A 128,855-nucleotide genomic window follows, 5' to 3' on the forward strand; every position below is an offset into this window, starting at 1 on the left:
TCAACCACAATTTCTGGCAACTCATTCCAGATACCTACCACCCTTTGTGTGGAGAAGCTGCCCCCCGATGTCCCTTTGACCTCATATTTATGCCTTCTTGTTTTTAATCATCCCATCTCTGGGGACAAAAAGACTGCTTTTACCTGAAGAAGGGTCTCAGCCCGAAACGTCGACTGTTATTCATCTCCATAGATGTTGCCTGGCCTGCTGAGTTCCTCCAGCATTTTGTGTGTGTTGCGTGGATTTCCAGCGTCTGCAGATTTTCTCTTGTTTGTGCATTTAGATAGATAGATAGATATACTTTATTAATCCCGAGGGAAATTTGGTTTTGTTACAGCCGCACCAACTAAGAATAGAGCGTAAATATAGCAATACAAAAACCCCCAACAATCAAACAACAAAATGCAAACTATGCCAGATGGAAAATAAGTCCAGGACCAGTTTATTGGCTCTATTTACCCTGTCTATAGCCCTCTTGATCTCGTATACTTCTGTCGGGTTACTCATCAATTGCCCATATTCCAGGAAATAAAAGTGCAAGTCTATGTAACCTCTCCTTGTAACTCGGGCCCCCAAGTGCAGGCAAAATCCTGGTACTCTTTCTAGTTTAATAACATCTCATAACAACATGAACAAAACTGTGCACAATACTCAAAGCACAGCCTCTCCAATGTCTTATGTAACTGCAATACAAGTTCTCAACTTCTATAATCAATATCCTGCGCCAAATGCCTTCTTCGCCATCTTATCAACCTGTGATGCCACTTTCAGCAAACTATTCACTTACACTCCTTGCTCCCTCTTTTCCCTAACACTCCTCACAGCTCTGTCTTTCTCTGTCTAAGTCGTACCTTGAATTGATCTCCAAAATGCACATATATCTTGACTGAAAGCCATTTGTCAATCCTCAGTCCAGTTACCTAGCTGATCAACATCCCCTGGTAACTTTTTGTGATGTTCTACAACACCACGTATTTTAGTATCGTCTGCTGACTTGCTACATCTGCTTTGTATGTTCACATCCAAATTGTTTATATAAGCTGCAAACAAAGGTCCCAGCACTGACCCCTGTGGCACACCACTAAACACAGGCCTCCAGTACAAGAAACAACCCTCGACTATCACACACAAAATTCTGGAGGAACTCAGCAGGCCAGACAGCATCTATGGAAATAGTAAACAGTTAATGCTTTGGGCCGAAACCCTTTGGCAGGATCACCTTCTGCTTCCTACCACTGAGTCGATCATGAATTTAATCCGCCTTCTACCTCACCTTCTAGACCAGCCTATCATGTCAAAGCCACATTTACTATCCTTTCTATTATAACATCCTCCTCACATTTTGTAATCATATCTTGGACCAATATTATCACACTTCCTCCTATCTCACAGCTTGCCTCAAATGCACACAAAGTGCTGGAGAAATTCAACTGGCCAGGCAGCATTTGTGGTGGGAAATAAACAGTCGACGTTTCAGGACGAGACCCTTTATCTGGGGTGAGGAAGTTGACATACAGCCTCTCATGCCTGCTGTGCAATAGTATTTCAGAAATATCTGAGTAATATTGTAAATATATTGTTTGATGAAGCATTTATTACAGGTTATATGTAAAAGTATGTGAATGGCATACGTCATCACGTCACCATGTCATATGTGTGCGCCTCAGTAAAGTGAAACAAAGTAGACATGCATCATCCGGTATATTTTTCTTTCGATTAGTTTCTGGAGTTACAGCACATAACACTGCCCACCTCTAACCCATGTTTCAACAATGGACCCTGTGTCACACTGTGCCCTCAATTCACTCAATTTATTACTAAGATTCCTTGCATTAAATTAAACCAGTTAACCACTGCCAAAAGAACATTTCCTTTTCCTCCTCCTATTTTTTTTCTCTCTGTCTTCCAAACTCATTCTGCAGTTTCCTAGACTCCTTTACTAAACTCCCAATCTTCTATGTCTAGCTTTGGTCTTCCTTCTTCTGAAACTGCCCTGAGGTTCCCTGTCCCCTATCAAACAAGTCAATACCCTCCCCAATAGTACTAGCAAAACTCCCTCCAAGGTTCTCCATTGAACCTTCTAAAGCCAAAAATTATCCCAAGGAGCTTAAACAAATAAAAGGTGGCTCAGAACCTGGTAATACTAGGACCGGTGTTCAAAAGCTTGATCAAAGGTGAGAAGGAGACAGAGAGATTTAAGGAGTGATTATAGTTTAGGAAGTCAAGTAATGGTAAGACATATACACTGAATGGTTGTGCATGAGGGAGTATTGAGCAACAGAGGAACATTAGTGTCCCAGTCCATAGAACTTCGAAGGTGGTAGCATGGGAAGGTATGGTAGTGAAGAAGACGCCAGAATACTAGACTTCATTGGCTGAGGAGTAGCACATCAGAGCGAAGAAGTAATGGTACAACTTTACAACGCATTGCTGATATCACAGCTTGAATGCTGTAAGCTACTCCTGGTCTCCTTGCTATGGAAAGTACACGATCGTACTGGAGAGGACACACAAGAGGTTCATCTGGACGTTTCCTATGTTGGAGCATTTTCAGTTCCGAAGGGAAGCTGGATGGGCTGAGCTTGGAGCGGAGGAGACTGAGAAACCTTGTAAAGGTGTATAAAATTATGAGGGGCTGAGAGTGGACATAAGCATGAAACCTTTCCCCACAGCCGTGCGTCTTTCAGCAGGCAGCGATAGGTTTGTTTAAGGTGAGGAGTCAGAGGCGTACGGGAGAGCTGAGGAAGAAATTTTCCACCCAGAAGGTGATTGGAACCGGGACCACGTGGCCTGAGAAGCTGATGTAGGCAGAGACCCTCGCAGCATTGAAGGAGTCTACAGTCCAGCAGTTGAATAGCTGAGGCGCTGAAGACGGTGAACCAGGTTCCACAACCCAAGAACCTCACTTTCAAGTACTCCACAACTTATGTTCTCAGTATTATTTTTTATTTATTCTGTTGTATTTCTTTCTTGAAAGAAACACCAGAAAATGAATCTCAGGGTTGTAGATGGTGACACAGACATACTTCGATAATAAATAAACTTAGAACTTTGAAGTTCCGGTAAATGGAATCAGTGTGGATAAATGCTCGCTGGTCAGCATGGATTTGATGGGCTGAAGGGCCTGTTTTGTCTTGCATGCGTCTATGAGTTCTGCAGCTCAAAGCCAACAGGCAGGTGGCTCAGCCCTCTGTGGCGGTGTGAAGCAAAGGGGAGGAGACGGGAGAGGCCAGATCCAGAGGAGGGCGGCTGTTCTCCCAGGGCCCTTGGACTGACTGAGATTACCCTAGGAAGCCAGGGAAACACCATCAAGGGCTGCCTGTTCCACTTGCACAATAGAGGGAGGAATGTAAGGCACACCATCAGACACAAGGCCTTGCCACTGGCTCAAAGTGTGCATGACATATTAGTCTCACACAGGAAGGGAATTAAAGATGCACAAGATGGAAAAGGGGGATAATTGAGAAACTAATCTCACTGATGTCACAGTGGCATATGGAAGCTGTCAGATGTGAGAACCTTCATTACTGTTCAAAGCATTTTGCCGTGCTGTTACAATTGTGACTGTATCAGCCCAAGACTTAATGACGTGTAATCATGACCTTACAAAGCCCAGCAGCGAGGAATAGAGTCCCAGCAATGGCATTGATTCTATCCCACAGCTAAATACAGAGGCAGAAGTTAAAAATAACCTTTTACTGAAATGGAAACTTCTCTCTAAACTGGTCCTTTACACTTCTCTCACACATGCAAAGGGTGCCCGTCTCTGTCTGTATGTGTACTGCCCGTCTGTATGTCTGAGTACATATTGCACTGTGCCCATGAATGTGTGCATGACAGCAAAAACGTCCGTGTCTGAAAGATCGTAATCAAGAGAAGATCTGCAGATGCTGGAATTCCGAGCAACGCACACAAAATGCTGGAGGAACTCGGCAGGCCAGGCAGCATCTTCGGGCCGAAACTCCGACTGTACTTTTTCCCATAGGTGCTGCCTGGCCTGCTGAGATCCTCCAGCATTTTGTGTGTGTTGCTTGAATGAAGGGTTATGTGTGTATGTGTGTATATATTAGGTACCTAATAAACTGGCCAATAAGTGTATGTTCATTGTCTTCTGCTGCTGCAACACATCCACTTCAAGGTTTGGGATGTGTTGCATTCAGAGATGCTCTTCTGCACACCACTGATGTAACCTGTGGTTATTTGAGTTACTGTCGCCTTCCCGTCAGCTTGAACCAGTCTGGCTATTCTGCTCCGACCTCTCTCATTAACAAGGTGTTTGCGCCCTCAGAAATGCTGCCCACTGCATGTGTTTTTTTTTTGTTTTTCGCACCATTCACTGTAAACTCCAGATACTGTTGTGCATGAAAAACCCAGGAGATCAGCAGTTTCTGAGACACTCAAACTACCCCATCTGGCACCAGCAATCATTCCACAGTCAAAGTCACTTCAATCACATTTCTGATGTTTGAAGTGACAACAGCTGAACCTCTTGACCATGTCTGCGTGCTTTTTTTTATGCATTGAGTTGCTGCCAAGTGATTGGCTGATTAGATATTTGCACTGACGAGCAGGGGTACATATAGGCATCTGTTAGTCTCATGAGACCATGGATTTGCACCTTGGAAGGTTTCCAGGGTGCAGGCCTGGGCAAGGTTGTATGGAAGACCAGTAGTTGCCCATGCTACAAGTCTCCGCTCTCCACGCCACCGATGTTGTCCAAGGGAAGGGCATTAGGACCCACACAGCTTGGCACCGGTGTTGTCGCAGAGCAATGTGTAGTTAAGTGCCTTGCTCAAGGACACAACACACTGCCTCAGCCAAGGCTCGAACTAGCGACCTTCAGATCACTAGACGAACGCCTTAATCATTTGGCCAGGCACCAGCACAACGAGCAGGGGTACAAATGTACCTAAAAAAGAGGCCACTGAGTACATGTGTCTATGTGTGTGACTGTGTGTGCGCATGTGCATTTATACATTTGTGTGTCTGTGTGATGGTGGAACACAACTAAAATCTTCCAGTTATGGGATGAACAGAGTCACAGAGTACAGCACAGAAACAGGCCCTTCAGCCCATCTCATTCATGCTGAACAATGGTTGTATTAGTTGTGGAGCAGCTAAGTTACTGGACTAACAATTTAAGGACCTAGGTTCAAATCCCTCCACGACAGTGTGGAATTTAAATTCTGTGAAGAGTTGACCATATTTATCCGACCACAGAAACCACAGGATTGTTGTCAACTCCTTTGCTTTAGTAAGACAGACCCAGGAGACCACCGGAGGCTGAAATCTGGAGCAACAGGCAATCTACTGGAGGAAATCAGTGGGCCGTGGAGTCAAAGAGCAATACAGCATGGATATAGGCCTTTCTGCCCATCAAGTCCATGCTGACCATGGTACCCACCCAGCTAGTCCCAATTTCCTGTATTATCTCTCTAAGCCCCACATATCCATGTGCGTTTTAAATGATAGAGCGGTAGCTCTAAATGTTACCCCCTCAGGTAGCTTTTAAATCCTTCCCTCTCACCCTAAACCTGTGCCCTCCAGTCTTGGACACCCCTACCCTAGGGAATAGCCCGTACACATGTGCGTCTTATGTGTGTCTCTCATCAATTTAAATGTTTCTCTGAGGTCGTCCCTCATGTTCCTCTATTCCAAGGAACAAAAACCACGCCTGGCCAACCTTTTCCTGTAAGTCAAGCCCTTTATTGCGGCAACATCCTGATGAATCTTTGCAGTTTAACCTCGGGAAGCATCTGTGGGGGGAAAGGATTTAAAGGACCTGAACCAGGGCTTTAACCTGAAATGTCGCCCATTCCTTTCCTGCCCCACCCCCACAGATGAGGCTTGACCCACTGATTTCCTCCAGCAGATTGTTTGTTGGTTCAGTAACAATCTATGGTCCTTATCCTGTCTGGGCCCACAGACCCTTAGGCACCCTACGAAAAGGCCAGGCAAGCCACTTCCACTCACTTCAGACATTTCCTCTCTCCCCTCTTCCATATTTTCATATGACATCATCATTATGTGCTGTTTCATATGACATCATCATTATGTGCTGTGTTGTATAACCTGGGCGATCATAGTCTTATCCATGACCATGATTGTTCTTGCCAAATTTTTCCACAGAAGTGGTTTGCCACTGCCTCCTTCTGGGCAGAGTCTTCACAAGATGGGTGACCCCAGCCATTACCAATACTCTTCAGAGATTGTCTGCCTGGCGTCCGTGGTTGCATTACCAGGACTTGTGATGTGCACCGTCTGCTCATATGACCATCCACCGCCTGCTCCCATGGCTTCACGTGACCATGATGGCGGGGGTGGGGGGATCAGGAGGGGGGCAAACTGCAGGCTAGCGGAGGGAAGGAGGGCCTTACACCTCCTCAGGTGGAGACGTATCTCCACACCACCACCCTTTCCATCAGGCAGAAGACACAAACTCCTGAGAACAACGACCACCAGGCTCATGGACAGTCTGTACCCTGCGGCCATAAGATTATTCTATAGCTCCCTAGTGTGATAAATTGGACTCTTTACTTCACAATCTACCTCGTCGTGATCTTGCACCCTATTGCCTTCCTGTGCTGCGCTTTCTCTGCAGTTGCTACACTTTGTTCTGCATCTGTTATTACAACGCACTGTGTAACTTCACGAGGAATCCCACCCACCCTGCTCATGGACTGTTTGTCCCACTCCCATCAGGGAGGAGGCTATGTAGCATCCACACCAGGACTACCAGACTCAAAAACATTTACTGTCTACAAACAGTAAGGAAACATCCCCCACCATCGCTGCTTTATCATTTCACGTCGGTCACCTTTCGTACAGACACTCCTGTGCCTAGCATCACTTTATGGACAGACAATCAATTTGTGTATATAAGCTAACATATATCTTTATGATAATTGTGTTTTTGTTATTGTGTTCTGTATCCTATAGTGTTCTTTTTGCTGCATTGGATCTGGAGTATAATTATTTCAATCTCCTTTACACTTGTGTAGTGGAACTGACATTAAACACTCTTGAAGCTCGAATCTTGATTGCTTTGATCTGTATGAACAGTGTGTAAGACAAGCTTTTCACTGTACCTTGGTACATGAGACAAATATAAACCAGTTCCAAATCCCATCCAGTTGTAGGTGACTCATCAGACGTTTCTGAAGGGCAGTTAGGGGTGGTTAATGCCATTGACACAGAGATTCCCGAATTATAGACTTAAAAGGTCATTGGAGGGAATTTACTTAAAGTGATAATAATCCCAAAAGAGGAAAAAAGACCAAGCAAAGTCCAATCCCAGAATTTTAACAGAAATGGCTGCAGTAGTAGTGGATGATCAATGTTATCAATTTACACAACACAAGGACAGGCCACTCGGCCCTTTGAGGCCATGCTGACCATCAAGTGCCCCCTTCCGCTAATATTACCACACTTGGAGTATCGTACTCAGCTCTGGTCGCCTCGTTATAGGAAGGATGCGGAAGCTTTAGAGAGGCTGCAGAGGAGATTGACCGGGTTGCTGCCTGGATTGGAGAGCATGTCTTATACGAAACGGTTGAGCAAGCTAGGGCTTTTCTCTTCGGAGTGAAGGAGGATGAGACATGACTTGATAGACATGGATAAGGTGATAAGAGGCATAGATAGACTGGAGATTTTCTCCAGAGTGACAATAGATAGTACAGGAGGGAATACTTTTTTTTAGATTATGAGGACACACAGTCCTCTTATTGTCATTTAGTAATGCATGCATTAAGAAATGATAGGATTTGTTCCTCCAAAATGATATCACAGAAACACAAGACAAACTAAGACTAAAAATAACTGACAAAAACCACATAATTATAACATATAGTTACAACAGTGCAAGCAATACCGTAATTTGATAGAAGAACAGACCATGGGCACAGTAAAAAAAGTCTCAATGTCTCTCGGAAGTCCCATCATCTCATGCAGACGGTAGAAGGAAGAAAACTCTTCCTGCCATGAGCTTCCAGCGCCGCAGGCTTGCCAATGCAGCATCCTGGAAGCACCCGGCCCAAGCACCAAGCACCATCTCTGCCGAGCACTTCGACCCCGGCCCCAGCAACAGGCAATAGGCAAAGCCGAGGATTTGGGGCCTTCCCCTCCGGAGATTCTCGATCTCACAGTAGCAGCAGCAGTGAAGCGGGCATTTCAGAAGTTTCTCCAGATGTTCCTCCGTGCTTCTCATGGCTGTCTCCATGAAATCAGAATTGTGCACGGCATCCTACTTCACAAGTATGATATCAAATCGGAGCGGCCGCACCATGCGCGCTGCATCGCGTCGCGCCACCATCTTCTCCTCCCCCCTCCAACTTTAAGCTGATTGGAGGAAAGTATAGGGGTAGTTTATTACTTAGAGCGGGGTAATACATGGAAAGTCTGCACACTGCCAGAAGTGAAGGTGGAGGCAGATGCATTGAGGACATTTAGGAGACTCTCAGACGGGTGTGTGGATGAAGGAACAATGGAGGGGTATGAGGGAGGGAAGAGTTAGACTGATTTTGGAGTAGGTTAAAGGGTCAGCAGAACATTGTGGGCCCAAGGGCCTGTACTGTGCTGTTCTACATGTTCTATAACCTTATTCTCATCAACGCCCCCCGATTCTAACACTCACCTACATGGTGGGGGCCTCTTATAGCAGCTAATTAATCAACCAAATCCACACGTCTTTGAGATGTGGGAGAAAACTGGAGGGCCCAGGAGAAAGTCACGTGATGACAGGGAGAACGTGCAAACTCCGCACGGTCAGCGCCGGAGGTCAGGGTTGAACCTGGGTGTCTGGAGCTGCTCTACCAACCGCAGCTTCTTCGTCCCAGTGCATCGCACCACCTTGTGTCTGATCTTCCGAAGATCCCTCGGTCCGTGAAAGGAACCAGCAGAGTGCAAAGAGATGAAAAGCTTGTGTCTGGAGAGGAGGATGACTGAAAACAGGAACTCTAGCCTTAGCCCAATGTCATTCCCGTCAAAAATGCTGGAATCCGTCTATTTATTTAGTTATTTAGTTAGTTAGTTAGTTAGTTAGAGATACAGTGCAGAGTAGGCCACTCCGGGCCTTTGAACCACGTCGCTCAGCAATCCCCCAAATTTCTTTTAATGCTAACCTATTCACGGTACAACTTATAATGACCAACTAACCTACCAACTGGTAGGTCTTTGGACTGTGGGAGGAAACCGGAGCACCCGGAGCACCCGGAGCACCCGGAGGAAACCCACGTGGCCAGGGGGAGAACGTACAAACTCCTCATATGGATGTAATAGTTGGACATTTAAATCATTATCACACGATTCCATAGCACCAACACAGGAGAAAGGGGAGGAGGCGAGGCACCCGAGGGAGGTGATGAATGGGGCGAGGAGAAGAGAAGGGGTGAGGGGGAATGGAAAAAGAGGGAAGGGGGAGGGCCGAGAAATGACCTGAAATCAAGGTGATGCGTCTACAGTCAAAGTCAAGTTTATTGTCATAGGCACAAGTGCATTGGAACACTTGGTTGTAGTAGCCCAGGCACATGGCATCATTCGCAAAGAAAAAATGTAAACTAAACAGAAATTATGCAAACGTAAACAATAAAGAACATACTTACAGCACTGTTCCAAAGTCTCTAAGCACATATACTGTATAGAGCCAAGGTGCCTAAGACTTTTGCACAGTACTGCCGCCTAAAACACAAAACAAATTTTCTGACATATGTGAGTGATGATAAACCTGATCCTGATATGGGTCTCTGTTGTGCACTGAGAGTGGGAAGGGACCAGGGAGAGGGGAATCATGGATGGGGAGAGGGGAGGGAGAGGGAAAGACCAGAGAGACATTCTGTAATGATCAATAAACCAATTGTTTGGAATCAAATGACCTTGCCTGGTGTCTCAGGACTGGGTGTGTCTGCACCCACACCACCCCCACCCCTGGCACTCCCTCTCTGCCACCTGACCTGCACCCCTCCCACGGCGCTCTCCCTCGCCATTCCCAACATCCTTTGCTCCCGCCAGATTTACAAAATTGGCTTCCACTCCATATTGATAAATATAGTATTGTACTGTGCAACGTTCTTAGGCACCCTATATATATATATGTGCTGAAGACTTTTGCACAGTACTGTAGATTTAAAAAAAACAAAGTGCAGATTGGTTGAAGTGGCCATCCTGAGGTAGTGATTAGGATGGCACAAATAACTGAGGAATTGGGATTGTCATCCCTTCCTACAAAGGATCCAGGGAAATCTTGCTGCGTTTGTACCGGGCATGGTGAGACCACACCAGGAGCAGTGTAGTGGGTCTTTTGTCTAAGGGGGGATAGGGCAGCATTGGGGTGTGGGTGGAGAGTGATCAATAAGCTGATTCCTGCCTTATAAGAAAAGGGAGAGTAAACTGGGACTTCTCTCTCTGGGGATTCGAAGAATCAGTGGCGGTCTTGTTGAAGGATATGTGACTCTGGGGCTGGGGGCGGGGGCGTTGGGTAATTGATGGTGAGGGAGTGGATCCTGAGAGAATGTCCTCCTAGTGAGGGTTTGTAGAACAAGGGTATGGATTCAGAATGAAGTCACCCATTTGTACTGTAATCGGTCTATTATCGTCACATGTACCAAGATACGATGAAAAGCATGTCCTGCAGGCTGTTCACACAGATCAGATCGCTACACAGTGCATCGAATTAGATTAGATGATGAGGACACGCAGTCCTCGTTTATTGTCATTTAGTAATGCATGCATTAAAAAATGATACAATGTTCCTCCAGAGAGATATCACAAGAGACACAAGACAAACCAAGACTAAAACTGACAAAACCACATAGTTATAACATATAATTACAACAGTGCAAATCAATACCATAATTTGATAAAGAGCAGACCATAGCACAGTACCAATAGCCCCATCATCTCACACAGACAGTAGAAGGGAGAAACTCCCCCTGCCATGAACTTCCAAGCGCCGCAAACTTGCCGATGCATTGGAAGCACCCGACCGCAGCCGACTCTGAGTCCGTCCGAAAACTTCGAGCCTCCGACCAGCCCCTCCGACACTGAGCACCATCCTCTGCTGAGCGCTTCGACCTGCCCCGGCCGCCGAGCAACAGGCAAAGCCAAGGATTCGGGGCCTTCCCCTCCGGAGATTCTGGATCACACAGTAGCAGCGTCAGCGAAGCAGGCATTTCAGAAGTTTCACCAGATGTTCCTCCGTGCTCTCACATCCGTCTCCATCAAATTGGGATTGTGCACGGCACCCTACTTGACAGATTACAGATGTCATTCACCGGAGTGGCCGCTGCGCGCTGCGTCGCGTCGCCATCTTCTCCTCTATTAGAATAATAGAAACGGTAACAACGCAGAATAAAGTGTGACAGCTACAGAGAAAGTGCAGTGCTGGTAAATGATAAAGTGTGAGAGCGTAATGGGGTAGATCATGAGGTCAGGAGTCCAACCTTTCATACAAGTGGTCCATTCAGGAGGCTGGTAACCAGGGGGATAGAAGCAGTCCTGGAACCTGGTGGAAGGAGAACTTTCTCTCAGTGCGTGAAAGTTTGGAATTCTCCGCCCCAGAGAGTCATCAGATATATTTGAGGCTGGAAGAGATGTTTAGGGTGATGGGGAGTTGGTGGGATCAGAGACCACAGTTGTATTGTAATGAGATGGTGACTGCCCTCCTGCTCACAAGGCTCTCGGTCTTCCCTGGACCACAGTCAAAGATGATGGACTGGGTCTGGACAAGTTGCGTTGGAGAGTAGTGCCAGCTGACTGGGGCACTGGCCCACTCCCGTGGAGTAGTGGGAGCTGCCAATGTCCTCTCTTCTGCAGCAAAGGCAGAGGGAAAGCTTGGCGGAGGTGCTGGGAATGGCGAGGGGGAGTTTGGTAGGGTTAATAGGTGGCAGTTTGAGCACAGAGGTTGAAGAGCGAGAAACAGAGAAGCAAGCCGATCCCCTTCTCTCAGAAGGCCGGTGTGGTTTGGGGATAAAGGCTGATTTATACTTGTCTGTACTAGCTTACGCCACAGCCTACACAAGTGGGCTACGCCATTGTGAGCATTTATACTTGTGCGTTGGTGTGTCTGCGTCGCTCTGCAATTCACCGCCAAAACGCTAGTTGGTGGTGGGGTTTCTATGCCACTGAGTTGAGTTTCTTCGTGTTAAAACTCAACACGAAGAAACTCAAACTTCAAACAATATCGACTGTAACTGAAGGAGGGTGAATTTTCTGTGCTTGTCCGGCCTCTGAGAGACATGAACGAGGAAATGCATTGCAAATATTTTCGGATGTCGGCAGGTAGATTTGACGATTTGGTTCATCGTCTCCAACCATTTATTTTGCATCAGTGTACGCACAGTATACTCAGAGACCGGCAATCACCATTCGAGTTTTAGCTTCAGGTGGAAGTCAACAGGCTGTAGCAGCTAGCTACAAACTGGCGTCAAGCACAGGGTCCGCCATAATTTCGGAGGTCTGTAAAGCTTTATGGAAAGCATTGCAGCCAGAGTTCCTTCCCTGCCCTTCAGTCGCCCAATGGGAAGCTATTGCAGCGTAGGAGGAAATGCGATGCTACCAAGCAGACCAATCACAATTGTTGCGGTCTGCGACACCGCGACGTGTAGTTACATTATGGGAGAGGTGCGCGTTCACCTATGGCGTAGGGTTGGCGTAGAATACAGCGTAGGGTACACTGCTATGCCATACCTACGGCGTACATTTGACGCACAAGTATAAATCAGACTTAAGCTGTTCACTCCTCATCCCAGGTTCCTGGGTGGTGAGGAGGGGGTCCATGTGCATGTCAGTCTTTTTACCTTCTCTGACCCCTCCTGGAAAGACCACACTGAAGGCCACAGGAAGCCCTCACCTGGGACAGCCCCTGCAGCCTAGAGCAGCTTTCTGAAACAGAAGGCAGTCTCTCCGATCCAGTTGTGTGCCAGACCGTCAGCTGGGCTGGGAGGAAGGGAGAATGCACAATACAATACGTTTATTGAGCCGGCTGCAAGCAGTGTATAAATAGCTGGGAGCATAAAAAGCGTGGTTCAGAGATAGACACGGCCCAGATTTGCGTCCCCATGGAACTGGACTAGATCAGCACAGCAATTATTCACTGTTACGTGCTCCAGTTCAAGGCAAAACAAAGAGACAGGGCATCGGGGGGGGGGGGGGAGAACAGGCTGCGGAGCCAATTGGCTGGATTCCGTGATACATCCCAGAGATACGTAGAGACAGACCGATCTGCACCAGTCCTGTACCCATGAATTCTAAACCCCAGACCCATCCCCACCAGTCCTGTACCCATGAATTCTAAACCCCAGACCCATCCCCACCAGTCCTGTACCCATGAATTCTAAACCCCAGACCCATCCCCACCAGTACTGTACCCATGAATTCTAAACCCCAGACCCATCCCCACCAGTCCTGTACCCATGAATTCTAAACCCCAGACCCATCCCCACCAGTACTGTACCCATGAACTCTAAACCCCAGGCCCATCCCCACCAGTACTGTACCCATGAACTCTAAACCCCAGGCCCATCCCCACCAGTACTGTACCCATGAATTCTAAACCCCAGACCCATCCACACCAGTACTGTACCCATGAATTCTAAACCCCAGACCCATCCACACCAGTACTGTACCCATGGATTCTAAACCCCAGACCCATCCCCACCAGTACTGTACCCATGGATTCTAAACCCCAGACCCATCCACACCAGTACTGTACCCATGGATTCTAAACCCCAGACCCATCCCCACCAGTACTGTACCCATGAATTCTAAACCCCAGACCCATCCCCACCAGTACTGTACCCATGAATTCTAAACCCCAGACCCATCCACACCAGTACTGTACCCATGGATTCTAAACCCCAGACCCATCCCCACCAGTACTGTACCCATGAATTCTAAACCCCAGACCCATCCACACCAGTACTGTACCCATGGATTCTAAACCCCAGACCCATCCACACCAGTAATGTACCCATGGATTCTGAATCCTAGACCCATCCCCACCAGTAATGTACCCATGGATTCTGAATCCTAGACCAAACCCCACCAGTAATGTACCCCAGTGTTATACAGTGACAGACACATCCATACCAGTACTGTACCCCAGTGTTGTACAGTGACAGATCCATACATGCTAGTACTGTACCCATTGTTCGACAGTTAGGGGTCCTCCTGCACTGATACAGTTCCCTGTCTTTATGCAGAGAGCACCTCCCAAACCCATGACCTTGATCTCTAGAAACCTCAGGCACACAGGAACACCATCACCTAGTGCAGCGGTCCCAACCTGGGGTCTGCAGACCCCTCACCTCATGGTTGGTGTCCATGGCATAAAAAAAGGTTGGGAACCCCTGCTTTAAAGGTTCCCGTCCACGGGGCCCACCATCGTGACTGCGGAACAACTGTGCGGAACTCGCCAATTTCAGCAGCTTCGCTACCTACTTCCACCTCATCACCAAACTGACCTGGTCACTGCTCTTCCCTTTCCTGATCTCTCTGTCTCCATCTAAGGAGATGGAGTACCCAGTGTCATTTCCTACAAACACACTGACTCCAACCACTCCCTGGACTGCTCCTCCTCCCACCCTGGCTCTTGTAAGGTTGCCATTCTCGTAAAGCAGTCCAGACGAAGGGTCTCAACTGAAACGTGGGCTGTCCATTTCCCCCCACAGCTGCTCCCGACCCGCTGGGTTCCTCCAGCAGTTTGCTTTCTAGTTTTGTTTGGATCTGTGGAATTCTCTGCCCAATGAAGCAGTGGGAGCTACCTCAGTAAGTATATTTAAGACAAGGTTGGATAGATTTTTGCATAGTAGGGGAATTAGGGTTATGGGGAAAAGGCAGGTAGATGGAGATGAGTCCATGGCCAGATCAGTCATGATCTTATTGAATGGTGGAGCAGGCTTGACAGGGCAGATGGCCGACTCCTGCTCCTATTTCTTATCTTCTCATGTTACATATATAACCTGTCCTCATGGTCGATGGGTTAAGTTCCAGGAAGCCTCTCCCCAGCAGGGCTGTGGGAGCACCTTCCCTGGAAGAACCACAAAGGTTTCCGAAGGTAGCTCACCATCACCTTCTGATTGTAAAGGATGGACAATAAACACTGGCCATCCCAGTGATACCAGGTTCCAAAAAAATAGACAACCAAAGTAAGAAAAAGTCCTACAGAGTTGTATATGTCCCAGCAAGTCAATATGAGTTTATTGTCATGTGCATATGTACAGGTACAATGGAAGATTTCCTTGCATCAGCATCACAGGCGAATGGGTATAGACACCACACAGACTTTAATCATACAAGATAGTGAGGAAAAAGACTGCATGGCAAGACAGTCGTGCAAAATTACAACTAGAGACACGTCTGTAATAGTGCCAGAGGTGGTCCGTAGTTTTCTGCTGCTGAGGTAAGTTTTGGGCGGTTCAAGATCCTGGTGGCTTTGTAAATAGCCGTCCCTGAACCTGGAGGACACACACAAAATGCTGGAGGAACTCAACAGGCCAGGCAGCATCTATGGAAAAGAGTAAACAGTCAACGGTTTGGGCCAAGACCCTTCATTAGGACCGGGGGGAGAAAAGATGAGGAGTAACGTTAAAAGGTAGGGGGAGGGGAGGGAGAAACACAAGTTGGGAGGTGAAACCGGGAGGGGGAGGGGTGAAGTAAAGAGCGGGGAAGTTGATTGGTGAAAGAGATAAGGGGCTGGAGAAGGGGGACATCTGATAAGGAGAGGACAGAAGGCCATGGAAGAAGGAAAAGGGGAGGAGGAGCACCAGAGGGAGGCAATGGACAGGTAAGGAGATAAGGTGAGAGAGGGAAAGGGGAATGGGAATGGTGAAGTGGGGAGGGGGGATTTACCGGAAATTTGAGAAATCGATGTCCATGCTATCGGGTTGGAGGCTACCCAGACCTGAGTGTGGCCTCATCGTGATAGTAGTGGAGGCCATGGATTGACATATCGAATGGGAAGTGGAATTATAATGAGTGGCCACTGGGAGATCCTGCTTCTTCTGGTGGACAGAACTTCTGTACCTCCTGCCTGATGGTACCAGCGACCCGGATGGCGGGAATTCTTCAGCGAGAAGAGTCCATGGCCCGGATAGAGGGAATTCTTCAGCAAGAACAGTCCATGACCCAGATGGTGGGAATTCTTCAGCGAGAAGAGTCCATGGCCCGGATACAGGGAACTCTTGATGATAGTTGTCACTTCTAGAGTCAGTGTCCTCTGTAAGTTCTATTATCGAGGCGTGGGGAAGGGTTGCGTCCATGATGGATCAGGCTGTGTCCACCACTCTTTGTGTTCTTGTGTATTCGAATTGCCACACCAGGCCATGATTCCAGCAGTTAGGACACTTACTCCAGTAGATCTGGAGAAATTTGTTAGCATATTTGGTGATATGCCAAATCCCTTTCAGCTTCTAAGAAAGTACCTAGAGGCACTGACCCACCTTCTCTGTGAGGGTAAGGAAATTGAATTGAAGGTAGCAGTAATCCACCGGGAAACATAAAACTGGACTGCAAAACTTTCCACAGACATTTACAAAGTAAAGCATTGGTTAGCACAACGCTTTACATTACAGGCGACTGTGGTTCAATTCCTGCCGCTGTCTGTAAGGAGTTTGTACGTTCTCCCCGTGACCGTGTGGGTTTCCTCCAGGTGCTCTGGTTTCCTCCCACAGTCCAAAGACGTACCGGTTGGTAAGTTAATTGGTCATATTAGGCTAGGATTTAATAGGGGGTTGCTGGGTGACCAGAGACCTAGTCCACACTGGATTTCAATCTATCAATCAATCAATCAATCAATAGATAGACAGAGATATAGATAGGTAATTAATAAGTAAATAGATAGAAAGATAGATACAGTGTGTGTATATATATATATATATATCAATAACTAAATGGATAACTAGATAGATAAATAAACACAGAAAGATAGATAGATAAATAAGCAGATAGATAGATAGAAAGACAGGCAGATAGATAGATGGAAAGACAGATAGACAGATAAATAAACAGTTAGATAGCTAAACAGATAGATAGAAAGACAGACAGATAGATGGATAGACAGGTAGACAGATAGATAGATAAATAAATGGATGAATGAATGAATGGAAAAAATTAACACAGGTTCCTTACTGGCAGAAGTAGGAATTATTTTGGGACACAAGGAACTGGCAGAAACATTAAACATACTGTATATCCAATGCAACACACTAACGTGCTGGAGGAACTCAGAGGGTCAGGCAGCATCTGTGGAGGGAAATGGACAGTTAATGTCCATTTGCCTCTTTGTTGCTCCAGATTTCCAGCATCTGCCATCTCTGTGTCAGTCGACATGGAAAAGGCAGGGCAAACTCCAGGGAAATAGTGGGGAATAAAGGGAATGACGGAAGTGAATAAATCAAAGATATCAATATTGGTGAGAAAAGGTGCACAGGAAAGTAATGGTACAAAAAACCAGTAACCCCCCAGGATGTGATAGCCTACACTTAATAATAATGATAATAATTATTATAATAAGTGGTTACAGTAATTTAGAAAATTATATGTTAAAATATAGAAGATACAATTATTTGCAGAGTTGTGGATAGTGAGGAAGGTTGCCAAAGGATCTGGTAGGATATATATTAACTGGAAACTTGGGCAGAAGTTAATCTGGTCAAATGACAGGTCAAATGCAAGAGGAAAATATGCCATAAATGGCAGTACTCTTTGAAGAATTGATGTACAGAGGGATCTTGGGGTGTCGGTCTATAGTCCCTGAAAGGGGCAAGTCAAAATAGATAGGGTGGTAAAGAAGGCCTACAGTATGCTTGCCTTCGATGGTCGGGGCACTGAGTATAAAATTTGGTAAGTTATGTGGAAACTGTATAAAAGTTTAGTTAGGCCACGTTTGGAATTTTGTGTGGACTCCCAGCTGACACACTATAGGAAGGATGTGGTAGCTTTGGATGGGGTGCAGAAGAGGCTGACCAGGACGGTTTCTGGAATGGAGTGTAGAGAGGTTAGACAAGCCCAAGTTGTTTTCTTGGGAGCATTAGAGACTGAGGAGTGAACTGATAGATGTATATAAAATTATGAGACTCCTAGATAGTGTTGATGCCCAGCCTTTTCTTCATAGGATGAGAATGTCAAATACTAAAGATAGATTTAAGGTTAACAAGGGGAGTTTAAAGGAGATATGAGGAGTAAGTTTTTTTCACACAGATTTGTAGATTCCAGGAATGTGCTGCCAGGGGAATCGTTAATGAGGGTAACCTTACTCTACTTGGACCGACTCCCTTTCGTGGGCTTCTGTTCTGAATGCTATTTGCTTGTTTGTATTATTTGCTCGATTTGTTTTTTTTTCTCTCTGTACATGTAGTGTTTGATAGTCTTTTTTTATGAGTTATTTTGGGTTTCTTTGTTTTGTGGCTGGCTGTAAGGAGATGAAACTCAAGGTTGTATAATGAATGCATTCTCAGATAATTAATGTACTTTGAAATTTGAACATTGTCTGGTCTAGACTTCTCCAGGAGAGGGAATACTTCTCTGTACCTGAATCAGAATCAGGTGTATTATCACAGTCTTAGATTATGTGAAATTTGTTGTTTTCTAGCTGCAGTCCAGAGCAAAGACATAAAACTTCCAAAAGTTACAAAATAAATAAATAGCATCTCAATAATCCCCTCGAATGCATCAACGTTTATATTTTTTTGTCCTGGAAGGAGTAAGTGGGATGTAGCTGGGTGTGTATGCATGTGCATGCGTGTGTGCGTGCGTGCGTGTGTGTGAGTGTGCGTGTGTGCACGCGTGTGTGTGTGTGCGTGCGTGCGTGTGTGTGTGCGTGTGTGTGTGCGTGTGTGCGTGTGTGTGTGTGTGTGTGCGTGCGTGCGTGTGTGTGTGCGTGTGTGTGTGCGTGTGTGCGTGTGTGTGTGTGTGCGTGCGTGCGTGTGTGTGTGCGTGTGTGTGTGCGTGTGTGCGTGTGTGTGTGTGTGTGCGTGCGTGCGTGTGTGCACGCGTGTGTGTGTGTGCGTGCGTGCGTGTGTGTGAGTGTGCGTGTGTGTGTGTGCGTGCGTGCGTGTGTGTGTGCGTGTGTGTGTGCGTGTGTGCGTGTGTGTGTGTGTGTGCGTGCGTGCGTGTGTGTGTGCGTGTGTGTGTGTGCGTGTGCGTGCGTGCGTGTGTGTGTGCGTGTGTGTGTGTGTGTGTGTGTGCGTGTGTGTGCGTGCGTGCGTGTGTGCGTGTGTGTGTGCGTGCGTGCGTGTGAGTGTGCGTGTGTGTGTGTGCGTGTGCGTGCGTGCGTGTGTGTGTGTGTGTGTGTGTGTGTGTGTGTGTGTGCGTGCGTGGGCGTGTGTGTGTGTGTGTGTGTGCGTGCGTGGGCGTGTGTGGAGTTACACTTCCCATTCCCACACAGATACATCTGTCCACGATCTCCTTCCCTGCCACATTGAGACCAGGTGCAAATTAGAGCAACAGCACCTCATATTCTGTCTTAGTGGCCTCCAACCTGACTGCATCGACATCGATTTCTCTGACCTCCGGTAACCATTCAACCATTCTCCCCTGATCAACCTTGCCCTCCCTCACCTACTTCTTTTCCTTTATACCTACTGGCCTTATTACCCCTTCTCTTTCCCCTCCTGCACCCTCCCCACCTGCCTATCACTCACACCTTCCTTCTCCTGGACCCCCATCCCCTTCCTTTGCCTATTGTCCTCTTCCATCAGACTCCCTCATCTGCAGCCCTTTGCCCCATCCTCCCATAACCTCCCAGCTTCTCACATTCCTCCAGCTCCCTACCTTCCCCTCACCTGGCCTCACCTATCACCTGTCTCCTCACTCTTTCTTTCCGGCTTCTGATGAAGGGTCTCAGCCTGAAACGTCAACGGTCCATTTCTCCACCCGAGTTCCTCCAGCATTTTGTGAGGTGAATTTGAGTACAGAGAAAATTCAGCATTTATGGAAAGAATGAGACTGGTTGGTAGCAGGCAACCAACGTTTCAAGAACAGCTTCTTCCCCTCTACTGTCAGATTTCTGAACATTTCCTCAAACCGTGAACACAACTTGACTATTCCTCCTTAGAACAACTGTTTTTGTAATATATGGTCATTTGTATGTCTTACACTGTAATTTTTTCCACGGATGCTGCCTGGCCTGCTGAGCTCCTCCAGCACTTGCGTGTGTGTTGCTCTGGATTTCCAGCGTCTGCAGATTTTCTCTTGTTTGTAATCGCCGAGGTTGAGTGAGGCTAGAACTGGAGGTCATAGGCTAAGGGTGAAAGATGAAATGTTTAAGGGGAACTTCTTCACTCAGAGTGTGGTGAGAGTGTGGAAAGGCAGAGGTGGTGGATGTGGGTTCGATTTCAACAGCTGAGAGAAATTCGTTAAGCACATGGATGGAAGGGGTACGAAGGGCTATGGTCAAGACGCAGGTCAATGTAATGGGGTAGAATGGACTAGATGGGCCAAAGTGCCTGTTTCTGGGCTGTAGTGTCTATGACTTCATGTTTGCAATAATTCCTTTAACATTCTCAATCACTCAGCCGCCAGAAGCTTGAGACCTTCCAATTCTCTCAATATTTATCTGCGTCATCTTTATTTAAATTGCAGTAACCTTTTATCTTGAACTACTAATAGATTTTTAATTGAACAAGGGAGATAGGTGGAAGCAAGTGCAGACTGTATTGTCACACCTGCCCTTGGACTTCGCGGTGAGCTTCACACGAGGGCTTGAAGACCCTGCCACTGAGCTCCCCCTACAGGCCCCTCGGCCCATTACACCACGGCCCAGGAGCTGCAGGAGACAGGCAGATGTATTCAGAATCTCAATCAGCTTTATTGTCACCGACACAAGTTGTGAAATGTGTTCTTTCATGGCAGCAGTACAGTGTAAGACATAAAAATGACCATACGTTACAAAAACAATTGTTCGAAAGAGGAATAGTCAAGTTGCGTTCTTGGTTTGAGGAACCGTTCAGAGGTCTGACAGTGGAGGGGGAGAAGCTGTTCTTAAAACACGCTGGAGGAACTCAGCAGGTCGGGCAGCATCCGTGGAAACGATCAGTCGACGTTTCGGGCCGGAACCCTTCGTCAGGACTGAAGAGGGAAGGGGCAGAGGCCCTATAAAGAAGGTGGGGGGAGGGTGGGAAGGAGAAGGCTGGAAGGTTCCAGATGGAAAACCAGTAAGGGGAAAGATCAAGGGGTGGGGGAGGGGAAGCAGGGAGGGGATAGGCAGGAAAGGCGAAACGTTGACTGATCGTTTCCACGGATGCTGCCCGACCTGCTGAGTTCCTCCAGCGTGTTGTGAGTGTTGCTTTGACCCCAGCATCTGCAGAGTATTTTGTGTTAGCTGTTCTTAAAACATTGGCCGTGGGTCTTCAGGCTCCCGTACCTCATCCCTGATAGTGATAGTGAGAAGTGGGTATGTCCTGGATGGTGAGGGGCCTTAATGATGGATGCTGCCCTCTTGAGGCATTGCCTTTTGAAGATGTCCTCGATGGTGGGGAGACTTGCGCCTGGGATGGCAATGGCTAAGTTTACAATCCTCTGCAGCTTCTTATGATCCTGGGCATTAGTGATGCAAACTGTCAGAATCCGCACCCCCCCCCCCCCGTACATCGGTAGAAAATTGCTCGTCTTTGTTGACGTACCAGACCTCCTCAGACTCCTCGTGCCTCGCAGCCAATGGCGTGCCTGCACCATGATTGCATCATTGCCACTGGGCCCGCCCAATACGCTGATGCAACACCCAAGCTGATGGAGGAAGGCAGCATCTGTACATCTGGTCAAAGGGAAGGTGGAGGGAAGGGATTGGAGGATCTGTCCTGGTCCACGTGAGAAAGCTCTACAAAGGGTAGTCAAAATTGCCCATCACTTCATTGGAACCAGGGCACCAGGTTACCCTCCATCAAAGACCTATATCCATAAAGGTGCTGGGAAAAGGCCAGCAATATCACAAAGGATCTTGCCCGCTGCTAATGGACTCTTTCTTCCACTCCCATCAGGGAGGAGGCTACCCAGCATCCACACCAGGATCGCCAGACTCAAAAACAGTTACTTTCCCCAAGCAGTAAAGCTGATCAACACCTCCACCCACTAACCCACCCCAACAGACCCCAAATCACCACTACTTTATCATTTCCTGTCAGAATCACCTCGTGCACAGACACTCCTGTAATCGGTAATGGTTGGGGTCACCCGTCTTGTGAAGACCCTGCCCAGGGGAAGGCAATGGCAAACCATTTCCGTAGAAATATTTGCCAAGAACGTCATGCTCATGGAAAGACCATGATCGCCTATGTCATGGTCACGGATCGAGGAAAGAGGAAGAGAATGAGCAAGGTGGGTCTTTCCCACAGGCAGATTAAAGACAGATGGAAAACCATGATCACCCATGTCATACAACATGACACATAAATGAACAAACATATGCGGTACATCACCATAGACACGTCATACAATATGACACATAACACATGAACGAACATACACGGTACGTCACCATACACACGTCATGCAACATGACACATAACAAATGAACAAAGATATACGGTACGTCACCATATACTTCCTTGGGATTCATTTTCCTTGCAGGCATTCACAGGAAAATAGTATGTATGAAAATCTAAACATAGGCAAGACTGTAAACAAACAATGTGCAAAGGACAACAAATGGTGTAAATAAAAAATATGAAACTGAGGAACTGAGTTGTAGAGTCGTTGGAAGAGAGCCTGTAGGTGGTAGGATCTGTTCAGATTTGAGGTGAGTGAAGCTATTAACACTGGTTCAAAAGCCTGATGGTTGAAGGGTGATAACTCTTCCTGAACCTGGTGATGAAGGACCTAGGGTTCTTGAACCCTGGATGCTGGAACATTAGCATCCAGTCCACGGCCCCACTACCTGTCCTATCTCACTGGCTGCAGATCAAATGCTCTGATCCACCTGTCATGACCTAATTGGCCCATAAATGTACCATAAAACTGCCCTACCAAGTGCATTGGCCCACACAATTATGAAATAACTACAGGAGATGCTCCTCCAAGAGGACCACAGCCTTGCCATAGGGTTTGGAGGCTTGCGTGCCTCGATGATCTGGAGAGTATGTTGGCTGGAGTCAGGGCTTTGTGCTTTGGCTCTTGGTAGGGTCACCCATGCCAAACAGGTCAAAGGGTAGAGGCCAGACTAAGAGTGGTCCACCGGTCCTCCAGGTTCAGGGGTTCAGCTCAGGGCTAACAACCCTGACTGGTCAAAAAAAAACTATTACAGAAACAACAATGAAAATTCCTTCTACATCTGAGTGCGACGGTATTCCTGAGACTCGACCTGGGACTTGCATGACTGACAGGAGTGAAAAGCAAGAGGAAGCTACTGACACGATGAAAGAAGCCCTGAACACTGGTAGAGATGGAGGACCTTTGTCACTGCCCTAAATGCCAGCGAAAGCACAGGAGATGTTGGGAACACCTGGGGTAAGGTGTTTTTGGTTAACGTTTCAGGTCTCAGGCACTTCGTCATAACACATCAGAAAAGGCCACACCAGTTGGGCTCCTCCAGTTAGCGGTCCCCGATCACCAGCCCAGTAACCCCCTCCCCATAGCTGCGCACCAGGAGCAGCAGAGGGGGTCACAGATAGAGCCGCCTCCTCACAACTCCAGTGGCCCCGAGGGTCACTTCACTTCCTTCCTTTCCCACCTTGATTTAAGACCATAAGACACAGGAGCAGAATCAGGCCTCTTGGCACAGTGAGCCAGGCCCAGAGCCATCAAAAACTCTTTCAACCCCAGAATCATTCTCGTAAAAAACATCCTGTCTGGACCCTCTCCAATTCCAGCACATCCTTTCTCAGATACGGGACCGAAAACTACTCACAATACTCTGAATGCGGTCTGATTAATGCCTTATAAATCCTTGCTTTTATATGCTAGTCCTCTTGAATTGAATGCTAACATTGTGTTTGCCTTCCTTGCTTCCAGCCCAACCTGCAAGTTAACCTTTCGAGAATCCTTGCATAAGGACTCCCAAGTCCCTTTGCACTTCCAGATTCTGAATTTGCTCCCCAGTTAGGAACTAGCCTGCACCTTGACTCCTTCTTCCAAAGTGTATGACCGTACACTTCCCTACACTATATTCCATCTGCCACTTCCGTTTTCCCATTCTCCAAATCTGTCCAAGTCCTTTTGCAGGCTCCCTGCACCCTCAACACTGCCTGCCCCTCCACCTATCTTTGTATCATCTGATCTACCCTACTAAACCTTCAATTCCCCCCGCCCCCGCCCCAGCTATGGACCACTCTGACTCACTGTCTGCATTCCTTCACTTTCCCTCCAAGCAGAGAGTGGTCAGGACAATGGAAAGGGAAGGGGGCAGTCAATGGCCTTTATCTTTATCCTCTAGGATTGAGTCTCACTCATTTCCCTCCCCTCTCCATTCCCCTCAACGATCGCCCAGCCCAACCTGATCTGACTTCCCACCCCCACCCACCGCCCACCAGCCTCAGCAGCATTCCACAGCAAGATCAGTCACGGAGGTGAGTCACTGAGCGACAGTCCTGTTGCAGCATGTGGCTGCCACAGGGAACGTGCCACCGGGCCTGTGAATCACACCAACCAGGCAGTACAAATGACTTCACTCACCGCAACACAGAACTGATCCCACAAACTATGAGCTCACTTTCAAGGTCTCTGCAATTCGTGTCCTCGATATTTATTGTTTATATATTCATCATTATGTTTTATTCCACTTTTTTGTGCTTGTAATCACTTGCACATTCAATGATTGTCCACCTTGTTGTGTGAGATTTTTCATTTCTATTGTGATTCTTTGTATTTAATGTGACTGGCTGCATGGAAATGAATCTCAGGGTTGTGTGCAGTGACACAGACAGTGCTGTGCAAAAGCATTACAATATGTTGCCTAAAACTTTTGAACAGCACTGTACTTGTCAACATGGGGCAGGGAGCGAGCTTGTAAATCTGGCGGGAGAAGAGGATGTTGGGAATGGGGAGGGTGGAGCGCTGCAGAAGGGGTGCGGGACGTGTGGCAGAGGAGTGCCCTGGGCCCTGAGAAGCCAGGCAAGGTCATTTGATTACAGACAATTGGTTTGTTGATCTTCATAGAATGTCTCTCTAGTGCTTCCCGCTCCCACCCCTCTCCCTTCCCCTCTCCCTGCCCCCTTCCAAGTCCAGAATAGAGAACCAAATCAGAATCAGGTTTATCATCACTCACGTATGTCTTGAATTTTTTTTTAAAATGGCAGCAGTACAGTGCAACATATAAAATTACTACAGTACTGTGCAAAACTCTTAGGCACCCTAGCCATATATATGTGTCTTGTAAAAGCCATGAAAAAGACATCATCACGGACGCACGCACGGACATGCCGATGCACACACAGACTCACACGCACGCGGGCACACGCCAAAAAAACAATGCGGAATAAAGTGTAAAAACTATGGTGCAGGTAAATGACAAAGTGCAAGATTATAATGAGGTAGATTGTGAGGTCAAGAGTCCATCTTATTGTACAAGAAGTCCATTCGAGAATGTGACAAAAGTGGGGTAGAAACTGTTCTTGCACCTGAAGGACTGGAGGCCCGGTATGGGAACACCAACGCCTTTGAGCAGAAAATCCCACAAAACATAGTGGATTCACTACATGACGGGTAAAACCCTCCCAACCATTGAGCACATCTGCATGAAACATTGCCGGTGAAAAGCAGCATCCATCATCAAAGATCCTCGCCACCCAGGCCATGCTCTTTTCTCACTACTGCCAAGAGGTAGAAGGTACAGGAGCCTCAGATCTTGCACCACCAGGTTCAAAATCAGTTATTGCCCCTCAACCATCAGGCTCTTTAACAAAAGGGGATAACTACACTCTTTTGAGGACTGTTTTATCTTGTTAATTCACACTCGTTATTTGTAACCCTCAGGCTCGGCCAGCACGAGTTTGTCTAGGGGAAGACAGCCTCTGGCCCCACCAAACTGAGAAATCTCTTTTGTGTGGATGCTGTGTGATGTGTTGCCCTGTTACAAATCCGAACCGCAAAATATCAGACGGTACACCGTATGCAATTAAATGATTGAACTTTATAAATTTTAATCTGAGTATAGGGTTAGTAAAGAAAAAGGGCCCAGTTGAAGGAAAAAGTCAAATGTACACGTTGGAGCTCACTGATAAGGCCGCTCGTCCACCATCGACCTCCTTCGAGCGTTGCTGACCTTCAGACCCTCGCTCCCCGTCCACTCTCATCCAGCGGCATACCGACTCTCTCCACACGCGTCTTCCCTCGCCAACAAAAGACTGCAAAATCCCTGCTCCCAGACTCACAAAAAAGAACAACATGCCTCTCATTGGCTCACATACATTCCAAAGGCCCCGTTATCTCGAGTCATAACCCAAACATTGCTGCGACAGAGAAACCATTACCTCAGCAGTGGAACATTATAGAGCGGCCATTACGTTAGCCGTGAAGCCTTACAGCGCGTTACATATTTATATTTGTACTTGCACAGTTTGTTCTCCATCGTTTACAGTTAGTCCTCTATAGATTTGCTATGGACGCCTGCAGAAAAAGAATCTCAGGGTCGTACGTGGTGACATGTATGCACTCTGATACTAAATTTTATCTTCAACTTTGACTGTGTGTGTATGTGTGTGATGGACAGATGGAGAGGGTGGGAGAGAGGACAACGGGATCGGGAGGAGGGAAATGACAGAAGGAGAACAATTACTAGAAGCTAGATAACTTGATGCTCATGCCGACAGGTTGGAGACTGCCCTGACGGACTATGAGCTGTTTTTATTTCTCTTTTTAACGAGATACCTTTCCAGCCCTTTGAGCTGCGCCCCCCGGCAATTCCTGATCTAATCACAGGACAATATACAATGACCAACTAGCCTACCAACCAGTACGCCTTTGGGCGTTGGGAGGAAACCAGGGCACCCGGAGGAAATCCGTGTGGTCACGGGGAGAACGTACAAACTGCTCGCAGGCAGTGACGGGAATTGAACCTGGGCCGCCCATACTGTAAACCGTTGTGCTAACCACTACGCTGCCGTGCCGCCTCTGTCGGGTTGTTCCGATAATTAATGTTTAGCCCCGACCTGCAAGTGGAGGAGGCCGTGGACAGACACGTTAGTGCGGGAATGGGAAGTGGAATTAAAATGGTTGCCCACCGGGAAGATCCAGATTACGGTGTCCGCGTCCCTTAGGTGCAGGTGTTGCGGAAAAGGCTGACTTGTCTGCACCTGCCCTCTGTGTAGTGACAGGAAAGGGAGGTGACTTCTTTGAAACATGTCACAATTCAAATGACCTTGCAAGGGTCTGGGCTGTAAAGGTGTTTCCCTCTAAACCTCAAGGCAGTGAGTCAGAATTGGGAGTCACCCAGGAGAAACTGAGATGAGTTCCTTCTCTCAGAACGTTGTGGGTCTGAGAGAGTGGAGTTATTTACAGGAAATTTTATTTTAGGTGGATTAAAAGGATGTAAAATTGGCATAAAAGATCAACAGTGATGAGAAGGGAGTTGACCCGAAACATTAACGGTTTATTCACCCTTCATAGGTGCTGCCTGACTTGCTGAGTTCCTGCAGCATTTTGCACGTGTCACTCAAGATTCACAGCATCTGCAGATTCTCTTGTCTTTCAGTTTTCTCTCTTTTTGTCTACATCCACCTGCTTGGCTCTGCCTTCCAACAGCCCCTCTGTTGCACACTCCTATCCGCCACGTTGAAATCCTGTCTTATATTCCCACCTTCCTCTCTGTACTGACCATCTCCCCTCTCTGTACTGACCGTCTCCCCTCTCTGTACTGACCGCCTCCCCTCTCCCTTCTCTGTTCTGACCGTCTCCCCTCTCCCCTCCGTACTGACCGTCTCCCCTCTCCTCTCTCTGTACTGACCGTCTCCCCTCCTCTCTCTGAACTGACTGTCTCCCCTCTCTGTACTGACCGTCTCCCCCTCCTCTCTGTACTGACCGTCTCTCCTCTCCCTTCTCTGTACTGACCGTCTTCCCTCTCCCCTCCGTATTGACCGTCTCCCCCTCCTCTCTCTGTACTGACCATCTCCCCTCCTCTCTCTGTACTGACCGTCTCCCCTCTTCTCTCTGTACTGACCGTCTCCCCTCTCCCCTCCGTACTGACCGTCTCCCCTCTCCTCTCTCTGTACTGACCGTCTCCCCTCTTCTCTCTGTACTGACCATCTCCCCTCTCTGTACTGACCATCTCCCCTCTCCTCTCTCTGTACTGACCGTCTCCCCTCTCCTCTCTCTGTACTGACCGTCTCGCCTCCTCTCTCTGTACTGACCATCTCCCCTCTCTGTACTGACCATCTCCCCTCTCCCTTCTCTGTACTGACCGTCTCACCTCTCCTCTCTCCGTACTGACCGTCTCCCCTCTCCTCTCTCTGTACTGACCGTCTTCCCTCTCCCCTCCGTACTGACCGTCTCCTCTCTCCTCTCTCTGTACTGACCGTCTCCCCTCCTCTCTCTGTACTGACCATCTCCCCTCTCTGTACTGACCGTCTCCCCTTCCTCTCTGTACTGACCGTCTCCCCTCTTCCTTCTCTGTACTGACCGTCTCCCCTCTTCCTTCTCTGTACTGATCATCTCCCCTCTCCTCTCTCTGTACTGACCGCCTCCCCTCTCCCCTCCGTACTGACCGTCTCCCCTCTCCTCTCTCTGTACTGACCATCCCCCCTCTCTGTACTGACCGTCTCCCCTCTCCTCTCTGTACTGACCATCTCCCCTCTCTGTACTGACTGTCTTCCCTCTCCTCTCTGTACTGACCATCTCCTCTCCTCTCTCCGTACTGACCATCTCCCCTCTCCTCTCTGTACTGACCATCTCCCCTCTCTGTACTGACTGTCTTCCCTCTCCTCTCTGTACTGACCATCTCCCCTCTCCTCTCTGTACTGACCGTCTCCCTTCTCCTCTCTGTACTGACTGTCTCCCCTCTCTTGTCTGTACTGACCGTCTCCCCTCTCCCCTCCGTACTGACCGTCTCCCCTCTCCTCTCTGTACTGACCATCTCCCCTCTCTGTACTGACTGTCTTCCCTCTCCTCTCTGTACTGACCATCTCCTCTCCTCTCTCCGTACTGACCATCTCCCCTCTCCTCTCTGTACTGACCATCTCCCCTCTCTGTACTGACTGTCTTCCCTCTCCTCTCTGTACTGACCATCTCCCCTCTCCTCTCTGTACTGACCGTCTCCCTTCTCCTCTCTGTACTGACTGTCTCCCCTCTCTTGTCTGTACTGACCGTCTCCCCTCTCCCCTCCGTACTGACCATCTCCCCTTTCCTCTCTGTACTGACCGTCTCCCCCTCCTCTCTGTATTGACCCCTCCCCTCTCCTCTCTGTACTGACCATCTCCCCTCTCCTCTCTGTACTGACCATCTCCCCTCTCCTCTCTCTGTACTGACCGTCTCCCCTCTCCCGTCCGTACTGACCATCTCCCCTCTCCTCTCTCTGTACTGACCGTCTCCCCTCCTCTCTCTGTACTGACCATCTCCCTTCTCCTCTCTGTACTGACCATTCGTCTCTCTGTACTGACCGTCTCCCCTCTCCTCTCTCTGTACTGACCATCTCCTCCTCTCTCTGTACTGACCATCTCCCCTCTCTGTACTGACTGTCTCCTCTCTCGGCACTGACCATCTTGTCCCTCCACCCTCAGTCCTGAAATGTCAACAATCCCTTTCGTCCTACAGATGCTGCTCAACCCATTGAGTCCCAGCAGCAGATTTCTCCATGGCAGATTGTCTCAGCAGCAGATTTCTCCATGGCAGATTGTTCCAGCAGCAGATTTCTCCGTGGCAGATTGTCCCAGCAGCAGATTTCTCCATGGCAGATTGTCCCAGCAGCAGATTTCTCCGTGGCAGATTGTCCCAGCAGCAGATTTCTCCATGGCAGATTGTCCCAGCAGCAGATTGCTCTGTGGCAGATTGTCCCAGCAGCAGATTTCTCAGTGGCAGATTGTCCCAGCAGCAGATTGCTCTGTGCCTCCAGATTCCAGCATCCCCGGTCTCTTGTGCATCCATTGATCTGTAAGTGCTGAGGTGCTTCAGACAGAAACACCAGGGTGGGACATCCCAGTATCGCGTATCTCCTGCCATTTCACTGAGCAGTGCTCAGGTGAGATGCCTATGCCCTTGAAGGTTGCTCCCCTGACAGGCACAGAGGAGAGGGACATTTAATGGAATGGGAAGACCTGGACAATTGGATGCACGCCAGGAGCGAGTCTCCATGCACTGGAGGACAGTTGGGCAAATAAGAGAATGGCAAGGTTCAGCACACAGCGGTGAAGCCCCCACGAGGGATGGGTGAGCTCTGCACCCAGCGGGATGCTCGAATGGTTTCTACTTCTCTCCTTGTGTCTGGGCATCTCTGTATCTGTGAATGGAGGGCCCACTGGTGCGAGGGTTCAGGGAAGCAGAGTGCAGTGCTTCCTCCCTAGGATCCACCCCTCAGAGTTCAGCCACCGGCAGTGCTGACTCCCTCGGCAAAAAAACGATGGAACTCTGAAATAAAGGTGAAAGTGCTGGAAACACTCGGTAGGTCAGGCAGCGTCCGTGCAGATAGAAACTGTATCAATGTTTCAAGTCGAAGACCCTTCGTCAGATGACCTAGCTCTGTTTCCCCCTCTGGAGAGACATGGATGCCTTCCCCAGTGGGAAAATCCTTCTGGTGATCATGTGCTGGGGGATTCAGTACAGGGGCCGTCGGCTGCCGGTACTGGTGGGAAGCAATCACTGGTGCTGGTTACACCACACGCATCAGACCAAGTGAGATTATTCCTCTGTATGGAGCTGGCAACCTCTCATGAGTGGCAAATTGGAGTCAAGTCAGAGGTGTGTGGGAAAGAGCCCGTGGTGAGGAGGCTGAGAGTCACTATGACCTTGATCTCCATAGAGAGACCAATCCAGACACAAGTGTACAACTGCTCTTTATTCTGTATTGTTGTTGTTCCGCCTTTGAACGTCAAAATCTATGAAACATTACTGGCCCTTCGGCCCACAATGTTGTGCTGACCATGTAACCTTCTCTAGAAGCTGCCTAGAATTTCCCTACTGCATAGCCTTCTATTATTCTAAGCTCCATGTACCTAAGAGTCTCTTAAAGACCCTATTGTATCCGCCTCCATCACCATCGCTGGCAGTGCATTCCACACACCCACTACTCTCAGTGTGAAAAACTTACCTCTGACATCCCCCTTGTACCTACTTCCAAGCACCTGACCTCGAGACCTGCCCCCTCGTGTTAGCCATTTCAACCCTGGGAAAAAGCCTCTGGCTATCCACACGATCAATGACTATCATCATCTCATACACCTCGTTCTACTTCAGTGCACTGTGAATGATACAGTCTGTGTGAACAGTAAGACAAACTTTTCACTGCATCTTGGTTCATGTGATACTAATAGTGCAATTTGATAAACTAATCGATCCCCACGGAAACACCACCTTGTGTATCCGATCCTGCGAACACTTTGTTCATTGAAGAGGGTGAGAAGAGCTGTCTTATTGCTGAGGACTGTCTCGGTGCGAGTCCCTCTTCCTCCCTGAATGGCCAGCCATGTCCTGAAGTGGGGCACTGGCTCTACATACACATAGGATCAGCTGACTCCTCCTGGTTGTCCCTGGAAGGAATAGCAGTGTGGGGGAACAGAGGGATCTTGGGGTCCAAGTCCACAGATCCTTCAAAGTTGCCGTGCAAGTTGACAGGGTGGTTAAAAAGGCGTGTGGTGTGGTTACCTCCATTAGTCAGTGGATTGAGTCCAAGAGTTACGAGGTAATGCTTCACGTCTGGTTAGACTACACTTAGCCGGTTGCTGGCATAGTGGCATCCACACCAGACTTCGAGGCGAGTGGTCCTGGGTTCGAATCCGGCCGGCCCCTTGCACGCTTTCCACCTGTACTGGGTTGAGCGTCGAGCTGGCAACTCGGCCTGGTAAAATAACAGACAGAAAATGCTGAAGAAAAGCGTGGATGCTGCCTACTGTGCCACATTTAGAACTTTGCATTCCATTCTGGTCGCCTCATTACAGGAAGGATGTGGAAGCTTTATAGAGGGTGCATAGAGATTCATCAGGATGCTGCCCAGATTAGACAGTGTATTTTGAGAAAAGTTTGAGCGGATTTTGGAGAGAAGGAAGGTGAGAGGCAACTTGATGGAGTTGTATAAGGTTGCAAGAGGAATAGGTAGACAGGGCAGCAATGGCCAATATCAAAGGGCTTCCATTTAGAGTGAGTGGAGAAAAGATTCGGGTAGGTGTTTTTTGACACAGAGTGGTGGGTGCATGGAGCTCACTGCTGGGGTTGTGGTAGAGACAGATACATTAGGGGCGTTTAAGAGACTCTAGGTTAGACACATGGGTGTAAGAAAAATGAAGAGGTGAAGGCTGTGTAGGAGGGAAAGGTTAGATTGATTGCGGACTAGGTTTATATCGGATAGCACAACATTGTGGGCCGAAGGGCCAGCACTGTGCTCTACCATTCTGTGTTCTCTGTTCTCTGTCCTGCTGAGGCAGCTCAAGGACAGTCACAGCACGGAGCCACCGCTCCGGATGAGGTCAGTAGGTGCAGAAATGTGCGTAGCGTGACATTAGCTGGCGGGAAGAGGTCAGGCACACGGTCCGAGATCCAATTCCACTTGGAACTAATCATCAGTGTCCTCCTTCCTGGCAAAAAAACAGAACTTGTGTTGTGTAGAAGCTGAACAGAATCAGAATCAGGTTTATTATCAGGGACATATGTCGGGAAATGTGTTTTGTTCTGTGAGAGCAGTACAGTGCCATACATTAAAAAATGAACTAGATTCAAGTTGCGAGAATGTTTAATGTCATTTCCAGTATGCAAGTGTAAAGGAGAACAAAATAATTGTTACTCTGGATTCGATGCAGCACAAAAAAACATAATAAGACAAAGAACAATAATAAAAAACACAATAAATATAGAGAAGGTAGTTTATATACATAGATTGATAGTATGTACATGAGGTGACACTAGGCACGGGAGTGTCTGTACCTAAAGTGATTCTGACAGGAAATGATAAAGTTGTGGTGGAATGGATTAGTGACTGGAGGTGTTGATCAGCTTTACTGCTTGGGGAAAGTAACTGTTTTTTGAGTCTGGTGGTCCTGCAGTGGATGCTAAGTGGCCTTCTCCCTGATGGACGTGGGACAAACAATCTTTGAGCAGGGTGGGTGCGATCGTTCATGGTATTACCGGCCTTTTTCTGTATGTATGTCTTTGTTACAGTAAGAAATAGATTTTTTTAGATAAATAAGTAGTGTACAAAAATAGCAGAATAGTAAGGTGGAATTCAGCCTGATTACAGAGGGGGAAGAAGCTCTTCTTAAAACATAAGCAACACACATCAAAGTTGCTGGTGAACGCAATAGGCCAGGCAGCATCTCTAGGAAGAGGTACAGTCGACGTTTCGGGCTGAGACCCTTCGTCAAAACATAAAGTGTGTGCCTTTGGGTTCCTGTACCACCCCCTTGATGGTAGCAATGGGGAGAGGGCATGTCGCGGATGGACACTGCCTCCTTGGGCCGTACTTCTTGACGAAGTGTGGCCAGTGCCCATGATGGAGTCGACTGATCTCTGCAGCTTTTTTTTTCGATGCTGTGCATCGGAGCCTCCACACCAAGCAGTGCTGTAAACCAGCCGGAATGCTCTCCACGGGGCATCTGTAGACATTTGCTAGTCTTCGGTGGCGGCATACCAGATCTCCTCAGTGGGCGCTGTGTGGATCAGTGATCTAGTTTCTATTCCAGACTGAGAGAAGGGAAGACTTTTGGACCGTTGGGGGGTGGGGGGGAGGAAGGGCTACTGGACCAGGAGATGAGGTCAAAGGGCAGTCACAGCATAACAGACCAGTAGGGACAAATGTCATTCTCCTGCTTCTATTTCCTGCATTCCAACGTCGGGGTCTTTCTGGAGTGAACCCTCAGATTCTTGGACTGAACCCCATGACCGACTTGGTGCCCAATATTAGATTCCAAGTGAATTTCCCAACACTGCTGTGACAAAGAGGGTGGTCCTAACTTTCTGAAGAGGATCAATGCAGCCCCTCAAGCCTCATAACAACGTAACAGATCAAGAGCAGGACTAGGCCATGGGGCCCTTCAGACCTACCCAACCTTCAATATGATCAGGCCTGATCTACCGCAGGCCTCACTCAGTTCCTGCTCCATGCCAGCTCCCCATCACCCTCGATCCCCCTACCTTACAAAAACTGATCACTTTAAACACTGAACAAGCTAACCTCCACACACCTCTGGCAGAGAATTCAAGAGAGTCATCACCCTCTGCAAGAAAAAATTCATATCCACCTCAGTTGTAAATAATATTCCTCTTATCTTGAAACTATGTCCCCATATTTGAGGCTCTCCCACTAACGAATACATCTCAATGCCCTCTGATGATCTTACATGTTTCACTAAGATCTATCTTTGTTCTTTTAAACTCTCTTGGTAGGACAACCCTTTCATCCCAGGAATTAGCCTGGTGCATCTCCTCTGGATTGTCTCCAGTACGATTATATCCCCTCTTGGGTAATGGGACTAAACCTGTGCATACCACTCCAGATGTTGCCTCACCAACATCCTCTTTTGCCTTTCATTCAGGTCAGGCCTCATCTTGCTCTTTGACACCATTTAAAAATGCTCACTGGGTTAAAAAACCACCTGCTTGTTGGAAAGCTGTTGATTCCAATTTTCAGAGCTCTTTGGGAGGGAGTTAGGGATTCTCACTGGGGCATTTCTCATGATGGGCACTCTGAGCTCCCTGTGGTACAGGATCCAAAATGGTCTTGGCCCTCCAGATGTGGCCTAACCAGATGTCATCATGGTATAGATTCAGATTCAGATTTACCACATACAGTGAAACATGCAGTGAAACGCATCATTTGGGTTAACAACCAACACAGCCAAGGGTGTGCTGGGGGCAGCCCGCAAGTGGCACCTCGCGTTCCGGCACCAACTTGTCATGCCCACAATGTTCAGCAGCACAATACAGGCAGCAACAACAGCAAAACAAACCAAGACAACAGCAGCAAAGCAGGCTCCTTTCCCACCCCCATCTCCTCAGACACATACCCAGACCTCCAACCCCAGGGCAGGCTGCCTCTGGGCCTCTAGGCCTTGGCCCCAAACCTTCAAATTCACATGCATTGGGCCTTGAACCTTCAGTTCCGGCCCGACCTCGCAGACTCACCCCTCAGGCCTTTACCTCCAGACTCACTGACTTTGGTCCTGGACCTTCAGACCTCTGCATCGGACCTGCTGGGCTCGGTCAGGAATTCTCCCAGTGCAGCTGGTACTCACCCTCTGCATCGGCGGAGACTGCGAATGGTTCTGAGAGTTTCCAAACGCATACTTCTCCGGTTTGACCCTCGGTCACCCATCTCTCACTCTCTGCCTCAGCATCCAGAGCATCGTTATCTCCAGACCTGACTATTCCCACACAGCCTGGATGGCCTCCCTGTTTCATAACGAGTGTCCCTTTCACCCAGGCCTGCTCTTCCCATAGACCCATCGCTGATTTTAGGGCACAATGTGCGCAGCACAGTAGGGTAAGGCTACCACAGTGCCAGCGACCCAGGTTCAATTCCTGCCATGGTCTGTAAGGAGTTTGTACATTCTCCCCATGACCGTGTGGGTTTCCTACAAATGCTCCAACGTCGTAAAGGTTAATTGGTGTAATTGGGTATTGCAGGCTCATTGAGCCAGAAGGCCTTGTTATAATGCTGCATCTCGAAATAAATCAAAAGGATTCAACTTTATATTCCGACTTCTCCATTGCTTCACCTTCCTGCTCTTTGCCACCTCTTCCAAAGTAAATTTTACTATCACATACGCAATCCTGAGATTGATTTTCCTGAGGGCCTACTCAGCAAATCTATAGGATAGTAGCTATAACAAGATCGATGAAAGGTCAACCGGAGGGCAGAAGATAACAAACTGTGCAAATGCAAATATAAATAAGTAGCAATAAATAATGAGGACATGAGATAACGAGTCCTTAAAGGGAGATCATTGGATGTGGGAAAATCTCAATGGATGGTCAAATTGAGTGTAGTTATCCCCTTTTGTCCAAGGGTCTGATGGTTGAGGGGTAGTAACTGCTCCTCAAGCCTGGTCGTGCGAGTCCTGAGGCTCTTGTACCTTCTACCTGACGGCAGCAGCGAGAAAAAAGCCTGTCCTGGGTGGTAGGATCTCTGATGATGGATGTTGCTTTCCTACGACAGTGCTTCATGTAGCTGTGCTCAGTAGTTGGGAAGGCTTCATCCCCATGATGTGTAGCACCTCAACCTCAGATTTTTCTTCATTCCCTCAAGGCTGGCCTCTTTCTCCTCCCAGTTTTACTCAACTCATCATTGACAGCTGGGGAAACATCCCATCCCTTCCACCAGTTACATCACCAAACACCCCCATTTCTCTAACTCTGGGCCCAACAAATCTATTAGAAGTGGGTGCAGGCCATTTGGCCCTTTGAACCTGCTGCAGTGTACATTCAAGATCATTCAAAGTAAATTTATTATCGAAGTCCATATATGCCGGCACATTCGACATTGAGACTCATTTTCTCGCAGGCATTCACAGTAAAAATAAAGAAAAACAAAATAGGATTAATGAAAAACCGACAAAGGAAGAAAGACTGACAAACAACCAATGCACAAAAGGAGACTGACTACAAATAAAAAGATAAATAATACTGAGAGCGTGAGTTTTGGAGTCCTCGAAAATGAATCCATAAGTTGTGGATTGGAGCTGAGGTGAGTGAAATGATCAACGCTGGTTTAGGAACCTGAGGTTGAAGGTAGTTTTGAAACTAGTGGTGTGGGACTGAAGGCTCCTGTATCTCCTGCCCAATGGTAGTAATCAGAAGTGGACATGGCCTGGAGGTGGGGGACCTTGAGCATGGCTATTCTTCCAACTTTGGCATTGATTTCCTGCCTTTATCCTCAAATCCATCGATCCTCTTAACATCCAGAAGCCTGTTTACCAAGGTTTGCCAGATCTCTGGATTAGAGGGCATTTGCTGTAAGGAGAAGTTGGACCAACTTGGGTTGTTTTCTCTGGAGCTGCAGAGGCGAAGGACATGACCTGATAGAGGGAACAGATAGAATAGAGAGACTGTAGATAGATAGATCTATAGATAGACTGTCATATGTTGAAAGATTGGAGTGACTGGGGTTGTATACACTGGAATTTAGAAGGATGAGAGGGGATCTGACTGAAACATATAAGATTATTAAGGGATTGGACATGATAGAGGCAGGAAACATGTTCCTGATGTTGGGGGAATCTGGAACCAGAGGCCACAGTTTAAGAATAAGGGGTAGACAATTTAGAAAGGAGTTGAGGAAAAACTTTTTCACGCAGAGGGTTGTGGTTCTGTGGAATGCTCTGCCTCAGAAGGCAGTGGAGGCCAATTCTTTGGATTCTTTCAAAAAAGAGTTAGATAGAGCTCTTAAAGATAGTGGAGTGAAGGGATAAGGGGAGAAGGCAGGAAAAGGGTACTGATTGTGAATGATCAGCCATGATCACAGTGAATGGTGGTGCTGGCTCGAAGGGCTGAATGGCCTACTCCTGCACCTATTGTCTATTGTCTGGAGAGCCAACGTCTTTTCCTCTGGGTTGAAATGTCTATTACTAGGGGGCATGCATCTGAGGTGGGGTGGGGGGAGGAATAATTCAAAGGAGCTGTGTGGGGCAAGTTTTTTTTACACAGATAGTGGTGGTAGTCAGGAAAGTGCTGCCGGGGAGGCAAAGATAACAGAGCCATTTAAGATTAGGCACATAATTACACAACGAATGGAGAGATTTGGACATTTAGTTAGGATTTTAATTACTAGTTTAATTAGCTTGGCACAACCGTGGGGGCAGAAAGGCCTGTTTCTGTGCTGTACTGTCCAATGTTCACTGATCTCCCTTCTGTGTGAACAGTGTCTGAGCATCCAATGCCCTTGGGGGAGAAATTTCAAAGGTTAATCACTCTCTGAGTGAAAAACCTCTTGACATCTCAGCCCTGAATAGTCTACCCCTTATTCTGAGACCCTCCCTCATTAACACACTCCACCATACCTGTGGCACCTTTCCAAAAGCAAATTGCTGCCGGAGTTGAAATATCTGATATTGGGGATGCTCAGCAGGTCAGCAGCATCTGTGGAGAGAAATGTTTCAAGTTGGTGGCTGCTTGTTAAAATCTGAAGATCTCGTTAAGATCTGACACCGATGGTTGGCCTCATCAATGACGATGATGAGATGGCGTACAAAGAGGAGGTAGAACGGTGTGAGCTCAACAACTTGAGTCTCAATGTGGACAAGACCAGAAAGATGATTGTGGGCTTTAGGAAGGCTTGGGCTGACCATTCCTCACCACACGTAAACGGCTCCTCCGTGGAGAGCGTTAGGAGCACCAAGTTTCCGGGAGTGCACGTAATGGACAACCTCAGCTGGTCCATCAACACCATCTCTTTGGTCAAGAAAGCACAGCAGCATCTCCACTGCCTGAGGAGATGAGGTGAGTGAGGTTTCCCCTCTATTTCCCCCCCAGCTCCTCCATTTAACGGAGCACCATTGAGCGTGGCCTGACCATCCCATCATTGTCTGGTACAGGAGTTGCAGGGCGTTTGACCACAAGCCCCCACAAAGGACTGCAAGGGCTGCTGAGGGGATCATGGGGGTCCCTCTTCCACCCATCAGAGATATTGACCTAGAGAGCTGCATATGCAGCACCTTTAGCATTATCAGAGATCTCTCCCATCTTTCCAATAATCTCTTCGACCACCTACCATCAGTCAGGAGGTACTGTAGCATTCAGTCAAGAACTGTTAGGAGGGGAAACAGCTTCTTCCTCCAGGCCTTAAGACTACTGTACATCCTGCCACCACCCAGGTCTCATCACCCATGAAGCGCTAGTAGCATTTTAATGTTTACTTTTTAAGTTGAGTCATAAATGCAACCTATTATTTGTTAATTTATTTGTGGATTCCAATTAATTGGGACCAGTGCGCTTTAGCACAATCAAGCCGCAGTCCATCTAGCTGATGTTTCATGGAAATAGTTTAAAGAAGACTAACAAGTTGCATATTTGAATGAGATTCAGAACAAATTGGAATACTACCAATGTTAATACAGTAGCGGAGAGCGAGTTTGTAAATCTGGCAGGAGCAAAAGATGTTGGGAATGGCGAGGGTGGAGTGCTGCAGGAGGGATGTGGGGCAGATGGCAGAGAAGGAGTGCTGGGGTTGGTGGGGGGGGGGAGTTGGTGCGGGTGCAGACGTACCCACCTGATACACCAGACAAGGTAATTTGATTCCAAACTATTGGTTTATAGATCATTACAGAACGTCTCTCTGGTGCTTCCTGCTCCCTTCCCCTTTTTTCAACCATGATTTTCCTCTCCCTGTCCCCTTCCCACTCTCAGTCCACAATAGACACCCAAATCAAAATCAGGTTCATCATCACTCACATACGTCCTGAAAGTTGTTTGTTTTTGCAGCAGCAGTACAATGCAATACATAAAATTACTACAGTACTGTGAAAAAGTCTTGGGCACCCTAGCTGTATATATGTGCCCAAGGCTTTTACACAGCGCTATGAATTTCAATGTGGCATAGATAGGATAAATTGGCTTATTATTGTCAGTCATACAGTAAAAAAATTGTTCTGCATTCAGATCATTTCATCTCATCAGTGCTTTGAGGTAGCAAGACTGCGACAGTTACTGAGAAAGTGCAGTGCAGGCAGAGAATAAGGTGCAAGGCCAGGACAAGGTAGATTTTGAGGTCGAGAGTCCACCATATGGTGTGGTATAAAGTGGTGTTCAATCATATTATAACTGCAGGACAGAACCTGCTCCTGAGCCCGGCGGTTTGTGATTTCAGGGTCAAGTTCAATGGGAGGAGAGAGAAGAGAGAACGTCTGGGGGTGGTGTAGGGTTTTTGATCACACTGGCTGCTTTATCCTGGCAGCTTAAAGAGCAGGCAGAGTGAATGGAAGGTAAAGCCACTGCTTGTGAATGAAATGGATTCACACACGACAGACAAAATTTAATCCAGACAGGTGTTCAGTAACATATTTCAGTAGGAAGAATAATGAGAGTTGATATAAATGGTACTGCTCTGAAGAGACTGTGCAGGAAGAAGAAATCTAAAGTGTTTATGTATAGAAACCTTTGATGTTAATGATTCATGTTTATAGAAAGTGTGGTTTTTTTCTGCAGAAAAAGCATACAGACCCTTAGCCCTTCTAGAGATGCATAATACAAAAGCAAGTAGATAGTTCTAAACCTCTAAATAGGAATCTGCTTATTATTTACACCAGTTGTAGACATTTAATTCTGCTTCCTATTTCTTGCCAGGGACAATGGGTTGAATCGTCTCCTGAGTCATAACCTTTCTGTGATTGTTCACCTCTTTCCCCTTTTTGCACTCCTCCCCCCCCCCGCTGTAAATATAACAGCACTGTCTCCTGCAGTTGTCGTCCCCTGGAATTCTCTTCCCCTCTGTTAAAATTGAGGTGAAGAGCCCATTTTAAAAAGGATTGTTGCTGACAGTTCTCACACCAGGACGGATGGGTGCTGTTCAGTCCACCCTGGAGCAATTAACCAGTGGAATCCTTCCACAGTGACACACACACACACACACACACAAACAAAGCTGGTGGGACTCAAGTGAGTCAGGCAGCGTCTATGGAGAGAATTGAATAGTCAAAGTTTTGGGCTGAGACCCTTCGTCAGGACTGGTGAGGAAGGCGGCAAAAGCCAGAATAAGAAGGGGGTAGGGTAGGGGAAGGTGTGCAAGCTGGGAGGGGTTAGGCGAGAACAAGCGAGAGAGAAGTGGGTGGGTGGGGAAAGGGGGATGAAGTGAGAAGCTGGGAGGGGATAGGTGGAGCAGGTAAAGGGCTGAAGAAGAGGGAATCTAATAGGAGAGGGCAGTGGACGATGGAAGAAAGGGAAGGAGGAGGGGAGTGATTCAGAGGCCAGAAGAGGAGCGAGAGGGTAACCAGAATAGGAGGCATCTGTTAGTCTTGCGAGACCATGGATCTGCGCCCGGAAAGTCTTCACTCTCCAGGGCGCAGGCCTGGGCAAGGTTGTATGGAAGACCGGCAGTTGCCCATGCTGCAAGTCTCCCCTCTCTACGACACCAATGTTGTCCAAGGGAAGGGCATTAGGACCCATACAGCTTGGCACCGGTGTCGTCGCAGGGCAATGTGTGGTTAAGTGCCTTGCTCAGGGACAGAACACGCTGCCTCGGCTGGGGCTCGAACTAGTGACCTTCAGGCTGGTCGAACGCCTTAACCACTTGGCCACGCGCTAGAAAAAGAGCGCAGGGAGGAAGGACAAATTAGCAGAAGTTGGAAAAATCCACGCTCACGCCATCAGGTTGGAGGCTATCCAGACGCTGTATGTAGTGATTCTCGTTCAGCCTGAGTTCGGCTTCATCCTGGCGGTAGAGGAGGCCATGGACCGACATGTCGGAATGGGAACGGGAAGTCGAATTGGAATAGGTGATCCTGTCTTTTGCGGTGGACGGACCGAAGGTGCTCGACAGATCTGCGTCCGGTCTCACCGATGTAGAGGAGGCCGCCATAGGGGCACCGGACCCCCGCAGGTGAAATGTCGCCTCACCTGGAAGGGCTGCTATGGGCCCTGAGTTGGTGGCGAGGGAGGGAGGTGTATGGGCAGATGTGGCGCTTGCCCCGCTTGCAAAGGGTAGATTCGTGGGGAGGGACGAGTGGACAAGGGAGTCACGGAGAGCGCCGTCTTTATGGAAAGTGGAGAGGCGGGGGAGATGTTGGATCCCTCTCGGGGTGACAGAAGTTACAGAGAACAATGCGCTGATTGCGGACGCCCGTGGGGTGGAACTTGAGGGCAAGGAGAACCTTATTGCTGTCTTTACAGCTGCCGAAAGTAGTGAAGGCAGCTGGACGGGAAATGGAGGAGATACGGGCGAGAGCAGCTGGTGGTTTCAATATTCTCTTCGGGCCCCAAGCTGATGTACTTTTGTTCTGATTCTGGACCCTGGTCGGGCAGCAGCCGAACGGGAAATGGTCTCTTCATTCGGACTCGAGACGCCGACTGTCCACAGATGCTGACTCCATCGCCTTGTTTGTCACTCCAGAATAAATAAATAAACAGAATAAATAGCTGTGGTAAATAAATGAATCCGAGGCAGATACCGGCACTTGCTGTGTCCTTATCTCAGTCTTCTAGGCGGGCCTCCCCATCGGACCCCATCCAAATGCACTGGGAGATACACAATCATCAGAATCGGAATTCAAATCAGAACCAGGTTTATTGGCACTAAAATAAGGCGGGAAATATGTTGTTTTACGACCAAGTGTGCAAGTACAACAAATTACTCTCAGTGACAAATTAGCGCAAAGGCATGGGTTCGTGGACCGTTCGGAAATCTGATTGCAGAGGGCAAAGGAGCTCTTCTTAACACGTTGATTGTGGGTTTTGAGGGTCCCGTACCTCCTCCCCGGTGAAAGGGAGAACGTTCCTTTCGTGGCGGGTTGCCGCCTGCCGGAGGCGCCGATGATGGGGAGGTCTGTGCCCGTGATGGAGCTGGCTGAAGAGACGGGTGGAGATAAGTCTACAGACATGCTCAAGTTTTCTACAACATCGAAGAAAGCCGGTTAGTCCCTCGTTCTTGTGCTGTCTCTTCCGCTGCGCCCAGTCGGAACCGCTCCCTTCCCTGGCGACTCCAGAGAGCGCAGATGCTGGATGGGATCTGGAGCAGCAAACCATCTGCTGGAGGAAGATGCACTGCTGAGGGGAACAGAAATGAGCGACGTTCCGGGTCGAAACCCTGCATCGGAACTCGAAACGTCGACAAGTCCTTTTTCCTTCAGCAGTACTGCTTGCACGCCCCCCCCCCACCTCCATGAGTTCCTCCGGCAGATCGTTCGTTGCGAACCACCCTCCCTTCTCTTTCCACAGCAACGCGCGCAAAATGACCCCCAGCAGGTCAGGCAGCATCCGTGGAAAATGAATAAACAGTCGACGTTGCTCTCTCCGCAGCCCTTATTAATCGATTATTTCTAACTGTGGCGAAGCGTGAGTGCGGGGAAATGGGTTGCAGCACAGAGTTCTGAGCAGGGAGGGGCCGACGTTGTCCGGGTGTAGTGTGCAGAATGAAGTCTGCTTTCTCGGGAAGGTCCAAGATCTCGTGTCCTTCCCCCCACCATTTCAAAGCAAATTACTCTCTCGTCCTGGCCGATATTTACCCTTTAATCACTATCACTGACGAGTTAACTTGGTAATCGCCACCACACTGTTGGCTGGTACACCTTTGGCTGTAAATGAATGGTATCACGGTTGTAACCGCACTCTGTCAGCGCTTCAGCACCGCTGAAGTGCTTCCGGGGGTTTAATGATTGGGTATCTTAGTAGTTGTATAAAATGTGCCCCTCTCCACACCACACACACACCCGTTCATTTATCCAGCTCCTTTTTTTGAAAGTTACTACCGGACCTGCTGCCATCAGCCTTTTAAGGAGCAGACAGTGCCGGAGGATTTTGGAAAATTCGGGGATCTGGGGACTGCACAGACCGGCGGAAAGAGAAGCTGAGAGATCTCCCCACTCACATTGATCTCATTCCATATTAGTCTATCCATCCACTGAGGGCAAACTGTAAATCTGGGAACCTGGGAATATGCGGAAACGGCTCCTCCCCCCCCCCCCCCGCTGCTTTGCCTCAATCAAATGCGGGCTCGTCTACGACACCATTCCCCTACATATCGTTTATCGAACAAAAATCTCCACCTTGGTAATGACAAACAACACCCCCGCCCCAGCTCCCACTGAGGTCTGGGGCCAAGTTTTTCGCCTTCCACTACCCTTTGTGTGAGAGAAAGTAGCCCTGAAAGAGCAAGAGAATTGTGCCCCCGGAATCAAAGGAAATATTTTCTCTCTCTCTCTTCTCATTCCACCATCCTCGCATACCTAGATTACAACACCCGCAATCGATTTAGGAACAAAGAACCTCGCTTATGCACCTCTGCACATGATTTAAATTGTAACTCCTGGCACAATTCTGGCGGATGTGCACCGCACCCACCAACACCATATGCATTTTCCCGCAAGAGAATTTTATGCTACCAATTGCAAATGTGGACGCTTTAAAACTGCGACGAGGAGGTTGTCTGGAAAATGGTTTCCAGTATTGGTGCGAGAGTGGCCTCTCCGTCCCCCAGATACATGTGATGATAGACAGCTCGCCACCGCCGCCACCCACCCCCTCCCAACCTTCCAGACTCGCCGGAGCGCAGAGCAATGGATGGGATCGGGAGCGAGCGGCGCTCAGCCAGCCGGGTCTGGCAGCGGCGTGAAGCAAACCCGGAGCGCGGGGCGTCACGTGACGCGGAGCAGCAGCGGCGCCGCGGGAGGGGGTGCGCGAGCGGGAATGGAGGCGGCGCGAGCGGCGGTGAGTACCGGGGACCCGGGAGGGGCGAGGGGATGAGAACCGGGCCGAGCGGCCGCCGTCGCCGCTTCTTCCTCACCCCCCCCGACCACCCTCATGTCCCCGCTCCTCAGTCAGTTAGACCCAGGGACGGCTGCTCCCCCTCCCGGGACGCGCTGATTCCCGGGAAGGGTAAAACCTCCCCCCGCATAAAATTATGGGGAATGGGGCGTCCCGGTCAGCCGGCGCCCGGTTATATGTGTGTGTCTGTATCTCTGTGTGTGGCGGAGGGGGGGAGGGGGAGAGAGGAAGGAGGATCCAGGCCATCCATTCCCGCCGCTCCCCCACATCCCCGGCGTTGGATCTGGCGGGGAATGGCGCGCAAGGCATCGGGCCCGGCTCATACCGCACACCGCCCCCCTCCCCACGTCCCCGCCGGCCCACCCCGATCCCGCTGCCGCCGCAGCTTTCATCCCGTGGAATCGACGAGCAGGGCTGCACCCCCCCCCCAACACCCGGGCCGCCTCCGGTTCCTGAGCCTGACCTACCGCCTCCTCTCTACTCCCCGGAGGGATGTTCGCACCGGACCCCGCGGCAACCTTACACCCCCCACCACCAAAACCCGTTCCAATTCCTTGTCCCCTATCCATGCCCTCTCGCTTCTCCTCCCCCTCAAAGCTGGTTTCTTTTCCTTGCCTCCCCTCCCCATGTACAAACTTGTAATCCGCTCTTCTCTTTCCCTCTTTACCTGACCTTGTAACTTGTTTCCTCCTCACACACCCAACCTTGTTGTTCCTTGCTCAAAATCGTCTCATAAACTCCTTTGCTCCCAGAACAATCCTATACTCCGTTTCTCCCCCCAGACTCCAAAACGGCACTATAATTCTCCCCCTTGCACCTCCTCGTCGCTGACCTGGCCCTATCTTCCTCCCACGGCCCTGCCCCCCTCCCCCTCAATTTCCAGTAGCCTCAACTCCTTCTCCAAAACTTATCCCCTGAAACCTTGTCCCTGCCTGTCCAGCCCTAATAACTTCTGTTGTGGACTCACTGGTGGCTGAGGTTCAGAGGATTAAACACAGAAAATACATGTTAAAAAACTGAGCCCTCTGGGTCACTTTACAACTGGTAACCTGATCCTTCTTGGTGTTTGAGAGGCCACGATCCAAGTAGTACCTTTCAGAACTTCAAGATGCTTTCCTGTGATTGCAAATACACAACTTATGCTGATACCGAACTTGATGATATGTGGGTAATGAGGAGGGTGCAGAGGGGTTGCAGAAAGATGGTGGATGTGGTAAATGTTGAGGGGGGGAATCTTTAGTAAAAAAATTTTTTTAATTGTGAGGGATTGAAAGGAGTTGAGAGCATTTTGGTGTCATCATACACACATCTCTGAACATCTAGGTACAACGTGCAGTTAGAAACAAATGCTACACAAATCTTTATTACAAGAAAGGTTAAGTATGAGTTGATGTGCCTTACTGTAGTTTTACAGAGTATTGATAAAACCACATTGGAAATATTGTGAACAAGCCTGGTTTAGTCAAAATTTCCCCCCCCATCCCTAAACCCAAGCAAAGATTTACTTGTAGTAGAGTGAAGGTTCACCATATTGATTTCTGAGGGCATGCGTTTGTCGCATGAGGAGTGATTAAGCAGATCTGGCGATGTTCTCAGGAAGAATGAGGAATAATCTCTTCGAAAAGCCTTACCAGGGTTGATATCTAGAATCGGATTGCAGTCTCAACATATGAGATTGGCTATTTAGGGCAATGAGATTTTTCTTTACCCAGTAAATCTTTGGAATTCTCTGCTGAGGAGGCTCAGTTTTTAAGTACATTTAAGACAATTTTTTAAGATATGAGGAAATGTGCTGATTTTTTTTTGAAAACTGTAATATTGATTTCAGGGCATATTGCTGTAGGATATTTTGCATCTATCTGAGAGGGCAAATGTGGCTGTTGAAGGTTGATACTGTAGTTCCAAAACTATAATGCTCTCTTGATACTAGAGTCACAAGTATATATACAATGATAGTAAAAACTCTCGAACTTCTTGTCCATGCTAAAGAATTTCTGAAGAGTGGATTGTGATTTCGGAAGGTGTCCAGAGTTGGGAGTTTTGCTGGTCGATTCAAAATGATGTCTCATTGTTTAAGAAAGGAGAGTGGAACTGCGCTGCCTGCCGGTCTGAAAGATCAATGCTAGTGAAGAGATGATGAATTTGCTATCTGAGCAATTGAATGAGAATGAGCTGATCAGGAAGAAATCGTGTTGATTGAGAAGGATTGAACGCTGCTTGTTTCAGCCACCTGATGCTTTTGAAGAAGCTACTGGCATGGTCAATAGGGCATAATCAATAGATGTTTTCTGTTTCCATTCCCTGATGAAGGTCCGTGCAAGAGATTAGGGAAAGCATGTGGAATTTGTATGAGATACCACTCTAGGGAAAAAAAAAATGCCCAGTCCATTTTTGTGACATTTATTTGCTTCATACTTGAAATTAAGGATTGAATTTAGAATCCAAATTTCTATTACTTTCAGACCATCACATCCATGTGTGGACCTGGTATATCAGTCTTGCCTTTACCATTAATCACCCAATCTTTCCCTGAATATTATTTTCTTTAAAGGAAATGTTTAGTTCCTTTTGATTCTGACTTTCCATTGTGTTCACAGACCTTCAGTGGGCTGACCATAAAAGATTTTATCACTGCCTAATCCCCCTACCTTCCACACTCCAGTCCTTTGTCCATTTCTTTGAATCTGTATCCCTTGAAGAATCAGAATCAAGTTAAATATCACCCGTGTATGTTGTGTAATTTGTTAAGTTTGCAGCAGCGGTACAATGCAAATCATGATAATATGGAGGAAAAAATACTTTTAATTACAGTAAGTATATATTTATATTAAATAGTTAAATTAAATAAGTAGTGCAAAAAAAAATAGAAATAAAAAGTAGTGAGATAGTGTTCAAGCATTCACTAATTAGGACAGCTGCTCTTCACTTGCCCTGTCTGAACCTATCATGATCTTGTACATCTATAAAACCTCAGCTCCATTTGGGGAAAAAACATGTTTCTCCTTGGAGCAGAGAACGTTTAAGGAATGAATTAGTGGATGTGTTCAGAATTTAAAGCACAGTAGAGAAAAAAAATGTTTCCATACGCATGTCGGTTGGTAATCAGAGTGTGTTGATTTAAGCTAATTTGTAAAGAAAACAAAGGTAAAAGTGAATTTTATTTTGTACAGTAAGTTAGGATCTGGAATGCACTGCCTTCAAGGATGGCAGAAACAGATTCAGCAGTGATATTCGAAAGGGAATTGGTAGATTTACAGGACTAAGTGGGAAGAGGCAGGTAATGGAACTGGATTATTTGTTCAGAGAGTTGGGATAAGTATGTTGGTCTGCAGGTTTTCTGTCCCACAGAGTTCTGTTCTAACCTTGTATTATTGGGATCAGAGTGCTTGAACGTTTGAGTAAATATTGATGAGTAGAGAGAACCAACATCTAGTGACGAGTATATTGAAATCCACAATGTCATGGTCCTTTGCAGCATCTTAGCTTTTCACTACTTATAAAAGATTTTGCCTTTTCTTCCTTTAGTCATAAATGAACAGCATCATGCTTTCTCACAGTGAACTCCATTCCTGATGAAGGGTCTCGGTCTGAAGCATCGACTGCTTATTCCTCTCCTTAGATGCTGCCTGACCTGCTGAGTTCCACCAGCATTTTGTGTTTGTTGCTCCATTTCCACTGTTTTGTCCACTTTCTAATATAGCTCTAAGAAGGATTATTTATGTGTATAGACTGAAGGTGTTGGTTTTGCTGTCAGAGTGGAGACAGCTCAGAGATGTGATAACGGTATTCAGAATCATGAAGGTTTTGGATGGTACAGTAAGAGAAACTTCATTGGTTGAAGGGTAGGAAACTTGAATGAATAGATCTAAGGAGACCAAGAGGAAATTGTTTGACTGTTGAAGCTAAGTCTTACCAAGGGGGTCATGACCAGGACAAACAAGTACGGGTCTGTTATTTATATGGAGTCAGAATTAGGTTTATTATCACTGACATACGTTGTGAAATTTGTTGTTTTGCAACAACAGTACATAATGTAACAATACATAAAATATACTATAAATTACAATAAGAAATATATTATAAAATTAAGTAATGAAAAAAGAAAAGCAAAAAGTAGTGAGATAGTGTTCATGGGTTTGTTGTCTGTTCAGAAATCTGATGACGGACGGGAAGAAGCTATTCCTAAAATGTTGAGTGTTTTCAGGCTCCTGTACCATCTCCCTAATAGTAGTAATAGGAAAAGGGCATATCCTGGGTGGTGAGGATCCTTAATGGACACAACCTTTTGAAGATGGCCTTGATGGTGGGGAAAGCAAGTTGCCTGTGATGGAGCTGGCTGAGTTTACAACCTTGTGCAACTTTTTCTGATCCTGTGCTGTGGCCTCTCTATACCAGACGATGATGCAACCAGTTAGAATGCTCTTCATGGTCCACCTATAGAAATTTGCTAGAGTCTTTGGTGACATACCAAATCTCCTCAATCTCAAGCTGAAATATAGCCGCCTTTGTAATTACATCAATATGTTGGGCTCAGGACAGATCTTCAGAGATGTTGATACTCAGGAACTTGAAACTGCCCATCCTTTCCACTGGTTGGTTTTCTTTTGGTGTTAGGTTCCTACATTCCACTGTGAGGAAAAACAACAAAAGTAAATAAAATTGGTGGTAACAAACATAAGGAATTAGTAGGAGTTGGCAACTCAGCCCCTCAGACTTCCTCTGCCCTATAATACAATCATGTCTAATCAGACCATAATTTCAATTCTTCATTCCTGTTTGCCTTGGTAACCTTTCATTGATCTCTCTATTTACCTCTTTGAAATATTGGAGAATTTTACTTCCAGTGCTTTGTGAGAAAGAGGCCCAATGACTCTCAACCCTCAGAAAAAGAAAATCACCTTATTCATTGAGTGGCCCTTTTAATTTGTTAGTGACCTTGTTTTAGATTCTCTACAGGAAGAAGCATCCTTTCCAGGTCCACCTCATACAGACTCTTCAGGATGTTATGTTTCAATCAAGTTTTCCCTCATTCATCTAAAGTCCTGTGGATGTCCAACTTTTATTTGTAAGGTATAATCTAGCTATCAATCTTGTAAACTTTATGTAAGTTGCATCTAAGTAAGATGTTCAATACTGGACCTCGTATTCCAGATATGATCTCACCATTGTCCTTTATAACCCAAGCACAAAGTGGAGAGATTTTGTTTTGTGTTCAAATCCCCAAGAAATAAACATTATTAGTTTCCTAATTACTTAATTACTTGTAGCTGCACACAAGTGACCCCCCTCCCCCAATGTTATGGCAATTTGGCTAATAATAAATTTGTCTTTATGGAACTCACAAGCCACTACATATAATATAATTAAAAATACTCTTTATGTAGTGGGGGTGAGAAGTAAATAAACACCTTTTTTTTTGTGCATGCATAGATAATATGGTTCACGTTACAGAAGATCATGATGTGCACTACTCTCTAGGAAAGCCCCCCACCCCTGTAACACAGGGTTTGCCTGTACTAGCCTTTTGCAAATGATTCTTTAGGGCACCAAAACTTCTCAGGGCTGCAATCTTCCACCATTTGGATAATGTCCTTGTTTCATTTTTCCTACCAACTTGATTAATTTCATATTTTTTACATATTGTACTCCAACTCTAGATCTATGCCCACTTAATCTTTGTAGCTGCCTTCCCTTCTCTTCACAACAGACTTTCAGATCTATCTATATTAGCAAGTTAAGTGACTGTAGCTTTCTGTCATTCAAGTTAGTTATTAATGCATTGACTTGGTTTGGGTTGATTTGGGGATGACACGCAGAGAGTGCGGAATGGTTGGAAGGAATGAATGGTTACGGTGTTGATAGGGTGCCAGTCAAGTCAGCTGCTTTCCCCTGGCAGATGATTATTAGATCTGTGCTCATTTAGGCAAATAGGGAGGGATGGAGGTTGCTGGAAAGGCTTTGGGTTGTCAGGCAGAGTGAGTCAGTCCTTTGCTGAGGAATACCTAGCCTCTGAGCTACTCTGTCATCGCAGTATTTTATGTGGCTGGTCTGGTCGCCTTTCTGATCAGTGGTTCACCTGCAGCAGTTGATGGTGAGAATTTGGCTGTGATATGTCAGTGAGGGGTAATTACTTGACAAGGAATGAAAAGTTTCATATCCGAAGTTGTTTTTGGTGAAGAGTCGGTTGCAGGTTGTATAAATGGAATTGAGCTTTAAAAGGGTCATAAAATTAAAGAATGCTACAGCATTGGTAGATCCTGCTTTGTTCAAAGGGTCAACCTAATTCTTCCATAGGAAATTCAATTAATTTCTTGTTTCTTCCTCCATTATCTTAGTTATTTTTTCCAACTATTGATCCAATTTCTTTTGAAAATCTTTCTTTGTTAAGTTGGCAGAGGCAAATTCAGAGCATCTAAATGCCAATTGCTCATTCTGTTTCTGCTCTTTACCTTAAATCAGTTCCCTTAAGTTTTCTACTCTTTAACCATTGGAAGTATGTTTAAATCTAGAAATGGCACAATTTTGAAAACAGTAATCAAATCTCTTAGCCTTCTCCAAGGAGTACAATGTCAATCTCTTTAGTCTATCTCTATTACTAATCCTAGCTAAAATAGATTGCAGTGGAAGCAATGGAAAATGGAGTTCAATGTGAGAAGGCATCCTGAGAGGTAATCAAAAAGCTTAAAATATCAAACCATTGATCGAGTAGATACTATTTCCTCTGGTGGCAAAGTCCAAAATTACAGGAGTGAAATTGGGAAACTTTTTTTTTTCCGCACATGGATTGTTGAATATCTGGAATACCATCCTCCATTTTGGAGGACTCATTAGGAGTCTTCAAGATTAATATTCATTCAGCAAATTTCTAGGAATAATGAAGAGTAAAGAGTTACTAGTCAATTGGATATAATTGCATGGATGAACAAATTGTAGGGGCTGAATGACCATAGGGTGAAAATGCAATTTGTCCAAGCTCCTTTGACATTCTTCATCTTTTAGTAAAAAATCAAACTTGGATCTAATATTTGGCCTCTATCGGTACCCTTAATCTTGCTCTTTCTCAGTGCTTTTCGCTCGTGGTGTGGGGATCTGTGTTCCCTACAAGGTCAGTCTTTGCTGCAGTTGCTTTTTACAGGTTTTCTGTAGGTGCTCATTTTCTGTTATATCTCTAGTCTTGAGCATTCTCATTTTAATCAGAGTCCATTATTGTGTGTGTGCCCCTCTCATTGCCGTGCGATGCAGATTCCGTCCTAGCAAAGTGCAGTGGAGGCCCACATTCCTCCACCTCCTCCTCTGGCCCTGGCCCCATGTGGCTGTTGACAAGCTGACAGTTTCTGACGGCTATGAATTGTAAATGTGCTCTCCGTTCTTGCAGTTCACTGTACTAAGATGGGCTGCCTGAGGCTGTACGTACCAGTTTGTAAATGTATGGCAAAATATTGTCATTTTTCATACTGGGGTACAGTGCTGGTGGTTACTGGTCTGTCACTCGTTTAAATGTTGCTTTCCTACAGTTTTTATGCAAGACCTGACTCGATGAGATTTCTCATGTTTAATCAGAATTTCTCAAGCATCTAAAATATGGCTGATTTAATTGATCAGAAATTGGATATCCTGTAATTTTTCTCTCCCTTTTGGGGATTAAAAGAAATAAGTTTGAAAATCGGGCTAAATTTTAAAGCAATATTTAAAAAGGTGGAAGGGGGAAAGCTGTATATAGTTGCTAACCAGTTGTGTAAGTTGTATTCAATATGACTTTCCATAGGACATTTAAAAAGGGCTCATACAAAAAAGCTGCTGTTAAAAGCATCTGGTATTGGAGGTAACCGGGGGTTGGAGGTTGGTAATTGGTTGACAGATAGTTGGAATAAAAAGAATGTATTCCAGTAGGTTGGCAAGTGCAGCTTTGAAGCTTCTGTTGTTGAACATATGTGTAAATGCTTTGAAGGAAAGAGAACAGCATATCCAAGGTTATAGATGACAATAAATTGTGAGCCGCTGTAAATATCGTAAATGGATTTGGGGAGCTGCAAGGAGATACAATACAAGGGTACAGAGGAGCAGTGAACCATACAGTAGAAATGATAGGAAGTTAGTCTTTTTTAATCAGTGTAAGATTGAAAGATTTTTGTGTTCAGACAGACCTCGTACACAAATCATTCAGCCATTTTCAGGTATGTTGCAAGTAACTAGGAAGACAAATGGTAAGTTAGCCTTTACTGCAGGAGTAGAAATGCTTTGCTCCACTTTAGTGCAGAGTCTGGTGAATCTGAATATGGAATATTATGTACCAGTCTGGTTTTCCTACCTAAGGAAGGATAATACACTCTGTATACATTTATTAGGTACAGGAGTGAGTCTCTGTCATAACTCATCCACTTGTGCATTCAGAGATGCTCTTCTGCACACCACTGTTGTAACTCACAGTTATTTGAGTTACTGTCACCTTCCTGTGAGCTTGAACTAGTCTGGCCATTCTTCTCTGCCTTCTCTCATTAACAGGGTATTTTTGCCCACAGAACTGATATTTTTTGTTTATCGCACCATTCTCTGTAAACTCGAGAGACTTGTGCACATGAAAATCCCAAGGGATCAGCATTTTTTGAGGTACTCAAACTGCCCCATCTGACGCCAACAATCATTCCACAGTCAAAGTCACTTAGATCATATTTCTTCCTCATTCTGATGTTTGGTCTGAACAACAACTGAACCTCTTGACCCTGCTTGCTTTTATGTATTGAATTGCTGCCACTTGATTGGCTGATTAGACATTTGCATTAACAAGCAGGTGGCCACGGTCTACGTTCAAAGCAGAAATTTATTTTTGTATCTAAAAGATCAAGGGATATAGGTTTTGTGCAGGAAAGTGGTACTGAGATAAGAGGTCAGCTGTGATTTTATTGAATGGTGGGAAAAGCACAAGGGAACAGGTGATATTCCTTTTGATATAGATTCTTATCTGATTCTGCAAATCTCCTTTGCCATTATCTTGGATTGTATCTGATTCTTGATATCACATCCACTTTTCCACCCACTCATTCATGGGTAAAGGCATCTCTGAGAAGGTTAAGTTTTATTACCAATTCCCTTTTTTTTAGTGGTAAACTCCCATCTTGAGCTGTTGCAGCTTAAACTATAAAGGTACTTTTGCAATAACTTTGAAACAGGAATTCCAGAATTTAACTCTGAATGTCTTGATTGACTTGAATACGCTGGATCATTCCATATCCTCAGTCCAAAGCATTCACAAGCCTTTGAAGAAAGAAATTTCTCATCTCAGTTGTAACTGGTAGTTTATTATGCTGACACTGAATTTTACACACTCCAGTCAGGGAAAACATAGGAAACGGAAAGCATGTAATCTACCAATTTTTCTCTGACCCTTCAGTGAGAGCACTTCAATATTCTAAAGCCTGACCTACAGAACCATTGAAAACTTACAACACACAAGGCCACAGTTCAGCCCACGTCTCTGCTATTGGACAAAGAGTTAGCCAACCTAATTGCAGTACTGTTTCTCTAGCCCTGCAGGTCACAGCTCTTCAAGTACATATCCAAGTAGTTTTTAAGTGTCCTGAAGGCCTTTACCTCCATCATAAGAACATAAGAAATAGGAGCAGGAGTAGGCCATCTGGCCTATCGAGCCTGCCCCGCTATTCAATAAGATCATGGCTGATCTGTCCGTAAACTCAATTCCATCTACCTGCCTTTTCCCCATAACCCTTAATTCCTTTACTATGTAAAAACCTACCTAATTGTTTCTTAAATATATTTAGTGAGGAAGCCTCAACTGCCTCCCTGGGCAGAGAATACCACAGATTCACCACTCTCTGGGGGAAAAAAGCAATTTCTCCTCATCTCGGTCCTAAATCTTCTTCCCTGAATCTTGAGGCAATGTCCCCTAGTTCTAGTCTCACCTACCAATGGAAACAACTTTCCTACTTCTATCTTATCTATCCCTTTCAAAAATTTGTATAATCCTTTAATAATTTTGTATCATCCTTTCAAGCAGTGAGTTCTGAGACCCCCATTTTATCTCCCCTCAATCCGCCTATCTATTACTTTCTCCTACCCCCTGGTTTATGGTCACACAATTATGTGAAATGCATCCTTCACGTATACTCTGAGATTCTTCTCAATTTTATTTAGCCTCCTCTGTTCCATGTAAAATAACCCAAGCTTATCCAATTTCATAGCTAAAATTACATCCTAATAAATCTCCTGTACACTCTGTATCATGCAAGTGCACCTGTCCTATAATGTGCTGACTAGAATAGAGTCAGAGTTGTACTGTGCAGAAATAAGCCCTTTGGCTCACTATATATGTGCCTGCCATTCTGCTTGCTTGTTTAGCTACTTATTTATTTATTTCGCGATGCAGCCCAGAGTAAGTCCTTCAAGCCATGCCACTCCAGTAACCCAACAATAAAATTATGGGACAATTTTATAATGACCAGTTAACCTACCCATACGTCTTTGGACTGTGGGAGGAAGCTGGAGCACCCAGGGAAAACCAAAGCATTCCACAGGGAGGATGTACAGCGACTACTTACAGAACAGTGCCGGAATTGAACTCTGAACACTGGAACGTGCTGAGCTGTAATAGCATCGTGCTAACCACTAAGCCACCATGGCTAATCTATATTAATTGTCAATTTAGGTTATTGTCTAGATGCTTAAATGTTGTGAGAGTACCTGCTTCTTCCATCAGATTCAAGTTCATTTATTTATCACATATACATCCAAATGTGCAGTGAAATACTTGTGTTAACAATCAGCACAACACAACGATATGTGGAGGGGCAGCCCGCAAGTGTTGCCACACATTCTGATGCCAACATAGCATGCCCTCAACATTCAGCAAATCAACAAAACCAACAGTAACAAAACAAAATACAACAGCTGGACAAGTCCCTTTCACACTCTGCCATCCACTCACAGGGCTCCAGCCACTAGACAGGCCATCTATGGGCCTCCAACCTTCATCTCCTGGCCTGGACTCACAGACATTGAACGCGCTACCCAGGTGCTTTGAGCTTTAGCTTCAGCCTCCAGTTTCGACCCCAGACCTCACTGATCATGGGAACTTGACCTCTGGACTTGCATGGACCTCTGATGCTGGGGCTCATTGACATGGACCTCTGACCCCAGAATTCATTGACCTGGAGGGATCACCAGTGCTTGTTCTTGGGGCCTCCCAATCACGGTCCTTGGCCACATAGTTCACTATTCTTTGCCCTTGGCGCTTGCCGACCCAGCTCCCAGGGATCACTGGACTTAGACCACAGAGTGCCCCCAACCTAGAATCCACCCATCAGCTCCTACCCTTAACTGCCCCGACCTCTAATGCCGCCTTGTCCCTATCTTTAAACCCTAATCTGGCCCCTAAATTTATGCACGATGGACATCGCAGCCTGGCACCGCCTTGAAAATCACCTAGGACACTGCAACAAGCTCCTGAAACCACTTTCTTTCATGATGGTTAAGTGCAAATTCAGCACCCTGATCTGGTTTGGTGCTCTATTAGAATCAGAAGACTAGATCTGGAATCGTGTTAAATCTCAGTCCTTCATACTTCAACCCTGTAATCCGTAATCAATATTGTAAGCAGTCCTTCCAATAACTTCAAGAAAAGTATAGATGTAGAGAGCAAGACTACCGCAGTGGTGCATGACTTTTTTCGGGGAAAAGTTTTATTGACAAGCAAAACACTTAAATGCCATTGTCATGGCGACTGCTATTCTGACTTCAGTGTTGTTCAGTTAAATAGTTGCACGCAACAGCACAGTCGTCTGCGTACTGCAGCTCCAGGAACCACTCTCTACGGAATTTGGTGGTTGCGTGGAGCCTCCTGATGTCAAAGAGGTTGCCATTTATTCTGATGTCCACTGCCACACTGCTGCTGTCTTCAATCTCGTTGTGGAGAAGCTTGGTAACACACAAGAGGAAGATGTTAAAGAGCACTGGCGCTAGCACACACCCTTTGCATTCAAGGAAGGGCTCGGACTCTTGACCTCCTATGGTTACCCGAGCAGTCATCCCATCGTGAAAAAGGCGGAAGATGTTAAAAAATTTATTGCGATAGCCAAACCTGAGGAGGACATCCCATAAGAGCTCTCCTTGCACAGTGTTGAATGCTTTGGAGAGGTCGACAAAGGCCATAAACAGGACCTGATGTTGCTCCCTGCACTTTTCCTGACGCTGCCGGGCTGTGAAGGTCGTGTCGATTGTGCTCCTGTTCTTCCTAAATCCACACTGTGATTCAGGCAGCATTGACTTGATGATGTTGCTGATGCGTCTCTGAAGCATCACCTTAGCCAGGACCTTTCCAGCAACAGAAAGCTGTGAAGCTTGGGTAACCTACAGCCGTCACATCAAGTCCTTGGAGCACTTCCACATAATATGCCTCCAGCGCATTCTGGGAATTACCTGGCATGAGTGGGTGCCTCATACTGAGATACTTGTAAAGACCCAACTGCAGGAGTATTGAGGCCATGATCACCCAGTGTCAGCTGCAGTGACTGGGGCACGTGATAAGGATGCTCCCATGTCGGCTACCCTGCAGAGTGTTATGCGGCCAGCTACATCGTGATTGACGCTCAGCTGGAGGGCCGAAGAAGCGCTATAAGGATCAGATGAAGAATGCTTCAAGGAAGTGTAAGATCAGACCCGAGGACTTGGAGGAGGTTGCTGCTGACCGTACCACTTGGCGACAGCTGTGTAGGGACGGGGTTCATATTCTGGAGATGGAAAGAACAACCAGAAGACAGCAGAAGAGAGCCAGGAGAAATGCAGCCATGGTTGCCACCACTACCACATATACATGTCCCACCTGCAATAGATCTTGTGGGTCCAGGATGGGACTGTATAGTCATCAAAGATCTCACCGTTAAAGGAGTGGACGTCGTCATCAGATTTCGATGGACAACCGAAGAGAGAGAGCAGTTAAATAGAGATAATACATTTTATTTGAGAAATCTGAAAGCTAAAAGGATGTCTGGTTAGTCATTGACTTTTAATTTTGATTAATTTTAATTTTTGATTTTGTTTTAATGTGACTGTAAGCACCTTTCAGAGATATTCAAAGATTTCTGGCAGCTGGTTTTGCCTGGGGGTGTCTGTGTGTGTGATTTTACCAGCTATCAAACTGGTAAAAGGCCACACACCTTCCTGCACTATATTCCATCTGCCACTTCTTTGCTCTTTCTTCTAATTTCAATAGGTTCATTTAATGTCAGGGAAATGTATACAATATACATCCTGAAATTCTTTTTCTTCACAAACGTCCACGAAAACAGGGGAGTGCCCCAAAGAATGAATGACAGTTAAACGTTAGAACCCCAAAGCTCCCAGCTAAAAAGCACCGAGCACTCAAGGATGCATCAAAGCATCAATAAAGACACAGACTTGCAGTACCCCAAAGACTACTCATTCACCCAGTAATTCGACATTCTACGGGCTCTCTCTCTCCCTAAGGGAAAAAGAGGTGTCCCCATGTCATAGCAGGAGGGGAGACATAACAAACAACTCGCAGATGTATGATGTTAAAAGTCTGTTGTGTCGCTTTTTCCTAGTTCTGCATCCAGAGAGTCGGCTCCAGAAAGGCTCAGGTCTCTGGGCTCGCAGCCTACGGCAGCTAACTTGCTGCTCCTGATGTTCCATGTTCTCATGCACGCCTCAGGCAGGGGCACCGGCCTAGAATCAGCCCATCTCCAGAGCCATGAAAATCCGGCACCCTGAAGGCGCACCAGCCTTCCAGGCCGGGTCCTTGGGATATCAAAAAGCGGCCAGTCATGAGGCTCTGAGAGCAGTTCCCATTCCCACAAAGAACTGAAGTCAGAGTGTAACTCCAAGTCAGGGTCTTCAAAAGAACCTTGAAAAGAAAAAAAAGAGATATCAAATATAGAAATGGAGCTGTTTCTGAGGATGCAAGCAAGGGAGTCGCCGTTTTAGCTCCTAATTTGTCTAAGTCCTCCTGCAAACTTCCTGATTCCTCACTCTGCTTGCCTCTCCATTTATCTTTGTATTGTCTGCAAACTTGGCTACAAGACCCTCAATTCTGTCATTCAAATCATTGACATATAATGTGGTCTCAACACTGACCCCTCTGGAGCACCACTAGTCACCAACAGACAACCAGAATAGGCCCACTTTACTTCCACTCTTTGCCTCCTGCCAGTCAGCCAATCTTCTACCCATGCTTGTATCTTTCCTGTAATACCATGGGTTCTGAACTTGTTAAACATCCTCATGTGTCGCACCTTGTCAAAGGCCTTCTGAAAACCAAGTAAACAACCTCCACTGACTCTCCTTTGTCTATCCTGTTATTTCCTCAAAGAATTCCAACAGATTTGTCAGGCAAGATTTCCCCTTAAGGAAACCATGCTTACTTTGGCCTCTTTGATAGTGTTCCCATCTAATCAACTTTGGCCAGCTCCTCTCATGCCTCTGCAATTCCCTTTACTTCCACTGTAATGCTGATATATCTGATCTTATTTTCTCCCTCTCAAGCTGCTCTGTGAATACTATCATATTATGATCACTGCCTCCTAAGGGTTCCTTTACCTTAAGCTCCCTAATCAAATTTGGTTCATTACATGACATCCATACCAGAATTGACTTTACCTTAGTGGGCTCAATCACAAGCTGTTTTAAAAAGCCAACTCATAAGTATTCTGCAAATTCTCTCTTTTGGGACCCTGCGTATTAAAATTTTCCATCACTATTGTAACATTGACCTTTTTACGTGCATTTTCTATGTCTCACAGTAATTTGTACCCCAGATCCTGGCTACTGTTTGGAGGTCCGTATATAGCTTCCGTCAAGGTCTTTTTACCGTTAGTTTCCTAACTCTCCTCAGAGGGATTCTACATCTTCCAATCCTATGTCACCTCTTTCTAAAGATTTGATTTCATTTTTGTTTACCAACAGAGCCACCCCACCCCATCTGCCTACCTACCTTGTCTTTTTGATACAATGCGTGTTCCTAGATGTTCAGCTCCCAACTACGATCTTCCTTCAGCCACGACTCAGTGATACCCACAGCGTCATACTTGCCAATATCTAACTCTGCTATAAGATCATCTACTTTATTCCGTTTTATGTATGCATTCAAATATAACATCTTCAGCCCTGTATTCATCACCCTTTTCAATTTTCCCCCTGTGTTACATTTCAACTCATCCCACTGACTGCAATTTTGCCCTATCATCTGTCTGTCCTACTTCACAGACTCACTATAGTATGCATCGACTGGTATAAAGACCTCCTCATCCTCAGCCCTATCACTCAGGTTCCCACCTCGCCCTTCTCCCCACCGCCCCCGGGTAAATTAATTGAAACTCTCGCCAACAGTTCTAACAAACCTGTCCACAAGGATATTGGTCCCCCTTGGTTTCAGGGGTGACCCATCCTTTTTGTACAGGTCATATCTTCTCCAGAAGAGATCCCAATGATCCTGAAATCTGAAAGCTTACCCCTGCATCACTTCCTCAGTCACTCATTCATCTGTACTATCTTCCTTGTTGCTGAGGGGAATGGCCACAGGGGAGCCCTGCAGTGACTACATTACCAGAAGTTTGAGAAATCGATGTTCATGCCATTAGGTTGGAGGCTACCCAGACAGAACATAAGGTGTTGTTCCTCCAATCTGAGTGTGGCTTCGTCATGACAGTAGAGAAGGCCATAGACTGAAATTTTGGAATGCGAATAGGTAGTGGAATTAAAATGGGTGGCCACTGGGAGATCCCACTTCTTAGATCCCGGTGAAATGGTCTCCTAATCCACGTTTGCTCTCACGGATATACAGGAGGCCACTCTGGGAGCACTGGACATAGTATATGACCCCAACATACTCACAGGTGAAATGTCGCCTCACCTGGAAGGGCTGTTTGGGACCCTGAATGGTAGTGAGAGAGACTGTGGAGGAGCAGATGTGGTACTTGTTCTGCTTGCAAGGATAAGTGCCAGGAGGGAGATCATTTATGATTTTAGTTTTAAGAGTTGGACTTAAATGACTATTCAATCTCCAATCTAAAGATACATGCTGTCATTTTAAAATTCCCATTGTTAATTCCGCTGCTACTTTTAGGCTATGTATTGTGACACCCCTGTTCCTAGGTATAGTGGTAATTCTCCTGTCAATCAAGCCTCCGGAACAAAGTGACTAGGGATTATTTTGCACATATTGTAAAATTATTCTTCACTATTGGAAGAAGTGAGGTGGCGGGATGGAGATGCATCTCTGCCAAAGGAGGTGAAAGGTGTTCCTTCCCTTCGCTAGCCTGCAGGTCGCCCTTGGGTAAGGAGTAGCACCTGCTTAGCCCCCCCCCCAAATCAGCGTCACGTTAAGCCATGGGAGCAGGAGGTGGATGACCGTATGAGCAACTGGTGCATATGACAAGTCCTGGTTATGCGACCACTCACGCCAGGCAGACAACCTCTGAAGAGTGTTGATAATGGCTGGGATCACATGTCTTGTAAAGGCACTGCCCAGAGAAGGCAATGGCAAACCACTTCTGTAGAAAACATTGCCAAGAACAATCATAGTCACCTATGTCATATGACACAGCAGATAATGATGATGATTTTAAGAAGTTTTTTTGTGGGGAGGCGATAGTGTCCTTCGTGTACCTCCCCTTTTAAAATAGATGGTGTGGAATAGATCATTTGCCCCAATGTATTTGGGTAACAATAGTTGAATAGATTTTAATAAATAAATTAATGGATTAAAATCCACTTTGAATTACACTGAGAGAGTCATGCTGCAAGTTCCAGTCCACAATCAGTCGTGTGGCTGACAATTATGTCATTACACACTTTGCACACGATGGAATCCGGCCATGTAACCATATCGCAATAATTACACCCTTCTGTCTTTGTTGTTACTGTTTCACCACTAAGCAGATTTTAGCTACAGTATTAGAAACTCATGCAGGGAAACTCCTAATATGCATTTAAGAATTTTAGATAAAATAATACACAGACTTTCTCTTAATTTATTTATAGATTTATAGAAAATTAATTCATGGCCTTTATTTTTTGAGATGTTGGTGTTGTCAGTAAATTAATGTCCATTTCTGATGGCCTTGAGAAGGTGATGGTGAACTGCCACTGTGAACTGTTGTATTCATTCGGTGCAGATGCAGAGGGAGCCATTGTATTTAGGCAGCTATAAGGTAACAAGGATATTATTCCAAGTTGGTAAGTCTCGTTAGGGGAAGGAGTTGGCAGGCAAGGAAAATTTAGGTGCTCATGTTTCCTGGTTCTTTGGTAGTAAAGGTTTCTACTTTGGAAGGTGTCATCGATGTAACTGCAGTATAGAGTGTAAATGATACACTGCAGCGATAATACGTGGAGACTTTTCCTGAATGCCGATGAACTTGCGTTGTTGGGGTTCTTCAATGAGACAAGTGAGAAGTATTCTTTCCACTTCTTGACTTGCACCTTGTGGATGGTGAAAGGGATTTGGGAAGTTGGGAGCTAAGAACCTGCTGTAGAGTCTCGGGCTTCGGACCATTTCTCATACCAACAGCATCTGTAAATCCAATAAAATTTAAAGTCAGTAGTTGCATCATTAATTAGGAACCTTGATGTTATGATTAGCATATTTTCACTATAGTTTATGACCCTATCGAAACCAATGGAGGACTTACAGACATGGAATAGAATGAACACTGGATGTCTGTCAAATAATTTGGATTTTCTTGGTATCATCCCGGAGGCTCTTTCACCATTTTGAGCAAAGGATTCCTAGGAATTGATGGGCTTGTTACACTTTTACAAGGAGGTGTCAAAATCATCCATGTGTTTTTTCTCTCTCCATTTGGTGATCTCTAAAGTTTTCTAATGATCGCTGCCTCCTAGTGGGCCATTGTTCGGAGTCAGAGATCATTCTCTTGAAACACCTGTTTTCTCAGGTGACTAAAAGCTGTGTTGATGCACTGAAAAAGGTGATGAATTTCATCACTGGCACTGAGTCTTTGGTAGCTCCTGAGATATGAGAGCTGGTCTGTATGAGTAGGATGTTAAGTGTAAGACCCGTCCTTGTACACTTCACTGAACAAGTTAGCAATGATCTGACCCAGAAAATGGCCTTGAGGAATTCCTACAGTAATGTTCTGGGATCAGATAGTTGATCTCCAACAATATAACTATATCTCTATGAGGGATATATTACTCTACAGACAACAAACTTATTCTTCATGTCCCATTGGCCAGGTCTGTTAGGGCTCCTCAAAGTTACAATCTGTCAACTTAGCCTTGATTTCAAAGAGTCATTCTTGTCTCACCATTGGAGTTCAGCTCTTTTGTGACATAAGTTCAGTCGATGTAGTTATTAGAGGATGGCTTTTTGGCAAGATGCCAACTTGTTAAATTTGAGGTAGGTGGGGAAGATGCCTATCAACCATGTCCCACAGGATGATTATAAGGTATTTGAATTAAACAGTAAAATATATTGATCAGCACCTTACAGCCAATGTCAACTGTTAAAGTTACAATCTTGATAAGTGCAATGCAGCTGATATTTTTGCAGATCTTAGCACTGACTGTAAGTCCAACCACTGACGTACAAAATGTGCTGTGCTGTACTGTGGAGATGGGAATTAATGACGGCGATGATTGATGCTGTAGTGTTTTTGTGTGAAGCCTGGGAATGATTTGGTGGATCTTGCTCAGATGTTGCATGCTGGTCTTGTCAAGGGCTGCCAGCTAATACTGTCGTTATTTATTTGTATGGTAGCCTTGGGATTGATGCTGAACTGTTGGAAATTCTCTTTAGATTATTTTTGGAGCCTTTGTACAGATACCCTTTCTTTTTCTACCCTGCCATCCTTTCCATTATGAGAGATCCAGTTGTTCAGTCCACCCAAGTGTTCATTTTTAAACAGTGCATGTAAAGTGTCCAAGCTATTTAACAAGCTGTGAAAAGATTGCACTATGCCATAAAATATAATATCATTGTAGAGCACGATAAAAAGATGACACATGTTCAGTAGATTGAAGATTGTTCGGCCCTGGGATCTTGGAGTGGAGGTGGTACTGATTCACATTTTTCAATTATTCTTGGCAAGTCAGACATGGGGATGTCATAATCAGATGCAGGTAATAGCAAGAATTTTTACCGAGATCAAAGACGAGGTGAAAGGGCTGAGATATTTTAGAAAACCTCCAAAAGTGTCTTGAAGATTATTGTGTCAGAGAACTGTCAGGAGACCAGGGTGGCTCCACAAGAGATCTTGCAGCATCTTGAACTTTGCGTATTCAAACAAGAACATATTTTTCTTGATCCAAGTGTTTTAAGATTATATATAAAGAACAAATTAAAGAGCATTAGGGCATTATGTAACAGCTTTTCTCCATTTAAAATTTCAAACACATACAAATCATCTCCTCTGGAGAGCATTGAAAAATCACAAAAGAATTTCAGATGCTGGAAATCTGGAATATAAACAAAGTGCTGAAAATACTCAATTGATCTGCCAGTGTCTGTGCAGAGCAAAATCGAGTTTATGTTTCAGGTTGATGACCCTTCGTCAGAACTGAACAAGTCAGTGCCCTGGAGAATATTTGCCCAGACTTGGATGGAATTATTGATTTTCATATCTTTTGGATAACCCAGTTTATGTAGAGTAGGGGTTCCCAATGCTTTTATACCAACGGCCATTAACTGAGGGGTCTATGGACCCCAGGCTGGGAACCCCTGATGTAGAGGTGTTATGATGTAGATATCAGTTTGCATTCTTGTGATAACGTAAAAATCAAGTAATCAGATTGATGATTTGAATGGGACATGGGTAGAATTCCTTTGATCGTTAAACTAACTCCATGGTTTTTTTGCATACTAAAGGAGGTCTCTGTTTAATATCTCTACCGAATGATGACACCCCTGACAGTACAGCAATCCCTCAGTACTGCTGTGGCATATCAATCAATGGACTGTGACTTAAGCCCACAGCATACTGACCTGAGGTAAGAGTAACCCGCTTAGCTACAGCTGATGTTTTTTTTTGCTCCCATTATGCCATTTGGTTAAGCTGGAATCTGATTTCCCATGCACAGAGCTGATTGTAAATTTGGCAAATGATGGAAATAAAGATGTTTACCTAGCCAGTACCAATTACAACCAAGGGTTGAGTTATTGAGATTTATACTGGGGTTCTGGAAGGATGAATTGAAGCCAAGTTGCTTGTTGGTTTCTTTGGGTGGACTGTGGCGAACACAGACAGTGTTTTAGACTGGAATTATTCCTGGCATGTCTGTGTTTATTAGCGGCCTCTTTATGTAATTGAAACTTAGTCTTCAGTGATAACAAGCTTGGATCAGCATTCAGTTTACATGCAGATTCGTGGTGTACCTTGTGCTCTTCACACCCACCATGGCTGGTCATGGTCTAGTTAGTAAGGTGAATAACATTGTAATTCCCAGCAGGGCAGAGAGAGTACTGCACTGTGAGGACATGTTGGAGATGAGGTTGAGGGTGCTGGGCCACTGGGGGAGTGGTCAGGCATGAAGGTGTGGTCCAGTGCCAAGGATTTTGAATAAAGTAGGAGAGAAAGCGTAAACGTTTTCTGCTTCTCAGTGAATGCAAAGAATTCCATGGTGTTGTTCAAAGAACAACGGCAAAATTCTAGTATTTATTTCTTAACCACCATCACTTGAAATAAACCACATAATCATTCAGCTTATGGAGGAGTTTTTTTAATATAGTTAGCTGGTGTGCAACAATGATTACATGACAAAAAAGCTTCAGTGATTGTAAAGACTGGAGCAACCTTGGCATCAAAAAAAAAATTGTATTAATGTAGTCATCATGACCTTCTTTGGACATTGTTTCTCGACGTCTGGTTGTACCAGGATTTTGTTCTGTGGCACCAACCTTGACCCAGGTCACCATTTGCAAGCTGAAGCAGTGTGCAGTATAATTGATGGGAGGGGACAGGTGTTGGGGGAAAAGTGATGGGGATTTTGTGTGTATAGTTATTCTCCCACCAATCCCACACTCTTGTGTTCACTTCCTCATGGGAAGGCGGATGGATAGTTAAGAATCAAAAAAAAAAGTTGATGATTTAGCAAAGTGGTGAATCTTTTCTGGAATTATGCATAAATAGGTCCCACTTATAGCCCATGGGGAAATCTTTCTGACAAAATTGTTAGAGCTCTTTGAGGATATAACAAGCAGAAAGTTTTTTTTAAAAAAGGCAATGTTTTTGGATTTCCAGAAGGCATTCTTGTGTGCTGCATTAAAAATTAATATACAAATTAAAAGCTACTGGCATTGACAGTAATATATTAGCATGAGATAAGAATTGGCAAACGGAGTAGTTGAGATAAATGGGTCATTTCATGTCAGCAAACGGGTGTCACAGGGAACTGTGCCGGGGTCTCAACTGTTTATATTAATGACTTTGATGAAGGGACACAGTTCACTGTAGCCAAACTCACTGATGCTGCAAAGATGGGAAAGCAAGTAATGAAGACAGGGCTTATCTTAAGAAGAAAGGTTGAGCCAGTTTTCATATTTGCTATGACATAGACTCAATGAATGACTCCTTTGTCTGCTCACAGAGCAATCAAACACACACTCACTCACTCCCTGTAACTTTTCTTGCACATTCCCATTAACTCCCTTAGATTCTGCTACTCACCCACCCAACGGGGGCAACTTTTGTTTGGTGTCCAATTAGCATACCAACATTTGTGATGTATGAGCCTTTATGGGAAACCCACACAGTCACGGGCTGTGCAAACTCCACACAAACAACGCTGGAGATTGAGTTTGAATTCGGACTGCTGGAACTGAGAGGCAGCAGGTCTGTGCTGCCTGGACTATGCCATACCATGGAGTTTGGAAGAATGAGGGGAGTTAATTGAAATGAGAATTTCAGAGGGGGATTGACACGACAGATGCTGAGGGGATGTTTCCACTTATAGAACTCTCGGCTTTCATGAATAATGGGCCATCCACTAAGATGGAGAAAAGGAATTAATTTCCAAGGATTGTGACTCTTCGGACTTCTACCCGGGAGAGCTGTGAAGGCCACGTCATTTATCATCTTCACGGCTGAGACGGATATTTGGTGTATTGGGAAACTGGGACCGTGAAACAGAAACTAAGATAGGGATGATTGTAAAAGAGAGATGTAGCATGGAAGCGGACATTTCACCTCATAGGTCCCTGGCAGCCATCGATACTAACCCTCCCTTGATCCCATTAATATTCTCTACATCCCCATCAGCTGGCCCAATAGTACCACTTGCCTGTACAGTAGGTGCAACTTTGTGATCAATTAACCTTCCAGATCCCACCTTTGAGATGTGGGAGGAAAGCATCAACCAACACAGTCACAGGGAGAACGCGAAAACTTCACACAGGCAGTGTCCAAGGTCAGGTTTGAACTTGGGTCTCTGGCATTGCAAACCAGTGACTTGTTTAACTGTGCTGCTACCAACTGACTATTTCTGTTACCAGCTGTGACTTGACCCTAGTCGTAGGGTCTAGTCCAATTTACCTACAATTAATGCTGTATTGATGAAATTGCAGAGGAGATTTAAAGGGCCATATTGACATCTTATTTGTTATGCTGCTATATTAGAGTGAGTTGTGGGAAGTGTAGTGGCCACGTTACTGAACATGGACACCATGTTGGAGAGGTGACCAGTTCTTTGAGCTCTGTGCTGGGAGAAACTGCTCAATGCTGAGTCACCAGGTGGAAGGAGGCCAAATAAACCACACCTTAAATTCCCTGGCACAGGAAGGGTGAGGAGGCTGCTCGCTCACAGACATGATTTAGGCCTGCAGTTGTCATGGCAACAGCTGCACTGACACCAAAGGTTTTGGAGGGAGTGCGTTCACTGCCGGTCCCAGGGGAAGGCAGTTTGTGGTATGTCTCATTGCATAGCTCTTGGCTTTTGCCATTGCTCTGGGCAAGACCTAAGCTGTGCAGCCAGCCTTGTATATATAAACAGTTCTGCTCTCGTGCTGATGTGATGGTTGAGAGAAAGAAGGGAGGCTTTTGGACTCTGTTCTGGGTTTTGTTGCCATAGTGATATGGTGGTCAGATTCAGTTCTGCCCTTCTCTCCTCTCTGAAAATGTCATTTCCGAGCCGTGAGTCCAGTCTTCTGGGTTGTTTTTCCTGGCTATTTCTGGAGCGTAGACCCAGTGAGCTCCTTCATTGCAGGCAGCTGTTAGATCATGGAGGGGCCTGACTGGGGCAGACTCTGAGTTGCAGTTTGTTTTACTTCCTTTGTGTGAACAGACCAGGACTGCAGCAAGGTTTAACCCTGGTTGTATTTCCTACTCAGCGAACACTAGGTGCTGCAGCCTGCTGTATCTGGCAGTTTACATAGAAGCAGTCTTTAATTGGACCCACAAACTCTGTTTTAAAACTTCCTTTTTTTATATTTAAAGGGCTCTCAAACACAACTGTAGGTTGAAAACTGTGTCAGCTGCGGTGGTAACTTGATCATCCTGGTATGACACTGAATCATTCACATGAGGATAATCTCAGATTAAATCCCTGGTCTGATTTGAATTTGCTGCTCTTGTACAAGGATTGCAGCCTGGATGTGAGAGCCTCCATGCTGGTGGTATAAAGAGGAAAAGTCACCCAGGGTCTTCCTCCTGGTTGTTGTTTGCTGACCTTGTTGAGTAGGTAACTGACCAGGGCAGTTGCTTCCACTTGCCTGTCACTTTAATTTTCCATCCCATTTCCACTCTGACCTCGGTCTTCAGACTCGTACATTCCTCCAACAATGTCCAACCTATGCTTGAGAAACAGTAGCTCATCTTCTGTTTGGACATGTTGTGGTCCACTGCACTCTATACTGAATTCAGCAATTTCAAGTAATCACCTTTTTCTCTCCACAAATGTGGCTATACCTCTTTGTTTCTATTTTTTCCCTCGGTCTCTTAACTGCTGGCTGTTAAAGTAGTTGTTACCTTGACAACTTGGGTCTGCACCCTATCAGAGATTTTCTCTCTGTTCTCTACCCCTCCCCCCCTGCAACTTGAAACAGGCTTGTTTTCTCACTTTTCCAGTTCTGCTGAAGGGTCCTTGACCTGAAACAGTGACTCTGTTTCTTTCCCCAGGACACTGCCTGACCCGCTGAGTGCTTCCAGCATTTTCTGCTTTTGTTTAAGTTACACCAGTCAGGGTAGCTCCTTTGACTCATCCTTTCATGATGAAACACAAGGATGGTTCAGATCATTCAGCCCCTCTGCCGTTTAATTAAATTGTGACTGATGTGTATCGAAAGTCCACTTACCTGTCTTTGTTCCATTCCCTGTGATGCAAGCCAACAACAAAACAATCACCTTGCTTTGGAAACAGCAGTTGTCCATCCCTCTCCACAATTGCCAAGGTAATTCTCCCTTCCTACAGCCATACAGAAAGGGTACATTTGATTACTCTTAATTCACCATCAGTTCTTACTATCGTTTTAGTGACTCCATAATTCTTAAGAATGGAAAAAAAAATCAGTTTCACATCCTTGCAATTTCTTTTTTCCCTTTGGAAAAAAATCATTGATAAAACTATTGAAATGTGCAGCACATCGTGTCTGTACTGGCCTGTTAGCTGTTAATGCTGCGATACCTGCAAGTCTCTGAAAGTTTTTAAGTCTTTATCCAATTCTCTCTTGGAGATTACTGAACCCACCAGCCAATCAGGCAGTGATTTCCAAATCCTCATCCCTCACTGTATGAAGATTTTCCTTGTGCTACTTTCGGTTCTTGAGCCACTCGTCACATTAACTCTGTGTCCTCTTTTTTTTTTGACTGTTCAACTACTGAAATTGATTTAACTTTATTTCCTCTACCCTCTCTGCTTTAAGAACAAACCCTTGTTTTTCAGTTTGTTCACATAACTAATCCCTCATCTTGCCCTCGCCCTTGTGCTTTAGTGGGAGGACAGGTTTATGCAGGTTGGATAGCGGGAATGCAGGAACTGTCAAACTGATGTGGAGTTCTTGGTATTTGTTAAAATAATTTATCCTTGAGGTGTGGGCTTTATTGGTAAGGTCAATATTTTGTCCATTACAGCATCCTGCAAGTTTGATATTTCAGTGTCTCACAAAGCCCACTGTGGGCTTTCAGCTTCAGCTGCACTGGGACACAGGAATTTATCACAGGGGAAGGATTATTTTCCTTAAAAATTATTGAGCTTGGTGGGTTTTTATAACAATCCAAAGGCATCTGCTCATTTTTATTGTTGCCAGGTTGTTATTTGCAGATTTAAAATACAGTGGATTCCAGTTAATGGGACACATCGGGACCTGTACATTTCAGCCCAATTAAGCGACTGCCCCAATTAGCCAAAGTTTCATGGAAATAGTTATTAAGGTATAAAAAAGAAAAACTACTGTTTAACTCAGTAATAAATTATGTATTTAAATGAAATGCTGAATAAATACTCTATATTTTATACTTTATTTTATTGTCGCCAAACAATTGATACTAGACTGTACAATCATCACAGCGATGTTTGATTCTGCGCTTCCCACTCCCTGGATTACAAATATTAAATATCAAAAATGTTAAAAATGGTAAAAAAAATAGTAAATATTAAAAATTTAAATTATAAATCATAAATAGAAAAATGGAAAGTAAGGTAGTGCAAAAAAAAAACCAAGAGGCAGGTTCGGATATTTGGAGGGTACGGCCCAGATCTGGGTCAGGATCCGTTCAGCAGTCTATCACAGTTGGAAAGAAGCTGCTCCTAAATCTGGCCATACGAGTCTTCAAGCTCCTGAGCCTTCTCCCGGAGGGAAGAGGGATGAAAAGTGTGTTGGTGGGTGGGTCGTGTCCTTGATTATCCTGGCAGCATGCTCCGACAGCTTGCGGTGTAAAGTGAGTCCAAGGACGGAAGATTGGTTTGTGTGATGTGATGTGCTGTGCCGTGTTCACGATCTTCTGCAGCTTCTTTCGGTCTTGGACAGGACAACTTCCATACCAGGTTGTGATGCACCCTAGAAGAATGCTTTCTACGGTGCATCTATAAAAATTAGTGAGGGTTTTAGGGGACAGGCCAAATTTCTTTAGTTTTCTCAGGAAGTAAAGGCGCTGGTGGGCCTTTGGAATTAGAATACTACCAGAACTACTACAGTACTATAAAACTGCATTAGTTCCCAGTAGTAATGACAGAGGAATTCATTCAGAGTACGCTGATATTTTCTTTTGATTGACTAAACGAACAAAATCTGTGCAGACACCTAGTGCGGATAACGGACTGCACATCAATTAGTGGTTTTGGCGGTTGCATCCTCAAATCTTCATTTTAATTGTAACATTCAGGATGATTATTGATACCTTCAAATTCTTCATAGTTCCTAACTTGAAGCAGTAAAATTGTTTTATTTTCACTCCCGGCTGTTTCTGGCATCTCCAAGCCTGAATGTTTGAAACCTTACTGAGCAAAACAGTTGTGAATTGTCTTACTATTTATACTTGCCAACTATCAGTGATAAAAATTCACTGCTTTTGGGATACAAACATGCAATTTGTATTTAAAAACTGTTCGTTCTAAGCACAGTGTAGTGTCTCAACGGCCACATGATGTGACACTAGTCAGAAAATGTTCGGGAGTAGTCACCTGCCCCTATTAAGTGGCCTAGTGTCCCAATATAAACAAAGGGAATCCAGGCTATTTTCTTGATTTGTTTTTGTGCTTTTAAGAATTACCCCAAATAATGGCTGCTTCGATTAACTGATGGCCAAATTAACCAGAATCCATTGTATGTGATACAGATCCTTAAAGTGTGCTGTTTTAATTTGAGCTAAAATTCTTGAATTGCTAATACAAACCCCCTAAACACCTTGGCCCTGTGGGTAACATACCCTCGAGTCAGAAGGCAGTATGGGCACCATTCCAGAGCTTTGATGTAAATGTGCAAAACTATGGAACAGAAATCTAAAATAGGTAATAAATTCAGTTGGAAATTGTAGGGGAAAAACTTGTTATCCAGTAAGTTGTAAGAATGTGAAGCTTGCCACAATACTGAATGGGTTGAGGCCAACAACAGAGATAGGAGCCTGGATTAGCATATCCTCGAAGAATGGAATAAAAAAAATGTTGGAAATGTTGAAGGCAGCATTTGTCAGGAAAGGTAACAATTGCAGGAAGGCTTTCAGCATGGAAGGAGCTATGCACCAAATCATGTCCATGATTTGTACATGAGCAGCCCAAGCAGTTGCAATCCACTGCTCACTCCCCATTATCTAATGCCTTGTACAATGATTGAGGCTGCTTCTGCTACCACCCTGCTGGTTTAGTCGGGACCCTAAAATTTGTCTTTGTTCAGCTTTTATTCTTCTATTTTCAGACTTTAACCTTTTTCTTTAGTGTGGTAATCTGTCCTGGACACAATAATATACTGCTCACAGAACAACTAGTCTACCATCAGAATTAGAGAATGTGAAACATGCAGAAAAAGAGTTAGACAGCTTCCAGTCTCCTGATTTGAATTTATCTTTCTTTCTTTCTTTTTAAATCTTTTTATTGAGTAAGTATACAAAAAAGGTAAGCCATATAAACATTAATACAATGTTAAAGTATAATAAAATTCCAAAAGATAACAATACCAAAAAGAAAATACTACAAACAATGTAATTTAAGCATAAGAAACCAAGATAACATAATAGTATACTAGATTTTATATATATCAATGGAAAAAAAAAGAAAAAAAAAACCCCCCAAAAAAAAACCCACCGTGCAACTAACTAAAAGCAAAGCAAAGCAATGGGCTAACTTGAAACCAAACAGAGTTAAACTTAAAATCACGTCCTCAATCCCGACCTCCATTAAAACAGTGAAGAAAAAACAAGAAGGGTAAATATTACATTAAATGAAAATATCGAATAAAAGGTCCCCAAATCTGTTCAAATTTAAATGAAGAATCATAAAGGTTACTTCTAATTTTCTCCAGATTCAAACATAAAATCGTCTGAGAAAACCAAAAAAAGGTAGTTGGAGCATTAAGCTCTTTCCAATGTTGTAAAATACATCTTTTCGCCATTAAAGTAAGAAATGCAATCATTCTACGGGCTGAAGGGGAAAGATTACTAGAAATTTTAGGTAGTCCAAAGATAGCAGTAATAGGGTGAGGAGAGATATCTATATTTAATACCTTAGAAATAATATTGAAAATATCTCTCCAAAAAGTTTCCAAAGTAGGGCAAGACCAAAACATATGAGTTAAAGAGGCTATCTGCCCCGAACATCTATCACAGAAAGGATTAATATGCGAATAAAAACGCGCTAACTTATCTTTGGACATATGTGCTCTATGAACCACTTTAAATTGAATTAGGGAATGTTTAGCACAAATAGAGGAAGTATTAACTAATTGTAAAATCTGCCCCCAATCATCCACAGAAATGGTAAGCCCCAATTCCTGTTCCCAATCTACCCTAATCTTATCAAATGGAGCTTTCCTAAGTTTCATAATAATATTATAAATCATAGCCGATGCACCTTTCTGACATGGATTAAGGTTAATTATCGAATCTAAAATATATATAGGAGGAAGCATTGGAAAGGAAGAAAGTATAGTACTTAGGAAATTTCTAACTTGTAAATATCTAAAAAAATGTATTCTTGATAAGTTATATTTATTAGATAATTGTTCAAAAGACATAAGGGAACCATCTAAAAATAAATCCAAAAACCGTAAAATACCCTTAGTCTTCCAAGTTTGAAAAGCGCGATCCGTAAAAGAGGGAGGAAAAAATATGTTACCTAAAATAGGAATCGCTAACCCGAATTGATTAAGATCAAAAAATTTTCTGAATTGAAACCAAATGCGCAAAGCATATTTAACTATCGGGTTAGAGACCTGCTTAAGACGTTTCGAATCAAAAGGAAGAGAGGAACCTAAAATAGAACCAAGTGTATAACCCTGAACAGATTGTAATTCCAATGCTACCCATTTAGGAATAGATAGTATGTCCCGGTCAAGTAACCAAAATTTCATATGTCGAATATTAATAGCCCAATAATAAAATCTAAAGTTAGGTAATGCTAAACCTCCATCTCTCTTAGCTTTCTGTAAATGTATTTTACCCAGTCTCGGATTCTTATTCTGCCAAATAAATGAAGAAATTTTAGAGTCAACTTTATCAAAAAAAGATTTAGGAACGAAAATTGGTAATGCCTGAAACACATATAAAAATTTTGGCAAAAAAAACATCTTAACTGCATTAATACGACCAATCAAAGTTAAATATAAGGGAAACCATTTAGATGAAAGTTGAGTAATATGGTCTATTAATGGTAAAAAGTTAGTCTTAAATAAATCTTTATGTTTACAAGTAATTTTAATCCCAAGATATGAAAAGTAATTATTAATCAATTTAAATGGAAATTTATAATATAAGGGAAGATGTTTATTAATCGGAAAAAGTTCACTCTTACTAAGATTTAATTTATAACCTGAGAAAAGACCAAATTGCGCTAATAACTCTAAAACAGCAGGAATGGATCTCTCAGGATTAGAAATATATAAAAGTAAATCATCAGCATAGAGTGATAATTTATGGGACTTTAATCCCCGAGTTATCCCAGTAATATTTGAAGATTCTCGAATAGCAATCGCAAGAGGTTCTAATGCAATATCAAATAATAGGGGACTAAGAGGACAGCCTTGTCGAGTACCACGAAAGAGAGGAAAAAAAGGTGAGTTTAAGGAGTTAGTACGAACCGAGGCTACAGGGGAGTGATATAACAGTTTAATCCAGGATATAAATTTCAAGCTAAAATTAAACATTTCAAGCACCTTAAATAAATAAGGCCATTCTACTCTATCAAAAGCTTTCTCGGCATCTAAAGAAATAACACACTCAGGAACATTTTGTGAGGGAGTATAAACGATATTTAACAATGTACGAATATTATAAAAAGAGTAACGACCTTTAATAAAACCCGTTTGGTCTTCCGAAATAATAGAAGGAAGTACTTTTTCTAGTCTATTTGCTAATAACTTAGAAAAAACTTTAGAATCAACATTTAATAAAGATATTGGTCTATAAGATGCACATTGAGCAGGGTCTTTATCCTTCTTTAGTATTAAAGAAATTGATGCTCTATTAAAAGATTCCGGAAGTTTACCAAGTTTCAAAGAAGCCTCAAAAACCTTATAGAGCCAAGGAATCAATAAAGAAGCAAAACATTTATAAAATTCAACGGTAAACCCATCAGGGCCAGGAGCTTTCCCCAGATTCATAGAAAAAATAACATTCTTAATCTCATCCATTGTAATGGAAGTATCTAATAAAGAAGACATATCCTGTGAAATCTGAGGGAAGTCTAACTTATCTAAAAAATCATTCATATATTTAGAATCTCGAGGAGACTCTGATTGATATAAAGAAGAATAAAAATCACAAAAGGTTTGATTAATCCTGAATTTATCAATTTCAGATTATCTACCTGCTGGTAAATTTACACCTCTTGGCCATCTATTTCTTCATTTAATTGACCCTTTCTCACTTAATGTCTCTCTTTCTAACCTCAACCTGGACCTTCCCTTTCATTCCTTTCTCTCTTCAACATCCATTTTTGCCCACTACTTTGATCAGTTAAAAAGATGGACTGAGTAACGGCAAATGGATTTCAACTTGGATAAGTGTGAGATAATGATTTTTGGACTTTCAAACCAAGGTAGGACCTGTACAGTAAATGCGAGGCACTGATGAGTGTTGTCGAACAGAGGGATCAGCGCACAGTTCATCAGAAGTCCAATTGCACTTTCCCAAGGAGGTACTCCCACAATTTCCAAGGTGGTAAAGAAAGCATTTAGCATGCTCACCTTCGTCAGTCAGAGCATTGAATTTAGGAGTAGGCGTATTAAGTTGCTGTTATACAAGTCAATGGTGGGAATGCTTTTGTAGTATTGTATACAGTTTAGGTCACCCTGTTATGGGAAAGACATTGTCAAGCTGGAGAGGGTGCAGAAGAAACTTATGAGGATATTGCCTAAAGTAGAAGGCCTGAGTGATAGGGAGAGGTTGTCCATACGGAATCTTTAGTCCCTGGTGCAGGAGAGTGAGAAGTGACAGTCTAAAAGTTTATAAATCATGAGGGGTATGGATAAAGTGAGTAGGCATAGTTTTTTCTCCCTGAGGGTTGGGGTCCAAAATTAGGGTAAGAGAGAAAAGATCCAAGAGACCTGAGAGGGAGCAACTTTACACAGTTGGTAGTAAGTACCTTAAGTAGATGGGTACAATTGCAGCATTTAACAGGCATTTGGATAAAAATGTGGAGGGGAAGGGCTTGGAGGATTATGAGCCAAACGCAGGCAGTTGAGGCTAGCAGGAAGGATGTGGGTTGGCATGGACCAGTTGGATTGAGGGACCAGTTGGGTTGAGGGGCCTGTTTTCATGCTGGATTACTCTAATGATTCCCCAAGTTTCTTTGCATCCTAAAGACTTAGAGGATCTAACATTTTCCCATTCTGATTACCTGAAAAGTTGCTTTTATTCTCTCAGAAGTGATCTGCTCTGCTAACTATTTCCAGCATTTCCACTTTGTTTGGGATTTCTGTACTTGCAGTATTTTGTAACAAAGAATAAAATGATGTGCTGTAGGATGGAAGGGGGGAGGAATAACAGACAAAAACATATTTGGCTGAGTGGTTCACTAACACAGGTACCAGAGGCTGCTAAGAAGCCCCTTGACAATTTTCACTGCATTAAACCCACAATTCAAATACCAATTATTGTTACAAACATAGGCTCTGGTGCTGTGTTAATTATCTATTCTGCTCCCAGCCTTTGTAGATTTTGAGCTATTCGTTGTTTGTCTCTGCAGCTCCAGAATATTTCCAGATGTGCAAGCAAGTGTTCCTAGGAAGAGACGCGAAAACTTGTATTCTAGCTGGTAAAGTTCTAGACCATCAGACAGACAGTCCTATTACAATGGGTGCCTCGTGGCAAATCTGAAGATACAAGAGTGAAGGAATGGAATTGAATGGTGAGTGCTGATTTCTCATAAGGCATACGTAAATGGCGAAGACAGGAGAATGGGTTTAAGAGGGATAGTAAATCAGCTTTGATGGAATGGTGGAGCAGACTCATTGGGCCAAATGGCTTAATTCTTCTCCTATGTTTTGTGGTCTAACCTATTTAGCTTGGTAGAAGGTTCCTGTGTAAACCAGGGTTTGACTCTCTGTGAACTTGGGTTTCTTGTTTCTGGGGGAGGTTAAACTAGATTTTCAAGTTGTCAATAAATTTGCAACACACAACACGCTGGAGGAACTCAGCAGGTCGGGCAGCATCCGTAGTCCTGACGAAGGGTTCCGGCCCGAAATGTTGACTGATCCTTTCCACGGATGCTGCCCAACCTGCTGATTCCTCCAGCGTGTTGTGAGTGTTGCTTTGACCCCAGCATCTGCAGATTATTTTGTGTTGTCAATAAATTTGATAGGGTAAATTACAAACAAAAGGCATTTGGGGAGGGAGAGGAAAAAAACTTTCAGTAGCATCTAGAGAATTGACATTTTAGGTCGATGACCTATGTTTTGATGAAGGGTAATTGTCTGGAAATGTTAACTCTTTATTAGAGGGGTCCCCAACCTTGGGTCCATGGACACCTTGCTTAATGGTTTTGGTCCATGGAATAAAAAATGTTAGGACCCCCTGCTTTAGTGAATGCCATCTTTCCTGCTGAGTATTTTCTGTTGTTTTTTTTCTCAGAATTTCAAAATCTGCAGTATTTTGCTCCTGGGCTCCCTTTTTAAGGAGCTTCCTGAGAAAGGAAGATAAAGTATAACCCACAGCTAGAGCAGAATAGCGCAGAGTGACACAGGAGTCTGGGTTGAGGTCAGTGCAGTCATGCTACATTCCCAAGGGGAAGATTAGTCGATCCTCACTAATTACAAAAAGCTGACACTGGATATCTGGAGGGAATGCTGGGAATAGCATTATGTGAAGGGATTGTTTTATTTTCTTTGTAGAAAGGAGTGTGGTGAGATTTGAGGTTAAAGGGTATTGATAAAGTATTTAGGGAAATACTGGTTCCATTACCAGGTGAGCCAGTTACCATGGGAACCAGATTTAAGATATTTGATAACAGAACCTGAAAGTGAAATGTAGAATGTTGAGTACTGAGTTGTGCTCAGGTGCGTTCTACCTGAAAAGCAGATTCAATAGTGAGACCAAGCGTTTAGCACCATAACAGGGCTGGCACAGTCACAGTGGACAATATGGCCTTCCATGCCACACAGTTTTGTTACTAAATTGTTCAGAATCAGGTTTAATATCGCTAACACGTGTCATGGAATTTGTTGCCTTTGTGGCAGCAAACAATACAATACATAATAGGAAAAGACACCTCTGAATTACAGTAGGTATATATATTAAATATTTAAATTAATTAAGTGCAAAAATAGAAATAAAAAAAAGTAGTGACGTAATGTTTGTGGGTTGGATGTCCATTCAGAAATCAGACGGCAGAGTGGAAGAAGCTGTTCCTGAATTGTTGAATATAAGCCTTCAGGCTTCTGTACCTACTGTCTGATGGTAGCAATGAGAACAAGGCATGACCTGGGCAATGAGGGTCCTAAATGATGGACACTGCCTTTTTGAGGCACTGTTCCTTAAAGATGTCTTGGATACTACAGAGGCTAGTAGCCATGATAGAGGTGACTAAGTTTACAACTCTCAGCAGCTTATTTCGGTCCCGTGCAGTACCCACCCCCCATATCAGATGGTGATGCGGCCAGTTAGAATGTTCTCCACGGTACATCAGTAGAAATTTGCGAGTGTCTTAGGTGACATACTAAACCTCAAACTCCTAATGAAATATAGCCACTGTTGTGCCTTCTTTGAGGCTGCATCGATATGTTGGGTCCTGGTCAGATCCTCAGAGGTGTTGACACCCAGGAACTTGAAATTTCTCACTCTTTCCACTTTGGATCCCTCTGGGAGGATTGGTGCATGTTCCCTCATCTTACCCTTTCTGAACTCCTAAAGTTCTGAAGTTATTGAAGGTTCCATGGGAAGCAGCCATTTTGGGAGATGTTGTCATGGATGCAGAGCGAGAATCATGTTTATTATTAATGAACAAGAAAATTTGCAGAGGCTAGAAATCAAAGTAACACACACAAAATGCTGGAGGAACTCAGCAAGCCAGGCAGCATCTACGGGAAAGAGTCACCATTATTATTACTGGAATATGTTGTCAAGATGTGTCATACAGTGTGGGAATCATGGGTGGCAGGGGTTTTACTAGAATAGAGTACAGTTCCAAGGCACAATGCAGTTCAGACATGAATTTATTTTAAAAAACTTCCTCGACAAACACGTCCATAACGGAAAACAGCAAACCTCAAGAGTGTGAGATCACTGTGCTTTGGCCAAACCAAAAAATTCCAAACAATATAAAGACAACTGCTATGAGCCCGCATTTTGGTATTGAAGAGGTTGCTATTATTAAATAACAGAATGTGATTCTGTCCTCCATGACTCTAGTAGTCAACTGAACAGTTGATATTAACGTGGGTAATATTTTTAGGTTGGGCATGAAGGAATATACAGCCGAGGCAGGCAAGTGGTGTTAAGTAGAAACCAGCTAATGGCATGATGGTACATCCTGGTGGTATAATGTGAAATCTGAAAGATTTCAGAATCAGTGGAGCATAAACACCTGGAGAAACCCAACAAAATGAAGGTTGAGGAGATGAACTTTTGTAAACTGTCGAAGCATTGGCAGATTGGGTGCTGAGATATGTCACAAGCTTGGATGCTAGAGGGAAGTTGGTAGGGAAATGGAACTGATGCGTTGGAAGGTCAGAAGCTATTTCATAAGAAAATAACACATGACGGGTTACAAGCTGAGAATTAAAATATGTCTGCAGGGAATTTCCTGAGTGAGACAGAGCAGCATATGAATAAATTGGCAGGAATGATGAAAAGTATGTAACGAATGTTGGGAGTGGAGTGGGGTGGGGGGAGCATTAGTGTCAGGGTGAGTGCCTTTTCCTGTATGAATGGGCTTTGGATTGGGGAGGATTGGACGGGAGGGTAAAGCAGAAAGCATCTGTTGAAGAATACAAATACTGTTCCTCCAGTCAGCAAGTGGTTCAAGCTCGATGTGTTCTGGCAAGTGTGAATATACTGTACATTCTTCCTGTCCCAGAATATGTAGTGCACAGCCTTTGAGTGTAACTTCTGACATGTTTGAGTTTATCTACTATCCGAGCAAAAGTTGCAAGTCTGTGGAAAATCTCTCTCAGCCTTGTGCTTCTCCTCTGTTCTCTACCTGTCCCCATGAATCCCACCTCTCTGTTTGGATACCTCTGTTCTTGAGCAGGGACTTTGAGTGTTGGGAGACAACATTAGCTGGATCTGACTTGGCTTCTATGTTGACCCACTCAGATCGCGCTCAATTGTAGGAGTCCCTATAATGTTGAGCTCCTATTCCCTGATTGCCTTCTGGACATAAGCACCATTTCAGCCTTTTTTATTCCAAAATTGTGCTTTGTCTGTAGTTTATGCAGTAAAAGCAATTGAGATGTGTTTTTCTGTGTGATTATGGTATCATCAATTCAATACTTCCTCTAAAAAGAACATTTGAGCTGTAGTTTATTTCAGGGTGGTATGGGGCAGGGATGAGGATATTAGAAAAAGAAGCAGGAATACACATGCATCTGCTCCACCTTTCATTAAGGTTATGGCTAATCTTTTACTATTGTACAATTTCCCCACACTAATTCATAAACCTTGATAATTTTAATATGTATATATCTATTAATCTGACCAGAACGCGCTCATGGTTCCACAGCCCTCTAGGTCGACCCTTGCAAAAGTCTTGTCCTGTATCTGTCCTGAATGCCCAGCCTCTTACTTTGAGGATCTTCTCTAGTTTTTGACACCAGCCTAGAGAAATTTCACTGCTCCCTGCATCTCCCTTGGTCTCTTTAAGAATTTTCGAACATAGAAAAGTACAGCACAGGAACAGGCCATTCACCCACTGTGTTGTCCCATACCAGCTAAAAAGCAAATCAAAAACATCCAACACTAATCCCTCCTACCCTCACAATGTCCATATCCCTCCACCGTCCTTACGTCCATGTGCCTATCCAAACATCTCTTTATAACCTCTGATGTACTTGTCTCTACCATGGTACCAGGCAGCGCGGTCCAGGCATCCACAACTCTCAAAGTAAAAAAATTTAACCTGCCACATCTCCCTTGAACCTACCCCTTCTTACCTTCATTGTGTGCCCTCTAGTATTAGGCTTTTCAGCCTTGGGAAACAGACACACCCCATTTACTCTATGCCTCTCATAATATTATAAACCTCTATCAGATCTCCCCTCAGCCTCCGACACTCCAGAGAAAACAGCCCAAGTTTATCCAGCCTCTCATGATGGCACATGCCCTCTAAGCCAGACAGCATCCTCTTCTGCACCCTCTCCAAAGCGTCAAGTTGCAACAAAACCTCTTGACTTTTGAACTCATTGCCTCGACATTTGTATGTCTTAATGAACTCAATCTTATTCCATAAATCTTTCTAGGGTATAGATCTAGTTCCTTTTAATCTCTTGCTGTACAATAAACTGCCCATTTCAGGAATCAGTCTGGTGAAACTTTGTTCCACTCTTATCATAAGCATATCCTTACCCTGAGTAAGGAGAGCAGACTGATACACAGTTTGCTAGAGGATTTTGGTAGAATGCACTGTTTACCTTCTAATTACTTGTTGTGTCTGTGTGTTAAACAAGGACTTTCACACATGTCCCTCTGCATGCTTATTTTTTTCAGTCTCTCACCATTCAAATGCTCTGATTTTCTATTATTTTTCTCCAAGGATAGAATAGAATAAGGAAAAATGTGAGGTCACATGTTTTAATAGAAACAAAGAAAAGAATCTAGCATTTCAATGAGAGATTGAAATGTGTTGGTGAAACTCAAGTGTGTTAGAGAACAAATCATTTTTAAATTATCATGCTTGTGCAGTAAGCAATACCTTTTGCTAATTTTTTCCATTTTGTTTATCTATAGAAACTTCCATAGTCTGTTATTTTTCTGTTTCTCACTAGATCATTCGTATTCTTTTCCCCTTATCAGTGTCTTGGTGTTCTTTGCTGATTTTGCTTCCGGACTATGAGCAAATTGTTCAGGAGCCAAGAATTGGCCTTCACTCTGACCATGAGTGCTCAGTCTGTTTCTAACCTTCAACACAGTTTTATTTTGAAAACGTGAGCTTATTTGTAAAATTGGACAATTATGAATGGACCTGAATATAATGCTAGGATTTTTATTAATTTCTCAATCAGCATTCAATAAATGTTATTAATTGTAGCTTGCAATAAATACTGTAAGTCACCCTATGGAGTTAATGATTACCCCTTGCACTGAATACACTGTGCAGGTGTGCCAACTGACCCTTGCTTTGAGTAAATAGCCGATCTTTACCGATGCATAGTGAGCAAGTCTGCTGAATGAAGTTACTGGGGCATGCCCCCTGAATAAACAGTGCCTGTGTAAAATCAAGGTATGTCAACCTTAGACACAAGAAATTTTGCAGATGCTGGAAATCCTGAGCAACGCACACAAAATGCTAGAGGAACTCAGCAGGTCAGGCAGCATCTATGGAAAAGAATGAATGAATAATCTGGTTCCATAGATGCTGCCTGACCTGCTGAGTTCCTCCAGCAGTTTGTTTGGTAAATTTGCCTACTCTCATCTTTTGCAAAGCTAACCTAAGTTACAGAAAACCCATGTAAGAGAGTTGTGCCTTTTTAATGTATTTATATGTTGTCTGTGTGTGACACTGGCTGGGCAGAATTCATTGTCCTTCCCTCTACAATGAGTTGTATTTCAGAGGGAATTACATCTGGTGCCACAAAAGGAAAAGATTCCTACTTCGAATCACTTTGAATCAGAGGAGCCTTAATGTTAATTATGTTCACTATTGCTGAAACTTTTTTGATGCAGGTATATTTAATTAAATTTAGATTCCATCACTGTTGTGGGATGGACCTCATTTCTGATCAATTTTACAGGACTCTAGATTCTATACCATACAGTCATACTTGATGTTTTGTTTTCCTGCTTGCTTCATCCATTTGACTTATTTGCCAGCGCCTACTCCTCAGCAAATTTTGAATCTTGGTCCCAATTATCCACTCCCATTATCTCAGATTTCTACCCTCTCCCCATTTTCTATTACCCTCCCTACCCTTGCCCTGGTTTAGGAGTTAGTGACCATGAATTTTAAGAGCATAAGTCACAGGGGCAGGGAAATACCATTCGTCCCCTTGATACTGCTCTACCATTCAAGGTAATGGTTGAATTCCTACTTTAAAACCATTTCCTGTCCTTGCAAGGAATGTAGAGCACAAGAATAGGAAAGTTTTGAAGCAACTTGCTGCAGTTGAGACAGAAGACAGACTTGGTCTCCATATTTAAGGAAGGATACACTGGCGATGGAGAGCAGGTTCACTGCTACTTGCTGAGTAAAAGGGTTGGCATATGAAGTGTGACCAACTTGAATCTGTAGTCATTTGTATTTGGAAGAATGAAGGGTGACCTTATTGAAGTACCAGATTTTGATGGGGGGAGGGGGGATTAAGAGTAGATGAAGGGACTGGCGGAGGATGCTTCCCCCAGCGGCATACCTAGAATGGAATAACTTATTTTCAGAATAAGGAATCGCCCATTTAACAGAGATATGGAGAAATTTCTTCTGCGGGTTGTGACTCAGAACTGTGGAGACAGAATCATTGAATATGTTCAAAGTGGAGGGACTGGTGTATTTGATCTACAAGGGAGCTGGGGCATATGGAAAAAGCTGGAGGTAGTGTTAAGGCCAGAATACATTGGCCTTGATTTCATTGAATACTGGAGCAGGCTGAGCAACTGATTGATCTACACCTGTTTCTTATGCATTAAATCTGGGAGCCAAATATTCAACGTTTAGGAAGGGTGTAAAATGGAAAAGGGGGTTGATAAGGGATGGCATCGATAGATTAGTTGAAAGGGAACTTGGCGTGGTAGATGATAGCTAGAGTTAGAATCAGTTTAGGTGGAGCTATGATTCGGCAGGGGACAGAAATCGTTGGTGGAAATTGCTTGTGGCCTCCAGTTAGTGGTTGTGTTGCAGGGCACAGTATAAAAATATCATTCTGCAGAGGGATCCCTCAAAGTATCCTCATAATATGATAGAGTTTGCATGTAGTGCAAAAGTGGTTTTCGCCTGGGCTTTCTGTCTCAGCCAGCAAAGATTTGAGGGGCTCGCTGGCTGTCTTGGAATAGAAACCCACATTAAAGTATATGTTATTGAACAGCCATAGCAGATGTTTTTTCTTAAAATACAATTGAACGAATGTGCATTCCTTTAACTCACAAAGACACAACATTGGTTCAACCATGGGCTGTAGAGAAAATTAAATCTAAGGAAAAAGTATTGCAGAGCTACCGGAATAAACAGTAAGCCTGAAAATTGGCAGGATTTTGGAATTCTGCAAAAGAGGAACAAGAAATTATAAAGAAAGGGAAAATAGAATGAGAATAAATTGAAAAACTTCAGTTCTTGGACTCGCCACTTTTAGAATCATAGCGTCGCACAGCTCAGAAACAGGCCCTGTGACCCAACATCAACCACCCATTTTCACTAAATCCACAGTAGTGTAGTGGTTAGCACAACTCTTTACAGTACCAACGATCCGGGTTCATTTCCTGACGCTGTCTGTAAGGGAGTTTGTATGTTCTCCCTGTGACCGCGTGGTTTCACTCTGGGTGCTCAAGTTTCTTCTCACAGTCTAAAGATGCATCGGTTATAAGGTTAATTGTAAATTGGGCTGGGGTTAAATTGGGGGTTGCTGGGCAGCACGGCTGGAAGGGTCTATTCCACGCTGTATCTCAGTAAATAAATAAGTAAACAGGCTTTCCCATCAACACCCCCAGACTCTACCACTCACTTCACTCTAAACCAAGATACAGCAGTCAGCTAACATGCCGAGCTGCAGTTCTAGGGAACGTGGGAAGAAATTAAAACATGGGTCACGGAGAGAACGTGCACGCTCCACACAGGCAGAATCTGAGGTGTGATTGAACCTCAGATGAGTTGTTTCTGTAACTGATCTATTGTACTGCCTGCTGGCAACTTCATAAACCTTTCCCTTGGATTTGATAATATTTTACTTGTGAATGCATACATCAGCTCTTTTTACTATTTATTTTTTGTACCCAAGGGAAAGTATATTTGGTGCAATTATGCATTATTTCTCTAAATGCCAGCCATTACCCATTAATGTTGTTCTCCCAATTTACCTTAACCAACCTGGCCTTAACACTTGGAAAATTAAAAAAAAAACAAGTACAGATGCTGGAAAGCTGAACTCAACAGAAGTTGCTGGGATACTCAATAAGTCAAGCAGTATCTGTGGAGACAGAGAAACAATTTGCATTCCAAGACATTGATGCTTATCACAACAGTCTGCTAGCTATTTCAAGCACTTTTTGTTCATTCTTTTGTTTCTTAGTTTCACATTGAACTGCACCATGTACAGACAAGGTTAAATTTTCTTTTACTATGGTTAATCTTTCCTAGTGGCTGCTTTATAAATGACTTTTAATTAATTGTACAGGGACAAGATCTAAAATGGCCAGTTTCCTAGTTGGTTCTTCAAACTAAAACCCATCTCTTATTACAATGCAGGAGTTTATCTACTTTCTTAGTAATAGTTTGATTTTCTCCGTATGTAAGTTGAGTCTCCTATGATTACTGGGGCCCCAGTTAGTTCCCTGACTTCTATCCTGCATTACAATAACTATTTAGAGGGCTACAAACAGCCTACACTCTGCTGCTTAGCTGTGATTATCCCTGCCCTAGGGAAATGATTCTTGCTCCATGTCTCTGGGTACTCTGGATATTGCCGATACTTATTTTTGTTTAACAATCTCGACTCTGCTTGATTTCTGCAGAACCTGCTGGGGTACGAACCGTGCAACACCGCAGCATGCAGTCCTACCGAGAGCAGAGCAGCTACCACGGGAGCCAGAGGCTGCTGCACCAAGAGGCCCAGGAGTCTGCCCGCCTGAGCGACTATAACCAGCACCACCAGGGCCCAATTTACAGCGGCTACAGCAACCGACCAGTCAGCGAGGGCTGTGACCAACAGCTGTACCCGCCCTTCCGCAGGGAGCCCGCTGATTACTATTACTCAAGGGGGAAGGAACTGACCAGCACCCAGGTTCAGCGCAGGTTGGGTGGGGGGCTGCAGAGTGGCTATGGCACGCAGCAGGCTGGCAGCTACTCCGTGCAGTACTTGAGCGAGGGCCAGTGGCGACCTCCACCCACCTCCATGCCAGGCTATGGACACTTTGAACAGGACGTATACACCAGTCAGTTTTCTCCAGGTACCTCTCAGCAACAGCTGCGACACCAGTCCTTCCAAGCGACTGCCAGCAGCCAAGGACTGGCCCAAGCCCCTTCCTCCACCGCTCACCTTTCCCAGCTTCTCCACCAGGCTGGTTCGGGCCTGCAGGCCAAGTACCAGCACCGAGCAGCCCAGTACAACCCCCAGCAGTTTCAGCCCTCCTCCACCACCTCTACCACCACAACCACCACCTCCACCTCCTCCTCCTCCTCCTCCTACCTGTCTCCTCAAGGCTACAGCCAGCCCCCTGGTCAGGCATTTGATGGCTACCATGCCAGTGCCAGCAGCCAGTGCGATGGCTACACAGTCAATGCTGCAGTTGCCCCCGGTTACGGTACCCAGGCTGGCTACAGCTACCAGCCACCTGTAGCCAAACCCTGCTTCGAACAGGCAAAACCACCGTCAGGCCAGCAGCATACCCAACGAAACCTGCAGTACCCCGCCACCGCCAAGATGGCCCTGCTCAACCAGCAGTTTGGTTCTTATTGCACAGCCGACATTCCTGCCAAATCGCCCATGCCATTCCACCAGAACTTTAGCCCCGGTTCCAACCCCTCACCAGCCACCCCTGTGGCCCAGTCCCCCTCCTGCAGCTCCACCCCGTCCCCCCTGCTGGTCGGCGGCGACGGCCTTCAGTGCAGTGCCGGGTCCATTGGCATCGGGGCAAGGGGCCGCCTCCTGCAGCAGATGCCCCATCCCAGCCCCACCCCAGCGGGGCTGATGTCCAGCCCCAGCTCCCAGTCTGCCACCTACGAAGGCTTTGGCCTGGAGGGCGGAGGGGAGAAGAGAGCGCCGGACCTGGGCCTCAGCAGCCTTACTGCTCTGAGCTCGCAGGTGGCCAACATCCCCAACACAGTGCAGCACCTGCTCCTCTCTGACTCGCTGGCCCTGCAGCGCAGGCAGGCCCGCCGTTCCGCCAAGAGAGCGGGAGCCCCAGGGGAGCTGCCAGGCCTGGAGGAACAGCTGAAGTCGCCCCGGGCAGACTCCCTGGATGGAGGCTGCTCCAGCTCCTCGGAGGACCACGCGGAGCGGGTCCGCCAGCTCAGCGGGCAGAGCGGCTGCTCGGAGCGGGCCCTGAAGCCACGCCACCCCGAGGCTGCCAATGCTACCTGCTCGCCGGCCGGCTCCCATGGCGACGGACGGCCGCTCTCCAAGGAGGAGCTGATGGCCCAGATGTGTCAGGAGGGCAAAGGCAGCGCCGTGGCGACGCTGGCGGAGCCAGGACCCCAGCGAGGCGAGAAGCCGGTGGGTGTCATTGTGTCAAGGGAAACTATGGCTGGGAGGGCAGAAGCAATGGGCATTGCTGGGCAAGAAGATGAGCACGCCTACACTGTCAGTAGCGAGAAGGTGCCTGGCCGTGGCCAGCAGCCCAACAGTAGCCGCAGCACCACGGCAAGATCAGCAGCCCAGAATGGCAACGGCCTGGGGCACCAAGGTCATCCGGCGCCTGGTGACCCCATGGCTACTAGGTTGGACTCCTCCAAGTCCCCCAGCTGCTTAGCTTACGGTTTCCGGGACATGCCCAGAAATGAAGGGGGGTACCATCAAATGCAGTACCCCAGCACCCCTTACGGCCAGCTGGAGACTGAGCAGTTCACTTCTGGGGACAGGAAGGTCATCCCAAATAAGGCTGAGAAGAGCCACAGTTTGCTTCAGGAAGCCCTGCAAGCCAACTATCCTGCAAGGAAGTTCCATCCAAACTATGTCCCTGACCTGCAATTTTCGGGATTCATGGATCCCTTGCTGCAGCCTGGCTACCCCATGCGACAGATGTCTGAGGTGACGAGAAAAGACGTCCCAAGTCATGCCACAGCTTTGCCCTCTGGTTGGGTAGATGGGAGAGCACAAGTTCCTGGCTTTGGCACCGAGCAGGGCAGGGCTGACCTGGAGACCCAGCTTGAAGGTGGGATGTCAGAGAGGAAGTCCGTCATCTGCGACTTCTCCCCATCAAGGCAGTTTGGCCGTAGCTCTACACCTTTAACCTGTGGGCAGTCTCATGATCAAGAGTTTTTCCGGAACGTGAAGGGTGACAAGTTTTGCAAAGCAGGACAGTCGGTTATCCAGACAGGTCTTCCTGTAATGTCAGAAACACGAATAAAAGGTGAGATGGGCCAAGGTCTAGGTCAGCAAAGGGCTATTGGACATCACGATGACAGAGACCCAAGGACACTCTCACCCCCCTGGAAGTACGATACTTCACAATTGGTCAGGGGTTCCACAATGATTTCTACTCCGATGCCCATGGGACCTGTCAGTAACTTTCCCCATCAGCCTCTGAACAACCGATCCACCAGGGCAAGGCGTCCCTATGGCAGGGGGGCAGGCAGAGGCGGGGTGAGGAGGAGAGGTTCAGCAAGGGCAGATGGCAATGCTTTCCTGACAAGGGCACCACTTATCAAACAGGAAGGTATGCTGGAAGTTGGCAGAGCCGGGCACCTTGGCCAATCTCGTGAACACCTGCCAGCATTATTGGACAAGATCGCCATGTACCCTACAAACTCAGATACGCTTTCCTCCCTGTTAGCCAAGCAAGTGAATGCTTGTTCCTCGGGTATGGAGTCGGAAGGCACGGTCAGGTATCCAATTCATCCACCGAAGCAGATGTACAATCTTAAAGGGGTGGGTGATTGGACTAACACAAATGACGTGAAAATGCCTGCTGCAGAGATGTGCAGGAGCAGGATTCAGAAAGAGCCAAGACTCCCTGATGCCACGCAGCAGGAAGCAGGTAGCCACCCCTCGCTCCAAATGTATTTGCCTCAGAGTCATGAGGCCCAAAGCCCACAGCTGGATGATCAGTCAGCGTCCATGGGCAAGCATTTGCCTAAAAAGCAAAACAATACGAGTCAGGAGGACTCATCGGTTCAGTCCTCTATTTTGTCAAGGAGAAGGATAAGATCTTTTATATCACCGATTCCAGCCAAGAGATTTTGCCAAGAGCCAAAAGCCAAGGACCCCCTACACCAGCGTGACCCTGCCGACTCTCCGTGCAGCGCCAGCCTAACCCCCGTACAAAAGCCTGAGGCTGCCGATGAGTGCCAGCAGGTGAACGATGAGAAGGGCAGCCCCGGTGGGAGCCTTTCTCCAGCTGCTTCCCTCGCCAGTCCCGGTAAAACTAAGACACTGCCACCGCGGAAGGGCCGAGGCCTAAAGCTGGAAGCAATTGTGCAGAAGATCACGTCACCCAATGGGAGGAAGTTTCCGCCAACTGGGATGCTGGATGGGGCCTCAGACGGTCTGACACTAGAAGACATCCTGTCCGTCAAAGAGGCTGGTTGGGAGAGAGGCAGCGGGGCAATGGTGCAGGCTGGGTACAAGATGGATGGAGATCCCAAGGAAGGGGCTGAGGAACAGGCTCGGGGCCCTGGGGCTACCTGTCAGGAGCGACATTCCAACTGCTCCCAGCTCTGTGGAGCCTCCTCACCATCTGCTCGGGCTCCGCATCATCCTGAGTCCAATCAGTGCGGTGCCGTATGCCCTCTGCCCTGCCCCCTGGCGCACCAGGCCGGCGAGGGGACCACTGGTGTCACCCCTAAGGCGGAAGTTGTGGTTGCAAAGGGATACTTCCCGTCTGGCAAAAAGCGAGGGAGACCGCTGGGGAGTATCAACAAGCAGAAACGCCTCCGGCAGGAGTGCTCAGGCCCCCGGGCTCGGGATGAGGCAGAGGAGGAGAAGGCCAAGGCTAAGGTGAGGCCCGAGAGGAAGAAACCAGTCTCCCACCCGAGGAGGCGCCGCAAGCGGCTCGACGGCCCCGTCGTGCTGCCCCAGGAGCCAGAAATCAAACTGAAACACACTGCTCGAGTGACGCGCAGGAGGCGGGGGGAGTCCCAGGATAAGGGCTTCTCTCCCTACGTGTTGCTGGAGAGGAATCGTGAGGTGGCGCTCTGCACTATAATCAACACCCAGGATGATCAGAACAGTATCCAGAAAGGAGTTAAGGGTCACCAGGGGCCAACCTCCACCCCACCACCCAGTTGTGCTGGCAAAGCCTTACCAACATCCTCACACATGGTGCAAGGGCCACTGGTGACTGACTCCCCCACCCTTGGCATCTTGGTCTGCTGCTTGTGTGGCAAATGTGCCAATCACAGGGACCTGGGCGACCTCTTTGGACCCTACTACCCTCACCAGTATGCTGGCACCCTGCCCAAGAACCCACCCCCGAAGAAGATAGCACCGGTGCAGAGCCGGGTGGTGAGGCACAGGAGCATGCCCGACCTGCTAAAGACTGGCCAGTCGGGAGACGAGAGCAAGGAGTTTGGGACTGTCCTGGGGCACCCCAGGTTCAAAAGGCGTCACTACAGCGAAGATTGCACCCCTTCCTGGGCCAGTCCCAGGAGCAGCAAAGGGCACCGCCGCTGCTACTGCTGCATAAAGACTTCCTCTGTCGACTTACGGACTCAGAGATTTAAAAGTGAGCTCGGCCCGCAGGTGGAGCTACAGCTCCCTCAACTACCTCTAGACCCCAATGAACTGTGGATCCACGAGTCCTGTGTGCTCTGGGCCAGTGGGGTCTACCTGATCTCTGGGAGACTCTATGGACTGCAAGAAGCTGTAGAAATGGCTAGAGAGACGGTAAGGATTGCTGCTGTGTTTTGTGAGGGTGTTGCCGGTGGTTGGGTGGGGATAGAGTGCGAGTATGTGGCTATGCTTTGAGAGGGCCTAAAGCTTCCTATTCCTTATGAATTATCCTCCCACCCCTTCTCCACGAAGAACTAGTCTGTCTCTTCACTTTTATATAAGGACTGCTTGTTGCAGTCTGCTGGATTTTTTTTTGTCCGTGGACCCCAAAGCTTTGTCCATTAGAGAGCACTTCCAGTAAGGATTGAGTGTTCCTATCTCCAGATCCCATGCCCTCTGCCAGCCCATTGCATACATGTTCAGGATTTCTCCTTAACTCTTTTCACCTCTCTACTACCCTTCAAACCTAATTCTTCACCCAAGCTTTTCCTCACCTCTCCTAATATCTCCTTCCGTAGACCATGTTAATTATTTTTCAAGCAACGCACACAAAATGCTGGAGGAACTCAGCAGGCCAGGCAGCATCTATGGAAAAGAGTACAGTCGACGTTTTGGCCTGAGACCCTTTGGCAGGACTGGGGCGAAAAAAAGCTGAGTAGATTTACAAGTTGGGAGGGGAGAGAAATACAAGGTGATAGGTGAAACCTGGAGGGGGAGGGATGAAGCAAAGAGCTGGGAAGTTGATTGGTGACAGAGACAGAAGGCCATGGAAGAAAGAGAAAGGGGCAGAAACACCAGAGGGAGGCAATGGCAAGGAGATACTGTGAGAGAGGGAAAAGGGTAATGGAAGTGGTGAAGAGAGGGGGGTCATTACCAGAAGTTCAAGGAATCAATGTGCGTGTCATTAGGTTGGAGACTACCCAGGTGGAATATAAGGTGTTGTTCCTTCAACCTAAGTGTGGCCTCATCACAACAGTGGAGGAGGCCATGGGTAGACATATCTGAATAGGAATGGGAAGGGGAATTAAAATGGGTGGCCACTGAGAGATCCCGTTTTAATTATTTTTTGTTATCTCCTGTGAAGCATTTTGGTTTGTTATCCTTCACTGATAATGTATTTCTGAATCCTGTTTTAAACTAACTGCCTGTTCACAACAACCCTCACAATATTTGTTACAGTCATACCTGGGATTAGGCGTTGGATTCTACAGAGCTACCTTGTAGGAGAGATGGGCCAGAACTGAGAACTATTTTCGATTATTTCTCTCACTTTCAAAATTTCTATGCTCTGCCCGTTTCCCCCATTCAGTACTGTGGTATTGTATGTGGTAAAATTTTTCTCTGAACTGTACCTGTGTTTTTCAATGTCATTTGTCATTGGTGCTGTTATACTAAGTATTATTTTGTTAGTCCTGCATCTTGATTGTTACTGTGTTACATGGTGTCAGATCTAGTTTACCCTGCACCCAGTACTGGACTCCATTGTTATACACTGACAGATCGATGCCTCCTGTTTATTTAGTATGTCAGTATCACCGATGACAGATATCAGTACTGTAGCTCTTGTATGGTGACACACTCACGTCCATGTACCTCTCTTGCCTCAGTGGAAGACCTTAGTGGTGGATCTGAACCTTCAGAGCCATATCAATAGTGTTGTACCTGTGTTCCCACTGCTGTGCCTCTTGGATAGTGACATACCTCTGTGGTACCTCCATGCTCTGCAGTGACAAACCTGTGTTCCCAATATTGTGCCTTGTTCAACAACAATGGATATTTGCCCATGTTCTACCATGTCAAATGTATTCCTGGTGGGTGTATAGCTGTATATTTTTGTAGAGTGGCCGATCTGTATCTCACTGTGCAGTGAGGAATCTGAGCTCTCCTTGTTGAGCGGTGATTGTTTGTAACAGGAGATAACAAAAATAATTAAAACTGGATCTCTCAGTGGCCACCCATTTTAATTCACTTTCCCATTCCTATTCAGATATGTCTGTCCATGGCCTCCTCCACCGTTGTGATGAGGCCACACTTAGGTTGAAGGAACAACATCTTATATTCCACCTAGGTAGTCTCCAACCTGATGGCATGCACATTGATTTCTTGAACTTCTGGTAATCCGCCCCCCTCACCCGTCACCATTGTTTGTACCACAGTACTGTGTGTCATATAATCTGAGATCTGTGTGTTGTATCTATCAGTGATAAATCTGATCCCTGTATTGTACCTCTGTCCATGAGACCATAAGAAATTGGAGCAAAATTAAGTCATTTGGCTCATTGAGTCTTCTCCACCATTTCATCATGGCTGATCCATTTCCCTCTCAATCCCAATCTCCTGCCTTCTCTCTCTATTCCTTCATGCCCTGATTAATCAAGAATCTATCAACCTCTGCTTTAAATATACCCAATGACTTGGCGTCCATAGCCAAGTCCCTCTATTAAGTGGACATCCTTCTTTTCTGAGACCGTGTCATCTGGTCTTAGACTCTCCCACCATTGGAAACATCCGCTCCATGTCCACTCTATTGAGGCCTTTCAACATTCAGTAGATTTTAATGAGACTTCCCCTCCTGCTCTGATACTTCTAAATTCCTATAAGTACAGGCCCAGAGTCATCCAATACTTCTCATATGATAAGCCTTTCATTCCTGGAATCATTTTCATGAACCTCCTTTGAACCTTCTCCAATGCCAGCACATCCTTTCTTAGATAAGTGGCCCAAAACTGCCCTCAGTACTCCAAGTGAAGCTTATAAAGCATCAGCATTACATCTTGCTTTTACATCTAGTCCTCTGAGCAAATCTATTGTACAATACTATTTTGTTGTGCGTGATCTGTGACCATGCTGTTATACCACTATTATGTAGTGACAAAGCTATCCCCAATGCTGTACCTATAATGTAAATGAAGTACCTATTACCCTCTTGTTGTCAGGGTTCTGATGGATTTGATTCTACCTTTGCCCTCTTGAAAGATTTGATTCCTAAAACTGTAGCTCAAAGCTGTATAGTACTGGGTCTGCATACCCCATGTTGTGCTTAATCAGATCTGTGCCCATAAATGGACCTCAGAAAGGCATGAAGTACTCGGTGGGTCAGGTGACACCCATGGAGAGAGTCACTCGTTGTGTATCTTAGTATTGTACAGTGACTGATCTGTGTCCCTTAGTGTTATACCTCTGCTGCATAGTGACATGGCTGTGCCATCGTTGTTGGCTATCAGTTTGTGTCATGGCATAATCTGTGCCCCAGTACTCTGTCTCTCTGTATAGTGATAATCAGATCTTTAGTACTGTACCTCAAAGCTGTATGAGAACTTGTATAGTTGTACCCCCATAACTCTCTATTTATCAAGGCATAACTGTGCCCTCAGTACAACTGTTTCTGAATGTGAAGGTCCAGTAATGCACTTCAGTATTGCCCAGTGTCTGATCTATATCTCCAGTGTTGTGCCTTGATTGTATTGTTACTCTCTTCTGTGGAAACCCCTCAAGATCAGTGACACGTTTTCACTCTAGTTCTAATGACACCAATGAGGGTATCACAGACTCTGCCACAAATAAAACAAGGTTCTTGACAGGTCAGGGAGATGTTTCCCAACAAAGGGACTCAAGGTTCTTGATGCCCTCTCAAATTCCGTTGTTTCAGTGACCATGGCTAAGGAAATCCAACAAGGCAGGAATACTATTTTTTAAGAAGACGTTGCAAGTATCCTTAAATCATTTCCTCTGACCCTACAGAGAAGTATTCTCTTGCCATGATAGAGTTCCTTGGTCATTTCTGGTGTCTGTTATTGTGTGTGGCTTGCCCATTGGAGTGACTGTTGTGGGATCAGTGCTGGGTGGGGTTGATGTAGGTTCAACTGCCAGTAGATCTGGAGGATTTTGCTGGTACCTCTATAAATGTCTAAGGTGTCTAGAACAACAATGTCATGTATAATAGTTAGTACTGCATTTCTCCTGGAGATCATGCCCAGTGTGGTTCTCTGGGCAGATTCTGCACTGCGGTTTGCGATGCAGCTCTCTTGCTGCTGGGAGGAAGCAGTTGAAGAAGACCCTGACTACTCCTCTGTGATCACAGCCGTAAACAGATTTATTTCTTTTCTTGAAGATCTTCAATATTACAGCATCTCTGAGGTCCCTTAGGATATAGATAGCTAGATAGATATACTTTATTAATCCCGAGGGAAATTTGGTTTCGCTACAGCCGCACCAACCAAGAATAGAGCGTAAATATAGCAATACAAGAAACCCCAACAATCAAACACCAAAATGCAAACTGTGCCAGATGGAAAATAAGTCCAGGACCAGTCTATTGGCTCAGGATGTCTGACCCTCCATGGGAGAAGCTGCACGTTCGATGGCCACAGGCAGGAATGACCTCCCGTACCGCCAAGTGTTGTATCATGCTGGAATGTGGCCGAAGTCGAACAGTAAAAAGTTCAATATCCAGTCTGCAAACACGTTCCTCGATCGTAACATACCCCGGATTGCACCATCCGTTGTTAGCCAGAACAGTAAGCACCGAACTCCTTTATGCTTACCACTCTCAGTGCACTTCCGGTCAGTCGGAACGGTATTACCCACTGAACTCCTCTTCTCCAAAAGTCTCTGTTGTCTCGACTCAGTCCTCTTTCCTCGGCTTTGTGATCCCCCTCTGTGTGTTTTCCTCCGGATTTCAACAGGGGTGTCCACCGCTCCGTTCGCTAAGCCAGCCGGTCTTTGCTGGTCTGTGAAATACACAATGCGACCTTGCTTCTGTCCCGTGTGTCGGGGTGTAACCATTTCCAGCGCTAAAGAAAACCCAAATAAAACTCTCTCTACCAGCATGTTAGAGAGGGTGCAGCTTCAACGTGTTACCGTGAGGAAAAAAATACAAAAAATACAAAAAATAACGTAAATTAAAAAGTAAGAAGAAGAAAGTAAGAATAGATCGGAACGGCTGTACCAGGCTGCATGCACGACTGGCGCATGCACACTCAGTGCCCAATTGCTTGTGGAGTGCAAGTGAAGCTGCACTAGGTAGTTTGACCTGGAATGGAGTCAAAACTTACTGTCTCAAGGTCAGATTCACAGTCCGGGAGTTCTTCCTCTTCCATTGGGCTGTGCACCTTTGTCCTTGATAAGTTCTCCTCTGTACTCGGCTCTCAGTGGGGCAAACCTTTGGTGTCTGGACTCTTAAGTCATCTTATCAGGTTGTGGGAAGGTGGGAATGTTCTGGTGAGGGGAAATTTAAGAAGTTAGAACATGGGCAAAAGTATTAGTGCAGCGATGTGAAATGGGTAATGATAACCATTGTGAGTCAGGACATCGCCAGTTGGAATCAGCAAGGAAATATAGAACATAATACGGGCACAGGAGCAGGCCCTTTGGCTCACAGTGTTGTATTGCACCAATTAAATTAGTAATCAAATGGCCAACTAAATTCATCCCAAAAATAGCGAAAAGTCAAAATAAAGACTGTCTGAATGCATATTTGTACAAGGATGAGAGAATTAATGGTAAATAAATGGTCACAATGTGATAGCTAATACAGATCCACACTTCTGAAGTGACCAAGGTTAGGAAATGAATATTCCAAGGTCTTTTTCTTTTATAAGAGAGGTAGAATAGAAAAAGAAGATGGTCCCTATATCAAAGAACAAGATAAAGGCAGTAGAGTGAAATTACTTTTGATCAGAAAATTGAAAGGTTCTCTAGTACAATGTAGGACAATTTAAGCTAGTAAGTCAGGGGTCTGGGGTCCAGAATGACATTGCAGAAGGTGGAGAGTCTAAATCATTCATTTTTTAAATTTAATAAAACAGGCAAGTCCAATTGGCAGACTGGACCATACTACAAGTGTGACCTAAACAAAATTTTATACAGTTGCACGGTGACTTCCAATATTGTACCAAGTGCCTTGACCTCTAAAGACAAACCTGCCATGTGAAGCCTTTACCACCCTGTCCACCTGTACTACTGCTTTCAGGGAGCTGGAGACTTGCACCCCAAGATCCCTCTGTATATCAATGCTCCTAAGGGCCCTGCCATTCACTTTATATCGACAGAGGGGTGGGGAAGCAAGCAAGAGTAGGTAGATTTAACTGCATTTACTTTAATGCAAGGAACCTCATAGCTAAGATGGATCAGCACGTGGAATTATGATTATGAAATAAGGTTGAAAGAGTGCAGAGAAGGTTTACAAGGATGTTGCCAGGACTTGAGAAACTCAGTTACAGAGAAAGGTTGAATAGGTTAGGACTTTATTCCCTGGAGCGTAGAAGAATGAGGGGAGATTTGATAGAGGTATATAAAATTATGATGGGTATAGATAGAGTGAATGCAAGCAGGCTTTTTCCACTGAGGCAAGGGGAGAAAAAAACCAGAGGACATGGGTTAAGGGTGAGGGGGGGAAAGTTTAAAGGGAACATTAGTGGGGGCTTCTTCACACAGAGAGTGGTGGGAGTATGGAATGAGCTGCCAGATGAGGTGGTAAATGCAGGTTCTTTTTTAACATTTAAGAATAAATTGGACAGGTACATGGGTGGGAGGTGTATGGAGGGATATGGTCCGTGTGCGGGTCAGTGGGACTAGGCAGAAAATAGTTCGGCACAGCCAAGAAGGGCCAAAAGCCCTGTTTCTGTGCTGTAGTTTCTATGGTTTCTATGATATTGCTGTACTCATGGAAAGATGGTTCAGTGAAGAGCAGGAGTGGCAGCTCAGTGTTCCAAGGCATACAAGTTTTATCTACGGCACAGGGGTTGCAAAAGGGGAGGTGTGTAGTACTACTGGTCAGGGAAAGCATTACAGCAGTGCTTAGGGAGGATACATTGGAGACATTAGCCAATGAGGCTGTAAACATAGAATTTGGAAATAAGAAAAGGGCCATTGTTTTTAACTATACGTTTCCCAATGGTCAGCAGGACCCATAATACCATATATGTAAGTAAATCACAGTAAAGTGTGAAAATGATAAGGTCATGATAGTGGAGAGTTTTAACTTTCCCAATATTGACTAGGATTGCCTTAGTATAAGAGGCTTAGATAAGGTAGAATTCTTGAAAGTTCAGTCAAGAGGGGTTTTAAAAATAGTATGTTGAGAGTCCTAATAGGGAAGAAGCTATTCTTGACCTTCATGGTGGACATGGCTGTATGTCAAAGTAGTCAGTGAAAGAGATAAAGTTGGTAGTGGAGTTCAGGTCTTAAATTGAAGGAGGGCAGTTTTCAGTAGTATAAGGCAAAGTCTGGTGTGAGTCTGAAACGATCGTGATGCCAATCTAAGCTAATCACTTCTGCATACACGTGGTCCACATCCCTTTGTTCCCTATCTGTTCGTGTCTGAATCAGTCTGGTTTACTATCACTGACATATACTGTGTCATGAAATTTGTTTTCCAATAGCAGTACAGTGCAAGACAAAAATACACCATGAATTACAATAAGAAATATATTTTTAAAAATTAAGTAGTGCAGAAATAGTGAGGTAGTATTCATGAGTTCATTGTCTGTTCAGAAGTCTAATGATGGAGCGGAAGAAACCGTTCTTAAAACATTGAACGTCTGTGCGTTCAGGCTCTTGTGCCTCCTCTCTGGTAGTAATGAGAAGAAGGCATGTCCTGAGTGGTGGGAGCCCTTAATGATGAATGTTGTCTTTTTGAAGATGTCCTTGATGGTGTAAAGACTAATGCCCACGGTGGAGCTGGCTGAGTTTACAACCCTCTACAGCATTTTCCAATCCTGTACAGTGGGCCCCTCCATACCAGACAGTGATGCAGCCAGTTAGAATGCTTTCCATGGTACACCTGTAGATATGGAGTCTTTGATGACATACCAGATCTCCTCAAACTCCTAATGAAATATAGCCTTTTGCATGTCTTCTTCATAATTGCATAATATGCTGGGCCCAGGGTTGATCTTCAGAAATGTTGACACCCAAGAACTTGAATTTGCTCACCTGAGGACTGCTGTGTATTCCCTCGACTTCCTCAAGTCCACAGTCAATTCCATGGTCTCATTAACGTTGAGTGCAGTGTTGTTGTTGCAACACCAGTCAACCATCTGGCATATCTCACTTCTGTACACATGCCCTTCACCTGCTGAGATTATGCCAGCATTGATGAATTTATCAATGGCATTTACAATGTGCCTAGCCACACACTCATGTGTAGAGAGAGGCTAAGCGTGCATCCTTGAGGGGCTCCGGTGTTGATTGTCAGTGAGGAGATGTTATTTCTGATCCACACTGACTGTGGTCTCCTGATGAAGTCAAGAATTCAGTTGCAGTAGGAGGTATAGAGACCCAGATTTTGAAGCTTATTGATTAGTACTGAGAGGATGATGGTGTTGAACACTAAGCTGAAATAAATAAATAAATATACAGCAATGTGATGTTGGTATTGCTCTTGTCCAGGAGGTATAAGGCTGAGTAGAGAATCAGTAAGATTGCAACTGCTGTAGATCTATCATGGCAATAGGCAAATTGCAGCTTGCTTAGGCAGGAATTAATTTAGCCATGACCAACCTCTTAAAGTACTTTATCACAGTAGATGTGAGTGCTACTGGGCAATATTCACTGAGGCAGCTCACTCTGCTTTTCTTGGGCACCAGTACAATTGATGACCTCTTGAAGCTGGTGGGAACTTCCAACTGCAACATCTCCTTTAAACTCACCGTAAGCCTATGCCTTTTTGTTTCCATGTTGGGAAGAAGACTGAGAGGGACAGAGAGTGGTCAGCACTGAAATGGGCCCTTCCATACTGACCTTTTTGCCCATCTGCACAAATCCCAATTGGCTGCATTAGGACTGTATCCTTCTTATAGGCATCCGTTAGTCTCATGAGACCATGGATTTGCGCCTTGGAAGGTTTCCAGGGTGCAGGCCTGGGCAAGGTTGTATGGAAGACCGGCAGTTGCCCATGCTGCAAGTCTCCCCTCTCTACACCACCAATGTTGTCCAAGGGAAGGGCATTAGGACCCATACAGCTTGGCACCGGTGTCGTCGCAGAGCAATGTGTGGTTAAGTGCCTTGCTCAAGGACACAACATGCTGCCTCGGCCAAGGCTCAAACTAGCGACCTCCAAGTCACTAGACGAACGTCTTAACCACTTGACCACACACCAACATAGTATCCTTCTATGCCTTGCATATATAACTACCAGTCTAGATCTCTCTTAAGCATAGTGATTTTACCAGATTCCACGACTTCCTCTGGATATCAACCCATCAGATCCACTTTAAAAGCTGCTTCCTCTCACCATGCATCTATATCCTCTTGTTTTTGATGCCCTTAATATGGGGACAAGATTTTGACAGTGTACCCTATCCAGGCCTCTCTCAATCTTAATATACTTCGTTCAAGTCAACCCTTAGTCTCCAACATTCCAAACAAGGCAATCCAAGTTTGTCCAACCTAATACACTCCAATCCAGGCAACATCCTGGTGAACCTCTTCCACACTGTTTCCATTCTTCCTTTAGTGTGGTGTCCAGAGCTGCACACAGTACTACAAACATGACCTAACTAAAGTTTTATGCAGTTGCAACGTGACTTCTAATATTATACTGAGGTCCCTGACTGATTAAGGCAGGCATACCGAATGCTGCCTTTGCCACCCTATCCACCTGTGTCAAACAAGAGAAAATCTGCAAATGCTGGAAATCCAAGCAACACACACAAAATTCTGGAGGAACTCAGCAGGCCAGGCAGCATCTATGGAAAAGAGTAAATGTTTCGAGCCGAGACCCTTCATCAGGACTGTTGAAGGGTCTCAGCCTGAAAATGTTTTCTCTTTCCCATAGATGCTGCCTGGTCTGCTGAGGTCCTCCAGAATTTTGTGTGTGCTACTATCCCCTGTGTTGCCACTTTCAGGATGCAATGGACTTGCACCCCAAGCTCCCTTTGTGCATCAATAGTGCTGCGATTCACTATATACAGATGATCCCTGCATTATGGGAGTGTGATTGAGTTAATAGAAGATGGAGTGTTTTGATTTTTCCATAACACAAACAATGCTGTTTGTGCATCCATATTGAATTGTGAGTTGATTAAAAAAATTGTTTCACTTGATTTATTTACTTTTCACAAACTCCAGAGATGAATTTTATTCTGGATCTCAATTATATGGGTGATTTGTGAATTCTATAAGGGTAGATTTCCATAATCTGAATGGTTTTAATACAGCTATTACCTGTACATCCCTTCTGCATTTGACCTCTCAGAATGCATCACTTCACATTTGTCTAGATTAAACCCTTATCTGCCATTCCTCCTCACAAGTTTCCATTGGTCTTTGACAGCCTTCCTCATAATTTCACAAATCTTTCACTAATTCCACTAATTTTCATGCTTTCGGACTACCTATATTTTTGCCCAAGTCATCAATAGACGTTAGATGTTACAAACAACTGAGATCCCAGCATTGATCATTGCAGGGTACCAGTGGTCAAAGGCCTCCAGTCAGAAAAACGGCCCTCTTATTTGTGATCAAACTAGTTTGGATCAAGTTTACCAGCTCACCATGGATCCCATGTGACTTAATCTTCTGGATCAGCACTGACTACTCACCAGGCTTCTGGAACCTTGCCAATGGAAGGGTCCCAGCCATCTCCTCCCGTGCTTTCCTCAGTATACTGTGGTAGATCTCATCTGGGAACTTATCCACATTAACTGATTTTCAAGACATCCAACACAAGCACCAGGATATTTGCATACCACTCCCAAATTTGACCATTCTGCACATCCTTGGTGTCTACTGATGTGAAATGCTTATTGAGGTCCTGACCCACTTCTCTGGCTTTGAGTCGTAGATTCTTTCCTATGTCCTTCAGTAGACCTACCTTTTCCATAGCTACCCTCATGATTCTAGTATACGTATAAAATGCTTCCGGATTCTCCTTAATCTTACTTGTCAAGGATATTTCATGGCTTCTTTTAGTTCTCAAAATTTTTTGTCTTTTTCTGCTTCCTTTACATTCCTCAAGGGCCTTGTCCAATATCAGCTTCCTAAACTTTACATATGCTTCCATTTTCTTTTTAACTAAACTTGTCATTGTCGGCTTTCATCCTGACAGGAGCAGGTTGGTCTTAAACTCTTATCATCTCGCCTTCAAAAGACATTTAATGTGGATTTTCCCAATAATGCCATTTCCAATCTTTTTTCAGTTCCTGTCTAATAATGTTATAATTAGCCTTTCCCCAATCTAGCACTTTCACCTGAGGACAAATCTTATCCATGTCTCTAAAGATCTTAAAACTTGCACAATTATGGGCACCGTTCCCAACATGCTCTGCAGCTCAGACTTTGATCTCTTGGGTAGGCCCATTCCCCAATAGATGCTGTAGTACGACACCATCCCTAGTAGAGCTATCTGTACATTAGAACATAGAACAGTATTGCACAGTACGAGCCATTTTGGCCTATGACATTGTGCAGACCTCTTTAAAAACCTACTCCATGATTAATCTAGCCCTTGACCAGATTTTTCTTACATCCATGTGCCTACCTAAAGTGTCTCTTAGATGGTTCTATTCTACCAGCCTCTACCACCACTCCCAGCAGAACATTTCAGACACCTATCACTGTATGTGTTTTTTTAAAAAATTATCCCCGACATCCTCTTAAACTTTCCCCCACTTACCTTAAATAGATGTCCTCTGGTATTGGCCATTTCCACACTGGGAAAAAGGTGGTGACTGTCCACTATGTCTATGCCTCTCATGATCTATACACCTCTATCAAGTTGTTTCTTATCCTCCTCTCTCACTCTACCTCTAAACCAGGCAGCATCTTTGTAAATCCTTGCACCCTCTAAAGTTTTCACATCATTCCTATAATGCTGCAATCAGAACTGGACACAATATTCCAAATGTGGTCTAAACTCATAGCTTATGCACTTAATTTCCCAACTAATGAAGGCCAACACACCATATGCCACTTCAATCACAATATCGATCTGCATGGCAACTTTGACGGATTCATGGACTAGGACCCCGAGAGCCCTCTGTTCCTCCGCACTCCATCCTGCCATTAACCTTGTACTCTGCCTTCAAATTTGACCTTCCAGAGTGTATCGCTTCACGCTTTTCCAGATTGAATTCCATATGCCAATTCTTTGCCCAGCTTCGCATCTTGTATATGTGTTGTAGCCCATGACAACCTACACTATCCGCAATATCAGCAACCTTCATGTCATCTGCTAACTTACTAACACCCTTCCACTTCCTCATCCAAGTCATTTGTTAAATCACATAGAGAAGAAGTCCCAGAACAGATCCCTGTGGCACACGTCACAGACCTTCAGGCAGAATATATCCACTACCACCCTTTGTCTTCTGTGGGCACGCTAGTTTTAAATCCACAGAGCCAAGTTTCCATTGATCCCATGCCTGGTGACTTTCTGGATGAGCCTACCAAAGCGAGCCTGGTCAAATGCCTCACTGAAATCCATGTACACCACATTCACCAATCCACCTTCCTCAATTTGTTTTGCCACTTCCTCAAAACACTCAGCTGACTATCCCTAATGAGACTTTGCTTCTGCAAATGCTCATAAGTCCCGTCCTTAATAATTCTCCCCATTAGTTTGCAAATTGGTTTTCAAAACTTTCCTGAATGCACTGATGAATTCTGCTTCATCTAAGCAGAGTAAGGGTGTCCCAGTCAATATTGGGGAAGTTGATATTCGTCATAACCATAACTTTTGTTTTTAACATCTGCCTACATAGTACAACTCCATTATAGAGATTGCAGCTGAGTTGTATCTGTGTTATCTTGCTGAATGAGCCCTCCAAGTGATGACATTAATGCAACCCTCTGTCACATCTGAAACATACATGCCCTAAAATGCTGGACTGACTGGTCCTGCCTTTCTCTCAATCTTTTTTTTATTGGCTACAATTTCATAGCTTGAGGTCTAATTAGGCTCAAAGCTAGTCTGCTTTACCCATTGTACTGCATGTATTAAAATAAATAGAAGGGACAGGTATCTTAGATGCAGTATTGTGCCATGAGAAAGGATTTATTGGTGATCTTGTAGTTAAAGGATCAAAATATTAGAGTTTTATTCAAATATAGTATGAGAAAGCATGAGGCGCGAGTTCATGCTCATCAATTGGAAAGCTACATTAAATATGTCAGTTAACTAGCCATGGCTAATGTTTTCTTAAAAAATATTTACAGTTTACAAGTGTGATGGAATACTTTCCACTCGTCTGGGTGAGTGCAGCTTTAGCAATACTCTAGAAGTTTGACGCCCTACAGAACGTAGCAGCCTGCTTGATAGGCATCTCATCCTCAAGCATTCACCGCCAATGCATGGTAGCAGCTGTTTGTACCATCTACAGGGCGCACTGCAGCAACTCCCCAAAACTCCTTAGACAACATCTTCAAAACCTCTACCAGTTGGGGCAGGGCCCGAAGAAACAACACCGCACGGAAGCTGCCACCCAAGCCGCACACCATTCTGACTTGGAAATGTGTTGTCATATCTTCACCACTGGGTCAAAATCTTGGAGCTCCATCCCTAACAACGTTATGGGTACATCCATACCTAGAGCATGGCATGGTTCAGGAAGGCAGCTCAGCACCAGCTTCTCAAGGACAATTCGGGATTGGTAATTAAATTGCTTACAAAGCCCACATCCATAAGGCCATAATACATAGGAGCAGAATTAGGCTATTCAATCCATGGAGTCTTTTCCGCCATTCCATCATGGCTGATCCCGCATCCATACTTGAATGGATATATATATTTTTTTAAAGAGGATAGAAGAACAGATGCCTCAAGAATGCCAGTCAGAAGAAGCTGTAGGTAGATTTGGCTCAAAGTAGAAAACGTAATTACCCTAAAGCCTGAGGTTTGAGAAAATTTCAGTTTATCAAGGCATTACTTGAGTAAGCAAACAGACTGAGTTTGTATAGATAGAGGAAAAGATTAATGTGCATCCACTAGACTGAAACAAAGTATTAAATTGGTCAAGTAGGGGTTTGCTTTGAGAGGAGCTGGCAGAGAAATCTTGTTGCATCTTCATGGACAAAGACAGGGCAACCCACCTGGAGATAATGAAGATCAATAGCTCTAAACTAAATGAAGCATACAAATAAATCAGTCTTCATTTGGAGAAATTGATGGGAATGAAAGATGATAAATCCCTGGGATCTGGTGACCTTCAGACAAGTGGATGCATTAATTGTCATCTTCTGAAATTCTGTCGATTCTTGTGTAGTTCCTGCAAATTGGAAGGTAGCAAAGATAACCTTTAAAGAGAAAGTTAAGAATTTTTAGACCAGTTAGTGTAGCATCATCATGGTAGGGAACATGTTAGAATCTACCATGTAAAGTGGTATTGATAACAAGACCCTCAAATAATGGGAACAATTGGGGAATAGACAGGACCTTATGAATTGGAAATCATGTTTGACAGCATGTTAGCTTCTTAAGGAGGTAACTAGATAGCCAGTAAATCTTGTGTTTTTAAATGGTGTGAAAATGGATGGGCTTGTCTCAGAGGGACCCTTGTGTCCTTGTTCAAAAATCACACAGTTAATTAGCAAGTAGTTAGGAGAGACAATAAAGCGAGAAATTACTGGAAACCACAGCAGGTCAGGCAGTATTATTTGGAGAGAAACAGTTGATGTTTCAGGTTGATGATGAAGGGTAATTGACGTGAAATATGTAACTCTGCTTTTCTGTCTGTAGATGCTTCCTGACACACATATTTCCAGCATTCCCCATTTCATTTCTCATTTCCATCTCCTGATTTCCATTTATCATTGATCTTTATTGCAAGATAATTTGAATATAAAAGTAAGCATTTTTGCTCCAATTATATAGAGCTGTAGTGAGATTACAGCTGTAACATTATGTTAAGGTCTGGCCTAACTAAAGTTGGACATGTGGCCAAGTGGTTAAGGCGTTCGTCTAGTTATCTCAAGGTCGCTAGTTCGAGCCTCAGCTATGGCAACGTGTTTGTGCCCTTGAGCAAGGCACTTAATCACACATTGCTCTCGTCTGTGCGAGGAGTGGTGTCCCACACAGACTTCCAGTCTGCGCCTTGTAAGGCATGAAAATGCCCGACACAGGCCTCTCATGGTCTGAGTCGACGTCCCCTCCCTCCCCTAACTTAATGAAGGATATATTTACAATGGAGGGGATTCCATGAAGGTTTACCAAATTAATTCCTGTAAGTGGCATTCGTGAAATGAGAAATTAATCACATTGGTCCTGCACTGTAGTATTTAGAAGATCAAAGTGTAACCTTGTTGAAATCTGGAAAATTCTTAAGGGAATACCTTAAAACCCTGCAAGTGCTGAAATCTGAAATGAAAACAAAAATTGCTGGTCAGGCAACATCTGTGGTTTAAAGTTTCAGTTTAAAATTCTTTCAACAACACATATATGGAGGGTCTGCAACATGAAACGTTAGGTCTTTGTTTCTCCACGGATGCCCACATGAGTGTTACTAGCATTTTGTTTTTGAATTCTTGAGGGGCTTGGCAGCGTAGAATTGGAGTTGATGTTTCCCCTTGCTAAGGTGTCTAGAACCAGGCGTCACAGACTGGGGGAAAATGGGGTTGGCATTTAGAAAAGAGAGAGTAATAAATCTTTAGGATTCTCTCGCCAAGGTGGACATGGAGGCTGAATATATTCACAGCAGATCAATAGTTCTTTAAATTTAAAGATCATAGGGTTAATGATTATCCATGATCTTAATAAATGGAAGAGCAGACACGTGCTTCTCCGTGCTATAGTCGTAGGTTTTTGTGTTGATGGCACAGAAGAATCTGTGCCTGTTCTGGGTACTTTGTGAGTTGTTGACCCTCCTGTGGTATTTCTACCCACCACCTGTTCCTTTGGTCACAGGTTTTTTGGCCTTAAGGAGCTTGTAGAGCTGTTTTCTTCTTGAGAAAATGCTGGAATTTCCAATCCAAGCACACCTCACACCTCTGGATAATTACCCTGCAATTTGATCATTCAGCAGTCAAAAATCTCTTCATAGGTGTTGGTCGTCAGAACCAGAATCAGGCTTAATGTCGTGAAGTGTGTTGTTTGCAGCAGCAGTACAGTGCAATAGATTAAAAACTGTAAATTACAATACTGTACATATTAAATTAAATAGGTAGTGCAAAAAGAGAGCAAAAATAGTGATGTGATTAGTGCTCATGGGTCGGTTCATTGTTCACTTAGAGATCTAGTGGCAGAGGGGGAAAAGAAATGTAAGACGTAGGAGCAGAATAAGGCCACTCAACCCAATGAGTCCACTCCACCATTCCATCATGGCCGATTTTTTTAATCCCGCTCCACCCAATTCTCCTGCCTTCTCCTTGTAACCTGTGACACCTGACTAATCAAGAACATTTCAATCTCCACTTTAAATATACTCAATGACTTGGCCTCCACAGCCATCTGTGGCAATAAATTCCACAGATTCACCAGCCTCTGGCTAAAGAAATTCCTCCTCATCTCTGATCTGAATGGATGTCCTTCTATTTTGAGACTGAGCCCTCTGGTCCGAGCCTAGACTGACCCACTGCACATTCATTCTATCTAGGCCTTTCAGTATTGAATAGGTTTCATTGATATTCCACCCCCGCCCCTTCTTCTTAACCCTAACAAGTACAGGCCCAGAGCCATCAACCCTCCTTATACACTAACCTTTTCATTCCAGGAATCATTCTTGTGAACCTCCTCTGGACCCTCTCCAATGCCAGTACATCTTTTAGATAAGGGGCCCAAAACTGCTCACAGTACTCCAAGTGCAGTCTGACCAAAGTCTTCTAAATCCTTACCATCACATCCTTGCTCTTATGTTCTACTCTTGAAATGAATGCCAACACTGCAATTACCTTCCTTGACACTGACTGAACTTGTAGGGAATCCTGCACAAGGACTCCCAATACACTATGTTCCATAGGCCACTTCTTTACCCATTCTCCCAATTTATTCAAGTCATTCTGCAGACTCCCTGCTTTCTCAACACCAGCTGCTGCTCCACCCGTCTCTGTATCATCTGCAAATTTTCAATGGTTCCATTTAATATCAGAGGATATATACAATATACAGCCTGAAATTCTCTCTCTCCACAGGCATCCTCAAAACAAAAGAAATGCCCCAAAGAATGATTGACAGGAGAAAAAAAATGCAAGAATCCCAAAGCCCCTACCCTCTCCCATGCACGGGCAGCATCAATTCTTCCCCCTCCCCACACTTATTCTAGTTTAAAGCGACAGCATTCCCACCACCCACCATACGAGCAACAGCAAAGCCCCCAAAGGGAGACCATGGCCAACAAAAAAATCTGTTCGTTCCAACATTTCAACATCTCTCAGGCTGGCTCTGTCTCTCTGACAAGGGAGACACAGAGGGGAGACAAACAGTCACTGTTTTGATGTTACAGTCAATCTGAAGTGTTTTTTTTAATTTCGAGTTCCCCAACTCTAGAATCAGCAACAAACTCTCACCCACCATTGAGAGAGAGAAAGTGATCGATCACTGAGTGCACTGCAGAGGCCCCCAACAGCTGCTCTCTCTATCTTCGATCTTCCGGCTCCCGCTGCACTTCAATTCACAGCACTGGCGAGAATTCACGTCCAAGGGCTGCACTAAACTGTGCCTGGACATGTTGAAAGCGCGGCCGATCAGAGAGCTCCAAGAATGCCGACATGCTGCAATGCCAAATCGCAGTTTGAGAGCCACTGTGGATCAAAGACCCTGACATGGTCTCAGCTACCCAGAAAAGGAAAATAGAGACATTAGAAGAGGAAGAAACCATTAATTTTGTCATCCAAATTGTTCACATATAAAGAAGTGGCCCCAATACAGACCCTTGCGGAACACCACTAGTCACTGGCCCCCAACCAGAATAGTCCTCCTTTATTCTCAATCTTTGTCTCCAGCCAGTCAGCCAATGCTCTATCCATGTTAGAATCTTTCCTGTAATATTATGGGACCTTATCTTGTTGAGCAGCTAACAATTTTCTTAAGGAAACCGTGCTGACTTTGACCCACTTTATCCTGCGCTTCCAAGTACTGCAAAACGCCCTTAATAATGGACTAGGACATCTTCCGAACCACTGAAGTCAGACTAACTGGCCTATAATTTCCCTTTTTCTTCCTCCCTCCCTTCTTAGAGTGGAGTGACATTTTCAATTTTGCAGTCCTCCAGATCCATTCCAGAATCAAATTATTCTTAAAATATTATTACTAATGCCTTCACAATCTCTTCAACTACTGCTTTCACAACCCTGTAGAGTAGACCATGAAAAAGTTCTAGAAGCTGTTTATAAAATATTGAGTGTGTGTCTTCCAGGCTCTTGTACCCCATCTCTGATGATAGTAATACGAAGAAAGCATGTGCTGAGTGATGGGGATCCTTAGTGATGAATGTCCTCAATGTTGGACACCTTCAAAAGGCGATGTTTACAATGGAGCTCATTGAATTTGCAACCTGTGCAGCTTTTTCTGATCCTGTGTAGTGGCCCCTCCGTGCTGGACAGACACCGTGATTTGTGGGGCAGTACAGATGCTATGGGCAGTGCGGTTCCTGTTGGTGAGGTTACTTGTGAGATGCTTTCTGAAAAGACATACCTGTTCTGGGTCTTTGAGATTTTTCTGTAGCTGCCTGTGTTTTAGCACTGGGCTGATGGTGATAAGTGGATTAGATGGTGGTCATTAATATCTGTCATGGCACAGGAAAAGCGTACATCACTTGGATGATATAATTGAGGACTTTGGTAGCTGGCAGACAGCAACATCATGTGCAGGAACCCTCACACTCATTAGGAGCACTCTACTGTTTAACAATCTGGAAAGAGTGCCAGGACTCCTCCACTCCTGTGTTGGTCTGTGCAGCATCTGTTCACTTGTCACTGGGCCTGCACAGATAGAATTGACTGGCCATTGCAGAGCATTACGTGTGATCCTCTGTATAAATAACACTTCTCCATTTGAGTTCAAAGTAAGTATAATGTCAAAGTACATATATGTCACCATATGCTACCCTGAGATTAATTTTCTTGCTTGCATTTACAATAGAACAAAGAAATACAATAGAATCAAAGGAAAACTAGACACACACACACACACGAAGACAGTGTGCAAATATATAAAAAAGACAAATAATAACAACAATAAATAAATACTGAGAACATGAGCTGAAGAGTCCTTGAAATTGATTCCATACGTTGTGGAATCAGTTCAGAATCCAAATCAGGTTTAATATCATCGGCATGTGTCATGAAATTTATTAACTTAGCAGCTGCAATGCAATACATGATAAATATGGAAGAAAATAAAGCAATTACAGTAAGTATCTATGCTCAGACCCTGCTTAACGCTGCGGATGCATTCCTCAGAGGTGAAGTGCTATGTAAATCAGTGTTGTGCCGGGTCATTGTAATATTACGTAAGTGAACAAACATGCCTTTTTTTTTTAAAAACAAACCTGAGATGTATGATATATTATGTATACCCAGTAACAAGCATGCAAGTAGACCTAAGCTGTACATAAGTGGAGCAGCAACACATCGCAGCAGCAGTGGAGGGAATCGGTTGGTGGTTACATCTTAGAGGAGGGACCATTCTGTGGGTCCTCCTCCAACCTTGGTTTCTTCTTCAAGTAGGTGTCGAGATTTCACTGCCTCTTCTTTAGTTTCCTCTCATGAAGCGATTCTCGGGAGCAGGAAGTCATGTCGAAAACACCTCTCTTTGCCTTATTGCTTCGGTCCCAGTCAGGGTCATTATCAATGATCACTGCAAATTTCAAAGAGGTGCCAGCATTAACCTGACGCTCACCGGCATCCAAATGCCGTACCACTTGTAGTTTCACACCCATGCTAATGCTTTTCCTAGACGTCTTAGATGTACTACTGGAAGTTGCTGGCCATTTTCCAGATGTTATGGGTGAAAGAAATGGAATAAATTGGTGAGGGAGCAAAAGCGTTTACATACGCGGGAGAGGCAGAGCATAAACGAATGCGTGATTGGGTGTGGGTGCCTTAGAGCATATGTAAAGTGCTCTCATTGGCTGATTGAATGTTATTGTAATAGTGGTTCCTCCTGAGAAGTTTTAAGTGTTTAGAATGAAATTTTGTCATTTTTAAAAAATTCAATAAAGAATTGATTAACCATGTTGTAACAAATCAGTGCTATGCAGGGTCTGTATGTGTATGTGTGTGTATATTATATATTTAAAATTTTAAATAGTGCAAAAACAGAGAAAAGAAGGTTCAGCATTGAAGTGAGTGAAGTTATCCACACTGGTCCAGGAGCTTGATGGTTGAAGGGTGATAACTGTTCCTGAACCTGCTGGTGTAGGGCCTAAGGCTCATGTACCACCTTCCCAATGGCAGCAGTGAGAAAAAAGCGTGCCCTGGATGGTGGGAGTCCTTGATGATGGGAGCTGCTTTCTTCTGACAGCGTTCCTTGTAGTGGTGAGGAGTAAGAGTGAATTCATCTATAAGTAGTCAGGTTATTAAATGTGGCAATCAGAAACCTCTGCAAATCATAGGGGAAATTAGTACTTAGACCACTGGTATAAATTCTTTTGATTGCTTACATTTATGTCAGTACTGTTGCATTGTCCTGTAAAACTAGCATTCATCTGGAAGTTTCCCTCCTGACTTGGAAATATATCACCATTTGTTCACTGTCAAATTCTTGCAACTCTCCTGAATAGCATTACAGGTACATCCACACCTCAAAGACTACAGCTGTTCAAGGCAGCTCACACCACCTTTTCCAGCAGTTAAATTTTGGCTCAGCCTGCAAAATCCAATTCTTTTGCATGAATAAAGAAAAATTGTCCCAGTTTTCACATTCTACATACCGTTCCTTTCTCTCTGCATTCGTTTGTTCTTTTGTAAGATTCTGCTCACTTGCATCTCCTGTCAGTTGGTCCACTGGGTCTCCCAATCTGCCTGCCTCTTTTCTCCTCGTACCCTTTTCCCTAATCTAGCCTCCTTGACCTTTATGCTATCCTGTTTCTTTCCAGCTTACCCACCGCTGGGAATTAAACATCAAGCTTGTACCTAGGAGGTATCACTTCCTCTCTTTGTATATTGAAAGTAACCTTCCCCAGTAAGAGGTTGTGCCACTGAAATTTACCAAGTTCCGTGATATAAACATAGGTAACACCTGTGCCGTGGTGCTGGCTGAAGAAAGGTTTCTAAAGGGCCACTGCTTGCTGATGTGCCGCAATCACGCTGTTTATCCACCGCTCTGATACTTGAACTCTCCCTCACTTCTGTCTCTATCTTCCCCCAGAAATGCTCACACTGCCAGGAGCCTGGCGCTACCCTGGGCTGCTACTGCAAGGGATGCCCACTCAACTATCACTACATCTGTGCTCTGGAAGCAGGTAATTATGGTGAGGACTGGGTGGGTGATGGTCTTGATCACAGGTTGGGAAGTTGGTCTGTCGGCTAGGAAAGGCACATTCACGGTGCAGCTAGAGCAGCCCTAGATGCTGCTAAAAAGCCTGTGGAACCGATCTAAATTAATTGAGTCCCACACTGCTCCTACACAGCTTAGTACAGGCCTTGTCATATGGTACATCTATTCATGAACTATTGGCTCCTGTTGCACAGATGGCCATAAAGTACCATTCAGCCAGTCTTTATCAAATTAGCTTAGAGCTATTGTACTTAATCTGATATCCATAACCTTGCACGTTCCTCATCCTCCTGTACTACAGAAAAGACTCCAGCTGGGCCAGTGGGATCAGAAATCTAGTGGCAAAGGTAAATTGAGTGCCTCTCTGTTAAACCGGTGAGAAGAGATTCTGGTGATAATGTTATGAATCTGAAGGCAGTGGCATTGGGAGTTGAGTATAAAATTAGGAAAACATGGTTTAAAGAAAAAAGGAAATTGTAAAAGAACTGTAGCATTAAAAAAAACTATTGTAGGTGTATGCCAAGTACCTGGATAATGATGCTAAAAATGGATAGAATAATATTTTGGAATCATTTAAAACAATGATGAAGAGAATCCAGGAAAAGAGTATCTCACTAAAACAAGATTCTCCTACCTATAACAGCGTTAATGAATGAAGGACTAAAATAGGAAGAAAAATCAAACTAGGGAGACAAAGTATAGAATTAAATTATTGAAGGATACAAAGTTCTCTATAAATGTTACAGGTCAAATGAAAAATAAGGATAACTTACAAGAATGACTTTGAAATGGTAGTAATATTAATGAGTTACTGGTAATAGGAAGGATAGACAGATGTGTTGTTAGTACCACATATGAAAGAGATAGTAGTTTTATCCAGGGTAGACAACACAATGGATGTGGTGTTGGAACAACACCCAAAGGATATTTAAGCATTTAAATTAAGAAGTGGAGAAATAATTGATAAAAGTTAACCAGACTCATTCAGGTCTACTACATTTGTGCATATTGAAAGAAGGTGGGACATAGTTGCTGCCCATATCCTATAAATATTAAAGCAGTCATGTCTGAGGAATGATGAACAACTGATGTGATTGCCATAGTTAAAATGGGAAATAGAACCAACAAACACTTAAAACCTGTTAGATTAAAACTGATGACAGGAAAAATAACCAAAATGTGTATGAATGAAAGTCTAGTTCCTGGAGAGAGGACTGAAGAGTAAAGAAGTAATGTTAAACATAAAAATCCTTTAGTGATCATTTACTGTCCTCTGAATAGCTCTGGTTTTTGTATTTAAACCTGTTTGGAGACAAAAGGGAAGATGTTTTAAGTAAAAAATTCACATGGTGCTAGAGCAAGCAGAGTGAGACTTTTCTGGAGTAAGGACACAATGAAGAATTAACTAACAGAGGTCTTTAAGATTATGGCAAACAATAGCATAGGTATAGAGAAGGAGTTTTGTTTTTTGTGTAAAGATCATACATTGGGAGAGAATTTAGAACAAGGTTCTTCACCGGATTGCTGAGGGGTCTGGAAGTTGCTCCTGTAGGAGTGTCCAAATAAAAAGTAAACTAGATGAACGTACGGTTGGAAGGTATGTTGTCTTATATGGAACATAAATGCCTGCTGTAGAACATTTGGCCAAAAACACTCCCAACTCCAAATATTTAGTGTGAAATTCCTTCAGTTTTTGTACTCTCCCAGCTTCTAACTTTAGTTTGTTTAAATTTAGGAACCCACAGCAGTTTAGCGGTTAGTACAACACCCTTCGGGCTCAGGGCATCAGAACTCATAGTTCAGTTCCTGCGCCGTTTCTATGTCCTTTCCATGAGCCCATGGGTTTCTTCCAAGTGCCCCAGTTTTCTCCTAAAGACATACTGGTTAATGAGTTAATTGGTCCTTGTAAATTGTCCTGTGATTAGGCTAGGGTTAAGTAGGTGGGTTGCTGGGCAGGGCAGCTCATTGGGCTGGAAGGGCCTATTTCATTCTGTATCATTAAAAAAGTAGTTAGAAAGCTAGAAAGAATGAACTCTTCCTCGGGATTCAGAATTCACTTACACCATCTCATCTCAATATTTTTCTCCTTCAGATTGCTTTCTGAATGAAGAGAATTTCTCCATGAAATGCCCCAAACACAAGGTAAGTAATTTCGACCTGGTAGTCTTTATTCCTGAATGGGAGACAGCTGGAGGCTGAAGCCCTGTGTTCCTTCCCCACCTTTCCCACCACTTCAGCCCAGGGCAGATCCATCATGGCTTGGATACGGAGGTGAAAGACAAGTGTCTCAACGCTGTACCGTCTTCCTGTCCTGTGTGAATAAGTTATCTCTGCCACCCCATCAGTATGCTTCCTAGTTTGTGCAATGCTCTGAGTCTTGGGATTGATTCCTCCTTGTTTCGGATGTTGGGGGAGGGTGTTTTGTCAAGAGCACCTACCCAGGAGGTGTACCTGCTTCTAGGAATATCTTTGTGCTTGCTCTTCCAAAGAGCTGTAAGTAGTTCTTTCCAGTGCTTTTATCCGAAGTTTTCTCTCAGTTCTCAGCAGTTCTCACCTGATTGTAATTGTTCATTGCATCAGATATTCCCCTGCACCCCTACTGCTCTCAAGTCACTCTTTGGCACATTAAACACAAAGGCACAGGAGGATCTCAAAAGGAGGGATAGAAGGGTCAGACAGCACCTATGAAGGGAAATAGACAGTCAACCTGGAACATAATTTATCCATTTTCCTTCATTGATTCTGTCTGATCCACTGCATCCCTCCAGTGTCTTTGTGTGTTGCTGCAGATTTCCAGCACCTTCAGCCTCTCGTATCTCCTCTTGCCATATGAAATTTATTTCATTCAGCCTTTTGAAATTATCCCTCATTGTTTCAACTTCTCAAATAAAGACCTCCATCAAGTCTCCTCAAAGCTACTTGTAGCCTTTGTAGTAAATCTGTGTTGTGTCTTCTGCCAAGCCTGTGTAGCCATAAAACTGATACTATGAATTGGCCACAACACTGTAGCTCGAGCCATGCTGGTGGATTATTTTCCTTTCATTATACTTCCTGGTTTTCGACTCCACATTCGGCCCAACGAGTGCTCTGTCGTTCGATCATGGCTAACTTATTTTCAACCCCATTCTCAACTTCTCCCTGTAAAACATTGATCATTGCAGGGTACCACTGGTCAAAGGCCTCTAATCAGAGAAACAGCCCTCTACCTCTACCCTCTGTCATCTATAATCAAGCTAGTTTTGGATCCAGTTTACCAGCTCACCATGGATCCCATGTGACTTAATCTTCTGGACCAGCACTGCCTATTCACCAGGCTTCTGCATCTCACCTGTGACTAAAAAGGATACAAGGATCTCTGTCAATGTCCCAGCCATCTCCTCCCTTGGTTTCCTCAGTATACTGGGGTAGATCTCATCTGGGAAATTAGCCACGTTACTGTTTTTTAAGACATCCAACACAAACGCCACCTTAATATTAATACAGCCTAGAATATTTGCATACTACTCCCAAGTCTGACCATCAGCCACGTCCTTGGTGAGTACCAAGATCAGACCACTTTTTGTGAGTACTTAATGCAGAAAACCAGGTAATTACAAAGAGTTCACAAACTTTTTCTTGCACTATGCATAATGTCACCATATACAATTCTGAGATTCGTTTTCTTGTGGGCATTCACAATAAATCTAAATCCAGTAACCACAATAGAATCAATGAAAGACTGAGCGGACAACCAGTGGGTAAAGACAGCAAACTGTGCAAAGACAAAAGAAATTATATTCATAAATAAATATGGAGAACATGAGATGAAGAGTGCTTGAAAATGAGTCCATCACTTTCAAGTGTGTGCCTTCAGGCTGTTGTACCACGTCTCTGATGATAGCAATGAGAAAAGGGTATGTCCCGGGTGAGGGGGGTCCTTAGTGATAGACGCCGCCTTTTCGAGGCATCGCTCCTTGAAGATGCCCTGGACGCTGGGGAGGCTGGAACTGGCTGAGTTTACAGCTTTTTCCAATCCTTTTAACGATTGCATTCTTTCAAATTTACACCATGTTCTGCATTCCATTATTGCTCTCCCCTTGTGCTATCTCAACGCACTGTGTTACGAAATGATCTGTATGGATGACTTTGAAAACAGTTTTCAGTGAACTCAGTACACTTGACAATGCCAAACTAATTGTTCCCCCACCCCTGCGTCAAGTGCTACAAAGGAAGGAATGATTTAAATTGCAGGCTTTTTTTCTCTCCAGCACAGGGCTACAAAAGGTAGCAGTACAGAGCAGTCGGAGCGAGGCTGAGCAGAGGCCTCCAGTTCTCCACGGACACAGCACAAGCAGGTGAGCAGGCCACGAATAACTCGTGAAGAAGGGGAAAGCACTAAGTTAATTTGGGAGAGGAATGGGGAAACAGATAAATTTTGGCAGATGATTTTAGGGGGCAGTTTGTGGGTGTGCAGTTTGCTGGGTGTAGAGCGAGAGGCGTCAGAGTACAGAAGCTGTGTCACCAGGTGTGAGTTTGGAGATTGAGTGGATGTGGTGTTATAAGATACAGGCAGTGATGTTAGGACGAGATGAAGAGCAGGGGTCGATCAGTGGGAGGGGGCACCCGTGCAGGGTTATGAGGTCACAGCAGTCATCTGATTCTTATTTTTTTTCTGGCTTATTCCCTGCAGGTCCTCCTGTTGAAAGACAGTGAATCCGACATGATTCTGGTATCGGACAGGGTGACTCCATGGGTGTGTCTTCAACCCTGAGCGCCCACTGTTTACTGCAACCACAAAGAATTGCCGGTTAAAGGACTTGGAGCAAAAATAACCCTGGACCTGTGCGCTTGCAGCCCCGATATCTTGAAACCACAGGGCAGTGAACAAAACAACAAGAAGACATCCTGACTGGAAAGGGTGGGGTATCCAGGGTGGGGATAGGGGGGATTCCACTGAAACCACCCCCTTCCCCCTAACCTTGCAGAGACCCAGAGCTGAGACCTCGTACCCTGGATTGTCCTTGGCTCAATCTTCTAATGTAAATGGCTTCAGTCTGAGAGGATGGACTGCCTAGATTCTATATTTTATTTTTTATTTTAAATATATCAGTGACTCTTGGTTTTCAAATACCTTTTTTTCCTGTTTCTCTGTCCCTTCCTCCTCCATTGGCTGACCATGGCAGGACAGTATAGTGGTGAGAGCTCGCCCATGTATGTTCAGTGTTATTTTGGGTGTTTTATTCAATATATATATATTATATTATATTATATATAGTTATTAAATTGTTTACAACAGTAATGGAATTTGCCGATGATTGTGCATTAGTCCCTGTTGGATGCGGTCAATAAGACCCAAGGTCCAGATTTTGCTACCTATCCCTGACTCCACATGTCTTGGCCATAGATGTGTATTTCTGATGTGACAAAGCAAAGTTGTACTTTCTGTCATCATTTCCAGACATTGAGGGGGCTGAGTCTGCAAAATTATGTTCAATTTTGGTCAATCTGCTCTAGGAAAGGTGCAGAGGAGATTTGCAGGGATGTTGCCAGAACTCGAAGGACCAGGTTATGGAGGAGGTTGAGCTGTTGGATCATAGGAGAACAAGGAGTCATCTTTTAGAGGTGAATAAAATCATGAGGGTCATAGATAGTGGGAATACACACAATCTTTTTCTTAGGGTTGGATACTCAAGCACTAGAGCTCATAGGTTTAAGGTGAGAGGGGAAAGATGATAAGAACCAGAGGGGCAACCTTTTCACCCAGGGGTGTTCAGTCTATGGAATGAGCTGCAGAATTGGTTAAGGCAGCTACATTACCAACCTCAAACAAGTACTTAGATAGGTGCATGGAGAGAAAAGGTTTAGAGGGATATGGGTTTGGTCAGCATGGACCAGTAGGGCTGAAGAGACCATTTCTGCACCGTATAATATTTTTATAGTACAAGACCAGCAGTGATTTAACAATGAGACCGATTGCTCAAACAGTTGCTGTAGGGCCAGGTGTTTTACAACTGGTTAAATACAGTGAGGCAGGAATAATTAGTATGAGATCCTTTTGAGGAAGTCTGATCAGAATATGATTAAAATTTTACATTTAGTCAGAGCGTGAAGGCCATATCTTGCAGACAGTGGAATGGGTGTGAATGGGGTGGAGGAAATAGTGGATGGAAATTAGATTAAAAGTCAAAGTGAGAGATAAGCAGTACTCGTAATGAATGAAATATTACATTATTCTCATCAAAATATGGAAAAAGGAAAAGCTAGGCTAAATTAAATATTTATAATGATAAGAATAGGGGTTGTGAGAATTTTAGAAAACAACAGTGACTAAGAGAACAAACAGACTGCTGGAGGAACTCAGTGGGTTGAGCAGCTTCTGTAGGAGGAAAGGAATTGTTGACATTTCAGGTCAAAACCCTGCATCAGGGCTTCAGATTTCAGCATCTGCTGTCTCCAGCATTATCTAAAACTTTGGTAATTGGGGAAGAGAGTAAGCTACCAAGAAATATAATGGTCTGAGTAAAGGAAGGGAATGGCAAAAGTAAGTGCTGGTCCTCCAGAAGTAGAAGTGGGAATTAATGGAGAATAAGGAAATGTTAAATAATTTGTATTTGTCTTCACACAACCTCCAGCTTATCATGGATATTCGCTTCTGATGAAAGGTCAACAGCTTGAATTATTAACCCTTTCTCACTACAAGATGCTGCCCATCCTGAGGATATCCAGATATTTCTGTTTTTATTCTTGTTTTGAGGTACCTGCTGCTTTTTGAACCCAACATTGGTCCTGGGGTCCATCATAAAGAAATAGTAACAAGGTGCATAGAAAATGATGTTGCTGTTAGAGTCAACGTGGACTTATGAAAGAGAAATAGTATTTTTATAATAGTATTGATTTCACTCAAATTGTAACCACAGAGCGGATAAAGTCAGTGTGGTCATCTAGATTTCCTATATCAATCAAGAAAATCCCACAAGAAGATTTGGCCATGAGATCACTTTAAGGGAATATCAAAGACTAGCAATCTTACAAAACCATAGGGATGAACAAGTCACTTCTAGATTGCTGTTCCTGATCAATGGTGGTAAGTTGCTAGGAGGATACAGAGTGCTGAACACAGCGCTGATCTTCTTTAGCTTCACTTGATGAATTCCTGTTTTAATTATGGCAGTGGTCCTATGTGTCTGGAGTTAAAAATGCCAGTTGATGTTCCTAAAGCAAAGTTCTGGGGGTGGGGGAGGGATTGTTCACTGGATGGATGTTGTGAGGTTGTTTCCACCAGCAAAGAATCTAAAATCAGAGTATATAGTCTCAGGATCGGAGGACCACCATGCAAGATGGATGAGGAGGATCTTCTCAGGTTTCTGAATCATTGTAATTCTTCATCTTACCACTGTGGATGTGGATTCCCAAGGACAGATTAGAGAATATCATAAAATGCATTTTGGACACATTCCCCAAAATGGGCATCAGGGAGGAAATCTGGAATTGCTCTGCACAGATATCTGTAAGAGCAGTCTTGATCAATGGATGGGAAATGGCCAGAGAAAAGCAAGAGATTGTGAACTTCAGGAAGGGGAAGTCAGGAGAACACACATTAGTTCCCATTGAGGGGTCAGTGGTAGAAAGGGTGAGCAGCTTCAAGTTCCTGAGCATCAAGATCTTGAAAGATGTATCCTGGGTTCAACACATTGATGCAACCACAAAGAACACATACTTGCAGCTCTACTTAGGAGTGAGGAGATTCTGTTTGTCACTGAAGACTCCAACAAATTTTTATACATGTTCAGCAGAGAGGAATTTGACGGTTTGCATTACAACCAGCTCCATCACAGGTACAACCCTTCTCACCATCGAGGACATTTTCAAAAGATGGTACTTCAAGAAGGCAGCATCCATCAGTAAGAACTCTTACCATCCAGGAGATGCCACCTCCTCATTGCTACCATCAGGAAGGAGGTACAGGAGCCTAAAGACCTACACTGAACAATTCAGGAACAGCTTCTTCACCTCTGCCATCAGATTCCTGAACCATCCACGAACACTATCTTCTTTTGTAACTTACAGACTTCTTGTATCTTTGCTGCTGCTGCAAACCAAATTTCATACCATATAAGTCAGTGATGATTGAGCAGCTGTGATCTGTGCCTGCTGCTCCTGTTCCTATTTCTAATTTCCATTTTCCTGCCAATCTGAAGTTCATCCTCTCAGTCAGGCTTTGCCTCCCTGTTCCTCAGTCTGTAAGGTCAGACTATGATGAGCTGGTTGATTTTTCCTTTAGGATGACAACTTTGAAGATGGCTGCAGCTTTCAACAAGTAAAAGCCAGAGTAGGACAGGCCAACTCCAGGAAAGAATGCAGAGTCTTCCCTTTCTGTGCTTGATGGGTTAAATGAGAAGAACCCAAGAGGGAAAAGTCGGCAAAACTCACTTACTTCTGAGTCCTCTGAGGTCGGCTTCTGATCTAGAGTCTGGTCTGTGATCAGCAGCCCCACAGAGCAACAGATGTGTACAACACTAAGCTCCTAACTGGCAGCCATAGGGAAGGGCACTATCACATTTGCTGATCAAATTTACAAACTGAAGGGGGTGAATGATGATCAGCAATTAGTGACCCATCACACCGTTGGATGTGCCTCTACTGTACCCTGAAGGAAATCCTCTGGTCTTGCACTGCTAATGGGTATCATCACTTTGTGTGGGATGGGAGTGGACACTCAAGTTCACAGATGGGAAAGATTCAGAGGGATCTAGGCAAATGGAACTAACTGGGGTCCTATCCTTCAGCACTGATGAGTTGGTCTGAAAGGCCTTTTTCCATGTTTTACTAATCTTATGATTGCTGCCTGATCATCTTGAACCAGAAGACTGTCTGACAGAATACCACATACATATATGATGGACATGCTCTGGGCTTTGAGGAGGGAATCAAAGAATTGTGTCTACCTGTTCTACGCAGATATCCAGAGTACAGTTCAAATTAATGGGTGGGAAACAAAGCTTCCCCACCAACTCTGGTCAGACGGTTATCCACTCTCCCAGCTTGTTTATGTTGAGCATAAAACCCTTTGACAAATCCAGTGGGAAGTACGTGCAGAAGAGAGGTGACATCACAGTCAGAGGAGGCACCCGGATTAAAATCTCCCTGTAAGTGGATGTCATCACTATATTCTGTTTGTAACCATGGCCTGCAGATTAATGGCATCTGCATCCAGTTGGAAGCGGTCTAACCTAATATCTTTTGATCTTTTGAAATGTATTCCTCTCCAGCTTGAATATATTGTGACTGAGCCTCCACTTTTGTCTTGGGCAGAGAATTCCAAAGAGGCACTACCCTCTAGGTGAAAATATTTCCCTCATCTCTGCCATGAATGGATGCTTCTTTGAGTCTGTGAACCTTGGTTCCAGATACCTCGGTCAAAAGGGAACACTGTAAGACCATAGGTCATAGGAGCAAAATTTAGCCCATCGAGCTGCTCTGCCATTCCATCGTGGCTAATTTATTATCCCTCTCAACCCCATTCTCCTGCCTTCTCCCAGTAACCTTTGATGCCCTGTTTAATCATGAACATATCAACTATACTGAACATATAAATATGCTCAATGACTTGGCCTCCACAGCTGCCTGTGGCAGTGAATTCCACAGATTCACCACCCTGTGGCTAAAGAAATTCCTTCTCATGCCTTTTCTAAATAAATGTTCCTCTATTGAGGCCGTGCCCTCTGACTCACCCACTACAGGAAACATCCTCTCCACATCCACTCTGTCTAGACCTTCCAATATTCAATGAGATACTCCCTCAGAGCCATCAAATACTCCTCATACATTAACCTTTTCATTCCTGGAATATTTTCGTGAACTTCCTTGGGCTCGCTCCAACGCCAGCACACCTTTGCCTAGAAAAGGAGCTCTAAACTGTTCACAGTACTCCCAAGTGGGGTCTAACCAAAGCCTTATAAAGCCTCAGCATCACATTCTTGCTCATATTCTAATGCTCTGGAAAATAATGCTAACATTGCATTTGCCTTCCTTACCATCAGCTCAACCTGCAAGTTTACCATTAGGGAATCCTGCACAAGAATGCCAAAGTCCCTTTGCAGTTCTGATTTTTGAATTTTCTTCCCATTTAGAAAATAGTCTATGCCTTCTACCAAGGTGCATGACCATGCACTTCTGGACACTATTCCATCTGCCACTTCTTTGCCCATTCTCCCAATCTGTCCAAGTCCTTCTGCAGACTCCCTGCTTCCTCAACACTACCTACCCCCCACCTGTCTTTGTATCATCTGCAAACTAGGCCACAAAAGTGTCAATTCTGTCATCCAAATTATTAACATATAATGTGAAAAGAAGTCATAATACCAACCCCTGCAGAGCACCACTTGTTACAGGCAGCCAACCAGAATAGACCCCTTTATTCTGAGTCTGCCTCCTGCCAATTAGCCTATCTATCCATGCTAGTATGTTTCAATTAATACCATGTGCTCTTGTCAAGCCACCTCATGTGGGACCTAGTCAAAAGCCAGGAAATCCAAGTACACAACATCCACTGACTCCTTTGTCTATCCTACCTGTTATTTCCTCAAAAGAATTCCAACAGATTTGCCAGACAAGATTTCCCCTTAAAAAACCATGCTGACAACTATTTTGTCATGCGCCACCAAGAACCCTGAAACCTCATCCTCAACAATGGATTCCAACACTGTCCCAATCACTGTAGTCGGGCTAATTGGCGTATAATTTCCTTTCTTCTGCCTCCCTTCCTTAAAGAGTGGAGTGACATTTGCAATTTTCCAGTCCTGTACCATTCCAGAATCTAGTGATTATTGAAAGAACAATACTAATGCATCCTCAATGTCATTGGCTACCCGTTTCAGAACCCTGGAGTGCCAAGCATCTAGTCCAGGTGGCTTGCCTACCTTCAGATATTTCAGCTTCCCAAACACCTCATTAGTAATAGAAACTACACTCACACCTGCCCCTTGACACTCTAATTTCTGGCATACTGCTTGTGTCCTCCACAGTGAAGGCTGACGCAAAATACCTATTAAGGTTGTCCGCTATTTCTTTGTCCCATTGTTTCCGATGTTGGGGAAGTCCAGAACGAGGGGTCACAGTTTGAGGATAAAGGGGAAGCCTTTTAGGACCGAGATAAGGAAAAACTTCTTCACACAGAGAGTGGTGAATCTGTGGAATTCTCTGCCACAGGAAACAGTGGAGGCCAGTTCATTGGCTATATTTAAGAGGGAGTTAGATATGGCCCTTGTGGCTAAAGGGATAAGGGGGTATGGAGGGAAGGCAGGTACAGGGTTCTGAGTTGGATGATCAGCCATGATCGTAGTGAATGGCGGTGCAGGCTCGAAGGGCCAAATGGCCTACTCCTGCACCTATTTTCTATATTTCTATGTCCCCATTGCTACCTCTTCAGTTTTTTTTTAGGCAGTCCAATATCCACTCTCACCCCTCTTTTACTCTTCATTCCGTGCAGAAGTCGGGCTCAGGTATATAGCGAGGGTGCCTAAGACTTTTGCACTAATGCATTTGTCATTGCAGAGTGGAGAGCAAGTTTGTAAATCTGACGGGACAAAGGATTTTGGAAATAGTGAGGGTGGACCACTACGAGAGGGTTGTGGGACAGGTGGTAGAGAAGGAATGCCAGGGTGCAGACATACCCATCCCTAAGACATCAGGCAAGGTCATATGGTTCTAAGCAATTGGTTATTGATCATTACAGAATGTCTCTGGTGCTTCCCCTTTTCTCAACCATGATTCCTCTCTCCCTGCCCCCTTCCCCACTTTCAGTTCACAATAGAGACCCATATAAGAATCAGATTTATCATCACTCACATGTCATGATTTTTTTTTTGTGCCAGCAGTACAGAAGTCTTAGGCACCCTATATATATGTGCCTAAGACATTTACACAGTACTCTATATCGGGGGGGCGGGGGGACTGATATTTTAGGCTAGTTTGCCTTCATTTTCTTCTTTTCTGTCCTTATGGGTTTTTTGCTTCCTTCTGGTGGTTTTTTTTTTAAAAAAACTTCCTAATTCTCTAACTTCCCAGTAATTTCCCACTAATTTTTGTGATATTATGTGCCTTCTCATTTGCTTTTATGCTGTTTTTGACTTTCCTCGCCAGCCATGGTTGGTTTGGTACTCCTTTAGAATACTTCACCTTTGAGATGTATCTTTCGAATTGCCGCCAGAAGCTCCTGCCATCATCACTGCTAGTGACCCCTTCCAATCAACTTTGGCCGGCTCTGTAATCCCCTTTACTCCACAGTAATACTAATACATCTGACTTTACCTTCTCCCTCTCAATGAATACTATCATACAGAATATGATCACTGCCTCCCAAGGGTTCCTTTACCTTCAGCTTCCTAATCAGATCTGGTTCATTGCACAAACCCAATCCAGAATTACTTTTCCCTTAATCTGAACCACAGGCTACTCTGAAAAGCCATCTCACAGGCATTCTACAAATTCCCTCTCTTGGGATCTAGCACCAATCTGATTATCCCAATCCATCTGCATATTGAAATTTGCAGATTATTGTAACATTACCCTTTTCACCAGTTCCTGCTGAAATTTATATCCCATATCCTGGCAAATGCTCAGGTCCTGTATATAACTCCCTTCTTTTTGCCCTTGTAGTTTCTTAAATCTGCCCACAAGGATTCTACATCTGATTCTATGTGACTTCTTTCCAGGGATTTGATTTCATTTTTTTACCAACAGAGCCACCCCACCCCCACTGCCTACCTGCCTTACCTTTCGATACAAGGTGGATCCTTGGGTGTAAAGCTCCCAACTACGATCTTCTTTCATCCATATTTCAGTGATGCCCACAACATCGTACCTGCCAATCTCTCAACTGCGCTACAAGAATTGTCTACTTTATTCCGTATACTGCGTGCATTCACTATAATACCTCAGTCCTGTATTCATCACCCTTTAAGATTTTGCCCCTATGTTACATTTCACCTCATCCCACTGACTGCAATTTTGCCCTATCATCCGCCCGTCCACCCTCACAGTCTCACTACACACTGCACCTACTTGTATACCAACTGCCCCATCCTCAGCCCTATCACTCTGGTTTCCATCCCCCTGCCAAATTAGTTTAAACCCTCCCAACCGCTCTAGCAAACTTACTCACAAGGATATTGGTCCCCCTCGGGTTCAGATGTAACCCATACTTTTTGTACAGGTCATATCTTCCCCAAAAGAGATCTCAATGATCCAGAAATCTGGAACTCTGCCCCCCGCACCACTTCCTCAGCCACTCATTCACCTGTTGCATAATCCTATTCTTGCCCTGGCTGGCAAGGGCATAACACTGGGAGTATTCCAGAGATTACACTACCTTGGACGCCCTGTTCTTCAGCCTTTTTTTTTCTAGGTCTCTAAATGCACTGTGCAGGATCTCTTCCTCCTTTCTACCAATGTATCCCAATATCTACCTTGTCACTCACCTCAAGAATTTGGTAGGTTCCGATGAGATTACCTCTCATTCTTCTAAACTCTCTAACCTCTGTCTCAATCACAGCGCGCAGATTCCTCAGAAAATTCCTTTTAGATACTCCCTTCCACACCATCTGTACCCCTCCGCCTCCACCACTATGATGAAGTATGTGCACAGCTCTGACTGCAACAGCCCTTCCTGTATGCTTCAAGGCCTTGCAGGAGGAGGAGACGGATTCTGTGCGATGGCTCGCTGAGCAGCTTGGCAGATTGCCTCACTGCCAAAACTCACTGACCGGTGGTGAAAGGAGCCCTCCCCATCGTCTCCTTTCTGTACAGTCAGGGCCTCGGTCTCACTGCAGGCTGCCCTCGAGATGGTTATCCCTCTGCTTTGGGGACTGTGTGTTTGCCAGGAATGGCTGGCAATGAATGTAGTGTAGCTTGGTTCAGATTCATCCTAAGCAGCAGAAGTAACTTGCGGAGTTGACCAGTAGACGTTACACTCCACCCAAGTACATCACGGGCATTGAAACAAACACCAGGTGCTGTTGACAGATGCTGTCTGGCGTGGCTGAACTTGCCGGTCCTCCAGTAGAAGGAGAAGTCTGTCCACAGCCAAGTGGCAGACACTGGGCCCGGGAGCATGAGCTGAGGGATGCGCTGAAGCTGGGTTCAGCCACTCCAAAGCTTCTACAGGGGATGGTTTGGTGCCCTCCCTCCCTCGGTGTAATTAGGGGCTGGAACCTGTGTGGGGAAAACTCTTGGGCTTCAGTAAAGTGGAACCGTGTTGCCGTCCAATGTATATAAATGAGGTGTACTTTTGGAAAGCAAACTGGTCTTGGTGTAGGTAAGCAGGGGGAAGTCAACTTGATTTAATTTTGATCAGGAAGTTAAATATTAAATGTGAGTTCCTTGTACTTTAATCCCCTGTTACATTTCAACCACTCTGTTGGGGTCAATGGCGGGGAGTGGAGTATGCTGGAAATGGTCATTAGGCCAAGCGCCATCCAATAGATGAAAAAACAGGCATTTCAGGCAAGAGCCCTTCATCTAACCTTACTTTCCTCTGTTCTTAGTCTTATCTTCCAACAATGTACCAACTCTGCACCAGGAACAGCACCTCTTTTTCCAATTAAGTACATTCTAATCTTCCAGACAAAATATTGAAAGTCAACAGTTTTATAAGACCACAAGATATAGGAGCAGAATTAGGCCATTTGGCCCATCAAGTCTGCTCTGCCATTCCATCATGGCTGATGCAGTTTTCCTCTCAGCCTCAATCTCCTGCCTTCTCCCCGTATCCCTTCATGCCCTGATCAATCATGAATCTATCAACCTCTTCCTTAAATATATATTAAAAAATCGGCCTCCACGGCTGCCTGTTGCAAAGAATTCCACAGATTCACCATTCTCTAGCTAAAGAAATTCCTCCTCATCTCTGTTCCAAAAGGATGTCCCTCTATTCTGAGGCTGTGTCCTCTGGTCTTAGATTTTCTACATAGGCCTTTCACTATTTGATAAGTTTCAATGAGGTCACCCCTCATTTTTCTCAATTCCAGTGAATACAGACCCAGAGCCATCAAATGCATTTCATATCGCAAGCCATTCAATCCTGGAATCCTTTTCATGAACCTCCTTTGAACCCTCTCCAGTTTCAGCACATCCTCTCTAAAATAAGGAGCCCAAAACCACATGATTCTGCAAGTGCAGCCTCACCAGTGCTTTATAAAGTCTCAACATTACATCTTTGCTTTTCTATTCTAGTCCTCTTGAATAAATGTTAACATCGCATTTGCCTTCCTTACCACAGACTCAATCTGCAAATTAACCTTTCAGGAATCATGCACAAGTACTCCCAAGTCCCTTTGTGCCTCAGTTTTTTTTTTATTTTCTCTCCATTTAAGAAATAGTCTACCCTTTCATTTATTTGACCAAAGTGCATAACCATACACTGTATTCCATCTGCCACCACTTTGCCCATTCTCCTAAGGTGTCTAAGTCCTTCTGTAGCCTCCTCTCTACTTAAAACTATCTTCATATTGTCTGCAAACTTTGCAACAAAGCCATCAATTCCATCATCCAAATCATTGACATTAAAAAAAAAATCAGTCCCAACACAGGCTTCTGGTGAAACATCACTAGTACTGGACCCCGCCTCCACCCCTTCCTCTTTTATTCTGCCATGTAAGGACCTGTAGCAGATGCATTCAATACATTAAGCTCTTTACTTCCATAGGACATGCTGTAGCACATAGTCAGCAGTGGCCCACACGAACCCAATTCATTCAATGCCTACGCCGTTGCCTGCAGGCTGCTGGAAGCCATGCCTATTGTTGGTCTTCAGGCTGAACTGTTTAGAACTCTGCTGATTCAGCAGAAATGGACAATAGAAGAGGGAAAAAAAAGTTTAGTTTAGACAAATGCAAGTCCTTTACAGATAGAAATGTATTATTATTTATAAGGTTAAACAAGTTCAAAGGAAAATGTATATGTTCCCATACACTATTGAGATTAATTTTGTTTATTTTATGTATTTAGAGATGCAGCAATCGATAAGCCCTTCCAGCTTAATGAGCCGTGCCACCCAGCACCCCACCTATTTTAACACCAGCCTAATAACAGGACTATTTACTGTTTAATAACCAATTCGCCTACTAACCGGTATGTGTTTGGACTCTGTGTTACATATGTGTCACACAAATGATCTTCGTGGAAATGCTCGGGAATTAAGAATCTGGAAAGGAAGAACTAAAGGGAAGCAGTATCAGGAGATGAGAAGTGATATATTGCCAGGGCCTGATAATCTGCATCCCAGGATACTAAAATTGTCAGCTGGTTGCATAACCAGTCTTTTTTAAAACTTCTGACAATTCATTTGCTTTTATATCTACTAACAAAGTCAGGCATCCATGTATCCTTAAATGATCTTATTATTGCACGTAGGGTTTGCAGGTAGTCACTCCAGGTTTTCCCCACTGCCAGCTTAGGAGACGGACATTAATTTCTATGGCCTCTCTTCATCCTATCAAAATCAGCCACTGTGTTTACAGAGAATTACGTTTTTCTGGTGCCCATCCACTTTATCAATCTGCCAAAATCCACCCACCCTGTTCTCCTCTGTGTTTACAGAGAGTGAGTCTTGTGCTTTCTGCAAATTTTTAAATTGCCCTAGATCTGAGAAATTACGTCTATCAAGGAAAGCTGTGTTCCTAATTTTATTCCACAGGGAGTATCCTTAAAATCGAGTAAAGTACCAGTCCACCCCCTGTTCACACTCACACTCGCTCATTGCTGGCTTGCTTTGTTTTTCCAAGTTTAAAAAATTGTCGCAATTTAATTAATCAAGGTGTTCCTACCACAAAGGCTGATGGGCTTCCACTGTATAACCATATAACAATATAACAATTACAGCACAGAAACAGGCCATCTTGGCCCTTCTAGTCTGTGCCGAACTCTTACCCTATCCTAGTCCCACCAACCTGCACTCAGCCCATAACCCTCCATTCCTTTCCTGTCCATATATCTATCCAATTTAACTTTAAATGACAACATCGAACCTGCCTCAACCACTTCTGCTGGAAGCTCGTTCCACACAGCTACCACTCTCTGAGTAAAGAAGTTCCCCCTCATGTTACCCCTAAACTTTTGTCCTTTAACTCTCAACTTATGTCCTCTTGTTTGAATCTTCCCCACTCTCAATGGAAAAAGCCTATCTACATCAACTCTATCAAT

The 128,855-nt window shown here is 44.7% G+C and overlaps 1 protein-coding gene across 3 annotated transcripts; it reads left to right on the forward strand.

Annotated features, from left to right (window-relative positions):
- The first annotated feature begins 44,310 nt into the window (after nt 1-44,310).
- tcf20 (transcription factor 20) lies at nt 44,311-116,946 on the forward strand. Of its 3 annotated transcripts, XM_063062623.1 has the most exons (8): nt 44,361-44,406; nt 64,313-64,434; nt 76,270-76,431; nt 85,392-90,421; nt 111,549-111,642; nt 113,770-113,819; nt 115,925-116,011; nt 116,347-116,946. In XM_063062623.1, the coding sequence occupies exons 3-7, from the start codon at nt 76,419-76,421 to the stop codon at nt 115,970-115,972; spliced, it is 5,235 nt and encodes a 1,744-aa protein (XP_062918693.1). In that variant the 5' UTR covers nt 44,361-44,406; nt 64,313-64,434; nt 76,270-76,418; the 3' UTR covers nt 115,973-116,011; nt 116,347-116,946. The 3 variants fall into 3 exon arrangements, with proteins under 3 accessions (XP_062918694.1, XP_062918693.1, XP_062918695.1); XM_063062624.1 differs by lacking the exon at nt 64,313-64,434 and having other exon boundaries at nt 44,311-44,406; XM_063062625.1 differs by lacking the exons at nt 111,549-111,642; nt 113,770-113,819; nt 115,925-116,011; nt 116,347-116,946 and adding an exon at nt 109,760-109,831.
- Nucleotides 116,947-128,855: the final 11,909 nt, after the last annotated feature.

This window comes from Mobula hypostoma, chromosome 11, assembly GCF_963921235.1.
Source record: "Mobula hypostoma chromosome 11, sMobHyp1.1, whole genome shotgun sequence".
In the NCBI taxonomy this organism is placed as follows: Eukaryota; Metazoa; Chordata; class Chondrichthyes; order Myliobatiformes; family Myliobatidae; genus Mobula; species Mobula hypostoma.

Bases quoted from the DNA above. Each gene is read 5' to 3' on its own strand.
- tcf20 (XM_063062624.1), top strand. The intron at 111,643-113,769 runs GTAATTATGGTG...TTTCTCCTTCAG, and splicing joins CATCTGTGCTCTGGAAGCAG to ATTGCTTTCTGAATGAAGAG. The intron at 113,820-115,924 runs GTAAGTAATTTC...TTTTCTCTCCAG, and splicing joins TGAAATGCCCCAAACACAAG to CACAGGGCTACAAAAGGTAG.